This window comes from Pelobates fuscus, chromosome 4 (assembly GCF_036172605.1).
Source record: "Pelobates fuscus isolate aPelFus1 chromosome 4, aPelFus1.pri, whole genome shotgun sequence".
In the NCBI taxonomy this organism is placed as follows: domain Eukaryota; kingdom Metazoa; phylum Chordata; class Amphibia; order Anura; family Pelobatidae; genus Pelobates; species Pelobates fuscus.
In genome coordinates, this window is record NC_086320.1 from 364316679 (window position 1) to 364438574 (window position 121896).

General features: G+C 40.3%; 1 protein-coding gene across 2 annotated transcripts; it reads left to right on the forward strand.

Annotated features, from left to right (window-relative positions):
- Window positions 1-4075: 4075 nt before the first annotated feature.
- LMBR1 (limb development membrane protein 1) lies at window positions 4076-118929 on the forward strand. Of its 2 annotated transcripts, XM_063452670.1 has the most exons (18): window positions 4076-4094; window positions 4147-4317; window positions 32343-32415; window positions 34081-34120; window positions 36869-37008; window positions 47495-47598; window positions 80229-80355; window positions 82073-82141; window positions 82822-82886; window positions 87082-87154; window positions 98781-98861; window positions 99680-99756; window positions 101399-101476; window positions 105638-105711; window positions 108834-108924; window positions 110696-110762; window positions 113591-113752; window positions 116776-118929. In XM_063452670.1, the coding sequence occupies exons 2-18, from the start codon at window positions 4255-4257 to the stop codon at window positions 116847-116849; spliced, it is 1458 nt and encodes a 485-aa protein (XP_063308740.1). In that variant the 5' UTR covers window positions 4076-4094; window positions 4147-4254; the 3' UTR covers window positions 116850-118929. The 2 variants fall into 2 exon arrangements, with proteins under 2 accessions (XP_063308740.1, XP_063308739.1); XM_063452669.1 differs by having other exon boundaries at window positions 4085-4317.
- The last annotated feature ends 2967 nt before the right edge of the window (window positions 118930-121896 follow it).

Here is a 121896-nt window from a genome sequence, read left to right on the forward strand (position 1 = left end):
CCAGTGTGTGTGTATCTGTGTGTCAGATTCATACACACTGGCACACAGATAAACACACTGGCACATACAAACAGATACATACACCTTGATACACAGACACACACCAGCACATACAAACACAGATACACATACTTTGACACACAGATAGATACATACACACACACATATACACACTGTGTGTCAGTATCCTATGATGTCAAAGGGTTCCACTGGAATAATTAATTGGCCTAGAGATGGGCAAAAATGTGTTTTGTTTCAATTTGTTAATTTTAGAATTTTGGTTTGTTGGAATTTGGAAATTAGCGATTGGGACCTAAACGAATGGACATGATTTGCATACCATTATGCCCATTATTCCAAAGGATATGGATTTAGAATCTTTATAATGGCAATTCCACACAAGAGTACAAAATGTTTCTTCAGTTTGCTCCTTTGGTTGCTTAGTAGATAAGTCCCTAATGTGGTACCCTTAATTATGGAAATCCCACGTATGCCCACTTACTGGGCAGACTAGATGGGCCGAATGGTTCTTATCTGCCGTCACATTCTATGTTTCTATGTTTCTATGTATGCAGCAAAGGGGTTAAACTCTGTATGTGCAGCGTTCGTTATAGATTGTAAACTCATTTAAAGCCGAGCCTTCTTAACCCGTTGTCTCTGTTAATTTTTGTAAAATGTCAATTACTTGTTGCCAGATTTCCCCATTCTATATTTGTAAAGCGCTGCGGCATCTGTTGGTGCCAGGGCCAGACTGCCCACCGGGATACCGGGAAATTTCCCGGTGGGCCGTCGGCACCTGGGGCCGGGCAGACACCTGGGTCTGCTGGCGGCCGCTGGGGGAGGTCTGCTGGCGGCCGCTGGGGGAGGTCTGCTGGCGGCCGCTGGGGGAGGTTGCATTGTCTCTGCTCCCCAGCGTGCAGCTTAATGAGACCGGGGCCGGAATATGATGTCATATTCCGACCCCGGTCTCATTCAGCAGCGCGCGAGGGCGGGAGAGCAGAGACAGAACAGCTCCCCGCGCGGCCGCCAGCAGACCTCCCCCAGCGGCCGCCAGCACGGGTGCTCCAGCACAGACAGCAGTCTGCACTGCACGACTCCCTGGCAGGTAGGAGTAATGTGTGTCAGTGTGAGTTTGTCTGTCTGTTATGGTGTGTCTGTCTGTCTGTGTCATGGTGTCTGTCTGTGTCATGGTGTGTGTGTCTGTCTGTCTGTGTTATGGTGTGTGTGTGTCTGTCTGTCTGGTGTGTGTGTCTGTCTGTGTCATGGTGTGTGTGTCTGTCTGTCTGTGTCATGGTGTGTGTGTGTCTGTCTGTGTCATGGTGTGTGTGTGTCTGTCTGTGTCATGGTGTGTGTGTCTGTCTGTCTGGTGTGTGTGTCTGTCTGTCTGTGCCATGGTGTCTATCTCTATGGTGTGTGTGTGTGTGTCTGTCTGTGTTATGGTGTGTCTGTCTGTCATGGTGTGTGTGTCTGTCCGTCATGGGGTGTGGGTCTGTCTGTGTCATGGTCTGACATGGTGTGTGTGTGTGTCTGTCTATGCCATGGTGTCTGTCTGTATGGTGTGTGTCTGTCTGTGTCATGGTGTGTGTGTCTGTCTGTGTCATGGTGTGTCTGTCCGTCATGGTGTGTGTGTCTGTCTGTCATGGGGTGTGTGTCTGTCTGTGTCATGGTGTGTGTGTCTGTCTGTGTCATGGTGTGTGTGCCATTGTATATGTGTTTGTCTGTCTGTGTCAAGGTGTGTGTCTGTCTGTCTGTGCCATGGTGTGTGTGTGTCTGTCTGTCATGGTGTGTGTCTATCTGTCATGGTGTGTGTGTGTCTGTCTGTCCGTCATGGTGTGTGTCTGTCTGTCAGTGTGTGTGTGTGTCTGTCTGTCCGTCATGGTCTGTGTGTGTGTCTGTCTGTGTCATGGTGTGTCTGTCCGTCATGGTGTGTGTGTGGGTCTGTCTGTTTCATGGTCTGTCATGGTGTGTGTGTGTCTGTCATGGGGTGTGTATCTGTCATGGTATATGTGTTTCTGTGTCTGTTATGGTGTATATGTGTGTTTAAAAATAGTGTTTTTGCTCACCTTTTTTCGCCCACGCAGCGTGCTGGTCTCCCTTCGACTGGCCCTGCCTCTATGGCTGAGATCATCAAGCTTGATGATCTCAGCCAATCCAATGCTTTGCCATTGGATTGGCTGCAAAACGTTACACCAATCAGCATCTCCTCATAGTGATGCATTGAATCAATGTATCTCTATGGGGAACGTTCAGTACCTACAGAGTGTGGAGGCCCTGAATGTAGGTGCACTGACACAGGAAGCACCTCTAGTGACCGTCTGAGTGACTGTCACTAGCGGTGTCACTTTGAAGCAATGTAAACACCGCCTTTTCTCTGAAAAGTCAGTGTTTACGTTGAAATGCCTGTAGGGACATGCTATAGACACCAGTACCACTACATTAAGCTGTGTGTGTGCGTCTGCTAGTGAGTGAGCTTGCTTGCATGTGTGTGCCTGCTAGTGAGTGAGCTTGTGTTTTTATGACAATGAGCTCATTTATATCAGTGAGATTGTTTGTCTATGAGGCTGTGTATCAGTGAGCTTGTGTGTGTCATTAAGATGTCAGTGAGATTGTCTGTGTCTGCATGTGAGTATGCTTACTGTATATTAAACGTTTTACTCTAAAGGACCAATATTTTATATTAGAAAAATCAATATATATATATATATTTATATACATAGCCTTACATATTACACGCAACAATATATGGCGCAATGACTTATGGGGCTGGCATAAATTTTTTTTCCAGGGCTGCTTTGTATCCCCAGTCCGGCCCTGGTTGGTGCTATATAAATTCTAATGATAACACTGTACATACACCATGTCCACTTCAAATCACTGAAGAGGTCCTAGCGCTTGGAGTAACCCTTTAAGAATAAAATAAATTGCTATATTTATGTTATATTTAAGTTTTCAAATTTAATATAAAAAATAAATAACGTAATTTGGGTGGGGATGCAATTACAATGGGGGAATAGGGGATTTTTTTTTTTAGATATGAGACTGCAGAGTCTTTGTACTATAGCCACTACCACAGTAAGCTGCATTGGTTATAGTGTCCCTTAAAGAGACCCCTGAGTAAGTTTCCATGGCTGCTGTATTTTAATGAGGCTGTGCATTTTATGTTTATGTGTACATCCCTAGCTGTAAGTAGGAGGACACTGAGGGGATGTAAATAAAGAGGCAATGCCAGCACCACCTGCCTCCCAGCTCCCTCATCAGCAGCCACTGACTGACAGGAATAGGGCAACGGAGGGGAGGGCTAACCCTGTCGGTGTGTCCAATCAGAGGACAGCACACAAAGATCGATGGCTGCTTGTCCAATGAGCGCAGCTGTTACATTCAAGCAGGTTGGGCTGTAGGAGGAGGCGGAAACTGCAGCACAGCATCAGCTCTACTCTTTGTTATTGTCAGGGAGGAGGGGAGCAGGGGGAGGACTGTCAGGGAAGGAGCTCTGTGTTTGGGGCAGGGGGAGGACTGTCAGGGAAGGAGCTCTGTGTTTGGGGCAGGGGGAGGACTGTCAGGGAAGGAGCTCTGTGTTTGGGGCAGGGGGAGGACTGTCAGGGAAGGAGCTCTGTATTTGGGGCATTGGGAGGACTGCCAGGGAAGGAGCTCTGTGTTTGGGGCAGAGGGAGGACTGTCAGGGAAGGAGCTCTGTGTTTGGGGCAGGGGGAGGACTGCCAGGGAAGGAGCTCTGTGTTTGGGGCAGGGGGAGGACTGTCAGGGAAGGAGCTCTGTGTTTGGGGCAGGGGGAGGACTGCCAGGGAAGGAGCTCTGTGTTTGGGACAGGGGAGGACTGTCAGGGAAGGAGCTCTGTGTTTGGGAGCAGAGGGGGGACTGTCAGGGAAGGAGCTCTGTGTTTGGGGCAGGGGGAGGACTGTCAGGGAAGGAGCCCTGTGTTTGGGGCAGAGGTATATTTGGGGAGCTAGGTATACCTGAGGAGCTTGGGGGGAGATCTGTCAGGGCTATTTGGGCAGCTGGGGGAGGTATATTAGGGAGTTGGGGGGAGTTCATTGGGGTGGTATATTTGGGGAGCTGGGGGAGGACTATCAGGGTAGGTATAGTTGGGGGGAAACTATCAGGAGGTATATTTGGGGGGGCTGGGGGGAGGTATATTTGGGGGAGGTCTCTCAGGGGAGCTGGGGGATGGATTTAAAGAAAAGCATCATCATCATCATCATCATTAGTAGTGCAGCCTTGGTTCCAGCAATATGAAGGATGGAAGAGGACGAGGTGACAATCTGGGAGCAAAACTTTCACAGCCAAGTTAGAGAATGCATTGTGAGTATACTGACAGCTAGAAAGCACGGGATTATACTGACTGCAATTACAATGTGTGTGTACTGACATTCATACAGTGTGTGTACTGACATTCATACAGTGTGTGTACTGACATTCATACAGTGTGTATACTGACATTCATACAGTGTGTATACTGACATTCATACAGTGTGTATACTGACATTCATACACTGCAAGTACATTGACTGCAATTACAGTGTGTATACTGATATGAAATAGTTTGAGTACACTGACAGCATTGCTGTGTGTATATGGACAGCTATACAGGGTCAATGTATTTATAGCAATGCTTTGTGCGACATCCATACAGTGCAGCAATACACTGTATATTGGTAGCCATACCGTATGTATTTTAATAACCATACACTATGTATATTGACAGCCATGTACTGTAATTGTACTAGTAGCAATACACAGTGAGTAGTATTATTGGCACACACTTATTCTACAGTGCCTTTATACATTGATAACCAAATACATTGATAACTATATATTCTGAGTATAAGGACAGTAATACACGGTGTATGCTGAGAGTCATACAGTGTGAGCATGCTGTCATGAATACACTGTGTATACTGACAGCAATACAGTATGGGTTTACTATCAGCAATACACTGTGCAAACTGGCAGCTGTACCATGTGTTTTCTAATAGCGTGTGTGTATGTGTGTGTGTGCTGACAGGAATACATTGTCTATACGGATAGTTGTACATTGTGAGCACACAAACAGGCATGCTCTGGTGGGGACAAAAAAAGTTTGTGGAGTGCACACCTATATATCCAATAAGTGAAATAAAGTCATGATGGTGACATTGCCGCTGGTGGCCATGGGCGTAGGGATTTACTCACCTACACCCAGGCCTCACAGGCGTCGTACAAAGTAGTCCCTAATTTGTCTTAGTATATCTTTTAACTGGGTTGGAATTTCAGTAAAATTTCAAGACCATCAGTATAAGAATTTAATAAATTACTAATTTTGCAAGGTAGGGGGAACGGGGTCGACAGTGCCACTTTAAGAAATTTCCCATGTGTTAAAATATTTTTTAAAAAGTGCTTATCAATTTAGACAGTTTTTGGTATGCAAGCATGAAAGGAAAAAAAGACTGTAGATTGGTACTATTTTAATAACAGAGCAAAGAATAAAACCAATCTCACTTGGTCACAATGTGTATAAACTTTTGCCAACTTGCTTAATTACTGAATTATTTGGTGACCCAGACCAGTGTGATTATCAGCACTCTGGCACTGACAGGACCCATGCCTAGTGGAGCTATATGCAATGTGCTGCCTACTTACATCCCTAAAATGTGTATTCTGACAGCAACGCAGTGTGATTATACTCGGAGCAATACACCATGTATACTGACAGCCAGGGCTGATCCTAGGGTCATAGGCGCCTGTGTGCAGACATTTTTTTTGGGCGCCCCTATGTGTTTGTGGTCATCTTACCAACTCCTCCCCTTTGCAAATATCCAGGCATGCATGTTTCTATGGCAACGACTCCATCTATAAACCTCACCCATCTCTCTAATTAGACAAACACTCACTGACAGTCACACACTCTCACTGAGCGAGAGATACACTGGCAGACACACTCTCAAAGACAGACACATAAACTTACTGATTTGATACACACTCCCTGATGGACAGACACGCAATCACTGACTCACACTCTCATTGAGAGAGACACACTCTCACTGACACACACACACACACACACTCACTGACAGAAATACTCACACATTTTTGCACATTCTCACACATGAATTTTATTTTTTAAGGTCCATCCAGCCTCCCTACTTTTGGGAGAGCTGATGTGGGTCCTCTCATGGGGGCCCAATGTACTTTAATCTTGCAGTTCCTCACTCTCGCGTGCGGTTTGGCATGCTGGGGCCGTAATGCCCCAGCAAGATCAGCTTTCTATCACTGCCGCCAAATGCCTGCCTCCTCTCTTTCCCCTTTGGCATATACCAGCACAGTAGGCACCTGCCTTCCAGGTAAGCAGTTGCGATATATATAAAAGAGATGTATATCTCTTTTTACATAACTATATATTTGTATTTAATTACAATTTGAGGGACCTGCCTGACAGCCCATGCAGAAAGTCCAGAGAACTTAATTTAGGGATTACCCTGTTGTGTCTAAAGTGTTTGTCCACCCCCGCCCCCCCTAAAAACACATTAGACACAGCAGGGTAATCCCTAAATGCTGGACAAATCGGGGGTCCTTGAGGACTGGGTTGAGAACCCCTTCTCTATTTAATCCTGTAACTTTCCAATGCACCATGAAACCTTTACATGCTGGGGTACTGTTGTACTCAGGAGACTTTGCTGAACACAAACATATGTTTTAGAACAGTAAAACGCATAATGATGATAATAGTGAAAAACAAATATAAACACTAACTTTGGCCACAATTTGTGAATAAGTGGCTGCTAAAAAACACTGGACATACCCCATTTTGAATACCCTGTGTTGTCTACATTTGAAAATGGTATGCAATGATGGGAGTCATTTTCATTCCTGTCACATAGGCAAATTGTAATGTGTAAAAACTGAAAAGGGAGCAAGCTCTTTATTTGACCCTCCAACAAGGGCTCCCATCGGAAATTTTGGGGCCCCTAACACAGTTCAAGGTTTGGGGCCCGCCCCTGAGTCTGCCCACAAATATGGTGTGTGTGTGTTGAATGCGGTTTTGGAAAGTTACAGGCAGGACCGCTGGGCCCGTGACAACTCTTAATCTCTGATGGCGGTCCTGCCTGTAACTTTCCAAAACCCAATAAAAACTGTACATGGGAGGTACTGTTATATTCGTGAGACATCGCTGAACACAAATATGTGTATTTTATTACAGTAAAGGCTAACAGTATAATAACATTCACACTTAAAAATGCTATGCAGAACTAAGAAAAAAATCCAATATTTCTTGATTTATCATACTTTTATTTTAAATTTTACTCATACTAAATTGTCAAAATCTAGGTTTTGTTTTGCTTAGAACTTGTACAATTAAAGGTTTATTTTGGAAAAAAATATTGTAAATGTTTATCTAAAAATATTTGTTTGAAAAGCTTCTCCAAAAATATTAATTCGAGGCCGATGTGTCAAACTCTAGGATTTTCCCATCCTGGCTATTGTAGTCTGAAAAATTGAATTCCTTTTCAAATCCCTACTTTTCATGTCCCTGTTTGAGCAGAACAAAAGATAGCAGTTCTCTATCTCTATGTCTCACTCAACTAATACTTACATCCTCCTAAGAACATTGAAATATTTGCCAACAAATGTACTCTCAGTAATGTGTTTAACATTAAGTGATATTTGTCTAATGGCTTGAACTGGAGATAAGGATTAAAACTGTAAATAAATGATCTAACCCTGAGTGCTCTCAATAGTGTATTTACAAAAAAAACAAAACAATTTTGATCTCTCTGTAAGACTGATTGATTAAAAGCCTGACCAATCGGTCTGCACAGTCCCCAGGTATTAATCCAATGCAGCATGCCAGGGACAGTGTGGGGAGCGAGGCAGGGAGGCTAAACGGCACAAATGAGGCTGAAAAATCTGCATTATTCTAACAAGTCTCTATAGACTTAAATCCTGAGAGATTTTACCAGTACATTGCTGAACCCATTCTGTAGTGTAGGGAATTCAGGCTATTGTGAGATAAAATGTTTGTATATACATTCATGGGAAAAGTAAAGTACACCCTCTTTGAATTCTATGGTTTTACATATTAGGACATAACAATCATATTTTCCTTAGCAAGTCTTAAAATTAGGTACCGGTAAATAAAACCTCAGATGAATAACACGTGACATATTACACTGTGTGAAAAACATAGTACTCCTTATGGTTCAATAGCCTGTAGAACCACCTTTAGATGCAGTAACTTGAAGTTATTGTTTTCTGTATGACTTTATCAGTCTCTCACATGGTTGCCGATGAATTTTGGCGGTTCTTCTTTACAATGTTGCATCAGTTCATTGAGGTTTGCTGGCATTGGCTTATGTACATCTCTCTTTTTTTTTTTTTTTTTAATTCTTTATTTATTATAAGGTTACAATATCATATGTATCAGTAACATTTTCCGACATAAACCCATATGAGTACATCCAGGCAGGAATAAGAACATATAGTTTGCATATAAGTACAATAGCAATAAAACACAACCTGTTACGCTGGATATGATAGATTGCACTACCGCCCCGACGTACCACACAGGTTCAGGGTGATGTACATCTCTCTTAAGGTCCCGTCACAGCTTTTCAATCAGGTTGAGGTCTGGACTTTGACTGGACCATTGCAACTCCTTGATTCTTTTCTTTTGATACTTTTGGATAATTTTTCTCACTATAGAAGGATGTACCATATATACTAGGGTATAAGTCGACCCGAATATAAGCCGAGGCCCCTAATTTTACCACAAAAAAACTGGGAAAACTTATTGAGTCGAGTATAAGCCTAGGGTGGGAAATGCAGCAGCTACTGGTAAATTTCTAAATAAAATTAGATCCCAATAAAATTACATTAATTGAATATTTATTTACAGTGTGTGTGTATATAATGAATGCAGTGTGTGTGTAGTGTGTGTGTATATAATGAATGCAAAGTGTGTGTGTGTAAATAATGAATGCAGAATTTGTGTGTGTGTATATATAATGCAGTGTGTGTATATAATGCAGAGTGTATGCATTATATATACGCGCACACACTGTGTGTATTTGATGCAGAGTTTGTGTGTGTGTGTGTTTGTTTAGTGTGTGTAAACTGGGTGGGGGGAGTGCATTTTTATTTTGAATAATTTTTTTCTATTTTAATATTTTATTTATTTTTTAATATTATTATTTTAATTATTTTTTATTTTAATATTCTAAAATGAAATTATTATTATTTTTTTGTTGTTGTCCCTTGTCCCTGCTTAATACCTGGCCAGGGAGGGGGGCTATGGCAATCCCTGGTTGTCCAGTGGATGGGCTGTGCAGGGGGGAGCTGGCAGGAAGCATTTACTTACCTTTACAGCAGCTCCGTTCAGCTCACCTGTTCAGCTCTCAGTGTAAATCTTGCGGCCTGCGTGCCGCGCGGAGCGTTTTGCAACGGTAACCCGTGGCAACGCTCTGACGGCCGCGGGTCTTGCGATACTTACACTGTGAGCTGAACGGGGCAGCTGCACGGAGCTGACAAGAGCTGCTGTAAAGGTAAGTAAACGCTTCCTGCCGGCCCCCTACAGGACCGCCGGGCTTGTAATGAGCCCGGCGGTCCTTGTCTGTATGATGGCAATGTAAGTTGTCATAATACAGACACTGACTCTAATACTCGAGTATATACGGTACTTTAAATTGTTTGGAAATGGCTTTATAACCCTTCCCAGCTTGATGAGCAGCAACAACTGCTTCTCTGTGTAAGGTCATTGCTGATGTCTTTCCTGCTTGGCATTGTGTTAAAACATACCTAAATGCTCCAGACAAACAAATTGATAAAACTTTGTTTTTTATAGAGATGGTCACACTTGCTGACGATCCGTTAATCAAGGGAATTTGATTAGCAGCACCTCTTTGCTACTTAGCCTCTTAATTCCTATGGAAGAAATAAAGGTGTACTCGTTTTTCACACATGGCTTCTCCATTTTGTGATGTGTTGTTGTTCATCTGAGGTTGTATTTACCTAATTTTAAGACCTGCTAGTGAAAAGATAATTGTTATCTCCTGATATGTAAAACCATATAATTCGAAGAGGGTGTACTCTGTTTTCCCCATGACTGTATATCTTGTATCTTCTAATCTAATAATGGGGCCATTGAGTATGTGAAAATAGGAAAAGTGGTAAACCGCGCCAAAAAAATTCAAATGATCATTACATACATACATACATACATACATACATACATACATACATACATACATACATACATACATACATACATACATACATACATACATATAGATCTCGGGTGGTACAGCATGTAAAAAACTCAAAAAGAGATAAGAATAATAAAGTAATAGTACAATATGTTTAATTTTGAATGGTGTAATCTTAAAGAGACTTAGTTGTAGATAAAAGGCAAACTCACACTTTGCAGAGCTGCTAAGAGCTCTGCTGTATAGCGCCTGGACGGTACAATCCCGTCTTAGGATCTGTAGATGTTAGGATGTCCACAACTCAGCAACCATATATATGGGAGAAGAAAACAGAATACACAAAGAAATGGTACAGTATCAAAAACCAAAAGTTGGAAAAGAAAATTTAGGTATCCTACTTACAGTATCCAGAGCAATAACTTGCTCTGGTGATGATAGCTTGTGGTGGTATAATCCCCACCAAAGGATATATGGATGTATCAGGAAACCAGCAGCACTCAGTGTTTAAGTGATATAACCCTCTACCCTCTACCTAAAACTACCGAGTAAGGGTGCGGCGCTACAGTTGTTTGTGTGTCTGTCATGATGTGTGTGTTTAGGTTACCAGACCCCTTCCGTTCGCAAAGGAATGGTGTTTTTACTCACCTTTTTTTTTTTTTTTTTCTACGCCGCGCTGATCTCCCCTCTACTGGCCCTGCTTCTATGGCTGAGATTATCAAGCTTGATTATCTCAGCCAATCCAATGTTTTGCCATACAATTGGCTGCAAAACTCTCTGAACCAATCAGCATTTCCTCAGAGATGTATTGAATCAATGCATCTCTATGGGGAACGTTCAGCGCCTCAATGCAGAGCTTGGAGACGATGAATGTTGGTGCTGCACACTGTGAAGCACTGACACAGGAAGCACCTCTAGTGACCGTCTGAGTTACGGTCACTAGAGGTGTCACTAGGAAGCAATGTAAACACTGCCTTTTCTCTGAAAAGGCAGTGTTTACATTGAAAAGTCTGCAGGGACAGGCTATAGACACCAAAACCACTACATTAAGCTGTAGTGGTCCTGGTGACTAGAGTGTGCCTTTAAGAATTGTATTTTAAGAGCTGCCTAACTTTTTTAGCTGGCTCCTAGATTCAAAGCAAATTTGCCAAGCCCTGAAGTCCAAGTTATATTGGTTATAAGATGATTGAGGAAGTGTTCATGGCAATGTGGCATGTTAAACTATAACAAACCCATGACACCAGAGGATAGAACTCACCCTTATGTCCTGCTTAAAGAAGTGAAAGGTAATATGCCATCTTTTCATACATTGTTTTGCACCCACAGGTCCCAAACCTTTTGAAAGGTCTTGGTGGAGTTCCTAACCTTTGATGTTAATTTGTCCATGAGGTAGTTATCTCTGATTTTTGCTATTACCCACGAGAGTTGAGGCACCTCAGGGTTCAACCATCTCGGAGCTAGTGCCCTATAGGCTGCTAGATAAATCATATTTACTAGTTTTCTGTTTGTGTTTGGACAGACCCTCTGTAGACCTAGACAGGAGACATGCCCATGGATTAACTGCCTCTGTAGGATATTGGAATTTAGGTCAACTACTCTCTTCCAGAATTCAGCAACTTTGGGACAAGACCACCACATGTGTACGTAATTGCCACTGTCATTGCATAAGCCCCAACAAGCATCAGTAGGGCTCAGTCTCATATAATATTGTTATTCTTGGGTAGTGTACCTTCTAAATAATGTTTTAAATGATTGCTCTTGAAGAGTCACACAGATGGAAGACCGCTTCCTATTCAGTTTACCTCAGTTTTCCCCATTCAGTAGATTCTGAGCTAAGGTGAGAATACATCAGCGTGATCAATTTTAGTTTGAGATGCTTCTGAGGCACATTTCAACTGTTCTTTGTAACCCATGAGGCATCAATACCTAAAATGAATAGAAACATAGAATGTGTAATATACACATGCCCACTTGGGATTGTAGTCTGGCAAAAACTGTGAGGCCTGAGTTCAAGGCGATTGTATTAATACTTGTGCTTACCACTCCTTCTTAAAATGGCAGGACATATTTGTGATAAACTCATCTTTCCAAGTGAGTTTGCCACGAGTTCCTGGAGGAGCCAGCCTCCTGCCCACAGACTATGGAACCTGTAAAATGTGATGTAAAAGTCTCAGTTCGTGTATTTGGACTAAATGGTTCGGGAACCGAACAGCTGCACGAACCAGAGACCACCCTGGAGCTTGTTAAGGTAATTGATACTTTGTAGCAATTTCCACCACAGTGTGTTTTAACCCCTTAAGGACCAAACTTCTGGAATAAAAGGGAATCATGACATGTCACACATGTCACGTGTCCTTAAGGGGTTAAGTGTTTTGTTTGGTCGTCGAGTTCATGGAACTTTTTTCGGAAATTTAAACACCACTGAACTTCCATTATCGCCTGGGTTCGGTTCTACAACACTTAGAAAGGTGCTGTTCGGTGGAAACGTTCCCACGAGCAAGGGGAACAAGCTCCAGGTAAGAACATTGATCATGTTCGGTAGTTTGTTTGGTTTTTAAACTACCGAATTAGACCGACCGCAAGCCCTGATTCTCTGGAACTGTTTTGGGCATGGAACCATGCGTGCAGTCGGTCAAATTATGAGTTCCAGGAAATCCCTGAACCGATCAGTGTGATTTTTTTGGATATGTTGGTCACCCAGATCAGGAGATGTAACTTTGTGGGGTTTTATGTAATTTTAAGGTACTTTTGGTGTGGCTGTCTAGAGGCTGGATTAACCCTGCAGTGTAAACATAGCAGTTTTTCTGAAACTGCTCTGTTTTCAGCTGCAGGGTTAAAACTAGTCTGACCTGGCAGCCAGACCACTTCATTGAGCCTTTTTTTTTTTTTTTTGTAACACACCTAATAACCTTTTTATTAACAAATATCTCAATAACTCCTGGATGATAAGATCACCTTAAATTGTGCGAGTTTGTGTCATGTGTTTGGGCTTTCTATGGTAACCCTGCCCTAGGGATCCTGGCCCTGTAATTTACTCCTCAAAGCAAAACATCATATTGTGAAAAACACTCATGGGGTAATTTTTGTCTGTATAATTCCACAGAGTGACAATTCGCACATCGCTAAAATTAACTTTACTTCAATCACCATGTCTGTTTGGAAAGGCTTGTATATTTTATCTTCTTACAGTATCATGGGCACTATTTGCTTGGATATTAAGAAAAAATGTATGTCATGTTACAATGAACCTGGCTAAAAGAACTTAGATTATGCCTAAAGAGACAAAATGTATTGAAAGGGGGGAATAACTCCTAGATTAAAGTGTCTGTCATATCACAGTTATCTTTCCTCAATTGATTCTTCTTCTCTTCCTGTCTCCGAATCTATTCCTATTTTCTGTTCTATTTTTTTCTTAATAAGGCAAAATAAGGAATACTTTTCCTTATGTATTTTCAATTCTTTATTTTATTTGTGCAGTGTAAGGAGAACATACGTTTGCACTGCCACGACAGCTGGTGCATACAGATTCATAAACATATTATAACATTAGTGTGGCATCGATAACATAGCACATTTTTTGTTTTTAAGAGTTAAATAGTGTAACCAGTTGAATGTTGATCATGCTTATACAGTTCGAGCTACTACACGTTTGTAAATCAAGAGATAACCCAGTAGTGATTTTTAGTAGTATGTGACATGTAGTTTAACAAAACATTGTGTAGAACATTGTAAGGGTTAATAACATTAGTAGGCTTTCGTCGATGTGTGATTGGGCTATGTGTAGGTGCTGAATTATACTTAGTTATGGCACATTAGAATGATATGCAGACAGACGCAATTAAACAAATTCAATTATACCGCTATCTACAGGGTTAGTCCGGGGGGTCAGAGGGGATTATAACAGTTCTCGGGCAGAGAGTTGCCCCCAACCCTGCGTGGGTTTGAGACACGGGTGGCATTCAAGCCTGTGCCACCTCGCTAGTCTGCGGTGTTTCCATCCGATCTCGTTTAGGTGGAGACAGCCATGTAGGGGTCGGATGTGAGGCCCTGCAGCACGAGCGGGACTATTCTGGTCGGGTCCCTCAAGTGCCTTGGAGATGCTGCGTGCTCTTGGCCTGTTTGGACAAGGGAGTCCTGTGGAATGCCTAATGTTAGCAGAAGCGGTGCTGTGTCGTTTAGGTCTCGGGTCTTATGGGAGGTTGGCCCCTGCAGGACTGTGAGTGTGCTTGGGGTTTAATCCCCAGGAGGTCTTCAGCCCGAGTGGGCCTATCTGGTGATGCTGTGTGCATGTTGCGTCTTGAGTGCCCAGGGGGGACTTACGCTTTTCCCGCCTGTCCCCTCCTTGCTTGTTTCTTGCTGCTGGTGGTTTTTCCTGCCCTGGGGTATCAGTTAGCCCTTCTTGGGAGACTTCTCGGTTCGCGAGACGGTACTGTGTGGTAGGCTGGCTCGTTTTGCGTGTCGGCTCTGTCTTTGCCCTCACACGTGGCCATGGGTGCTCCGCCATCTTGTGGTGAACCCTTTTGTCCGCACTTTGCAGCTTGGTTGATGCCCGCTGTTTGGGCCTGGTGGACTTTGGTTGTGGTCGCCCGTGTGGACCGGGATAACCCCCACCGGTCCAGGGGGGGGGGGGGGCGGCAGCCAAACGCCGTTCGGAGACCTGGGAGAGCGGCCGTCTCATCCCAGCTCAAGCCCGGTAGGCCTCAAGCCTCGATCGGGTGACTCTGGTACCATGCTGGGTCGATGCTGGTATCCTCGTGTTCGCCTGTAGCTTGTGGGTGGTTTGGGCACCTTTGTGGGTTAGTGGGTGCAATTGGTAGAGAGTTGGCTCCGATAAATCAGTTTAGGCGCTGGAGCTCAGACTAGATGCGTCTGATCCGTTTGGCGGTCGGCCCCGCCCCCCTTCCTTATGTATTTTCCTCCAATTGACAAAGGGATGAGCTTAAGCCAAGTTCCACTTTGGTGTCACGACCAGTTTTTCCAGATTACCTGCCAGTCAAATCCCCGGGCTCACATCTTGTGTGTTTCCCATGACTATTGGAGTAGAAGGAGCAGTGGGCATGTTGGAGATCTGACGAGCACTGACAGGGAAGGGCAGAGGAAGCAGAGACATCACTGCCAGGCTGAGGAAAATGGCGGAGCTTGGAAGAAGAAACACCACTGTAATAAATATGAAAATAAAAGGGTAAATGGGGAAATCGGATGCTCAAGAAATACATTGGGAGGTCATTGCAGCCTTTTGAGTCAGGGTGAGGAAAGAAAATTGACAGAGCCACTTTAAACTCAACATTTAAAGGTAAAGTCCCCAGGAGGGGTGAATTGGTAGCCTAAAATGTAAACATTGCCATATGTCCTGAGAACCAACATGGCAGTTCCATAGAACTACTCCATGTCTACTAGTGAGGTGCAGGTGCGTAAGGTGCAGCCGCTCCATATTGCCGTATTGGTGCAAATGTGTAAACTTGTGACAACATGGACACTTTTTGGAGTGGTTGACTCTTTAGCTGGAGGAACACCCTGATTTTCTGAAGCAGTCTCTTCGTCCCCTGCTTACCTTGGAGGGTCTTGCATAGGGTACATTAGATTGATAGGTGTCATACGGAGGCTGCTCTTTCTTATATTCATTGGAAGATTATATTGTGTGGTAGCAGTTGCAGGCACGGAAAAGGTGGATTTACTGTATTTCCTGCAGAGTTTATTGTGCAAAGTCTCTTCGTCCCCTGCACATTTATTTACCGTATTTATTATTATTATTATTTTTTTTGCTCTGAGTGATATGTTACTGTAGCAAATTTATTAAAATGTCTTCAGAAAACTGCAGGAGCAGTAAGACATGTCAATCCAGCAGCCTGAGTTCTATGTTTTGGGCTGCTTGTGTCAGTTTGTCCAAGTTGTGCATACCACATTCACAACATTGACTGATCTGTGTCTTCTGCTAAGGGAGACACACAGAATATTGAGGCAGGGTAAAATGGAATGTATGAGTGAAATGGGGAAAAAGGCTGGACAAAGGCAATCCATGAATGGTCTGTAAAGCAGGAAGATCAGTAAAGACACATACTAGAGTCCTCTTTTTGTAGTACTGCTGTCATATTTGGCATGACAGAGTCCTTTTTAATGAAGTTTCAGAGGATTGACTGACAATTAAGAAGACTTTTGAGGTTTTGTCCATTAAATAACGTCTAATTTGGAATATGTGATTGCAATACGTTTTCTGTGACATTAATTAGATATTCAGTTCTAATTTATACCCAAACTTAGCTTTTTTTTAATTTTTTTTACCCAAAGATCGCGTTTATTATATTCATTGGCGAATTAATGAATTGCCGACCAGTATTTTGGAAATTGATAGCATTTGTATGCCTTGTCATATTCTCTTTGTCTGGGAATGCAAGCCATTAATCTTCAAAGCTCCATTATAAAATACAATTTTGACATCTGTCGCCAGTAAAGTGCCTTCACAATCAGGAAAAATGCATTTTTATGTAGATCTTCCAAACTCTGAATTACTTATGTCATATTAATCTCCTCCACTTCTACTTAACACAAAAGATTGAAAATAATTCTGCCTGATGTATAAATGCTATAATTGGCTTTAAAAATGATATTATCTCCTCTTATATGTGGATATTTCATTTTTAATTGATAACCTGAATGAAGGCTGGCTTTGGATTTATGGAATGATTCTTTTACTGCTTTTGCAAATTGAACCTTTAGCAATTTGCCTCTGATTTTTACATCATGCAGAGAGGTTTGATCTTCCTTTTTAACCCCTTAAAGACGCATGACATGTGTGACATGTCATGATTCCCTTTTATTCCAGAAGTTTGGTCCTTAAGGGGTTAAGTGTTTTGCGTTCTTTAATTTACCTGTAATTCAGGGACTTTCCTTTCTTTGGTGAGTTGACGTTACCAGTTAGCTAAATTTGGTTTAAAGAGCCTCTCTGAGTCCATATCAACTTTGCATCGTTACTGGAAGAGGATTATTTGTAAAAATCACTTCCTCTTTAAGACCACACCCAGACAACCAGAATTTTCTGTTCTAGGCTTCCTTTATTTTTTTCAGTGTGGCTGTTATTACTGTTGGATAAACTAATAATGTAACTAGTGCTTGTCAGGAGATTGAGAGATTTGTAGCATTTTTTTTCTTTTTTTTTTTTTAAATGCATTTATTTTCTGCATATTCTTTTAAAGGAAGACTCCCACCCCATAATATCAGCCCATTTAATTTGTTTAAATATGTCTGTTTCACCTTAAGGGATAAAACTAGCTGCTCCGATTCTTTGCTCCTTGCGTCCACAGTAGGAGGAAGGTTTAACCGGGCTCTGATTTTAGGTTGAGAGCGTCCGCTTATCGCTGACTGCCTATTGAGAGAAATATTAATAGCGGCACAGAACCCTCCCAGACCAAGCTGAATTCTCAACTTCTGATCAATTGGGTTAGTTTTTCTCCCATAAACTATGTGCAGCAGGGGTGTATGGAAGGTCATACTTTCCAAATATCCCTGTTTAGGGGGAACAGTCCCTATTTTGAGCCCAAATCCCTCTGTCCCTCTTTTCTAATAATTCCACATTGTTGGTGTATCTAAATGTGTTTAAAATCAGTCTGTTTAAATAAGATACATTGTTCTTGGTCTGAATTACGTTTTAGTTGCATAAGTGATTATTCATCTAAATTTCTCACAACAGCTCGCTCTTGGCCACACTCCTAAATTGTATATGTCCTCTTTGTCAATTTGAATTATTGGCTGGTATGGAACACGATGTGTACAATAGCCCTTGCAGCAGTTCCATTAGAGAGCTAAATAAGCTAATAGCAGCGTAGCTAGGGGTGCTGTCAGCCTGCTGACAGGCCTATTCTCCACATTCCCCTGAGCAACCAACTACCATGAATGCACACAGCTATGGCTCAGGTGCTCTCAAACTGCCATATAGAGGAGTAAGAACTTGTATGGTCTAAAAGGGAAATATACATATATATGGTAAATAGTATTTATTTTTACTTTGAAGTCTGAGGAAAACTGGACAAACTTCTAGCTGCAGAGATCTTGACAAATCCCTACAGTTAAAAGCAGCTGTGTGCAAGGAGACTGAGATGGGGCATCCTTGCACTATTTCCTGTGCTATAGTTGTGGTTTTAGTGTCTGGATGCCCCTGTGCAGAGTTAGTTAGGACTGCAGTGCACATTATGTATCAATCAGACTCTTCCTTTGCAAGGAACACATCACAGCAATCTTGCGATCGTAAACTGTGAATGCAACTGTATGTAAATCTGCATGATGCATTGCTTGGAAGTGCTTAACCCCTTAAGGACAGAGCTTCAGAAGCTTGACTTACGCTTAATGACACAAGCAATTTTTGCATTTTCTTGCTGTTTGCGTTCAACTGCAATTTGCATCTCTCTCATTTATTGCACCGACACATATTATATACTGTTTTTTAAAGGACAGAAAGGGCTTTAATTTGATATAACATATAAATATATAAATGCTTACTTATTATAAAAAAAATACAGAAAAATGCAAAAAAAATGAAAAATATAGTTTTTTTTTACAGTTTTTGCAATCATAATGTGTGCATAATTAGTGCAGGTTAAGGAAAGTAATTAAAAATAAATTCATTTATTTGTTCTGATTTACAGAATATATAATGTGTCTGGGATTTTAAGTTTTTTTTGGTAGTTACAGGTCACAAAGCACAAGGAGTAAAATAAAATTTTAATATGGAGCGATTTTAGAATTTGGTATGTTTGTCTTGTAAGCCTAATAGCCATAAAATAAAACAAAATGGCCACACAAAAGTATATATTTATATAAAGTAGACATCACAGGCTATTTACCTAAGGTTGTTTTGACACTTTCTACGTAGCCATTTTACCGCCAACCTCTGCTAAATATTGGAGTAAAATTGTGTTTTTGGGGGGTTTTCGCACACAAACGTATAACAAAGAACTTCTCATGTGTATTTTGTAAAGTTGTTGTGTGCTATTCCTGTACAAAGTTTTATTATGTGTTCAGTTACTTCTGCTGAGTACAACGGTACCCCCATTGTATGTCTTTGGCACTATTTTGTGAAGCTACAGTGCCATATAGGAGACCTGTCCTTTTCAGTATTCACAGTAGAATTTTGAGAGACGGATATAATGAGCCTATGCTTCCATTTGGGGTATTATAACAGTTTGACTGTTCAAAAACCCCCACAAAGGCCTACCATTTGTAAAAGTAGACACTCCAGGGTATCTCATAAGGTGCATATTGTGCCTTAACATGCCCCCATTTTTTTACCATTACATGCCAAAGTATGTGGTAAAAAATAATTTTGTGCATTTTTTACATACGGATTGCATTTTTGCTGGGCATTTTGTATATTTCATATGTGCCACTAAGTTCAAACCCCCCAAATTATGCTCAGCTAAGTCTTCTGAGTAAAAGGACACCCCCATTGTATGTCTATGGCACTATTTCGTGAAGCTACAGTGCCATACAGGAGACCTGTCCTTTTCAGTATTCACAGTTGAATTTTGAGAGACGGATTTAATGAGCCTATGCTTCTATTTGGGGTATTATAACAGTTTGACTGTTCAAAAAAAAACCCACAAAGGCCTACCATTTGTAAAAGTAGACACTCCAGGGTATATCATAAGGTGCATATTGTGCCTTAGCATGCCCCCATTTATTCACCAATATATGCCAAAGTATGTGGTAAAAAATAATTTTGTGGGGCGTGGCCTAGCAGCGGAGCGGAATGGCTGCCTAATCTCTGAGCTCCTCCGTACTCGCCCTGCAAATCGCTAGAAAGCTGCCCCAAACGCAAATATGGGGAAACACACTAAGGCTGGGGGTACCCCCAAACCAGCGGCCACCCGCCCACCTGCAATCCAGGCATCGGTCAGGCAATACATGACCACACAGCCGGACCCATCTTCCCAGGCCTCCGCTGAGGCCTTCCTGTACTCGGAGGCCTCATCCATGAGCCCGAACTCCCAGGTCGGCGACGCGAGCGGAGAACCCACTGAACACCCGCCGGCAGATTGGATGGCCCTGCTGAGAGCACTGCCTACCAGAGCGGATCTGACCCAAGCCACATCGGCCCTCCATGCCTCGATCCGGGCCGACCTCCAACTGATGAGAGCGGACATGCAGGGTATGGCGGACCGCATGGCGCGGCTGGAAGAGGAACAAGACAACCTCACTGTGGCCCACACAACCACAGAGTCCACGCTTCTCAGCCACACTGCCCACTTACAAGCCATGGCGCGCCATGTAGAAGACCTCGACAACAGGGGCCGCAGAAACAACCTGCGGATCCGAGGCCTACCTGAAGGCGAAGAACCCTCAACCCGGCTCACAGACACACTTACCTCCCTGTTCAACGACCTTCTAGGCCGTCCTAAGGACACCCTGATTGACTTTGTCCGTGCACACAGGGCATTAAGACCCAGAGGCCCTGAAGGAGCGCCGCCAAGAGATGTTATATGCTGCTTAACTATCTTCTCCCTCAAGGAAGACATACTACAGGCGGCCCGTAATGCGGGATCCATTACCCACGAGGACCACCCGATCCAGATATTTCCCGATCTCTGCCCGGCCACATTGGGCTACCGCAGGGCCCTGAAACCCCTCACTCGAGCCCTGACGGCTCAGAAGGTGAGATACCGATGGACTTTCCCGACCGGCCTAATTGCTCACACCCCTAATGGTCCCATGCCGGTACGCAACCAACAGGACCTGCAAGATCTCACCATTGAGCTCCAGCTACCACCTTTCAACATGCCTTGGCCGGACCCGTTAGACTTCTATGTAGGCCCACCGAGGCCGACACGAGACGACCCACTGCCACAAAGAAGAACTAGATCTAGACAGGAGACGGCGCGGCCAGTCGGCAACACCCGCTGAGTTCTACGGCTCCTAAGAGACTTTGAGACCCACAGTTTGAGGTACCTGCCTACGAACAACAACCCGCTGGGGAGCCTCCCATAAGGTATCTCACAAACCACACTGAACTGCCGATCTCCCTCTCTTGTTTCACTTTTGGGTGGGGGGCTGAAACGGGGGATTTGATAACTCTGCGGCTCACGCTGTGCCTCGACCGCCACTCAGAAAGGGAACATTCTCTTAACCGGCTGCGTTGCCATAGAGGGACTGACATTGCCACACCACCAACCACGAGCCGCAGAGACGGGGAGACTCGGTGCCACCGGCACATTTTGTGACTACTAATAATGGTGATATAGGGTCTTTGTCGGAGGGCCCATCCTCCCCCTCTATTGAAGTGGATGGGTATATACCATGGGGAAGGATAGGCAGGAGGGAAACACAACCACCACACACACGCCTGACGCCAGAGCTCAGGGCCACAACACGACACGCTATCCAACTAGACACGCCATGATGCTCGCACACACGACTCACAAGGCTGGAAGCCTGGTCCACACGACATGCATAATCTTTACGATACCCCACTCACAAGATCACAGACAACCTAGGGGCTAGAGTATTTTTTGGGCGGGGCGGGTAGGGGGTAGCCAGAGGGGCCTTCCACGTGGGAGTTTTTCTTTCTTTTTGTTGTCACCGCTGTAGGTGACCCCACGGGGAAACACCTCGTTGTTTTTCTCCTTTTTTATCCTTTCCTCTCCCCTCTCTGAACCGGGACCCCGGAGAGAGACCGGGTATATCCGAGAGGCATTCAGTAACCAGTAGGCCACGTTCCCACCTGGTCGGGGTGTCAGGTAGAAAGGCAAGGGGACTCGACCGAACCGCTAGTACGGACGGGACGACTCCACCTCGGCCTACACCCGAGCCATTATTTTGTATAGTGTTGTTTTATTGTTCATTGTTTACTTATTGTTTACATAGTGTTCATTTTATTTTTCTTTTCTTTTTTGTGTCGTCTCTGTATCTAATCCTAGGCGCTCAAAGTCCGGCTGCGGTGTCCGCGTGGGGACTCGGGAAGGGGCCTCATCAAGGACCACCCGTCCAGGTAACACCCTTTCCCTGTACCTCTGACACGCTCCTCCCCTGAACCCACCCACCACCTGAGTGGTACTGCACACCGTAGGCCCACCATTTATCTGCCCGCACTACCCCTCCCAGAATAGCCCATAGGTACTCCGTCATGCAGAACCCGAAACCGGTAACCAGAGCAGACATCAACATTGTCTCTATTAATGCCAAGGGCCTTAACCAACCTGAGAAACGATCACAGGCGCTCCGCCACTTTCACAGCCAAAGAGCCCACATAGTATTCATACAGGAGACACATTTCAAGGAGGGTCTGACACCTAGAATAACTGACAAACGGTTCGCCCAATGCTATCTCAGCAACAACCCCTTAGGAAAATCCAAAGGCACGGCCATCCTCCTTCATAAATCCCTACATTTCACACCCACAGCAACCATGAAAGATGACTGGGGAAGGTATATATGTGTTAAGGGAACGATAGCTGACCGTACGTACACGCTAGCCAACCTGTATGCTCCTAACACTGCGCAACACCGTTTTCTGACTAAATCACTGAAAGCCATCATGGCCTTCACGGAGGGTTGTCTGATCATGGGAGGAGACCTGAATGTGGCCCTACAACCGAGCCTAGACACCTCTACGGGCACCTCGACGATACCCAGACATGTGTTGACCACTATCAACAAAACCCTTAGAGACCAACGCCTGACCGACTGTTGGAGAGCGACACACCCTGATGACAGAGACTTCACCTTCTACTCCAATCCAAACAAGACGTACTCCAGACTTGACTACTTTTTCCTACAACACTACTACCTGACTGATGTTAAGTCTGTGACGATTGGGACAGCGACATGGTCCGACCACGCACCACTCACCATGACGCTAACGTCTCCCCTCTATAAGCCGACGTGCCGCAACTGGCGACTGAACGAAGCCCTACTTAACGACCTAACAGTAGCCACGGAATCCCGAACCACACTTACCCAATACTTCACTGACAATGTTACCCCAGATGTGACACCCCTCTGTGTGTGGGAGGCCCACAAATGCGTGATACGAGGCTACTTCATAGCCAAAAGCGCAGCCCTGAAAAAAGCAAAGGCTGCCAGACTGGCGACCATAATCACGGAGATACAGGTGGTGGAAGCCAGGCACAAACTTACACGGCTCCAGAGCGATGGTGCCAAGCTACTGACACTACGCAGGGAACTGGCATCCATCATGAATGCCTACCACCAAAGGGCGCACCTGCGCACCAAAGCCTTCTTTCACACACACGCCAACAAATGCGGGACCTTGCTGGCCCGTATGATCGCTAAAAAGAGAGCAGAATCCTACATACCTAAAATTCGTGATAAAGAAGGGCGACTGAAACATCTCCCGGGAGACATGGCGGCGGCAATACGGGAATATTATGCGGAGCTTTATGCCATACACCCCGACAGGGAGCCACCACGCCAAGGTGACGCCTTACCAGAAACCAGACAATACCTACGCACACGCATACATAACCGACTTCCCAGGGAAGCTACGAATGCCCTTGACGAACCGATCACGCCTCGCGAGTTAGCCTGGGCCATAAAAGAGTCGAAATTGGGCAAATGCCCGGGCCCTGACGGTCTCCCCACGAGATACTATAAAAAATTTGCTGACGTGTTATCCCCACATCTCTTGACTGCCCTTAACACCTTACGTGACGGAGCCAGCCTACCCACACAGACTCTAGAGGCCAACATCTCCCTAATCCCAAAGGAAGGTAAGAACCCGGAACTCTGTGCGAGCTACAGACCTATCTCCCTACTAAATTGTGACCTTAAACTCTTCACAAAAATACTAGCCCGCAGACTACAAACCTACCTCCCTGATCTCATACATAGAGACCAGGCAGGGTTCACGCCCCAGAGAGAAGCAAGAGACAACACCATCAGGACACTAGATCTCATCCACAAGGCACAAGACAGTCGGGAGGGCCTCCTCTTGCTCTCCACAGACGCGGAGAAGGCCTTCGACCGCATAGATTGGGGCTACATGCTGGCGGTATTGGAAGAGATAGGTCTGGGCCCGCACATGATGAGCTGGATACGAGCACTATACTCCAAACCCACAGCAAGGGTATGCGTGAACGGACTGTTCACGAACCCGTTCCCCATCCGGAACGGCACAAGACAGGGATGCCCCTTGTCCCCACTGCTGTTTGTACTGGCACTAGAGCCCTTTCTTAACTCTGTCCGGGACAACCAAGCCATAAAAGGGATACAGATAGGGCGGACGAGACACGTAGTGGCTGCCTTTGCAGATGATCTGCTGTTTTATGTCACTCAGCCTGAAACATCAATGCCAGCAATTATGGCAGAGTTCCAGCTCTACGGCCAATTATCGAATTTCAAAGTTAACCTCGCCAAATCTTCGGTTCTGAATGTCTCGATCCCACCCAATAGAGTTGCAGCCCTGAAGCACACGCTCCCATTCCAATGGTCTGACACTACTATAAGATACTTAGGCACCTCCATACCAAGAGACCTGTCACAAATATACACCACTAATTTCCAACCCCTCCTAACCACAATACGTAGAGACCTGGAGGAATGGACTAAAGTTCGCCTTTCCTGGTTTGGACGCATTGGAGTGTTGAAAATGAACATCCTGCCCAGGCTGCTCTACTTGTTCCAGACACTGCCAATTCACATACCTGAGGCGTACTTCTCAACACTGCGCTCCATGGCACTCAGATTCACATGGCACAACCTGCAGGCAAGGGTCAAACACGACACTCTCACATTACCAAAACGGAAGGGCGGCCTGGCCCTCCCAGACTTCCAGGTTTATTACAAGGCAACCCATCTCCAGAGGGTGATGGAATGGTCCAAATCGGAGGTCCACAAGCTATGGAAGGAAATAGAGTCAGACCAAATATCCAGACCAATAGGGCTCCTACCGTGGCTAGATCACCACCAGGGCAGACAGCTGGCTAACCCACACCCGCTAATTAGAGCAACCTTAATGGTCTGGCACAAAGTGGGGACACCCTCCTCCTTCACCACGCCCATTTCACCACTCTTACCCCTGACGCATAATGACGCCTTCCCACCTGGACTAGACGCAGGCCCGTTCCAACAACTGTTAGGAAACTCACTACCCAGACTCTGCCACGCCACCACCAATGGCACGATACGGACTCTTGAGTCCCTGCTGCCCGAGGGGAGACCAACGTTCATGCTGCAGTTTAGATACAAACAACTATCCGCTTACCTAACAATAGTCACCAAAGACATCCATGCCCACAGGCCGCTCACAGACTTTGAAAGGCTCTGCCATGACCCAAACCCACTGGCCAGGGGACTGTCCACACTCTACAGCCTCCTCATGGACGCAAAGAGACTTCCCCCACCGAGCTTCATGAGTAAATGGGAAACCGACCTGGGAATTACACTCTCGCCAGCCCAATGGGAAAAGGTCTGTACCCTGTCCCTTCACTGTTCAACATCAAGCGGCATACAAGAAACGGCCTATAAGGTACTGTCTCGCTGGTACCGCACGCCACTGGCCACCCATTCCTACGACCCAACCGCCACCAACAACTGTTGGAGATGTGAGAAAGCCCTAGGCACTCTCTTCCATATCTGGTGGACGTGCCCCCTGATACGACCCTACTGGGCAGCGATCCACACGATCATCACCAAATTTTCTGATACTCCCCCCCACTTAGACCCAGCAGCCTTTCTCCTGCACCACACCTCCACCCGTAGCTCAGCTTACAAAAAATCCCTAACGATCAGGATCTTAAATACAGCCAAGAGTCTCATTCCCTTATACTGGAAACAGAAGACCCCACCACCTGTGTCGACCTGGTTTAAGCGCATGGAAGAGCTAAGGGCACTAGAGGAACTCACCTCACACGCAGAGGGGAGGGAACAGTCGTATATGACGACCTGGACACACTGGATACTGACCACGACGAAACCTGACTTCCAGACGCTTATCACAGACTGAGTAGACATCAGAAGGGACATGACCCGAGACGATAGGTAGGGGTGACAAGGAAGGACCGACAAGACAGCGCACGTCATACATAAAGCTACCACTGACAGACGTTAACTCGACAATTCTGACCCTGACGGAGACGAAGGACCACATAAACCTAAAGGGAAGGGAGGACGCTTTCTTAAACGCTGAGGGATCCCCCCCCCCCCCCCCATTCTTTACCCCCCCCCCCCCCCTCTCCCCCCCTTCCCCCCCCCCCCCCCCCTTCCCGGGTGGACTTGCGGGCCGCGCAGCCGGACCAGGATACAGCAGACCACAGGTATGCCATTAAATGCTCGACTACACATGTTCCGACCTGGAAACCTGCGCGTTTCTCTGCATTACTTTACCGACACCTCAGAATCGCTAACAATGTGCCTTATTACCTGTATCTGTCAGTTGTTGGAAACCTGCGTGTTTCACTGAACCACACTTGAGACGTTTACCTTTATTGTTATTTGCAAATTTATTCTTGAAAATCTGAATAAAATTTAATTCACAAAAAAAAAAAATAATTTTGTGCATTTTTTGACATACGGATTGCATTTTTGCTGGGCATTCAAAACCTTCAAATTATGCTCAGCTAAGTCTTCTGAGTAAAAAGACATCCCCAATGAATGTCTTTGGCACTATTTTGTGAAGCTATTTTGTGAAGCTACAGTGGCATATTGGAGACCAAGCCATATCAGTTTTTACAGAACTTTGAATTTTGACGCTGGACCTATGTGCAATTTCCAAGCATCTTCGTAAGTTTTAAATTCAAACTACCCCACAAAGGCCTACCATTTCTTAAAGTAGACACCCCAGGGTATTTCAAAAGGCATATTTTGAACCTTAGCGTGGGATAATTTTTCCGCTAGCTTGTACCAGGTGTAGTGGTAATAAGCGTTTTTTTCTGCCTTTTTGACACACAAAGTGAGTTTGCACAGTATATTTTGCAAACCTTATGTGTACCACCACTCTATAATACTTTATATGTTGCTCAGCTATGTCGGCTGAGTACAAAAATACCCCCGTATGTACCTTTGCCAGGTATATGTGGACATCGGAGGGGCACATTTGGGACACAGCCATTCCATTTTTTTTCAAACTTTACATTTTTACGCTGTGCCCATGTCCCATTTTAGAGTATTTTACCAGGCTATATAATCCAAATACTCCATAAAGCCATACCATTTCTTAAAGAAGACATCCCAGGGTATTTCAAAAGGCATATTTTGAAAATTAGTGTGGGATAATTTTTCCGCTAGCTTGTACCAGGTGTAGTGGTAATAAGCGTTTTTTCTGCCTTTTTGACACACAAAGTGAGTTTGCACAGTATATTTTGCAAACATTTTGTGTACCACCACTCTATAATACTTTATATGTTGCTCAGCTATGTCGGCTGAGTACAAAAATACCCCCGTATGTACCTTTGCCAGGTATATGTGGACATCGGAGGGGCACATTTGGGACACAGCCATTCCATTTTTTTCAAACTTTAAATTTTTACGCTGTGCCCATGTCCCATTTTAGAGTATTTTACCAGGCTATATAATCCAAATACCCCATAAAGCCATACCATTTCTTAAAGAAGACATCCCAGGGTATTTCAAAAGGCATATTTTGAACCTTAGCGTGGGATCATTTTTCCGCTAGCTTGTACCAGGTGTAGTGGTAATGAGCGTTATTAAATGTATTTTTTTACTTTTTAAAACTTTTTTTACTTTTTAAAACTATTTTTTAAACTTTTGTTTTGCTTATTAATTTTTTTAAAGTTTCCTAAACTTTCGTAAAACTTTTTTTTACAGATTTAACATTTTTCTAAGCTTTTTCTTTTACCGTTAACCCCTAACTAGCAGTAAGCAGCACTAACAGTAAATTCCCCATTTTCCCATAACTCCCACCCACCCCAGCTAGCAAAATATTTAATTATACAATATTTAAATTAGTTAATTAAATTAATTTAACCCCTGAGGGTTAAAAAATAAATAAAAGTTAATCGTCAGGGGTTAAAAAAAAATTAGATCACAGTATAATACTGTGATCTGTATTTTGATCACTGTAGGCAGTGATAGACTGGCAGGCAAGGGGTTGATTTTTATTTGGACTGGGTAAAGGGTTTATTTATTTTTTATTTTTTACTTAAACGTTATTAAAACTTTTTTTTTACTTAATTTTTTAACTTTTTAAAGCTTATTTTAAAACTTTTTTTAACGTTAACCCCTAGTTAGCCTAACACTAACTAATCCCCCAATTCCCCACTAACTTCCACCCTCCCCAGCTAGCTAAATTTATAATTTTAAAATATTTAAATTAATTAATAAAATAAATTTAACCCCTGAGGGTTAAAAAAAAAAAAGAATTAACCCTCAGGGGTTAAAAAAAAAATCAGATCATATTAAAATGTAATCCCTGTAGTCAGTGATCAATTGGCAGGGAAGGGGTTAATTTTTTATTAATATGGGTAAAGGGGGGGTGGGATTTTAATTTAACTTTTTTTTTTAACACCAGGGGGCAGGATCAGTGAAGATCCGTCTCCCTGCACTTCACACTGAACCCGGAAGTGCAGGGAGGCGGAGGTGAGTATAGAGAGCACATGTGCCCGCTCTGGCATGCTGTCAGAGCGGGCACATGTACTCTGACAGCCCGATCCGGGGCGATTGCGGCGATCTGGGGTTAATTTTACCGCGTGACGGACAAGGTCCGTCACCCGTCGTTAAGGGCATCCCCAGGATGACGGACCTCGTCCGTCACCCGTCGTGAAGGGGTTAAAGGAACACTATAGACACCAAAACAACGTTATCTTAATAAAGCAGTTTTAGTGTATAAATCAAGCATCTGAAGTCTCACTGCTCACATCTTTGCCATTTAGAAGTTAAATTACTTTTGTTTCTGCGTATGCAGCCCTATCTACTCCTTCCCTTGCTGTGACTGACACTGCCTGCCTTAAAACAAAATGGTTTCATTTTCAATGAGATGTTAACTTACTTTAAAACCTGCTCTGTAAATTGAATGTTAATTACATACAGGAGGCTCCTGCAGGATCTAGCAAACTATTAACAGTTCAGGAGATGCATTCTAATTTAAACATAATTTACAATAAAGGAGGTATACATATTAGATAACTATTAAAAGGAAGTTTTTAGGAAGGCTATGCAAGTCACAGGCAGGGAGGTGTGACCAGGGCTCCATAAACAAACTAATTTAACTCCTAAATGGCAGATAATTGAGCAGTAAGACTTCAGAGGCATGGTCTATACACCAAAACTCCCACATTAACTAAAGTTTGTTTGGGAACTATAGTGACCTTTTAAGGAAACACTACAGACCCATAAAGCAGTTATGCTTGCTGAAGGGCTTTATGTTTAAAGTGTGTGTAATCTTTGGAGATTTCAATATGAATTGGCACTTTTATAAATTGACATGGTTACACCCTCTTGCAGGGCCTGTGCAATGTTTTTACCGCCCTAGGCAAACACAAATTGGCCGCCCCCTCCACCCCCATATGCTCTGCCCACCATGTGATATCACAATGCCCCACGCATATGATCTGCCATATGAGCCAACGCCAGTACTGCACACAGTGTTTTTAATGTTTACATTAAAAAGCCTCAGAGACTATGTGGTTCTGGTGACTATAGTGTCCCTTTAATGTGAGATAATTTAGAGATTAGTGCCACTTATAATATACTGGATTGCCGGCCGGACTGACAGGAAGTGCTCACTGAGAGAACACTTCCTTTCAGTCCGGCCGGGTACAGGAAACACAAGCTACTGTATCGTGGTCTGCGCCGCCCGGCCACGCTACACTAAGTGACTGGCAGGAGGGAGCGCAGTGCGCTTCCCTCCTGCTGGGTCATTTGAAACCTGCGCCCCCCTTGCCGGTGCGCCCTAGACGACTGCCTAAGTCGCCTATAGGAAGCGCCAGCACTGCCCTCTTGTCTGTCAAAAACACAATTTGTCTCAATGGAGCTAAAAACTGCCCAGAGCACCTGGCTTGCAAAGACGTTTCATGATTGGACAGCCACAGAAATTCTGGGCGGGGTTAGAAAGGGAGGGCTTGCTAAGGCTACAGACAAGTGAGCTGCAGCGTTTGCAAGTTGTTTTTCGATATACCCCAGTACACAAATTGAAAAACTATGTAGTAGATAGTTTCTCTTTTTTTCTTTGGGCAGTGACGATTTCCTTTAACCACTTATAGAAAATTTCAGACTCCATTGAACAACAAAAGATCTTCTGGCTGACAGGGCTACTTCCAGTCTTAGGCAGAGCTTACCGCAAAACCCAGAAAAAAACAGGAACTTTAAATGTAATGATGATTATTATTTTATTTTTAAATAATTTTATAATGCAATATTTAAGTAGGGGCTACTTCCATCTCTGCAGAATCCCTTAAATTCCAGATTATTTTTTTTTACTACCCTGATAAAAGGCTTTGTTTTCACTGGCTAGTTTCTACATTACATAGCTATATTACAAACACAAAAATACACAAACTATATAATATAATTTGTTGCCTGTGTGGGAAATTCTAACCTCCATAACAGGTTTCCATAAACCTGTTGCTGTCCTTGTTGAAAACACCTTTTATATATCTTAAATGATAAAACATTCCTTCCTGAATGCATTGTTTTCTGAATTGTCTTTCTGTCTGTGTGATTTTTATCTTTTATTAATGGTTTACATTTCTAATTTTAATTGGTAATATGTACACAGATTTTTATTTTTTTCCCCATTAGTTTATGGGAAACTTTGTAACAGAGTTCAGGAAATGTAATCTGCTGTTTGCAGACTAAATCAAGACTAACGCCATTAGAAAACAATGATTGGCATGGTTAGAGACAGACTGAAAGGCTGGGAAAATGTACGTGGGGGATTTAAAAACTTTTATTATTAGGAAACTGAATTTTTGTACATTTGTGATCCAGCACTTCACAAGGTCATATGTGTGTTTGGGTTGCTTTTGGTATATAGTGATTTTTGTATTTATTTATATTTTCATATTTAGTATTGTGCAATCCACCAGCATATCAAAAATGGTAATCTTAAACTTAGATCTCGAATGGTTTAACCACACAGTTGCCTTCAGCAGCGATATTCACATGTACCTTTTCCAAGCCAGTTGTGCATATCCTGGTCTGCCCAAGATAAGGTGGACTGGCAACATTAATTCCCACTCTTACACATTCATTCATACACTAACTTAACATTTACATGAAAACAAAAAATTCTAACCTAAACATATCTTGTTATAAATGTCTTTGTCAAGTCTGAGTTCTCAAAGTTACTTAAATTTTTTCAAAACCTATTATTTTGTCATGGTGGTTCTGGGGGTGGAGACTGCGTTTCTTGTATGGAAATATATCTGATTCCTGTACTTTTCTATAAAAAGCAGCCTTTAATCATTGCTAATACCAACAGGTGCCAGATAACTGTAGATATATCGAAGTATCAACTGGCATCAGCTCATGCCCGCCACCATAGATACAGACTGCTACTGAGAGTTTGTTTTTTAAAACTGGTGGAAAGGAGAGTGGTTTCCAATTTCTACGCCACCGTAACACCTGTTTTAGGGTCCTGTATTAGTGGTATCTATAAACAATCAGCTTTCCAGTTATGCTGTGATGGTGCTTAGAGTGACCCTTGAAATTTCCAATTATTACTTTTTTACTAAAGATATATTGCAGTCCTTGACTCGTCTTTTTATCTTTTTACCTATATCAGGTGTAGGCAACCTTTGGCACGCTAGATGTTGTGGACTACATCTCCCCTGATACTTTGATGTAGTCCACAACATCTGGAGTGCCGAAGGTTGCCTGGTCTAGATGAAGCAGGTATCATTATAAGCCAGGTAGTGACTGATATTTTTTTTTCTTTTTTAATCTCTGTGGGTGACAGCCTTTCAGCACCTGCTAATTACAAGTTGTTAAATGTTTTATTGCACAATCTTTAACGATAGTGACAGTTTTTTTTTTGTTTTTTTTACGCTATTACCAATGGGTTTCAACAATCTTAGCAATAAGCTTTGTGTGAGAGTCCTTTATACTTATTAAAATTACCTTATGATTTTTCAGTGATGGGCCTGCTTTAATTCATGCTCAAAATGTAGCATAAATATGTCCTTTTTGCATCCATAAATACTTACGGTATGTTCTGCTTTCTTATAATGTCCTGTTGTCTTTTCCTCCTAGATCTGCTTCCTAATGTTTGCTATTCTATACATTATGTCCTTCTTTATCATTACACGGTACAAAAGAAAAGCAGGTAAGATCCTGTGTAATTTTTTTAAATTTGTGGTTAAATGTTCAGTATCATACGAATACTGTTTTTTATATATCACGTGGTATAATACAATATTTATATTATGATAATATATCTGGAATCAATACAAACTTTTCCATCTGTAGATTTACTTTGCTATCCTATGCAATGACAATGTTTTATAGCTCAACGTTAAAGGGACACAATAGTAACCAAAACAAATTTAGCTTAATGAAGCAGTTTTGGTGTTTAGATAATGCCCCTGCAGTTTCACTGCTCAATATTCTGCCATTTAGGAGTTAAATCACTTTGTTTATGCAGCCCTAGGCACTCCTCCATGCACGTGACTTACACAGCCTTTTTAAACACTTCCTGTAAAGAGTCATCTAATGTTTACATTTCCTTTATTGCAAATTCTGTTTAGTTTAAAATTTTCTATCACTTGCTCTGTTACTAGCTTGCTAGAGCCTGCAAGATCTTCCTGTATGTAATTACAGTTTAATTTACAGAGCAGGATATAAAAACTTTTAAAGTAAGTTACATCTGATTGAAAGTGAAGCCAGTTTTATTTTGTGCAGGCTGTGTCCGCTACAGTAAGGGGAGGTGTGGCTAGGGCTGCATAAAGTGTTTTAACTCCTAAATGGCAGAGAATTAAGTAATTGAGATTAAGTAAGAAAGACTGCAGGGGTATGATCTGTATACAAAAACTGCTTCATTCAGCTAAAGTTGTTTTGATGACTATGGTGTTGCTTTAGTTTAAATGTTTTTTTGTGATGTGAAGTCCCTTTTCCAGTCTCTAAAAACCATAAGAACTGATTCACTGTTGCAATCAGTGAAAACAATAGAAATCTCAAACTTTCAACGACTACAACAAGTTTAGAAATAAATTCGTCTTCCTGTCTTGTTAAATTGTCATGAGGGTGAAATAATAATAAAAAAAAAAAAAAACACCGGGTCAGGTAAAAAAGGACTTTTGAAAAAGTTTAGAAAAAAGAGCACCTGTTTAGAAGCAGAATTCCTCAGTTTATGAGCATTGTTCCCATATATGGTACCCTTATAGTTAAAGGGACACTCCAGGCACCAAGACCACTTCAGCTAATTGAAATGGTCTGGGTGCTGTGCCTCTATGGTAGTTAGTGCTGCAATGTAAAACATTCAGTTCCAGAGAACTGCAATGTTTACATTGGAGCTCTAAGTCTGCCTCCAGTGGCTGTCTATCAAATAGCCACTAGAGGGCTTCTGGAATCCAAACAGACCTTTGCTGCATATGCACATTAAGTCTTCCCCGCCGGCTGACGTTGGCGGGGTGGGGGGAGCGTGGGCGGAGTCCCTTTAACCCCTTAAGGACCAAACATCTGGAATAAAAGGGAATCATGACATGTCAAACATGTCATGTGTCCTTAAGGGGTTAAAGAAAGGTCAGTTCCCAGCTTCTTTTTTGAATGAGTGCTGCAGGTTCTTTGCATGTCGAAATTGTCCAGATTAATTCACAGTGCAAAACGTAGCGTAGGATAATAAAGTTCTACGACAACAGCTGGACAGCTGCGTTTGGCCTGGCCAGAATGATATAGTCTATTTGTCTGACTGCCCCATGTGCTAAAAAGTAAAGTAAGTGTGTGTAAACTGTCTTGGTGATTCACAACCTTCAAATTACATTTTATCTTGCAGATGAGCAGGAGGATGAAGATGCTACCGTCAATCGCATTTCGTACGTACACAGTTTACTTTTTAGTATAATGCTATGTGATGTACCATATGGTATCCATTAAAACAATGCCCCTCTGTAAACTCCACATCACCAAGATATATGACTGTCGTTTATGATTTATTTAGGAGACACTTTTTTTTTTTTTTGCAGAGACCCAGGTTTATAAAGAAGTTAAAGGAACAATCTAAGCACCAAAACAACTTTAGCATCATGAAGTGCTTTTAGTGTGCGGATCAGTCTCACTGCGCGATTAGCCCCCCCCCCCCCCCCACTGCCTGTGATTTGCACACCCTTCATACACTCTTCAAGTAAGATCTAATTCTTACATTTACTTTATTGCAGTCTGTTTTTTATTTATAATGTCTTCTCTACTGCTCTGTTAATAACCTGCTTGAGCCTGCAAAAGCCCCCTGTACTTTCAGTTAACAGAGCAGGAGATAAGAGAGGGAGGCTGTGTGGGTCACTTCCAGGAAAAGTGTGGCTAGAGCTGCATAAATAGAAGCAATAGTTATTTAAGTCCTAAGTGGCAGAGAATGGAGCAGTGAGACTGAAGGGGCGCAACCTGTACACCAAAAACTGCTTCATTAAGCTAAACCTGTTTTAGTACTTGGAGTATCCCTTTAAGGCCTACAAACTTCTTAGTTTGAAGACAGACCTATTACAAACATAGCTCAGTTGTCAATATGAGTTTGGACGCTTGCTTTCTATAGGGTCTCCTACCTCCCGGTGGGACATGAACCCTCTGCACATTGCATGCTGTGCTACTGTGGAACCTCCTGTACTGGGAAGATTGCAGAAAGTGTACAGGCTAATTCTTATCCAATTGTTTATTTTGTAGGGCTCCCGTGGGTAAGACAGGTGCTGCCCTTTTTGCTGATTACTCTCAGGAAGCAGAGACAGTCATATCTAGAACCTCCCTATTTAAAGAGAGCTATCTGGCTGCTCTGGGCCCTTCTGTGATTCGTGAGCCTTTATCCTCTGACAATTCTTGTTCTCCCGTCTTTCTCTATCAGACCGGGATTGTATGATTACTCTGTTCGTGTAACAGATCCAGCTTGTTCATCGACCCATTCCAATCCGTAATCCTGAATTTGGCCAGTTTTGACTATGCTTGTTCCTATATCAAAACATATTCCGAAGGAACGGTACCAGAAATTATTGGATAACCCTTTTATTAAAATAGAGCATATAATGATAAAGTGAAAGAGTGAAAATCCCAAAGTTAAATCTTGATAAATGTATTATGCAAATATTAGTAAGAGACAATACCTTCCTAAAACCTATGCCAGTGTTAGGGAAAATCCTTTATTAAATCTTAGGATAAATAGTGGAGGTATGTCTACTAAATATCTTCTATAGGGTGAAGCTTAATCGCCAAGTAAAAGGTAACAGGACTAAAGATATAACAGAAGCCACTAATAAAGGATCCAAACTCGAGACATGTTAAATAAAATAGCCAAATAGCCGTCCCTGTCAACTAAGTGACAATATGTAAACCGTAGGATAGATTCAATGTTACAAAAATGTATCAAAACTATTTTCCCTTCCAGTTAAGAGACACAGAGTTCGGAATATGTTTTGCATTTACACTAGGGTTAGGCCCTTACTCGTTGGTTATTCCCTAGAGACCTTCCTCTTTTCCATTCATTCTTGTTCCTATACCAGCCTGTATTTTTTTTTTTTTGTCAAGAGTTTATTTTTTGTTTTTTGTAGTTGTGTTTTTTTTTGGCCTGAACTATTTGTCATGTTTAGTGTTATTAACTGGTTCCTACTTTACGTTGAGCCTGACCACTCTAAGGTCCGTTTATATGCCTATTCCTATCCATCTGTCTTTGCCTTTGATAGATTTCTGCCTCTCACCTTGCTGAGTATCCTGTAGCCAACCATGACACTCAGAAACTGTGATCAGAAGATGAGTGTGGGGATGTGCAATTTTAAAGTGACTTGGGGGAGGCTGTTAACTTGTTAAGTGCGAGTCTTCAGAATTGTTGGTTTGTTTCAAACTGCTCAAATGACTTGACACAAATCGAGGGGATAGCGCCACTGGCATGCTGGCACCATAACCACTGCATCAGGCTGTGGTGTTCCTTTATGTATACCTTTTAATCACATTTAAACAAAAACAAAAAATGCCTACAGAAACCAATTTTAATAAATAGTCTTTTTTATCCTTAATTGTGAGTAGACTGGTATGATTTTATTAAACTATAGCCAGTTGCATTGAAACTGACTGGGAAGGTAAACCATACGGTAAGTTCCTTTCCAAAGTTTAATTCCTAGAACACAGAAATTAGATCAAACCCTATTCAAACTAGCTCTATATAAAACTATCAACCAACTAACACTTTATGGCTCTGTTTGTGAAATATACACAAAAGAAAAAAAAATTGCTACTTAATTTTCTTTCATATTTTGTTTTTGAATAGTGAAGTGATTGATAAATATTCATGTTGGCCATTAATCAAAACCTGATTTAATATGGGAATTTATTTTGTTTGCCTTGTAATTGTAATGTGGAATAGCTGGAAATGTATTGCATATATATCCCCACAAAATCTTCCCTAGCTAAACTGGGAAAAAAAGGGAATTTCAAATTTTATGACAAAGTAATTGATCTGGAGATTTACTACAGTTTGCCACTCTTGGCCCTAAGTTCTCAACCCTTAACAAATTGATTAGTGTTTTCTGAGTGTTTTTAATTTGCTGCAGCATTCTGTAGATGTAACAAGGTGGATGTTTTGTTTCCAGGCTTTTCCTGAGCACCTTCACCCTCGCAGTCTCAGCTGGAGCAGTCCTCCTCCTTCCTTTCTCCATCATCAGCAATGAAATCCTCCTGTCGTTCCCCAAAAGCTACTATATCCAGTGGTTAAATGGATCTCTGATCCACGGTAAGTGTATTTTATGTGTATAAAAAAAAATCAGAGGGTAACACGACTTTCAAATACCCCACTATAAATAAGAAAGCTGAAGACCACACATCAGCAGCTAGGTTTAATATATTTGCTGAATGTATCAATTATTATATATTGTACTCCTAGACATGGGGGCACCCGTCTGCAGTTTTAGGTCGGCATGGGATATATGGTAAATGAGCCAAATATGTGGCCCTCGATTCTGAAAAATCAATAATTCTGTATAAAATACTTTCTAAAAGTGATCTCCAGCATCTCCTGTTCCCATGGCTGGTTATCAAGACCCTGAAGATCTGCCATGGGACATGCACGCATACAAATACATATGGCAAAAGATTCCAAGCACATGCAGTCTTCACTGGGTTCCTTGTGGACATGTTTACATTATGATATAAGTTGCATTCTTGATGGACCTCTCAAACCCTCCCCAGAAAGAAAACCTTTTTGCATAAAACATATTTAACTTATTGCAAAACCACGAACAATTGTTATATCTTCAGATACTGCCCTAATGTGCCCACATTGCCCAAAAAAGATTTTCTAAACCTTAAATATCTGCTACTTTGTTACTTTCTATTACAGCACTGAAATGGTTAGTGTAGAGACAGTGTGGAACAAATACAAAATTAAAGTGCGGAACCTGGAAACACTATCACTGGGTCACAGGGCCGAGCAAGAATTTCTATAGTATATTCTAACAAATATGCATATACATGCCAAATTACTGACAAATTACACACACAGACACACACATACACACACTCTTATATACACGCTCGTAGATACACACATACAAATTACTCACAGTTGCATACTTACACATGCACTCACATTCATACGTACAGACACCTATGCAGACATGGATACATGCATACAAACACTTGCAGGAATATATTTGTTTGTGGCACACAGACCAACACTTTACCAGCCTTCAGTAGCACCCACCTTAGGATTTTCGGCCCACTGGTGCTTCCTGTGGCCAGTCTGGGCATGGTGCAAAGTACTGAAACTATGGGCAGAGTGACGTCAGATCCTGGCTGCCGGCATCAGTTCAGGATGTGTGTGAGAGCTGTGCACTCAGAGCAGCTCCTTTGCCATCCGGTAAATTTAAACATCAAAGGCACCTGCTGCGCCATAGGCAGGTACCTGCTCTGCTTTACTGGAAGCCCCAAAACATGAGTCAGTTTTTGTGCCCCCATCTGGTGCGCAGTTAGGCAGCTGCTTAAGCCGTCTTACCCTTAAGCTAAATGACTGGGTCATTAGATTTCTCTATCTCTATATCTGACTGGGCCTAATTACTAAAACATTTAGCACCTAGTGTAATGTAAGTTTCTAATTCAGGTTTCCAGTACAAACATGTATTCCTGACACTATAATGTTAAACTAACTGTTTAGGTCCCGGGGCCCCCCTCCGATTACATGGGAAAAGTGAATCAATGCATCTCTGTGGTGATCATTCAGCGCCTCCATGCAGAGCGTGTAGATGCTGACCATAGGTGCAGCACACTGTGAAGCACTGACATAGGATGTCCGAGGTGTGACTAGGCAGTAAACACTTGCAGGGACAGGCTATAGACACCAGAACAAGTACATAAAGCGGTAGTTGTTCTGGTGACTATAGTGTTATTTTAACTATGTTATACCTTCATATCTTGGTAAGTCTGGCAATCACCTTCTAATTTCTATGATCAGTTTTATCTCTGCCAGTTTGAATTGGATCTTATCTGATAAACTGTGACTATGTAACTCTGTGTCAATATGAAACTTATTTAAGTTTGGTTTATTGATTCTGTATGTCAAAGTCTGCTTGTATGTGTGTATGTTATAGATGATTGTATGTATCGTTTGTTTGAGAATACAACTAATACATTGAGATCAGATTGTGACCACCACTAAATGTACACCAATAAAGTCCAGCATGTAATTGCGCCAGTGGAAAGCCTTTAAAGGGACACTATAGTTACCTGAACAACTTTAGCTTAATGAAGCAGTTTTGGTGTATAGAACATGCCCTTGCAGCCTCACTGCTCAATCCTCTGCCATTTAGGAATTAAATCCCTTTGTTTATAAACCCTAGTCACACCTCCCTGCATGTGACTTGCACAGCCTTCCATAAACACTTCCTGTAAAGAGAGCCTTATTTAGTATTAAGTTCTGTTTAATTAAGATTTTCTTATCCCCTGCTATGTTAATAGCTTGCTAGACCCTGCAAGAGCCTCCTGTATGTGATTAAAGTTCAATTTAGAGATTGAGATACAATTTTTTTAAGGTAAATTACATCTGTTTGAAAGTGAAACCAGTTTTTTTTTTCATGCAGGCTCTGTCAATCATAGCCAGGGGAGGTGTGGCTAGGGCTGCATAAACAGAAACAAAGTGATTTAACTCCTAAATGACAGTGAATTGAGCAGTGAAATTGCAGGGGAATTCTCTACACACTAAAACTGCTTTATTTAGTAATTTAGGTGACTATAGTGTTCCTTTAAACCTAATATCACTGAACAATTAAAGGAACACTATAGTGTTAGGGGAAAAAAATAGCTGTTCCTCTGCCACCTCACCACCTACGTGGCAATTAAAGTGTTAGACTCCGTTCTTGGAATGAGATATTATCGGAGCAGGCTTCATCTCTGCCTCCTCCATTGTCAGCGCTGACATGCGCCTTAGGCCTTCCTCATAGAGCGTTGAATCAATGGTTTCATATCAGGGAATTTGAAGATGTGGGATGTCCTCATGTACAGCGTGAGGACATCCAGCGTTAAACTCCACGAAACAGCGGAAAGCACCTCTTATTACCTCTTGATCCCGCAATATAAGGGGACAGGAACAGTACACCCAGAGCACTTCAATGAGATGAAGTTGCCTTCGTGCTTATAGTGTTCCTTAAAAAATAAATAATAATTTGCTGCATTGATTTTACCAAGTAAGACAAATGTGTGTTTTTTTTGTTTTTTTGGTCATCTTAATGTGTAATAATGCCATTGCTTATTTATTAATATATAGTCACCAAAGCAACTTTAGCTTAATGACGTTGGTTTAGTGTGTAGATCTTGCCTCTGAAATTTCACTGCTCAATACACACCATGTTTCACAAGATAATACTTCTCAAGGTCTTGGGCAATTTTATGAAGCTAACTTGATGACCGTTTCAAATAATAGCATTGAGTTACAATATTTCTACTCTGTGTCCTTGATTTTTTTGCGTGTATTGCTATGTTACAGTTTCCACATTCCACATTCCTAGAATTCTTAGATGAGAGCTATGGTCTTGTAGCTAAATGTTTCAATGTCTTCTGCTAAACAATAAAAGGGGTCTGTGTTGAGATTTTGTATTGTCCTTTCAAATGATATTGTTTTCTTGCAGAAAAATCAATGCAGCCTGACTGATGTATGTTCCGTGGTCAATATTTATGCCAGGAAATTGATTTAAAGTCTGTTGAAAGTAAAATCCTTTAGAGTATATACGTTTATTTTCTAATAACTGCGGCTGGTGAAGTTTTAAGATGGTAGAGCGCTAGACTCCACCCACATTTGGCTCCTTCCCCTCTGTCCGGAATCCCTACCTTTTGATATAATGGACTCATTATTAAAATTGCTGTCAATAAAAATAAAAAATAAAATTTATATTTCATAGGCTCAATCCTTTACATTAAAAATAAATATGAGTGGCACAACTTTGGCATTGAAAGAGTTAAAACATATAATGATGTATTACTTGGTGTGCATGAAATTGCTTAGGCTAATGAGTTACGCTATCCCTGCTCTGGCATTATGGCGGTAAGGGCATTCTGGTAGATGTAGTCCATAACATCTGGAGTGCCGAAAGTTGCCTATCATTGGCCTAGTGGTTTACGGTCGCTGTGCTTGCTCACCTGGGTTTAAATCGTTTTGGGTATGAATACGATTATTATTAATTTTTTAAATCAGATGAAAACAAACTGTCAAGCCCCCTCCCTGTCTGCTCGCTGCTTGCGGCTGCTTCAGTGACCGCAGGTCCCACTGGCATTCTGTCTTACGTTGCATGCAGCGTGCATTAATATGCGCCCGAGTCAGTCACCTGACTCGCCGCACATTGATGACGTCAGGGGTCAAAGTGGAAGGATCAAATACCTTCCACGTGTTATAATTAACTCTAATTGGAAACTAGCCAATCAGAATTACCCTAAGCATATTTAACTTCCCTACTCTGTGCCTTGTTGCCCTGTTGTGGTCTTCTGATAGCCCAACAGCACGTTTACTCTGTCTAATCGTTGGTTACCGAATTTTGGCTTTGTGTCTCGTTTACTCTGTCTTCTCTGATCCTTGACCTCGACGTTCTGTGTCTCTGTACTCCTTTGACTTTGGCTTGTACACTGACCTTTCTCCTTTTGCATAGCCCGTCCACTCTAAGGACCGGTATAGCATTTGTTCCTCTCGTGATTTGTCCATGTGTCTAGTTCCGGAACCATGACACAAACATTGTTTGATATATTACATGCAGTTAATTTATTATTTGACATGGATCAACACATAAAATAGTAAACCTATTCACTCCACAGAAACTCAATACGTGAAATTAATATAGTTTGCCCAAGTTTCAATAAGGGAATTTACTAAACATATATAGTATATATTTTGATAACTATATGACACTTCAACTTGTAGACACATAATGAGAAAAAAAACCAAACCACAATGCCGGGATTGAAATATCCACTGTTGCATTTTGATATTTACATAATGAGCAGAAAAAAACCTTCCCATGCAGTAATTAAACCTTGCACTAGAAGCTCAGTGTACTTCCTCTAAGTTATCTGGTAGGTGACAGTTTTCTATAGTGGGCGTTTAAGTCAGGTGCTCTGCTGGGGGTTAAATGAAGCTCTTCAAAAATCACCTCTGATTGGACAGATTTAAAAAAACTAACTACATTTTACTCATGCCCATTTGCCCTCAACTGCTCAGCCATCATTGCCAATAGATTTATATATTTTTTTTTTTTTTACAATGGTGTGGTGGTGCATTGTCTTAAGAGCCCCTTTGGACGAGCCTCCACTGCTTCACTAGTTAAATAACTACAAAAGTCGCCCGCAATCAATGGAATATTTTGTGCTGACTTCCCCATTAACAGGTGTCATTAAATGGGCACTAACCATTAAATGTCACCTTTGCTTGTGTTCTAGGAGCTAAGCATTTGTAGAAAGTCTTTAAATTGTTTTTTTAAAGCTCTGTGCATTTTACTTGGTATTTTGACAACTTACAGCTGATTATCTGAAGTTGTGTGTCTGAAGAGATCGGGACATTTCACATGTTCAAGCGTAACATCATCTTTTCACATATAATAAGAGAGCGCAGAAATTATAATAACTGGTAGGAATACACCTAAATGTGAGTTCTCTACTATAAAGCTGCCAGATACTTTAAATACCTCCCAAGTATTACAAATTCAAACAATAGTATCAGCGCTTAGCAGACCAACCCCTTATCTACAAGTATTGAAGAATTGACATTTCTGCAACTAAATCGGTCTAAGTGCACAGGACTGATATACTGAGCAGCACACGATCTTCTAACGGCGAGTACACCACATTGTACTCCTGCTTATTTTGGGAGACTTAGAAGTGTTCACCATGTCTTCTTGTTAGAGTTTTTATGTAGGGTTTTTTCATGCTGGGGAAATAAATGTGTAACTGTTTTACGCTATGTCAAGTATCCTTTTTTAAAGGTTGATACAAAGTAGCCGAGCAGACATAAAGACAGAGTGAAAGAGGATCTGTTTCCCTGTATCAGCGTAAACCCTCACACAGCGTGGGAATATCCTCATACTAAGACTATTTATTTGGATATATCTCCATATATCTGGCTATTGTATAAGTATATTTTATGATCAGACTTTAGAGCATTTTTATCTCTGTCCCCATACTTGTAAATAAGGGGTTGGTCTGCTAAGCGCTGATACTATTGTTTTATGTATCTTTTCATCTATCCCAACATTGCTGCTGTCCCCATTTGTTACTCTAGGTGGCAATAATTTCTACTGCACTATGCTAATACAATACCCTCATGCTGCAGAAATAATTTTAGAATGTCCCAACATTTTAAAAGGACTTAAATCACACCAGGTTTCCTACTCACCCATCACTTGCAAAACTACCACTTTCTTAGTTGGCTTGTTATCTGAAAAACGTCACCTCTTGATAAACTGAATATACTTCACATGAAAATATACACATATACCGTTTCTGCAATGTTTGTGCTAAAAGCTAGTTATGATATTGTCCACTAGATGGAGACATCTGATGTGTTTTATTTTGGTAGTTGTTAAAACACAGATGTTTATTTTTTTTATTTCTTTTTAATTTTACTTTTGTGTAAACTGAGCACTGGCTGCTTAATTTTTCTGATCTATAATTCCGAATTAATCTGCACATAACAAATAGCAAAGTAAGACAAGACGAGAGTAGTGTTGGCTTGTTAGACACAGATGTGCATAATAGTATTTTAGTTTGAGACCTTTTTAAAAAACAAAAAAACAAAAAAAAACATATTTTTTTGGTAATTCACTTTTTTATTGAGTGATATATGCATCAGACATTTCACATAATGCAGTTACATATCCACATGTAACATGTAAAATATCACTGGCTATCAGAGATGCTAAGTAGCACCACAAGAAACATGAGATTAAGCATTTTATATAGAGTTCATAAATCTGAACTGAGGTAGTGGTCCACCAATACATTACGTAAATGAGAAAAGAAAAAGAAACATCAACCCACATAGTTTATGGAATAGAGCCCTATGTTGTGATAATTATTGGGTATTGAAGGCTGCCACCAAAACCTGTACTGTAGAATTGACAACTTCGTAGTTGGAAACTGTCAGTTAAGTTGACTAAAGGTATTGAGGGGGGGAGAGAGTTTTGGGGAATTCTCTGTGCTTGTGCATACTTAGTTGAAAAGCTACATAAAGAATTAGAAAAGAAACCTAATCTCTCTCCCCCAGAAGAATCCACAGTAACCACATAAACTACAGCCCAAATGCCTTAATGCCACCCTAGAGTGGTTCAACGGTTAGTGTGAGAAAAAATAGAAGTCAATTCTAATGCTTATGGAACCAACTATTGCATTTTGGTCACGAAGTCCTGAACCCTGAAAGGGACAAAAGGTATCACATTAGGGATGTCCTAGTTATGAGTGGTCACAGGTTCTTCCGCTGTGGGATCCGACTTCCAGGTCGAGAGCTGTGAAGAAAATTGAAGCTTCCTCAGGGTATGTCTTCTTCTACCTAGAGACCAACAGTGCCCAGGGGGCGGACCAGCGGTATGTTATGCCGGCTTCTTGTAGCTTCTTGGTAACGGGCTACATCGATTTCATTATAGCAATGTGGAGCGATTACTATCTCGTAAGAAAGTGAGATGGTGTGATTCAACGTCCAGAGGTGCCTGTTCCTGGAGAATTTTCATTAACCTTTATCTGTCGGCATATGATTGACAAAGGAGTGTAATGTTCCTTGTATAAACCCTCCAATTTTGTGGAGGCCACTGGTGCCCAGGCAGACCTAGTGATCCCGTAGGCCCCATCTAGCATAATCAATTTGGTTGTTTGTTGGGTAGTACTGAGATCAGCCGCCTAAGAAAATGTGGAAGTTACTCTAGGGACACCGCATCTGATACCCCTCTAGTTTTAATATTCTGTCTCCGACTCCTGTTGTCTAGTGTGTCAACTTTTAGGGCTAGGATGGATTGCAAGGCTTGTAAGTGTTGCATGGTTTTGCCCAAAGCTGCTATGCCTTGCTTGATATAAGTCTTGTCTTCTTCCCTAGCTTGGTTGCGGGCCATAACTGCTTGATATTTCACTAAGGCTATGTCAGCCTTGAATAATTTCCTTATGTTGTCATATAAAATGGAGATATCCTCTTTGATAGCAGGTGCCTACCCTTGGGTCCCACTGATGGTATCCAAGATAGAAGGCTTGGTGTTGCTGGATCTATCATGTAAGAGGCCAGTTTCATTATCAGACATGTCAGTGGAGGCCACCATTTTGGCTAGTTCCGCCGCTCGTGATCTCTGGGTACATTTAAGTAACTTGCCTATGTCTCTGGCCTCCTGCAGCGGTGCTGCCTGTGTTTTCTGTGTCTTTTGACCCAATTCCGTGGACAGTAGATTGCTTGTGCAATAAGGTATAAATATGGTCCAATCCGCAAGGGTTCCCTCATGTTCCGCAGTGGCCTGCAGGCTTCCAGGCCTAATACTCCATCAAGCTTTGCAGGGCACTCTGACTGGTATTCCCCCCAAAAAAATACATCAGTGTGATCCCCTGGAGATCCCTCTGCAATGGGTAGTACTTATGGGTGTTTTTGTAAGGATTTGCTCCTGTGGAGACCCGTCGTATAGTTTTAGGTCTCGGAGCAGCAAAGTATGGCCCTGTCCTGACGGTTAGTGTAATATTAAAGCAGCATTTACAGTTTAAACTTTGTACATAAAGAAAAGATTAAAGACAGGATGGAAATGTCAACGGAATTGCATCATAAGCAAAGGTTCCATTAAACCAAGTAGGTGCTACTTTGTTTTATAGACAAGATTAAATTTAGCAAATTGTGGCAATGAGCAGAGCTTCCATCCTCACATCTGCTCATTACCCATCAACTGTTGCCTGTCTGACTCCTCACTGTACAATTGTGAGATGATTCATGAAGGATCTATGGTCTTTATGTGTCTTCCTTAGCGTTCTGTATTTTGTACCCTTTTGCATGTGTGCAATATTGCTGGTTTATATGGTTTATGGCAGATCAAGCTTATTAGGGGCTGTAAAATGGGACCAAGAAGATGACGACAACAGGAGAGAGGTCCAGTTAAGTATTTCTGTTTTACACCTCTTCATCGGGTACCACCATTTAATAAGACATCAACTGAGGGAATTAATGCTAAAAACAACTCAAAGTAACAGACTGCTTCCCTTCTTTAGAAATTGGTAGATTGCATGACTTCCTGGATTTTCACAAGTTAAACTCCGTCAAAAGACTATGGACGTCCTCACACTTTGCATGAAGATGTCTAGCCTCTTCAGAATCCCCCATAGGAGAGCATTGATAGAATGCTTTCCTATGGGGAGCAAATTATGCATTAGGTTTTCCATAGCTTTTTTTTTTTTTCTCAGGAGGAGGAGGAGATCGATCCAGGAAAGAGGTAAGTGGGAAAAATGTTAACGTTTTAATCACAACGTGGGGGAGCTGCAGAGGGACAGTATGATGTTGGGAATAATGTTATGTATTCCTAACTCTATATTGTTACTTAAAGCGAATGAAGCATTATTGTAGGTCAGCTTTCTTTATGGCTTTTCACATTTTACCAGTGTACTCCTTACTATGTGTAACCAACAAAGTAAAAATGAAGTCCTGCGCATCCAGTAATGGTGTGCAGACCAAAGTAATGTACTGACATTAGCACTGAAAAAGGGCCTGTGCCCGAAACGTCTGATGTTGTGTACTATGTCCTCTTAATAAATTGCAGTAGCACTTTGGTGTGCACACCGTTAATGGATGCGCAGGACTTCATTTTTGCTTTATTGGTTGTACTTACACTGTTGGGAGTGCGTTGTGGAGTCTCTGCAGCTCAGGTTTAGTTATTTCTGTATATTGAAATTGTGCAGGCTTGTGCCTCTACCTCATCCTATGCATAGTGATTACTATGTGTGTGTGTTTACAGACTATTTAAATAAACTATCTCTCTCTTATAACTTTATTTTAGATTTGTAATATGGCCCTCAAATTACTTCAGAGTATATTTTTTATTCTTCTTTTTTTTATTTTTTTATTTAAATTCTGCATTAGTGGATGTTTGGTTTATGTGCATTGTATGATACGTGCTATATTATTATTACATGACATTAATACCACAATTTAAGTTAAAAGGTAATGTTTCCTCCCCCCCCTCCTATTGTACTATTGACCCCATCGTGGTGGGTGGTGGGTGGAGGGATGGAGGGGTGGAAGGAGTGTGGGGGGGGGGGAGAGGTGGGGGGGGGGTATGGGGTTTTGACAATACCGTATTCTGAAGGGGTTAATATTAACATTAATAATAATGCAATTGCATTGTTCAATGTGTCCCTGTAAGATAGATGTCATGTTACAACTTGTCCTTAAGGTGGAGCCTGGAACCCAAATTTAATTGAATGTAATTCTTCCACCAACATATACTGACTGTGCTACCACAATGTGCGTTGTGTTTTTGTGTTTTTCTTTTTTTGACTATTGTATTTTGGAGAGACAGATTTTCAAGCTTTGTTGCAATATATTTATACCAAGACTCTACTTTGTTTTGCTACACTAATACAGTTATTGAGTGTGTATTTACCATTTCATTGTTTTAAATCATGATCTATTGTACAATGCAGTGGAATATATCAATACATTATAATGCTTACTATAGCTATTATGCCTTCGTGAACATTTAAGGCGACCACTAATGTTTCTTTGTTTCTAATCCCAGGTTTGTGGAATCTCGTGTCCCTTTTCTCCAATCTGTGCCTATTTGTACTGATGCCATTTGCATTTTTCTTTTTGGAATCTGAAGGCTTCGCTGGGCTAAAAAAGGTAATTTCTGTGGACTGCCGAGTTGTCATCTCTTACTTGTTTTAAATGACAGCCGTGTTCCACATACTGTTTGAAGGTACATGTATAATGCTGAATAGACATGCTAACTGCAGGTATTCATTCGTTTATTACCCATAGTGCCCTACCATAATTAATGAGAGAATTCATCAAAATTAAAGGAACACTATAGTGTAGTCCTTGCACTATAGCTCTTACATTGCCTTTGAGGTTCCAGACCCCACTTTAGAGGCTTAAAGGGACACTATAGTCACCAGATCAACTACTGCTTAAATTATTTGTTCTGGTGAGTAGAATCAATCCCCTCAGGCTTTTTGCAGTAAACACTGTCTTTCCAGAGAAAAGGCAGTGTTTACATTACAGTCTAGTGATAACTCCACTGACCACCCTCTGTATTGAGACACTGCACGTTCCTCATAGAGATGCATTGATTCAATACATCTCTGTGAGGAGATGCTGATTGACCAGGGCTGTGTTTGAATCATGCTGGCTCTGCCCGTGATCTGCCTTCTTGACAGTCTGTCAGGGTACCTGAAGTCTCTACCTCCGAGAGAGGTAGAGACTTAGACGTTCATCCGTCCGGACGCCATGTTTCCTCTGTTCCTCGCGGTCGACCCGGTCACACAAACGCCGGCCGCGAGGGAGTCTCTTCCTTTTGTAGCATGGTGCCCGGAGGCCGACGTCATCACGCCAATCCGGAACGACCTGTCACTCAGTCCGAGACAGACTAATCAGGTTTCGTCGGAGGCGTGTCTATCCTCTCTAGCCAGGGTATTTAAACATACTTCGCCCTGTTGCTCATTGCCCTGTCGTGGTTCTAGCCTGTCTAGTCACACAGTGCTCTGGTGTTTCTCAGTTATCCTTTTGGTTTCGACCCGGCTTGTTTCCTTACTCTGTTTACCTCCGTTATCCTTGACCCGGCTTGTTCCTCGCTTACCTGTCTTCTCGTTCCCTCGACCTCGGCTTGTCTCTGACCATTCTCTATACTCTCTGTACGTTAGCCCGGCCATTCTAAGGACCGGTATACGTACCCTGTACCTGTTTGTACTTTGCGTGTTGGATCCCTGTCCCGATCCTGACATTACGACAGGGCCAATGGATCCTGCAGGTACAAACAGTCAGGTTGGTTCCTCTGATTCCAGGTTTGACGCCATGGAACACAGAATGGACCAAATGGCCTTAGCACTACAGGCATTGTTGTCTCGTGCTAATAATCCTCCAGAGGAGACGCGTCCTACTCCTATTTCCTCTGTAGGTTCAGGCCTAGAGGTAGCTACTGTAGGTGCCTCTTCCCGTATTACTCCACCTGTACGTTATGGTGGGTCACCTGAGAAGTGTCGTGGTTTTTTAAACCAGATCAGCATTCACTTTGAATTGCAACCTCGCTCCTATCCTACCGATAGGGCAAAGGTTGGGTTTATTATCACCTTACTCATTGAGAAAGCTCTGAGATGGGCTAACCCATTATGGGAGAACGATAACCCGTTGGTATACAATTATACTGCCTTTGTAGCTGCTTTTAGAAGAACTTTTGACCCCCCTGGTAGAAAGGTCAATGCAGCCAGATTACTGTTGCGCCTGAGACAGGAGAACCGAACATTAGTGGATTATGCACTAGAGTTCAGGTCTCTGGCGTCAGAAGTTAAGTGGAATGAACAGGCTTATATGGATGTATTCTTGAACGGGTTATCAGATGTTATCCTTGACGAAATTGCTACTAGGGAGCTACCAGAGAATTTAGAGGACTTAATCTCGTTCATTTCTCGTATTGATGAACGTATAAGAGAAAGACAGAACACTCGAGAGAGGAACCTAAGACCTGCCTTTAAATTAGCACCTGCATTTCTAAGTCCTGAGTCCAATACCTCACTAATTCCTGAACCTATGCAGATAGGCAATACTCATCTCTCAGAAGAGGAGAGACTGTACAGGAGAAGGGAGGGATTGTGTATGTATTGTGGAGTCAGAGGTCATTTACGCCTGAATTGTCCTGTTCGCTCGGGAAACGCCCGCACCTAAGTTTCTCTAGAGGACAGGCCTTGGGTGTTTCTATTTTGTCCTCTACGCATAATTACAAAAATCACAGGCTTTTACTACCAGTTTCTTTAACATGGAAGAAGGAAGTACTTAAGACCGTGGCATTGATAGATTCCGGCGCTGCTGAGAATTTTATCGATCAAGCCTTTGCCACTAAGCACACTATTCCTTCCCAGTTAAGAGAGACCCCCTTGGCCGTTGAGGCCATTGATGGTAGACCACTACTCGAGCCTGTTATTACTCGTGAGACTATATCCATGAGCCTGTCTGTTGGTATCTTACACGAGGAGAGTATATCTCTTATGCTTATTTCGTCCCCTTCCGTTCCCATAGTCCTGGGGTATCCATGGTTAAAGAGACATAACCCTACTATCGATTGGGAGTTAGGGGAGATACTCTCGTGGGGTCAGGGTTGTCAGGAGAGGTGTTTACAGAAGGTATCCCCTTTGGCTGTAATTTACACACCTGACACTACTACCCAGCCTAAAGAGAGACAGATACCTCCTTTGTACATGGACTTAAAGGCAGTATTCGATAAAAAGAACGCTGATACTCTACCTCCACACAGGTCCTTTGATTGTAAAATTAACCTATTACCTGGTACCATGCCTCCTAGGGGCAATGTATACCCTCTATCCACTAAAGAGAATGCTGTTTTAGAGGAGTATATTCAGGAGAATTTAGACAAGGGATTTATCAGGAGATCCTCATCTCCTGCCGGGGCTGGGTTCTTTTTTGTTAAGAAGAAGGATGGGTCACTCAGACCTTGTATCGATTATCGAGGGTTGAATAAAATAACCATTAGGAATGCCTATCCTATCCCCTTGATTACAGAACTCTTTGATCGGTTAAAGGGCTCTAAGATTTTCACCAAGTTGGACCTCAGAGGGGCGTACAACTTGGTGAGAATTCAGCAAGGCCATGAGTGGAAGACAGCGTTTAATACCCGCTATGGTCATTATGAGTATACGGTCATGCCTTTTGGTCTCTGTAACGCACCTGCAGTTTTCCAAGATTTGATTAACGAAGTTCTTAGGGAATTTCAACATGATTGTGTTATTGTCTACCTGGATGACATACTCATACACTCTAAAGAGATTGAGACCCACCATCGACAAGTCAGACAGGTATTACACAAACTTTTACAACATGGTTTGTACTGTAAACTTGAGAAATGCAGTTTTGACCAGACCCAGATAGACTTTCTTGGATACGTGATTTCTGGGGAGGGCTTTAAGATGGATCCTGACAAACTCCAGTCTATTTTAGATTGGCCATTGCCTCAGGGACTCAAAGCTATTCAGAGATTTATTGGCTTCTCTAATTATTATAGACGCTTCATTAAGGGCTACTCGTCTATTATTGCGCCCATCACCAATATGACCAAACAAGGGGCGGATACTAAGACATGGTCTACTGATGCTCTAGCTGCTTTCAAGAGTCTCAAAGAACTTTTTGCTTCTGCTCCAATACTAGTCCATCCGGATACGACCTTACCGTTCCTGCTCGAGGTCGATGCCTCTGAGACAGGAGTAGGGGCGGTTCTGTCACAAAGATTGGGGGTAGATAAACCATTGCACCCATGTGGTTTTTTTTCTAAGAAACTTTCGGGCCCTGAGAGCAGATATGACATCGGCGACAGAGAACTCTTAGCAGTCATTAAAGCCTTAAAGGAATGGAGACATTTATTAGAGGGAACCTTACACCCTATTACTATCCTGACGGACCACAAGAACTTGTCCTACATTGGGGAGGCTAAGCGCCTGTCCTCTAGGCAGGCTCGTTGGTCCTTATTCCTGACTCACTTCAACTATGTGCTGACTTATAGACCTGGTTCAAAAAATTCTAAAGCCGATGCCTTATCTCGCCAGTATGAACCTTCTACTGTACCTGAGCCGGTCCTTTCCTCTATAGTTCCGAAATGCAATATTGTTGCTAATACGAATCTCAGGATTCATTCTCCGTTACTGGCCGAGATCGTTAAGCTACAACATTTAGCACCTAGACAGACTCCTGTGGGTCGACATTTCGTTCCTCCTGCTCTTCAACTGGAACTGTTGCAGTGTTTCCATAACAGCAAGATGGCGGGACATCCTGGTATTCGCAAGACTTTTGCGTTGATCTCTAAGGATTTCTGGTGGCCTGCTTTACGTAGGGATACTAAAGATTTCATCGCTGCATGTGAGGTTTGTACTAAGACCAAACAACCTCATACGCTTCCTTGTGGATTCCTGCACCCCTTAGAAGTTCCAGAGAAGCCGTGGTCCTGCTTGGCCATGGACTTTATTGTCGATCTACCTATCTCTAAAAAACAGACTGTTATCCTCACCGTGGTTGACAGATTCACTAAGATGGCACACTTCATTCCTCTGCCTAAACTTCCATCTTCTCCCGAATTGGCCGAGATATTCGCTAGGGAGATTTTTCGCCTACATGGGATACCCTCTCAAATTGTGTCTGACAGAGGTTCCCAATTTATTTCCCGTTTTTGGAGGTCCTTCTGTTCGCAACTTGGTATCAAATTGAACTTTTCTTCTGCCTATCACCCTCAGTCTAATGGAGCTGCTGAACGTACCAACCAGAAAATTGAACAATATTTGCGATGTTTTGTTTCCGAACACCAGGATGATTGGGTCGGTTTGATTCCTTGGGCAGAGTTTGCACACAACAATCTCGTTTGCGATTCTACTCATTCAAGCCCCTTCTTCATGAATTATGGCTTTCACCCGTCTATTCTTCCTTCGGCTTCTCCTTCCCAGGGGGTGCCGTCGGTTGATGTTCATGTTGCTAATTTGAGGAAATTGTGGGATCAAACTCGGCAAATCCTTACGCACAATTCTATGCTGGTTAAGAAACATGCTGATAAACGTAGAAGGGCGGCTCCGCTCTTTGTTCCGGGTGATAGGGTATGGTTGAGCACGAGGAACATCCGTTTAAAGGTGCCCTCCATGAAGTTCGCTCCCCGTTATATTGGACCTTACAGGGTGTTGTCTCGTATCAATCCAGTTGCGTATCGTCTAGCTCTCCCTGATACCTTACGCATCCCTAACTCGTTTCATGTGTCGTTGCTGAAACCTCTTATTTGTAACAGGTTCTCCTCCACAACAGCCCCTCCTTGTCCTGTTCAGGTGGAGGGTCAGGAGGAGTATGAGGTTAACTCTATTATTGATTCTCGTATCTCCCGGGGGAAAGTACAATATCTGGTCGATTGGAAGGGATACGGTCCTGAGGAGAGGAGTTGGGTACCTCAGGAGGATGTTCATGCTCCCCGTCTCCGCAGGGCGTATCACTCTCGCTTTCCATCTCGTCCCGGTTCTTTCCGCCCGGTGGGCGTATCTGAGGGGGGGGGTACTGTCAGGGTACCTGAAGTCTCTACCTCCGAGAGAGGTAGAGACTTAGACGTTCATCCGTCCGGACGCCATGTTTCCTCTGTTCCTCGCGGTCGACCCGGTCACACAAACGCCGGCCGCGAGGGAGTCTCTTCCTTTTGTAGCATGGTGCCCGGAGGCCGACGTCATCACGCCAATCCGGAACGACCTGTCACTCAGTCCGAGACAGACTAATCAGGTTTCGTCGGAGGCGTGTCTATCCTCTCTAGCCAGGGTATTTAAACATACTTCGCCCTGTTGCTCATTGCCCTGTCGTGGTTCTAGCCTGTCTAGTCACACAGTGCTCTGGTGTTTCTCAGTTATCCTTTTGGTTTCGACCCGGCTTGTTTCCTTACTCTGTTTACCTCCGTTATCCTTGACCCGGCTTGTTCCTCGCTTACCTGTCTTCTCGTTCCCTCGACCTCGGCTTGTCTCTGACCATTCTCTATACTCTCTGTACGTTAGCCCGGCCATTCTAAGGACCGGTATACGTACCCTGTACCTGTTTGTACTTTGCGTGTTGGATCCCTGTCCCGATCCTGACACAGTCTCAGCCAATCCTATGGGAAAGCATTGTAATTAGCTCCGAAAATCTCTTCTGATGATGTCAGCCGAGCAGGCAGATCAGGGGGAGAGGCAACAGCTGCATACTTGAATACAAGTAAGATTTTACTATATTTAGGGGGGCAAAGGGGGTGACATGGGTGGCTGGATGGTGGTTTTAACACTGTAGGGTCAAAAATACATATTTGTGTTACTGACCCTATAGTGTTCCTTTAAAAGGTTTACTTACCTTTTACCAGCGCCATGCGGGTCGAGATCATCAAAGTGTCCCTTTAATGAAAGAATATTCTCACGCAAGTCTCCAGAAAAGTGAAACTTGCTTAACCGTGTGCTCTGATAATTGGCTTACAAGTATCAATTTATTTTACAAGTTCATTGGGGCCCCTTCACTATTATTAAGGTGAATAGGGGTGGCTAGAATTAATTATATATTTTAAAAAATTTGGAGGGTAATGGAGCGAGGCAACCTCTAGTCACCCCACTTGGCTACACTTTTGGGGGCGAGTAGTATGTCCACCCCCATTGCCAATAATACCCCTGCCCCCCACCCTAAGCCTATGGATGGGAGTGGAGAAAACCATGCCTACCCACCTCCAGTATTTTTCAAATCGTCCCCGCAAGCCGCCCAAATTGTATTCATGGCTCCAACCTGCCACTGAGGGTAGGGATTGGAGGATAAACTGCAATTTAGTATATTATATATATATATATATATACTAATTTACATATACACCATATCATTTAGTATATTAATAGCCCCCATCCGCTTCCTATAGGTGAAAGCCAGAGCTACACTAGGGCAGGGATAGGCAACTTTCAGCACTGCAGATTTTTTGTACTGCCCCTCCCATGATGCTTTGCCAGCATTATGGCTGTAAGAGCATTGTGGGAGATGTAGTCCATAGCATCTGGAGTGCCGAAGGTTGCCTACCCCTGCACTAGGATGTCTCTCACTTCTTCTTTTTTTTTTTTTTTAATTTCTTTTTTTTTACTTAAAATAGCCCCCACTCATTGGGCACAGGTGGGGTCAGTGGGTGTACGCTGACATGTCTATCCTCCGCTATTTAATTTTAAACCCCTACCTGATGCACATGGGTGGTGACATGGGGCACAAGTCTGGCTCTAAATACTACCATTTTCTGTCACAAAGTATAGTGATATGGAGGTGCATTGCTCTTCCTCCAATGCAGTCGCGCTATAGCTGTACAAGGACTGAGCTGATTGTAATATCAACTGCTAAATCCTTAATATACTTTAAGAAAAAAAAAAGTCAAACGCACATAGAAATGTATTTTAAGTGTTTTTTATTTACTGGGATATTTTATTAAAAAGTGACACTTCCCCTGCAAAAACGTACTTTTGGTGCAGGTAGGCCTTATTTTTACATTGTGAATATCCATTACATGCTTTCACTGTAACAAATATGTGTAATGCTAAACCTGGGTGTTTTTTTTATTTTATTTTTTGAAATTCTTTATTTTTGCGTGCACAAAGACATATACAGGCATTATCAAGTAATGTTCCCCACATAACCTGCATTGTAGAGACTAAATACCATATTATACTTTCCAATGGGCATGCAGGATACATTGCATACAGTGCACATTTTCTCTCCCAGAATAGCACGTTTTGTATCAGAGTGTTGTAGTGATCACAGGGGCTTTGGTCGTCCTATGCGTAGAGGAGTCTTATCCACCTACACTTGGTCTGGGGGATCAATTTATGTAGGCCTGCTCCACCCATTCCCTCTCATGTTGGTTATTGGTCGTTTTGCTTTGATCCCTCTAGCCCAGGGGTGGGGAACCTTCGGCTCTCCAGATGTTTTGGACTACACCTCCCATGATGCTTTGCCAGCATTATGTGTGTAAGAGCATTATGGGGGATGTAGTCCACAACATCTGTTGAGCCGAAGGTTGCCTATCCCTGCGCTAGCCGCAACTTTTAGATATTGTAAACCTGGGTCTTTTTAAAGAGATATTGAATCAAAAACTTAACTAGTGTTTAAGACAACAAAATGGGGGGGGAGGGAGGGTTTTGTGATATACTCTTAAGAGGTAAAATGGGTTATTAAGTTAAGAATCAATATACAGATTGTGCAGATATGATTATCAATGTTTATTTTAAAGCATTGTTGCCAACTTGTAGCACTAGACATACATCTACCAGCAACTTCATCTGCCATTATTAAAATATATGTCGTCAAGATATTATTGCCACTGCTATTTTTTATTTAATAAACTTTTTGTATTTTATTTTTTTGTAATTGTTTTGCTCATTCTTGCACCCTTTTGTAATGTTTATTTTATTACCTGGAGGGTCCCTAAGAAAATGAAATTGGAAACTGAAATACATAGTTTTGAAAAAACACAAAACCTTTAATTCGCTGCACTGCAATGTTTAGTGAAGTCATACATTTCCGGATTTTACTAGCTAACTCTGTATGTTTTTGTTGTTTGTTTTGTTTTTTCTTTTTGTGTAACTCTTTTAGTCAGATTTTTATATCCATGATTTTAGAATTAATAAAGGCACACTGTAGAATATATTTAAAAAAAAAAAAAAATTAGTCACAATGAACCTTGATCTCAGGCGGTGTCACACATGGTTCCATATAGGTGATTTTTAATTATTATTATTATTTCGTTTATTTTTTGACCATGGGATTGCCTGCCTCCACATATAATAGGCCACAGAAAAAAAATAATACAAATATTTAATGCTTCACTTGCATTTACTCAAAATGTATCTTAATGACTGCTCAGTTATTGAGTGAGTGACAACCTTGGATCAGCAGACATCCTGTTTCTCACTGTAAGGCAGTACACAACTTAACGTGTAAATCAAGACATTCATTGCCAACTCTTTGACTCATGTAACACTCTTTACTCTTTTCTCCTCTGATTATTTTGCTTGTTTTTGGTTACATCTGTCCTTAAGGAATGGTGTAGACTAACCTGCCTGTGTCATTCCACGGATTTACGCTAACACCTGCTCTCCTTCACTAATGCCTGAGCCCAGTGCAGGTATATATGAGACAGTGGTGACGAGATTCATGTGTCTTCACTCAGCTAATTGCCTGAAAAGCTTTTAAACAAACAGATCCTGATAATCCCTCCACCATCTGAGATACATGGCATTGGCAGTAGCTGAGGACATGCTGGGTCTTTTACAGAAAAAAATAAATAAAAATTATATATATATATATATATGTATATTTTTTCTTTCGAGCTGGATCTGTAGTGACCAGCTAAGCTAATTTCGTTTTCAGGATTCTGACATCAGACTGTTGTTCATTCACACCATGTACATACACTGCTACAGAGCTTAAATTCTAGATGAGCTAGCTCTTTAATGCAAGTAATTTTTAGGTATTTTATATTTGGTCAGTGACATAGGCTTCTCTCATCCCATCATCAACAAGCATTTATTATCCTGTTGAGTTTTCATTTATCTTGTTACTTGTGTATTTATCATTTATTGCTTTTGTTTGCAATATTATTTAGGCCAGTTAATCTGTCATTTTTGTATTCAGTTAAATTATAGTTTTTTAGTACGAATATGCCCCCTGATGAGACCTGATGTAGAGGTCACTGTTTTGTTTGATTCCTACATTTGGCCAAAAGACATGTGACCAGGTATCCATGCATGGACTTACAGAGCAAGGGTAAGCCAGGGGTTGAAATGAAGAGGACTTTACTTATATATATGCATTACAACAAGAGACAAAGAGGGTCTATTTTATAAGAAATCTCTTCTCTTTAATAATAAAAAATGAAAGTTAAGTGTTCTGGTAGTGTAATTCTGCATTTGACAGAATAGGACTTACCGGTAATCTATATTTCACCTCTTTGTCATAGACAATGGAGATCGCAGTACGTGACCCCCTCGCAGACAATAGTATTGGGGGACGGGGTTAGTAACTTCACCCTTTCAATGTATGGAATCTTACATAGAATTTTTTTTTTTTTTTTAAACTTTGTTTTATTTTAACTTGCTTTTAGTGAAGATACAGTTTCAGATTTTAAAATGAGGGAATATTTATGACTGAATTCTTGACCAGTATAAAGCTGTCAGTATCGCGTTTTGATTGCTCCTGCTTTCACCTGCGAGCACTTTGCAGCATATGGATAAAGCTGTCTTCAGATTTCCATTTAGACATCTTCACTTCCTGCTGTCATTACTTAACCCTTTCAGTACCAGATGAGCTCCACGTTGCATGTGCTGCCCTCCCTGGTCACCCAAACAACCGAGAACAAGCATGAGTCACTTGAATGTCATTTTGTTGAATTGTTTAGCATTGGTTCTTCATAATGTTGTGGTTATTTTTTCTTATTACACTTGTGGGTTTTTCTGAAAATTAAAATGATCATTTTAAATTGTAATTTGATTTTTATTTTTCAATCTCTTTTAGTGTAAGGTGAGACACTATCTGCCATTGAAGATGCCAACTTTTGACTGGCATGTTTCATGTCTTTTTTTTTTTTTTTTTTTCGTAGTTGGAAGTATCCAGAACAGGAAGAGAAGCGTGATCCTGCTGTAGAATATTAAAACTGTAAATTAGCAGTTTTTTTTTTTTTTGCATTACTAATACTTGATGGAGTCATCTGTTTGACCTGTGCTGCAAATGTTTCATGTCTCACCAACCTGTCCCTTGTCCCAAAACACCTATAACTACCCTCTTTAACTAATGCTTGATTATGAGTATTGGAGCTGTGCCATAGGACTGTTCATAAGAACACAAACCGAACCAAATTCTCTGCTTAGTTTCTAATTAAACCTGTGTGTTAATGGGACTGGACATAACAGGCCTTAGGGGTTGTCTATGGCCCTTTTAAATGTCTGAGGTGGCTTTTTTCTACTGCCTATGACTGGAGTTTTATGGCTACCAGCCACCGCCACCTCCTTATCCCCTTTCCCTTTACTGTAACCATGAACAGGAGGAAAACACTTGTAAAACTTGGGATTTATATTAGAAAATGTGGTATGTATCAGAGATCCTTCGATACATATGGAACGCATAGCAGTTCAGAAGTTGAGCCTTGTTTGCTTGGCTGCGACACTTCTTGCAAAGTACACTTTGTCCATCCATGCAAACAAAGGCAAAGTTACATTGTAATAGTGTTTTTTTTTGCTTTGTGAATGTCTTCTTTGCTGTAGATTTTTTTTTGTATTATTATTAATGTGTTTAGTGAATAACCCTGGAGGTAAAACTGTATATTAAAGTGTGAATTGTTGGGAATTCAAAGGGAAGTTCAGATTTTAGAACAAAATAGCCTCATTGGACGCGGATTTGGAGAATTTTCCCAATCGTGCTATTTTTTATATATATAAATATTTATATATGTAATGCATATATAATCTATGACGCAGAAAGGGAATTTAAAAGAACTCCCATCCACAAAACATGAGCAAATTCCTTTTACTTAGGAGCAGGAAATATTTAGAAGAACTTTTCATCCAACTGTTGCGTCCCTGCAGACCATGCGCCTTTTACAGGCACTATGACTTTTTATCCTCTTAGGTGCAAACTTTAGCTATTTTACAAACATGGTGGTTTTTTTTTGTTTGTTTTTTACCTAAAGTTGGAAAAAATTCCTATATAATTGAATGAAAGCGTTGTACAGGATAAACGCCACCTCTGGTACTTCCAAATCTAGCCCTTTCACAGTAAATGTGATTGTAGGATGCAGGGATGGAGTAGATTCAATCTTTACACAGATGGGTATTCGAAGGAGTGGTGCTAAATCTTGTAGTGGTGAGATTTCCCCCCTCCCCCCACCACAGCAAATGATGACTGCCCCCCTCCTAAGCATCACTGAAAATGCCAAATTACCACTTCTGCCTTATGAATGTCAATTTCAGCGAAGCTTGATGATGGAGATTGGCTCAGAATGATAGACTATTAGACTAACTAGATTATTAGTGCCATTGACATAAAACCTGGTTAAAGAGATTCTAGGCATTATAACCACTATTAGCCCGTGTTCTGTGTGAAATGCTTTTAGACGGACGGTCACACCTTTTCTGTCTCTGTCTTTTCTGTACTAAGAACTTAGACTTTGTTTATGGATATAATATAATGCTGTAACACTCAAACAATAAACCTGTATAATGTGCATTGTGTGAGTACATGACCACACTGAACAGAAATAAAGCTTAGACTAATGGATAATGGAGCTCTGTGATGCACTCATACGGCACAGTATGTGACTTGTATTCATTTAGAGGGTTGTAATTTAGTTGTTCTTGAAGAGTAACCAAATTAAACTTTATTTTTAAATTAATTTATTTATTTTTAATGCAACAATATATCATAAAGTCAAATATTCTTTCTGGAAATACTGGTTTCTTAGATCCCCTTTTATAGTCTGAGATTTGGTCATTGGACAATATGGGAGCCATTGGAAACACACAAACTCTTTTGTAAGTCTCCCTTGATACTTATACAAAAAGAGAAGTCCTGCGCTTAGTCCCATTACTGCTGGGCCAGCAGCAAGGACTACAATACACATCAGCCCCAATATATAGTAAAAACCAAAAAAAATAAAATGTTACTTGCGCTTTCTCCTTAATCCCTATGTTGATACTTACCCAGTCTGAACTCGGACAGTTTTTTTTTTAAAATTATTATTCCCTGTACCAACTTGCTGCAACGCTTTCTGTAGACCTCACTTTGGTTGTGGGGTGTTCCATCCTCTGCGTAAAGCGGTAAAATGAAGTGCAGTGTCATAATTTTTTTTTGGTGCATTGAATTGCCCTCTTTCTGAAGCTTGGCGTTTTACTCTTCTGTTACAAATAGGCCGCTCAGTTTGCCCTACACATCATTTGGGTAGTAATTGCTGCCTGCTTTCTCCTGCTAGCCTGTATTTCCATGAAAGAGTAAAATCCAGCCCTGATCTATCTTATTAGCTAACCTTGCTTTCCTCCTCGGTTTTTGTATTTGTCTTTGTATCCAGTGTAAAACTATTTTTAATATTCTAATACTAAATGAGTTCCCAGTAGTCCATCCTCTCTGTCCTGCTTGATCAAAAAACTGATTGGCTAAGAATGTCCGCTAACTGCTTTCAGCCAATTACCACACCCATTGCTGGATGAATTGGTATGGCTAGAATCTCTGCATTAGCCAGACCTCCAGTAGGGGTTGAGTTGTGGATGGCCAGGGACCAGGTGACTCCAGGCACTATAACCAATTCAATGAGATGAAAAGGTCATAGTCCCTTTAACTCACTGGACCAGTATTTAAAGCGTGATCAATAATCCATCATTGGCATTTGTGTCTAACGATGCAATATTCTTGTAATGGTCATTCCTGGTTAATTACTTGGCCTATTCTCTTGTCGCTGTCACCCTAGCAGAAAGTTCTGGTAGAGATAAAAAAAATTATGTTTTTACCTGTTTTTCATAGATTAGGAAATACTAAAATACATGTTTGGGATTTATTCACTAAACAAGGATTTGTGGGGAAATTACTAGAAAATTGTATATTTAGAACTGTGGCAGGCAACCTTTGGCACTCCAATGTGGACTGCATCTGCCATAATGCTCCAACAGCTATAATGCTGGAAAACCTCAGGAGATATGTAGTGCACAAGATCCGGAATGCCAAAGGTTGGCTACCCCTGTTTTCGAAATCTTAAACTCCTCTGTGTACATTTTAGGGAAAAATAGCTTGGCAATTTCCTTGTCACTTCTTCACAATCGCCACTGTAATACATAAACCCTTTATTTTCTGATTCCCACTCAAAGGGCTTGCTAACTGACCAACTATCCTCAACATGAATGTTTAACTTGCATTTAAATGATAATTTATTATTCTGTACATCTAGTACAAATGCCACCATTTTTCTTTTTTTGTGTATAAAAATTCACTGCAGAAAAGACATTTCTGAATATCTTTATTTCTGAATTGTCTCATATCTTAAATATGATTTTCATTTTTGTTCCTGTCAATAAGGTGTCGCTCGCTCTCCCATTTCCTGCCAACCCTTATTTCGAATTTCATACTGCGAGTTGTTGCTTAAAATTGAACATGTACTACAAAAACATCCTGGCCAATTACCGAAACGATCCAGACGTCCCCAAAATGTTCAGTGGGATTAAGAGGTTAACTTCTAAAACATCAAACAAAGTGCTTGATAATAAAAGAAAATAGCACAAAAAATGTAAGGTAACTGCCTCGGTTAATTAATTAGATGGACCAGGTGGAGGCGGAGAGGTCGGGTCTCCTGTTTGCAAGGGTCTATAAAGCTAAGTAAAATGACATCGAAAGGCAAGAGGAAGAGAGTTTATTTTTTTTAATATGTTTCTATCCTGTGTCACAGTTTGAAATTGTCCTGGTTTTTGTCCCTTTTGGCAAACTTACATAAAAGTGACCCTGTACTGTATTTTATGACCAGACCACTTTTTTTTTTAATTCTCCGTCTTTGTAATTCGTATCAGGCCCCCATTTTAAAGAAATCTCTCACTTGTCCAACGTTGCATTCTTTTACTATTATACCTCGTGTTTTTTTGCCACTGATCATACATAAATTGTTGGAAATTGAGTGATTAAGGAAGTACTGTTTAGTGTTCCCGACACATGCAGATTCTTGGTATGACTTTTTTTTTTTGTTTTTTTTTTGTGGATGAGAGGAAATGGTGAACGACTAAAACTATAAGGATGACCCCTGCTGGGAACCTGAATTCGCTTACTTGGTTTGATGTTCCGGCTTTGTTACAGAAAATTATGATTCTTAAACAGCGGCGGCTTTGGGTCAGCCACTAAGTAGAAAGGTAGCTTGGTAAAATAATGTGTGGTTGATGCAGATCTTACTTTTCTACATTTCTCCTTCTGTAGATAAATTGAGTGTTCGAAATATACGTAGACGGGGAAAGAAAAGGCATCCGAGCTGCCTTATTGAGATTAGTTACTTAATTTTCCTTCTAATTTGTTCAAGGAAGTTTATTGTAGAATTTGTCTGTCAGTGGCTTTTTTAAAGTTACATACCATTTGCAAAGAAAACAAAGTGCACCTGACATGAAGCCAGCTTATACCATACATAAGTTCTTATCTATGTCGACTAAAACAATGTGTAGAAAAATATCTGTAATGTCATTTTTGTCCGTTTAACTCTTTAAAATAGAGGTGTAAAATTGGAAGTAAGGTAGTGTCAAGTATGACATTCTACAAGCCACTTTCAGTATATAAACAACTGCAAAGTTCATATCGGTTTGGATATCATACTCCTCCTTATAGCGCACATCAGATGCACAGATTTAAATGTTAAGGTGACACTGTACTTCTCATTGAAGTGGTTAAAATATCTGACGTTCCCTGGTGCCGTCCTTCCATTGAGTGTTAAATGGCTTTTAATGTTTTAATGCTAAACGAGTTTCCTACAGCCCATTCCCTCTGTTTTGCTCGAGCTAATATGGAAATATTCGCTTGAGTAAAAATTGTGTGGCTACTCTCAGCCAATTACAGCACCTTTGCTGGTATAAATTGGGATGGTTAAAAGAAAGTGTGTAATCTCTGCCTTAGCTCAACCTCCTGTGGGGGTGACTGTGGGTGGCCAGGGACCCTTTTTCAGTATTTAAAAATGGATTAACCTAGAATGTAGCATGCAATCTATAGGTTTGCTGGCAATATACTTATCATTATCATTATTGTTATTTATAAAGTGCCAACAAATTCCTCAGCGATGTACAATAGATAGACCAACCGACAAGTAGATGCAACAAGACCTGTTGGATGCACAGGAACAGTGGCTGCTGGGAGCCCTTACACTCTAAGGGTAGTGGGGTAAAATCACATAAAAGGTGATATGTATTTCATGTAATGGAACAGTAGGTTGCTAGAATTACTTACAAGCTTTTTTAGATGGCGCAGTTGCGTGAGAGCATGCAAGGTGGGTTTTTTGAGGTGTGCGGTGGAAAATCTGTTAGTTTAATTGATATGCTTATTTGAAGAAGTGAGTTATAAAAGTGACTTTTTGAAGGGATAGCAGTCTAATTGAGCAGGGAAGGAAGTTCAAAAGGAGTGGTGAAGTCTTGAAGGTGAGAGTCAGAGGTGCAAGTATGAACAGAGGATAGATGCAAGTCTTTGGCAGAGCATAGGTGCCTTGATAGGGCATACTTGTGTATTAGTGAGATTAGGTAGGCAGGAGCAGTCTTATGCAGAGATTTTTAAGCAAGGACCATTTAAACTGAGCCATATATCTTCTGGGAAGCCAATGCAAAGACTGACAGAAGGGAAGGGATGGGAAGTGTGGAAGGACAGTAAGATGAGCCTCACCGCACATTCATTATAGACTGTATCGGGGTGAACTGGTAATGCCGAAGACTAGTGAGAATTTTAGTAGTCCAGTCAGGAGATGATTGACGAATGGACACGCACTTTAGATGAATCCAATGTTAGGTAGGGGCAGATGTGAGCTGTGTATTTGTGTAGTTACATAGACTTAAAAGAGACGTGTCCATAAAGTTCAGCCTTCCTCACATCTGTTTTTTGCTGTTGATCCAATAGAAGGCAAAAACACAGTTTAAAGCACTTCCAATTTTGCAACAAACTAGGAAGAAAATTCCTTCATGACCCCTTCTTGTGTTTCTGCAAGTATGCATCTAGTTGTGGTTTAAACACCTGTACAGACACTGATAAAACCACTTCTTCAGGCAGAGAATTCCACATCCTTATTGTTCTTACGGTAAAAACACATTACCTTCAGACTAAATCTAATTTCTTCCAGTCTAAACGCATGACCTTGTATCCTATGTATGGTCCTGTTTTGAGATGGAAGTGACAAGATTGTCGATTTGACTAGATGTGAGAAGTAAAGTGAACTTAGAATGCCAAAGAAGAGAGCCTAAATCTAAGTGCCAAATAAGAGCGCTAATGGTAGTGTTGTTGGCTTGGAGGGAGATACTAGTGTTTGAAGAAGAAAATACGAGATTGAGTTTAAGGGAGTGAACTTCCATCCAGTTAGTAATAGCAGAGAGGCAGTTTGAGGGACAGAGAAAGATCAGGACAAGACAGATTTGATTGTCTTCAGCATAGGAGTGATATTGGAAGCCAAATTAACTGATTAATAGTTTACCAAGGGAGGCAGTATACATAGCAGTAGAGAGCAGAGGACAAAATCATTGGGAACACCAAAAGCGAGAGGTTGCGGAGGAGAGGAAGAACTAGAAAAGTCACTTAAAGCTGGGAGAGGTAGGCTGGCTTGGTTGATAGTTACCTAGGGAGTTTTGGTCAAGGTTGTTGTTGTTTTTAAAAAAAATTTTTTAAATATGGTTTATGGTTGCATGCTTGTATAGTGCAGTAAAAACACCAGAGGACAGGGAGAGAATAAATATTGTGGTGAGAGGCAGAGCAAGAATAGGAGACAGAGTTCTAATAAGATGTGAGGAAATTTCATTGAGTGAACAGAGGGTGGTTTTGGAGGAGCGACAGAGCAGAAGCCTCTTCTTGTGTAGTGAGTGTGAATGAGCATAGGATAGAGGATTGGGTGCAGCTGAGGGGAATGTTGGTAAAGGTTGGAGAGAGTTTTGAGAGCTCTCCCCTGATTGCAGCAATATTCTCATTTGTGAAGTTTGGAGTGGTTAGGTTGGTAGGAAAGTTGCAACAGGGCAAAGAATAGTAGAAATGCATCCCTGGTGAGTGTGCTTTGGACCCTTCAGGCTTGCAGTGTTGAGGAGCTTTTAAGGTCCGGCTAGTAGTGTCTATAGAAACATCTAAGCAAAATATGTGTTGAATCCTCCTATGCCCAGATGGGAGGCACCACAATGGATAATGAGAATAGTGGGGCTCAGATCTTCTGGAATGTTCTGATCTGGACTGACAAACAACCAACCTGGCATTATTGTGGTAGGCAAGAAATGGAAGACTGCAGTGATGGTGGATGTGGAAATACCAGTGACCATAACCTCAAGACGAAAGAACATGAGAAGGAGGATAATTACCAAGGGCTGAAAGATGCACCAGAAAGTAGGTAGAAAGTAAAGGTAGTGGAATTTCCAGTGGTGATAGTAGCATTCAGGGCTGTAAACTCCAATATGAAATAGCAGTAGGTTCCAAGAGGGCCATCTGAGATCTATGCCTAGAAGAATGCAGTTCCTGGCAGAGTTGAAGATATATAATATGATTTGCCCATCATGTTCTATATGACACATTTTAGAATCTCCTACAGCAAGGATAGTGAAGTCATTGGTGCCATTATTTCCTGTAATGAATAGGTTAAAATGCATAGGCCACCTCCTTGCAGTTGGGGATCCTAATACCAGATAGTTGAGACGTCCTACTCTGGGTCTTTCAGGTCCCAGTGTGAACAAGATGAGCAGTAGCTCCACTCTCAAGCGGTATCGGACACCTTTTCATTGATGGTAGATTAACTGCAGTTTGGACTCTAACTCCCGCTAATCTCAGACAGCACTGAGACGTCTGTTTAATTGTGTGTGTGCGTGTTTGAATCTATCTGTCAATTTATTGAATCTATCTTCAGTGTAGTGAATACCATTTAGAACTCCAGATAGAAAGGTCTTAGAATTCTATACAAGAATGTCATATTTCTTACTTTTTTCTTGTAAAAAAAAAAAAAACAGCCTAAAGGCAACACCAGGTAATAAGTTACTGATATAAAATATTACACACTTACAGAAAAAATGAGGAAAAAATCCCATGTTTATTTGGCATTTAAGAGTATATTTATTTGGCTATAAAGTCATTCATTCACTATGAACTGAATGTTCAGAGTTTGAAGCTCAGTAAAATGTTTACTAGCACTGAAGTGACTTATTCTACATTATATTACTGCGCAGTTACTCATTCCATTAGTATTTAAGGAGACAAAAGCTGTTTAATCTATGACATCAAAGGAAATAGTTTGTTCCTTTACATTTTTGACATGAACCAACATTTTAAAGTAAGAAATCGGGTCATTTTTTTTCCTTTGAGAACTTAGATCATTAAACAATCACCCTCACGTAAAAAGTTATTAGTTTTCGCATTGTTCATTTCAGAAGGCAGGGGCCAGATCGGTTCGCTTTTCCCCCATGTGTTTTATTACATTGAATTTCTTGCTACCGTAACATCCACAGCAGGCATCAGGTTGCTAGTTCACTGTAAACGTGGACAGACATTAAATAAAAAAATAAAAAATACCAAAATATTAATGGCTATAAGAGATGGGGTGGAAGGTAATACAACCACCTGGTTATTGCGGGGTGATTCAACTCTACTCCTTTCCCATACCATAAGGTTCTAAAGTAATGTGGGGCTTGGTGTTACTAAGTCATCTTTACCAACGATATATGAATCAAAGATGCCCAGTTCCTTCTTCTGACTGGGGACTGGGGCATGCCCAGTACCCTAATCTGAACTAGTTAGATATCTTAATAGTACTTACAATAACACTTAAAAAACAAAACATACTGTAATTTAATAATTCATGCTTGCTTGTAGATTTCATTCCTTCTATAAAAAAATTATATTGTGTGTGTGTGTGTGTATGTGTATATATATATATATATATATATATATATTAATTACATGGTTACATAGCTGAAAAGAGACTTGCGTCCATCAAGTTCAGCCTTCCTAACATTTGCTTTTTGCTGTTGATCCAAAAGAGGCCAAAAAAACAAAAACGTTTGAAGCACTTCCAATTTTGCAACAAGCTAGGAAAACAATTCCTTCTTGACCCCAGAATGGCAGATTTATCCTTGGATCAAGCAGTTATTACCCTACATTGCAAAATTAATACCTTGAATATTCTGTTTTTCCAAGTATGCATCTAGTAGCGGTTTGAACATCTGTATGGACTCTGATAAAACCACTTCTTCAGGCAGAGAATTCCACATCCTTATTGTTCTTACAGTAAAAAAAACCTTTCCTTTGCTTTAGACAAAATCTTCTTTCTTCCAGTCTAAATGCATATATATATATATATATATATATATATATATATATATATATATATTTATAATACATACACTGAACAAAATTTATAAACGCAACACTTTTGTTTCTGCCCCCATTTTTCATTAGCTGAACTCAAAGATCTAAGGCTTTTTCTATGTACACAAAAGGCCCATTTCTCTCAAATATTCACAAATCTGTCTAAATCTGTGTTGGTGAGCACTTCTCCTTTGCCGAGTGTGTATGGGTGCTTCTCCATGTTGGCTTTATTATTGTTAAATAAATCATGACACGGTGTAATATGTAATATGTTGTTTTTCATCTGAGGTTGTATTTATCCAATTTTGAGACTTGCTAAGGAAAATGGGATTATGTTCTGTTGCGTAAAACCATAGATTTCAAAGAGGGTATACTTTATTTTTCCCACCACTGTAACTGCGGAAGCGCCTCTAGTGGCCATCAGGAAGACAGCCACTTCAGGGTGTAAACCCTGCAATGAAAACATTGCTGTTCCTGCCAAACAGCATGTTTTCGCTTGCAGGCTTAAAATGGTGTCTATGCAGTGCTTATAATAATTTCTGCTCTTGCAGGTGCAGTAAAGAACATTCTCATAGCAAAATATCATCCTCCTGTCATGTAGTAAAATTAAAAAGTTGTGTGATCAAATCATTTACACACATTCTCACATTTTGTCTAAAAGATGTGAGGACTACAGAAATAACCTTTACTCACCCCAAGTAAGGTATGGATGAGCCATCCAATATTTTAATATCGCGTAATATATGTCCCTATCTTGCGTCAGCTGGCCTGTTTTATATACCAGCTGTAAAATCTATTTTAAGACCTAATTTATGTCAATTATTTAAGTGAATTTCATTAAGTATTCAGCCTTTACACTCTAAAATATTCCATCTGCATCACTTTTCTGCAGCAAGATTAATATTAATCATTGTACAGTGGGAAATACTTGTTGGAAGAGAAGAGAAATGTAAGATTTCTGTGCTTTCGCCAGACCATCTAATCATAAATTTTAAACTGAAACTAATGAGAATGTTCTTGAGTAGACTGTATAATAACGCTAATTTTATTATGTAAAGGGAACATTGAGGACCTGCCTCTATGCAAATCCAGAATTATGTGTCTTCCATTAACCACTTACCCCTCTCGAGTCTATCATTAAACCACAAGTTCACGCTAATTGCAGATTTACAGTGTGATCTCAGAGCATTTGATAAAGAATAATTAAGCTCAAAATTGTACAGGAAATTTTCGATTAATAATTTTGAGAGTAAACCTAGCTCTATATAGTTTATATTTCTTTTAAGGTGTCTTCTAGTGTGTGTGTGTGTGTGTGTGTGTGTGTATGTATGTACACACACTCTAGAAGATACCCTATAAAAAAAATATAATTCAAAATTATTAATGGGAAATTTCCTGTACAATTTTGTGTGTGTATATAATATATATTTGTGCATCAGCTTACACGCTTTTTAAAAGGGTAATGAAACAAATTAGGGGACGTTACAGATGTAGAAGACAATATTCTATTTTGTATACCATGTTAGTGTAACTGCTAGATAATGCCTGGTTTACATTTGGTATGAATGTATAAATTTCTACCTACTCAACGGTCTTCTGAATAACAGGTCTACACCGATCTATAGTGTATACTATTAATAAAAGTGGTTCTAAATCAGTTCCAAAGGCATAAAATGTAGGGGATACCCAATCCATGCTACCGATTGTCTTTCTGGTTGGTTTGAGAATCACTGATCTAAACTATGATTACATTAAAGCCAGAAACCCCACGTATTCCTCTTTAACGATACTGCTGTTTCATATCAAATGTCATAAAATGTTACTAGGAGTCTATGGTAACGTTTCCCAACCCAGTCATCACCAACAGTCCAGGTTTTGTCAGACTCTCTATTGGAATAAAACAGGGAAATTCATAAATACTGCATTGTTGGTGGGCCATGAGGACTGGGTTGGGAACCAATGGTCTAGGGTACATGACAGGAAAGAATTGTCTCATTTAAGTCTTTAAGTGACTTAATAACATTTAGGCTTGCCTACCTCATTGTCACAAATTCATGAATTCCATTGTTGGGAGGGGGTGGGGAGGTTGAATTAGACTGCATTCTGGGTAAACCCCCAGAGGAAGGAACACCTTAAACTACTGAAAACAATCAGTGATTTAGAGTGGACACAGGGATCAATGGATTTCAGTCCACAGTGGGACTATCTTTCCTCTGGTCTTCATAAAAGTAGTGTTGTAAATCCTCTATATCCATAACCAATTACCGTTTGTAGATCCAACAATAGTTGGCGGTGATTTTCCATTAAGAATTTTAGGCCTAGGGATGGACTTGCCTCACTGCAAAATCTTTTTGATTATACTATGTAGGAGGTGACCACATTCTTGTATACAACCATGTTCTGAATATTTTAAGTTGAACTAAGCAGATCTCTGCCCATTGGGTTGCAGACTCCCATGTCAACATGCATACTCTTACTCTAAGTCCCTTGCTCTTCATTCACTAATAAATTATACCTATGGTCGGGGAGTGGTGTATTACCTTCTGATGTGTTGGGGGCTCACTGTGCTTAGAAGGGGTATCAATTACACCTTGCTGACGAGGCACAAAGAAGGCTGAAAAAATTGTGATGGGTTGCTGAATCTCTTGTGCAGAGGGAACGTACCGGCATTTTTGGTTCTGTACTGCCCTTGTGGGTGGGATCAGTGTGATATGTAAAGGAACAAGTCAGCAAAAAAATTTTTGAAACCAGGGACTAAACGAAGGGTAAGCTACCAAGTTTCTCTTTTTGTCAGTTTCTCTAGTGTAGATATCCATAAAATTTGGAAGTTTAGAAGTACTGCACCATTTTGCCCAGTCCCTTCAAATCCCCCAACTTTTATTATAGGGAATGTTAATCTCTTTTGTAAATGTCATTCTTTATTCATTTATTTATTATGACTCATCAAGTTGACCCCTTCACATTCTCAGTCAATGGAAAAAATAATCCTGTACGGCAGGACGACTTTTTCACTCTAGGCCTTTTCACATGACACCTGAACATTCACACTCTTACTCAACCTCTCCTTAAAGTGATCATTTAAATTGCATGCTAAACAACAGAGACAGGTGATGAACATGCATTTTTTTCCCTTCAATATTTTCCTTAGAATAATGAGCCCCTGCCTTTTATTTTCATATTCCTATTCAGGCCATACATTTATCTTTTCCAGATGACGGAATATGTCTGTTGGAGTCCAAATGGCCTGTTAAGCAAACCTTATCCTAATGTTACTAAGAGACCTCTTTTTGTTGTAGACGAACAATGGCTGTGATATTTATTTAAAATGTGCCATGAATGCAGACATTTTTCCCAGGCTTTCTGGATGGGCGGGGGCGTAATGTATAAAGCCATGTTTGCATACCTTACAACAGGTCAAGATGTCTCAGGCTCGTAGTATTCCAAGCGCCTGTCACCATGGAAACCTTGTTACATTATGGCAAGGAATTAGTTTTGTGTGTTTGTATTTTTAAAGAGCTTGGTTTTTCTTCGTTTATGTCAATATTGTGTCCTTGTGACCCACGTTCTTAAAAGCGATGTGAAGAAAAGCTGCTCAATGGTTTTGTTGTCTTGCTGCCCTTGAAGATGACACTTTGCCACACCTCGATTTTCTTGGACAAATTCCAGGTAGATTTCTGTTCCCCCACTGCTTTTAAGAGAATAATATGTAATATTGATGCATTTAAGATTTAGTATTATATCCATTTTTAGCTGTATCAAATAAGAGCTTTCTTTTGTCCTGTAGTCTGAGCAGTACACATGTAAACTGTGTGTATGTATAAATGTTATGTTATAGAAGTGTGCGTGCACTCCATAAAATAAGTAGGTAAAAAAAACCTAAACATTTATAAATGTAAATTATACATTTGCTGGCAATTTGGTTTGCACACTATATTGTGGCACCATGTTATTTTTTATTTCTTTATTTATATTTTTATGATGGTTGCATTTTAAAGTTAAAAGGACACTATAGGAATCAAAACAACTTTATCTTAATGAAGCAGTTTTGGTGTATAGATCATGCCCCTGCAGTCTCACTGCTTAATTCTCTGTCATTTATGAGTTAGAGGAACACACTAGTGTCAGGAACACAAACATGTATCCATGGCACTACAGTATAGTGTTAAACTAACTATTTAGGTCACCCTTAGAGCTCATTGTAAAGGTGATTTTTTTTTTCCCCCACTCTGCACTGGTCTGGGCACCTGGCTCCGCCTCAATGCATGAGATTGTCAAACTTGTTAATCTCTTGATTAAGAGCATCTCCTCAAAGAGATGCACTGAATCAGTGCATCTTTATGGGGAACGTTCAGCGCCTCCATGCAGAGCCAGAGTAGGAAGCACTATTAGTGGCTGTCTGAGTGACTGCCATTAGAGGTGTTACTAGGTATCAATGTAAACACTGCATTTCTCTGATAAGGCAGTGTTTAGATTAAAAAGCTTGCAAGGTCAGACTATAGACACCAGAACCAATAATTTAAGATTTATTGGTTCTGTTGACTATAGTGTCCCTTTAAATCTCTTTTTTTTCTGTTTATGCAGCCCTAATCACACCTGTGACTGACACATCCTGCATGAAAAAAATAATTTGTTAACCTGCTCTAGAAGTTTCGTATCTCCTCTTTTGTATATTGAACTTTAATCACACATAAGAGAATCCTGTAAATTAAACAATATACAATAAAGGAAGTTTAGACATCTTCTTTACAGGAAGTATTTAGAAAGGCTGTGTAAGTCACATGCAGGAAGGTGTTCCTAGGGCTGCATAGTGATTTAACTCCCAAATAGCAGAGAATTGAGCAGTGCTACTGCAGGGGCATGGTCTATACACCAAAACTGCTTCATTAAAGGACTGCTATAGTGCCAGGAAAACAAACTCGTTTTCATGGCACTATAGGGTCTTTAAGGCCCCCCTCCCGCTGGGCTGAAGGGGGTTAAACACTTACCTTTCTCAAGCGCCATGCTCCCTCGGCGCTGGGGAACTCTCCTCCCTCTGCCGACGTCCGCTTTGAATGCGCATGTGCAGCAAGAGCCACGTGCATTCAAAAAGCCCATATAAAAGCATTACTCAATGCTTTCCTATGGACGTCAGCATCTTCTTACTGTGATTTTCACAGTGAGAAGCACAGAAGCGCCTCTAGCGGCTGTCAGTGAGACAGCCACTAGAGGCTGGATTAACCCTATTGTAAACATAGCAATTTGTCTGAAACTGCTATGTTTACAGCAGGCAGGGTTAACCCTAGATGGACCTGGCACCCAGACCACTTCATTGAGCTGAAGTGGTCTGGGTGCCTATAGTGGTCCTTTAAGCTAAAGTTTTGGTCACCATAGTGTCCCTGTAAAGGGAACCTATCAAAATAACAATTGTGTTTTAAGACTATAGGTTCCCATCTTTCTACACCACTTTGTCCACCCCTCTTTGCTATTAAAAGAACAAACTTAAAGAATTACTACTTACTTGATTTCCAATGCTGGTACTCCTGGACAGCGAAGCTGTCAGCGTGCCTGGATATGTCTTCAATGATCGCCTCCAATCCAATGCTTCTCACAGAGAAGCAATAAATTGGAAACAGGGAAGCATGGTGAAACACTGTGCTCCTCCTCGCAGTATTTCTTTCCAAGACCAGGTTTCACTTGGTTCTGTCTTCCTGACAGCCACTAAAGATGTATTTAACATTGCAATGTAAATGTTGCAGATTCCAGTGGTCCTTTAACCTGTTATCGTCAAATCATGCGGATGACAAGTTCACATTCATAGAGGTTCCGATTCAATCTGTGTACTGAGGAGGCAAAGGGAGTATAGATTGTAAGCTCATTTGGACTGGGCCCTCTTCACCTACTCTACTGGTATGTCAGAAATATTTTGCTAGAATCTAGTGTTTATCTTGTTTACCTCTTGTACAGCACTGTGGAATACATTGTCCGTCTATAAATAATTGTAATTGTGTATACATTAAAATACTTGCTTACCTAGAGATTGTTTTCAATAAACAGAGCAAGGCGTCTGAACTGCAATTAATACTCGTACACACAACCACTGTTTCTCCAAGTGATGCGATTGGAATCTCACTTTTCTAAACTAGCACTTGTGTGATGTTGCAATACTTGTGCACGAAACCACCCCTTCTCCGCTAGACGTGGATTGATATGTCACAATTACAAGCTTCCAGTTATGTGATTTTGCTGCCTCACTTTGTAGAGGCTGATGACTCCTTTTGATAGAGGTAATACCCAAAAGGTCGAAATGGTTGAATAACTTTCAATCTGTGCATTTGCTAGCCCTTAAGCTAGCACAGTAGATACATGACACTTTATACAATTTAAATTGACACCAAGTCTTGCTAGACATGCTTATTTGGGCTGCAATTTTGTTTCAGTACTGCATACACAGTGACTTTTAATCTGCCCCCTGGGAATATACATTCTTTCTACTGCCTTTTTTAATAGGAAGATGGGAAGTTAAAAAAGCTTGTTCATCACAGTGGGCTGCTGATTAATGACACGGATCATGGTTCACTCCTCACGTCTTCATTTAGACAATTGTGTTAATGTTTTAAGTTAAATCTCTAAAACAGAAGTGAAATTGGGCGTGAAATCTAGAAAATTAGCTCATTTTGTATTGCAAGATTATTAGGTGTGTTAGAACATAGGAGAATAATAAACGACTGGGTGGTTGCATTGGAGCAGTCAGGATTGTGGGGACTGGGTGGTTGCATTGGAGCAGTCAGGATTGTGGGTACTAGGTGGTTTTATTGGAGCGGTCAGGATTGTGGGTACTGGGTGGTTTTATTGGAGCGGTCAGGGTTGTGGGTACTGGGTGGTTTTATTGGAGCGGTCAGGATTGTGGGTACTGGGTGGTTTTATTGGAGCGGTCAGGATTGTGGGTACTGGGTGGTTTTATTGGAGCGGTCAGGATTGTGGGTACTGAGTGGTTTTATTGGAGCAGTCAGGATTGTGGGTACTGGGTGGTTTTATTAGAGCGGTCAGGGTTGTGGGTACTGGGTGGTTTTATTGGAGCGGTCAGGATTGTGGGTACTGGGTGGTTTTATTGGAGCGGTCAGGATTGTGGGTACTGGGTGGTTTTATTGGAGCGGTCAGGATTGTGGGTACTGGGTGGTTTTATTGGAGCGGTCAGGATTGTGGGTACTGAGTGGTTTTATTGGAGCAGTCAGGATTGTGAGTACTGGGTGGTTTTGTTGGAGCGGTCAGGATTGTGGGTAATGAGTGGTTTTATTGGAGTGGTCAGGATTGTGGGTACTGGGTGGTTTTATTAGAGCGGTCAGGGTTGTGGGTACTGGGTGGTTTTATTGGAGCGGTCAGGATTGTGGGTACTGGGTGGTTGTATTGGAGCGGTCAGGATTGTGGGTACTGGGTGGTTTTATTGGAGCGGTCAGGATTGTGGGTACTGGGTGGTTTTATTGGAGCGGTCAGGGTTGTGGGTACTGGGTGGTTTTATTGGAGCGGTCAGGATTGTGGGTACTGGGTGGTTTTATTGGAGCGGTCAGGATTGTGGGTACTGGGTGGTTTTATTGGAGCGGTCAGGATTGTGGGTACTGAGTGGTTTTATTGGAGCAGTCAGGATTGTGGGTACTGGGTGGTTTTATTAGAGCGGTCAGGGTTGTGGGTACTGGGTGGTTTTATTGGAGCGGTCAGGATTGTGGGTACTGGGTGGTTTTATTGGAGCGGTCAGGATTGTGGGTACTGGGTGGTTTTATTGGAGCGGTCAGGATTGTGGGTACTGGGTGGTTTTATTGGAGCGGTCAGGATTGTGGGTACTGAGTGGTTTTATTGGAGCAGTCAGGATTGTGGGTACTGGGTGGTTTTGTTGGAGCGGTCAGGATTGTGGGTAATGAGTGGTTTTATTGGAGTGGTCAGGATTGTGGGTACTGGGTGGTTTTATTAGAGCGGTCAGGGTTGTGGGTACTGGGTGGTTTTATTGGAGCGGTCAGGATTGTGGGTACTGGGTGGTTGTATTGGAGCGGTCAGGATTGTGGGTACTGGGTGGTTTTATTGGAGCGGTCAGGATTGTGGGTACTGGGTGGTTTTATTGGAGCGGTCAGGATTGTGGGTACTGAGTGGTTTTATTGGAGCAGTCAGGATTGTGGGTACTGGGTGGTTTTGTTGGAGCGGTCAGGATTGTGGGTAATGAGTGGTTTTATTGGAGTGGTCAGGATTGTGGGTACTGGGTGGTTTTATTAGAGCGGTCAGGGTTGTGGGTACTGGGTGGTTTTATTGGAGCGGTCAGGATTGTGGGTACTGGGTGGTTGTATTGGAGCAGTCAGGATTGTGGGTACTGGGTGGTTGTATTGGAGCAGTCAGGATTGTGGGTACTGAGTGGTTTTATTGGAGCGGTCAGGATTGTGGGTACTGGGTGGTTGTATTGGAGCGGTCAGGATTGTGGGTACTGGGTGGTTGTATTGGAGCGGTCAGGATTGTGGGTACTGAGTGGTTTTATTGGAGTGGTCAGGATTGTGGGCACTGGGTGGTTGCATTGGAGTGGTCAGGATTGTGGGCACTGGGTGGTTGCATTGGAGTGGTCAGGATTGTGGGCACTGGGTGGTTGCATTGGAGTCGTCAGGATTGTGGGTACTGGGTGGTTGCATTGGAGTGGTCAGGATTGTGGGTACTGAGTGGTTTTATTGGAGTGGTCAGGATTGTGGGTACTGGGTGGTTGCATTGGAGTGGTCAGGATTGTGGGCACTGGGTGGTTGCATTGGAGTGGTCAGGATTGTGGGCACTGGGTGGTTGCATTGGAGTGGTCAGGATTGTGGGTACTGGGTGGTTTTATTGGAGTGGTCAGGATTGTGGGTACTGAGTGGTTTTATTGGAGTGGTCAGGATTGTGGGCACTGGGTGGTTGCATTGGAGTGGTCAGGATTGTGGGCACTGGGTGGTTGCATTGGAGTGGTCAGGATTGTGGGCACTGGGTGGTTGCATTGGAGTGGTCAGGATTGTGGGTACTGGGTGGTTTTATTGGAGTGGTCCGGATTGTGGGTACTGGGTGGTTTTATTGGAGTGGTCTGGATTATGGGTACTGAGTGGTTTTATTGGAGTGGTCAGGATTGTGGGTACTGGTTGGTTGTATTGGAACGTTCAGGATTGTGGGTACTGAGTGGTTTTATTGGAGTGGTCAGGATTGTGGGTACTGAGTGGTTTTATTGGAGTGGTCAGGATTGTGGGCACTGGGTGGTTGCATTGGAGTGGTCAGGATTGTGGGCACTGGGTGGTTGCATTGGAGTGGTCAGGATTGTGGGCACTGGGTGGTTGCATTGGAGTGGTCAGGATTGTGGGTACTGGGTGGTTTTATTGGAGTGGTCAGGATTGTGGGTACTGAGTGGTTTTATGGAGTGGTCAGGATTGTGGGTACTGGGTGGTTGCATTGGAGTGGTCAGGATTGTGGGTACTGGGTGGTTGTATTGGAGCATTCAGGATTGTGGGTATATGGTGATTGTAGTTGAAATGATGCAATATGATGCTGAGTTGTTGAGGTTGGGGGGGAAATGTGCCAAAAATCTGCGTTCAATGAGGACAGCATATTGGCACTGAATAAAGCCTATATATTTATGTGACTATTGAGAAATTAGACACCCATTTTCTTGCTTTGTTAATAAGAGCGGACATGTTTTAATAATGAAGAAGTGACTTTTGTGGTGTTGGAATGCTAGGATATCCAGCGTTTTTTTTCCCCTACATGAATTTGTTGCCCCACTTAAAACTATTAACTATATTAAGGACTCTGTTTAGCGAACGGAATGATCTGTACTTTAGTTGCACAGTTAAATATATCTGATTCTCTGTGCAGTAAGTAAAATCAATTGCAGGCAGGTGTCTATAATAAGCTTGGTTAACCTCATCAAGGATTTCCGTTGACATCAAAACTCTGGGTCTGAAGGTCGAGTACTTGGATATGTAACTGAAGATCGTGTTAACAGTGTAATTTATGGAGGCCCGTCTGGGTTTAATTTCAATCTTTCTCGCTGCCTCTGATACCACTTAGACCTGTTTCGACTCTATATCATCCTTTTTCTACAACCTTCTGTTTCACTATTTGCATTGAATGTTTCATGTCCATTAATAATTTCCTCTGCCAGTGTAAGACACCGGTCATGGCTGTACTAGAACACGCACCTGGACTTTGTAAAAATGTGCTACTCGCCAAGGTTCAACAACATTTCACATGAAATCTATGTGTTTCTAATCCTGTACCCTGCAGACATGCCAAGTAATTGTTATAGGTTTCGACTCCATGTAGCATCTGAGCATTAAGTAATCAATTATTTGGACCTCAGGTGTGAATGCATAGTACAGAGACCTTTAAAAGTTAATTTACAGAACAACAAAACCTAACACAAGTACTAAGGTTTTGTGTGTGTTTGTGGTGTTCTATGTAATTATTGTTTAAAAAAAACACAATCTACTATTGATATAGTTTGTAGTTTCTATTGCTATATTTTGTAGTTATTGTGCAGTGCTCAGTTGGCAGCTGCTGGCCAAGTAGACGGCATTGGTGTGTGACATTGGGATCTTCATTCCTCAGTTCAACAGAGCCCACTCAAGGCGCTTCTCCCCGAATACCTTTTGGTAGTAGAATGAGATTGGTCTCTCATTGACCACATTCCTTTAATGCCTGCTGACGTTTGTTTTTGTTCCTTCACAGCTGGCTCAGCAGACAGATCAGCATTAATTGTGGCTATCAATCATACAGTGTGATATCAAGTCTTATGCAGACCTGATCAGCAACCAACACTATGAATGATTATTTACTGTGTCACACCTTGTGTTTCAGTGAACCCTACAATTATAAAGGCAGCACTAATGATCTAAAATTATATATTCCAAAATGATTTTAAAAAAGCAGCGGTTGTGTGCCATAAATTTGCATCTAGTGGCTGCGTGTCTCCAGTTGGGGATCACTATTGTACAGTGGGGGGAAGAGAACTGGATGAGGGGAGAATCACCATTTATGATCATTCTGGACTGATGCAGGGGTACACAGCTTATTTCTCTGCAGTGAATACTAGCGCTGTTCAAGCTTTACCTATGTTTAATTTTGCATTGTTTTACAAAACAAATGGTACAAGGACACACATTTTTGGAGGAAATGGGTTTATAGAAGCACATAGTATTAAAAACCTTAAAAAAACTTTTTACAGCGAGTGGGGAACGATCAAATCTATAGAAAGGAGGGTAAACACAGGTTCTTTGATTGTTTAAGTCAGTCATAGGTGTTGAGGCCTGTGTATTACGATTTTATTTGCAGTCACAAATAAACCCTGTTGGAGAATGGCAACAATTTTCATAGCAATGTGGTCTTTTGTTTTCAACCACACTGAACATAAGATAAATAATGCATTGAGTGAATATCAGATTTTTATAAATGTAATTATTCAATCGAAATTACTACATGCACATATATTTTGCACATATGTTTGAAATCAATAACTCACTGTCATTTCACACTGCAGTATTGGTTCTGTCCACACGGTGGCTCTGCAGACCTCAAGGAATAGCATGGCAGCATTGTAGAAGGATTACCTCACTCTACCTGTGTGCAATGCTGTTTGATTTGGCAACTCTCCAAAGTCTTCCTTCCACTCACTTAATTGGAATAGTCGATACAATTTGCTAATTGACTTTCTCGGCCCTACGAATCAGAAAAGTAATCCATCATTTAAAAAAAAAAAAAAATGACTTTGCAAAACTAGAACATTATAAGAAAAGTTATTTTTTTTTTTTTTAATATATGAAATACTGGGATCAATAAGAATGCGTTTTATTTTCAGATTAGTCCTGCAGAATCAACTCCACAAAGACCTACATTTACCGAAAGTTTGTTCCCAGCATTTTCAGTTGCCTTTTTCTTCCAGTGACTAGAACCTTGAAGTGTATTTGTCATCCACACGTGAGCAGGAGTAGGTCTGCTACATTAAGTAATGGAGTTTAAATGAATTATAAAATAATTTAGTCAAGCAAAATCAAATGTGTCGATTGAAATGTGCACAGACCTTGTACGTCCAGTAATACTCATAGATTTAAGGGACCCTCAAAACATAACTTTAAATTGTCACATTGAGGTCCACCTGTCCTCTTTTCTTGACATCATGAAAACAATTTGCAAAAATACATCACTCTCCATGACATTACACATGGCCGTTGTGCTTTGCTCTGTCCAAAACAAGTGCAAGTATGGCGTTTGTAAGCACTAATTCCTGCTTGGACAGGCTTCCTCATAGATTTGTATGAAGCAACCTGTGCCCGTGGCTGCCTGTAGCTGCACTAATGACAAATATTAATGGAGGTTTTTAGTCAAGTTTGTTGATGCCATACAGCCGCTAAATCCTTGATGGCTATGGGTTTTTGGGATGCACTGATTGCTTTCATAGGAGGACCAGGGTTGGATGAGTTTTATTTATTCATTTATTTTTTTAAATCTCTGTATAGGGCATTAGAAACTAAGGTGAAATTAGCTTTTTGCCTAGACATGAAGCCAAGTGCCCAGGTATTAGTAACTGGTATAACTGTATGTTGAAAATAAGATAACTTGTGAAATAAATTTTCTATCTATCCAGTCACTAGCAAATGGATAAAGTGCCATGCTAGTTTTTATTTATTTATTTATTAAACATGTTCATTGGTGCACTTGTATTTATTAAACGGTAATGCATTTTTCTTCTTCAGGGTATCCAAGCTCGGATCTTGGAAACAATCGTCATGCTAATTCTAGTTGCTCTCCTCCTTTTCGGCATTGTATGGGTGGCATCGGCCTTGATTGACAACAGTTCTGCCAGCATGGAGTCTTTATATGGTAAATCTGAGGTTTTAACTTTTTCTGTGTTATGCCATGTTTATTTAGTACTCTTAGAACGTTATGCTGACCTCGGAATTTTATGCTCTGTAAAGGTGTATTTTCACACGACGCTTGAACACTCCTTTGTCCTTTGAGTAAATACAAACATTAACTCTAACTCTAATCAGCAGATTGGCTGGATTTCAGATTTCTGCTCCTAGTAGTGGCAGTTGTGGTGAATATTCTTGCACTGTGCAGTAAAGAGTAGTTATTTAATTTATAGAGTCTCTTTCAGCTTGTAAAATACCATGACAGAAGCCGTATCTGGTATGCCATGTGTTCATTTACTGCAAATAAAAGCAATCGCTGTGAAGGGCTTCAACTTGTTGAAATTCAATGTAAAATGAGAATAAAATACTTTGTCTCAGGGTGGTAATGTGTATTATTTTTTGTTTTAATTAATATATATTTATTAATTAAAACAAAAAATAATATAATATATATATAGATTTTTTTTTTTTATGCATCCTTCTTTAAAACTTTTTTGATCTCAGCATGTGCTTTTCAATGGTCCATGCTGCTTATTCCTTCCCCTATTATTTCTTGCAATGGAGAATGTATGGGCAAATAACACACAGCTTTCTTATAGCTGAGCTTGCACCGTTGTGGCTATACCTCTGTCAGAGGGAGTCATTTTCTTGATATCTGTGTGTACACGCTGGCATCCTGCCATTATGAACGCATGCTTGTTCTCCTAGTGTGCATAGGCATGTAACCATGAGTGACGAAAAGGAGCCTGCCCCAGTGTATGATGGGAAAGCATAATGTGAGTTGCAGTAACAACTGCGAAAGGTGGCATTTTGTCCATCCCTGATATAATTTATCAGAAGGAATACAATGCAGAATCTCTCCTCACACACCCTCTACAGCCCTAAGATCACAGAGGTTCCGGCAACTTTTATTTAAAACGTGCTACCTTCAGAGCATATTATATAGAGTAAAAATCAAAATAACACAATTATTGTATAATTGCAGATTATACAAAATAAATCCATACATGTTGTTAATTTCTACAATAAGTGTTCTCCTTCTTTTTACTTTTGGCTTTTAATTTATTGTATATTTCATATTTTTATGCTTTTATGTGCGCTGTGTTGTTTTTCTGTGTGTTGTTTTTTTATGCTAAAAATGTCCCAAAGCTCCCCTGCAAATGAGTGTGGAATGTGTATGTTCTAGTGATTGGCTACATTCAGTGCATTTTAAAGTGTAGATCCAAAAGTGATACGGTTTGCTTTTCTTTTTAAAACATTTATAATTTTGTTTTAATAGAATATTATATAACTAACCTGATGAAGCTGTTAAATGTATTTCCACTGTTTTTCTACATCTCTGGTGTGTTAGAGGTGTTCCATTACGTAAGTTGTAAAACTCTATGACAAGGGGTTAGACAAGCTCCTTTACTTAATGACATTTACCATGAAGAGGTTTACATGATATAATGATCGTCATTTTTATATAAAATAATTTAAGAACTGAAATACTGTATCCTAGATTATTGTATACACTGCGTTAAATTATGTATTTTTTTACGTTTACAGCTGCACTGCAAACTAAAATGTGTTTTTAATTTACATCTTACGACGTGAATTAAATATTATAGTAGTAAATTTCACATGTTTGAGAACAGATATAAATTTCACTGGATTTTTTTTCATTTTTTTTTTTTAAATTTCAGACCTCTGGGAATTTTATCTCCCCTACCTATACTCTTGTATTTCTTTAATGGGATGCCTGTTATTACTCTGTAAGTATTTGTGTGTTGTTGGGGATATTCTATTTATTACTGTCAACTCAACTCAGCAGTGTCGAGTTTTATAAATTCAATTTGCCTATGAATTAAACTGGGTTAATCTGCCCTCTGTAAATGTGTGAACTCGTTACCGGGTTATGCACTTAAGTGAGATTTCACAGTGAATTTTACATTTTAAGGTCAAAAAAGACAAACTGGAAAAATTCAGCTATGCTTTTAGCTTGGCTAGTTTGACTTTTTAGTAAATAACTCGGACTAGAGTCCAAGGTCCCTTGTGAATTCTTTTTATAGTACTGCATAGTATGGGTGACCCATTCCTAAATTGGAAAATTGGACCCATTCCTCAGTGACCTAGTGTTCAACTGGAACCTAGTGATACGCTAAACTACATTCTACAAAACGTTGATGATATGTGGTGTCACCAGGCGTCTCTTAAACTTTGGAATGAAGGACTGCTACAGTAACTAGATTATTGTAGGCAGTTTTGGGGGCTTGTCAAATATAATGTGCCATTACCTAGTAATGGAGTCCCAATAAGACATGAGGTCACAGTTTGTGGCTCCTACCTGTGAGTTTGGGATTTTAAATATGTGTAACAATCCATTATGCACTCCGTATGTATTGGTCTTTATTTACTAATCAAATTAAATAAACAAGTTCCCTCTGTCTTACAGTGTGCACTCCTGTGGGTCTTTCTCGAATGTTTGCGGTAATGGGGCAACTCTTAGTGAAACCAACGGTAAGTACGGAGAATGTAAGAGAACACAAATTTGTAAATTACTGCCTGAAACTGACCCTGTTATGTAATTGACAGGTGCGATTCAAAGTTAAAGAGACACCCCAGACCCCTAAAGCACTTCAACTTGCAGAAGTACTTTATGTGTGAAGAATGTGTCGCTTTGTTTTTAATTTTTAAATTTTACTAAAAGTGCAGATTTCAATAGAAATTGTCACTTTTAGGAATTAACCTTGTTACACTACTCTGGCTGTCAATCAGACAACCAGTCCTGTTACTTCCTTGTTGTGTGTTTTCGTGGAGTTCAACTGAAGAGACAGCAATTGCCTAGAGCACCTGCCTTGCAAAGACTTCTCATTCAGTGTTCCTTTAAGTAAGCTAACATGAAAAAAATACAATGGGAGTACCAATAATGAATGCATATCCACAGCACTTCAGTGTTTAACCCATTCAGGACATCTCTTGAGGACTGATGATGGTCCTGAACCGTCATAACGGTAATAGTCACTCACCCGATCGCCGTCGCTCCCGGTCTGACAGTCCCCCCTTGGCGAATTAGACCCTCGCGGCCATGTGATCGCTCTAACAGAGCGGTAACATGGCTGCAATAGGTGCCCGTGTATCTGCCTGAACTGACAGGCAGTCTCCCTGCATGTGTAAAATAAAAATTGTTAATAAATAAAATATATAATTATATATGTCATATTAAGTGTATTTTTATATTAATAAATACATATATTAATATAAAAATACACTTAGAATTAAATTACACACACGTGTGTGTGTGTGTGTGTGTGTATATATATATATATATATCCATATACAAAATGATATAAATAATTTCATAAATATACATGTAGACTTCAAATATATACTATATATATTTACTCTGGAGACTTTGCTGAACACAAATATTAGTGTTTCAAAACAGTAAAACATATCACAGCGATGCTATGGTCAGTGAAAGTAAAGTTTTTTGCATTTTTCACACACAAACACTTTCACTGATGATATAATTGTTGTGATTAGTTTTGCTGTTTTGAATCAAATATAAAGGTCAAATTTATTTACATTGAAATTTGCCTTTGAGAGGGTATGGTAGCCCAGGAATGAGAATTACCCCCACGATGGCATATCATTTGCAAATGAAGACAACCCAAGGTAATGCAAATGGGGTATGTCCAGTCTTTTTTAGAAGCCACTTAGTCACAAACACTGTCCAAAGTTAGCGTTTATAATTGTTTTTTGCATTTTTAACACGCAAACAAATATAAATGCTATATTTGGCCAGTGTTTGTGACTAAGTGGCTACTAAAAAAGACTGGACATACCCCATATTGAAATCCCTGGGTAGTCTACTTTAAAAAAAAAATATGTACATCTGAGGTGTGATTCAGAGATTTGACAGATCAGTGTTACAATGTCACTATTGATAAACTTTAAAAATATCTATTATTTATATATAATTTCCTATTTGTACTTATAGCCCTATAACTTTCAAAAAAGCATATAAACACTGGGTGTTTTTAAACTCAGGACAAAATTGTGAATATTTTTAGCAGTTTTTTTTTATTAGCTTTTGTAGATAAGTAAAAAAAAAATATTTTTGTTTTTAATTTTTTCACCATATTTTTTTTTTAAAGTAATTTATATGACATGATACAAATAATGGTATGTAAAGAAAGCCCTTCTTGTTCTGAAAAAAAATATATATAATTTGTATGGGAACAGTAAATGAGAGAGAAGAAAATTACAGCTAAACACAAACACCACAAAAGTGTTAAAACAGCTCTGGTCCGGGCGGAGCTTGGAGCCGGAGCTGAATGGCCGCCATATCCATTCACTCCTGAGACAGCTGCTGAAAATCCGCAAACATCTCCTTACCACGACACCATCCGACCCTGTAACTGGGAGAACCGGCATCAGGACTCACACCCGCATCGATAGATGCCTTTCTTTCAGAGGCCGAAGACCGGGAGAACGAAACGGCAGACTCGGGCCTACCGCCCAGCGGCTTACCGCGACCTGGATATCCTCCTTGGCGGGCTACCTGAACGGAGCTGCACTACATCACAGAGCCCACATACCTCTCCCGGCGACAAGACTCCGGTAAATATGGGGCGCCGCACGCAAAAACCACAATCATGCCCCACAGCTGAGCATCCAGACATTGGAGCCATGCTACAACGGCAACCACAACCCAAGATGGCCGCCGCGGAGGCCCCAGCCACATTATCACAACCCCACTTGGGGGCTCACCCTAATACACAGCCCAGACCGGACCCAGCACAGGTCCAAGTACCCTCACTGGTGACTCCTGATGACAATTCACTAGCCACAAAAAGGGACTTACAAAACTGGATGCTAGACATTCAGAAAATGCTCTCTGCTGACATAGGGACCCTTAAAAATGACATGCAAAAGGTTACAGTCCGTGTCAAGGCGACAGAGGATCAAATAACGGAAATCCACAATAATATGTCCAATATGAAAGACCACATGCAACACCTGCACGCAGTGCAACAAACCCTCACGTTGCAGATGTCCACCCAGGAAGACCGCGCACGACGCAACCATATTAAAATCCGCGGCATACCGGGTGACATAACTGCGGATGAACTGCCACACTACACCAGGAGACTCCTGGCCACCATTGTGCCCCCGGCAACTGCCCGGAAAATCACCTTGGACGGGATATACCGTCTCCCAACTCCACCGACTGCACCCACCAACGATGCCAGAGACGTAATCCTCCGCTGCACCACATCGTACGAGAAGTCTCAAATTATGACAGCACTCCGCGGCAAAACACCCCTCACATTTGAGAACTCACATCTTTCCTTCTTCCAGGACATATCTCGAGCAACACTTCAATGGCGGAAATCTCTGAGCCACCTTACCAATCAGTTACGCACAAAGGGGATACAATACCGCTGGGGACTACCAAGATCCCTCACAATCACTCATGCCGGCAATGTCCACAAGATCACCACAGGGGCGGATGTCCCTGCTCTGATGTCCACACTGGGACTCACACCGACATCTACTGAGTTGCCCCAGCAGACCGCCTCCTGGAACCCTGACACCGCAGTGACTTTTGTCCCACGGACAACAGCATCTCTGGACTCAGCCACATGACTGGACTTAAAGTTGCCCGAACCTGCGGCAGCAACGAGAGCTGCAACACAGTTCCTATTTGTTCACATTTTGTGTTTACAGTTTGAGTTGTCATTTTTGCTGTCATCTGTACTACCATTTGAAGTTGATGCATGCTCGCACTAACTTGTAACCACCCCAAGCAGCCGTACACATATCATAATTGGTAACCCCCCCCCGCTACTCCCTTGGTTAGGAGTACCCATAACCCACAAATGCCCTAGATACCACAAGAATGGTGCTAACAACCTGGGCACCACATATAGAAGCATTTGGGACCCCACACACAAGTGAGACCGCACACATCACCTGAACTCCCCTCTTGGCACATAATGTAACCGGTAGCGAACTACTACCATACACATACAGCCACAAGGTTCCACCCCACTCCAGGAACGTGTACACACACCGACGCCTAAAGCGCCGAACACGTAACACGCAGCTTTACTCCTCACGATAGTGCCTACATATGGGGTTTTTCTCCAGCAGACAGTCTAACTTGTTTAAATGTTGTTTAATTTTTAAGACCGTAATGTGACATGTGTTTCATGACCGCAGACCTCTATGCTTTCACTAACTTACCATATACGGCGTACCAAACCTGTACCCTACTCCCATAAAAAGAGGCTGAATAGCAAAAGTATAATGTATGAAAAATTTCCGTCAACTCATTGTGAAAATTGTAAATATCTTGTGTACCATGCATATACATGATCATATTGTTCACTCAGATGCCTCAAAAATAAAAAGAGAAAAAAACAAAAAAAAACTGCTCTTGTCCTTGACGTACAACATGGGCAAAACAGTCAGGTCCTGAAGGGGTTAAATACATATTTGATAACTGGAAAATATGTAGAACAGTTTACTAAATAATGCAAATAACAGGCAAGAATACATCAGGTAATATCACAGAGGTGTGCTTCCTGCTTATGTAGTTTTGCTTCACACTACAAGTGTGTGTACACATTGCGTGCTAATTTCAGAACAGCGTTTGTTTGTTTTGTTTTTGTAATTGTTGTAACGGTTTTACTTTCCCCCTTAGATCCTTGAAGATCTCGATGAACAAATCTATATCATTCATTTACAGGAGGAAGCTCTGCAACGGAAACTAAATGGTAAAGTGGCCTTTATTAGAACATTTTATCAATACTTTGCTTTGCTATAGAAATGTTATAAAGAATGGGACACACACACAATGTTTGGTGTCCTTCGTATAAGATGTTGCACACAAGGTAGTTTAAGTGAACCAATTCCCTTTGGAAAGCTCGACATATCAGTTTATCAAATATTGACCTACTGTACAATTTATTTTAGAACTATATGCATTATTTGTTCCTTAAATATCACTGGTAAGACCACATATTGAATATGCTGTGCAATTTTGGGCACCTGTTCTAAAGAAGGATATCATGGCACTAGAAAAAGTGCAGAGGCGGGCTACAAAATTAATAAAAGGAATGGAACATATCAGCTATGAAGAAAGGTTAACAAATTTAAACCTATTTAGTTTAGAAAAACGTCGCCTGAGAGGGGATATGATAACATTATACAAATATATTCGGGGCCAATACAAACCATTGTGTGGAAATCTATTCACAAACCGGACTTTACATAGGACACGAGGCCATGCGTTTAGACTGGAAGAAAGAAGATTTCGTCTAAGGCAAAGGAAAGGTTTTTTTACTGTAAGAACAATCAGGATGTGGAATTCTCTGCCTGAAGAAGTGGTTTTATCAGAGTCCATACAGATGTTCAAACAGCTACTAGATGCATACTTGCAAAGACAGAATATTCAAGGATATAATCTTTCAATGTAGGGTAATAACTGCTTGATTCAAGGATAAATCTGACTGCCATTCTGGGGTCAATAAGGAATTTTTTGTCCTAGCTTGTTGCAAAATTGTGCTTCAAACTGGGGTTTTTTTTGTGGGTTTTTTTGCCTTTTGGATCAACAGCAAAAAACAGGTGTGAGGAAGGCTGAACTTGATGGACGCAAGTCTCTTTTCAGCTATCTAACTATGTAACTATGTAACTATGTAAATATGTTTTTAAACGGTCTATGTCATCACGGATACTGTTCATACATAAATCCATTTTAGAAATATGTTTTAAAGTGACATTTACAGTGACACTGATCTGTCATAAATCTCTGAATCACACCTCTGATGTACATATTTATTTTTTTAAAGTAGACTACCCATGGATTTCAATATGGGGTATGTCCAGTCTTTTTTAGTAGCCACTTAGTCACAAACAGCAAGATAAAGTTTATGTCGCTTTAATTATTATTTTTTCTCTCTGTTTTTCATGATGTTGGTTGTCCTGGAATTGCATCAAATGCTCAGCAACACTGTTAAGGAAAAAAAAAAAAATAAGCAAACACTAGTGAATAAAGAGGGCACTAGTTGTTATAGCCATGAGCTGACTAACTTCCATCATACCATTCTGCTTTAAAATAAATTGTTTCAACAACCATATTATGATGTGTTTAGCACAGATGTCATCATTATTATGCTATTGTAGAGTCGGTTAGAAACTCTGTTTCTGATTAGACATGGTATAATATAACTATGCTGACTGCTTATAATCCTAAGAGGGTGCCTGAAGACCTGGGAACTACACCGTCTGAATGTTAATTGAGCACCCTTGATACAAGTCTGAAAAAAAAGGATATAAGTGTTCTTGCCATTAGCACACAAGATGTGTTTTTTTTTTTTTTTTTATGAGATGATTGGGGCTAGGCAGCAACCATTAGGTTTTATTCTGCCATTCAAGGGTTCTCTGAGTAGGCTGCAGGATGCCTGGTGCTGGGCCGAGAGATGCCATAATTTTAAATACAATTGTGTGAGGGCTTCATATCGGGGAGAAGGGGGTTTCATATTGTACAAAATAAGCCACTGAGGCCATCGTGGGGGTGGACCTCTGGAACGGTATTTATGCATAAAACACACAGATATTCTGTTTAGATTGTTTTTTTTTTTTTTTTAAATCATTTGAAGTGTAGACACCTCTGAGAGTAAGAGGTAGCCAATTAGTCTCTGCCAATCCACTGCTTTCCCATATTAATCAAGTAGTACACTACAAAAGTGACTAACACCCTGTTTTGGCATAATGTATAGCTAATTCTTTAAATGATGCACAATGACCCACTTTAAATCGCCACAATTTACAGAATTATTCACTAAAGTGAGAGTTCAAAATTAATTTAAAGCTAATGGCCAAAATGGAAAAAAAGGAAATAATGTAATAGAATCGTATCTTTGCTTGTGTTTGGCTAATATATTATTTGTTAAATGGTTAATTAAAAGCTGGTTTCTGATTGCTTCTGGGTAATAAAAGCAGAAAGCTGGCTTTTAGTATTGGGCTCCCAGATTTTGGATTCCCATCCTATTGTTAACGAGTATCAAGCTCTATTTCCTGCTTATTAAATTGTAAGCCAATATGTGTCTGCATGCCTTGATAGACCTGTGTTGGGATCCCCATTCCTAATACATAAACCTAGTAACCATGCGTCCTTAAAATCAAGAAATCGATGGAAGGTATTTGGCTAAAATGGAACCTAAAAGACAGGTGCCTTTTTTTGTACATTTTTGGATGTGTAAGAAAACAACAAAACTCTTAAACCTTTCAACATGATATAGTGCATGCATAGAATAGTTTCCTACCTTACCTAGAGCCACTTATCTCACGTTACGCTGGGGATGTGTAGAGAGCTACATTAACATTCTGTGCTGCAGGATGCATCCTAATTAAAGTGTGGCATGGTCACCGTGGGTTCACAGCAAATGACTGAACTGTGAAAATGTCTGAAAGCCACTAGGGAAAGCTTTTCCTCTCAAACCTACAGCTACGGCAGGTATTGTTACCTGAAGAACATCCGAAAGAAATAGATCCAGCAAACTGAACAAATATGTGATGACAACTCCTGTCTGTTGCCCACACTTCATCCATGTTACTTGCACTCTGTCTGCGGAAAAAAAACATTAATCCCCCGGAGGGAAGCTCACAGATAACTGAGAACGGGACTGTTGAAACAGGTGAATTGAAGAAGAAAAAGGAAGGAGGCTGAATCGCTTCAGTGAAATAAATGATTATCCACTTTCCAAATAATCTGGCTGCACAGCCCACTTTCTTACAGAAATAAAAAAATATATATATATATTTTCCAGCTTTTTTTATGGTGAATAACTGAATAGACCTGTAATCTGCTGTATTTGTTAATATAAAAGCGCATATTACACCCAACCACATCTATAATATTTTTTGTATAGGTGAACAGCACCCGGAACATTAGAATTTGTCATTGTTAAAGGTCATAACACAAGACCTGTCTGTATTTGTCATTATAAAGGGGCATGATACTAGTCTGTACGTGTTATTGTGGCAGCACAATATGGCAAACACCCATGCCCTCTGTTTTTCACCCACCTCGGGAACAATATATAAAAAAGTTTTTTTTTTTTTTTTTAAAGACACGCTCTTAAGTGTCTAAGCTCAGTTGCTTGGGTTATTGTGTAAGGAGGCCCTTTGGCACTGTGTCCCTGAAATGCTTTTAACTGCAGCAATTTTGCAAACACTTCTTCCCCATTACTTATTCTTTTGCTGTTCAAATCAAACCATCATGTGTGTGCCCAGCGGGTGAATGCAGTACAGGTCCCTACCTCAGTCTCCAGATATCTGCCTAAACTTCAGCTGTTAATAAATGGTATGGCTGCTATGGACCTATTTAGAAGTTACACTTGTCATAACTCAGACGTAGATCTCCATGTCCATTAATAATCTCCTTCTCGAGATGGGTTTATAAGATAAGATCGGACTTTGTAAATCAAGATGAGAGACTGCATATCGTTGAAGGCTGTTTGTGAAAAGGGCTCGCCCTAACTGTATCTTACCTGTAAAAGTGGATACAGTTTAATGGGGGGGTGTTTTTTCTGATCTGTTAAATGTACACTTCCATCATGTATTGCGATTCAAGTGTTAGATTTGTGAGGGGTGTTTTTTTTTATAATTCTATCTATAATTTCCTTGTTTCTGTTTTATAGTGAATAACTTCATGAATGTGTTAAAGCTGTGATGCATGAAGATTTTATGTCCCTCTTATTGAATTATAAATATACAAATTTAGTATAGCTTTTTTAATGTGCCATTTATTGCCCTTTATAAGTGTGTGTACCTAATGTCACCAGGCAGCTAGGTGTGCTCATTGCTAATCACACTGCACAGAGTTCTCATTACCTTTCTCCTCTCCGATTTGAGTGGATCAATATACTTCATCGCCTTGCCATTTTATATTCTTTTTATGGGATTGGCTTGCCTTCTTTGCCAATTTTCATTTTATAATTTAGCTAATCTGACTGCAGTTTTGCAGATTTATTATTTTGAACTCTTTGTAGTTTTATATGATCCACTGGCACTGCTGGCTCTTAATTTTAATTCCCTTTTTCATTATATTGTGATAAATATGTTCTGGAAATTGTCTTTAAAATACTATAACTAAATGCCACCCAAAAGGGTGAGAGAGATTTTTTTTTTAACTTTATCGTAGGGTTGGTGTATGTCTTATGCAAGTATAGGGATTAGTGTGAAATAGATTTTTGTTTTTAGTGTAGCGGTTAATGTATAGGGGTAGAGTAGTGTAGGGTTTAATGTAGTATGTTAGGATGATGGCTAGTTAAAGCAGCTCTGTCACTTATTCATAATTCATAAAAATATAATATTAAGATTTCATAAAGATATAATATTAACTCCCTTCCCTTTTCCATTAGACGCTCACCCTGTCTCCACTCCTTCAAAAAATCATTAAAAACTAACTTTTTCACAAAAGCGTATCAATTAAACTGTTAATGGCTCTGAAATGATTCCTCTCCTGCAACTGTCATTTTAAAAAAAACACAATAAGTCTTCAGTGAATACTATTCTACAAATCTACTTCCCTAATACTTCCCTTACCTTTTGTGTCACTTTACCCCACTCCCTCTAACATGTAAACTCACTGAGCAGGGCCTCAATCCCTCTGTTCCTGTGTCACTATACCCCACTGCCTCTAGCATGTAAACTCACTGAGCAGGGCCCTCAATCCCTCTGTTACTGTCACTATACCCCACTCCATCTAGCATGTAAACTCACTGAGCAGGGCCTTCAACCCCTCTGTTCCCGTGTCACTATACCCCACTCCCTCTAGCATGTAAACTCACTGAGCAGGCCCTCATTCCTTCTGTTCCTGTGTCACTATACCCCACTCCCTCTAGCATGTAAACTCACTGAGCAGGCACTAAATCCCTCTGTTACTGTGTCACTATACCCCACTCCATCTAGCATGTAAACTCACTGAGCAGGCCCTCAATCCCTCTGTTACTGTGTCACTATACCCCACTCCCTCTAACATGTAAACTCACTGAGCAGGCCCTCAATCCCTCTGTTACTGTGTCACTATACCCAATCCCTCTAACATGTAAACTCGCTGAGCAGGGCCCTCAATCCCTCTGTTACTGTGTCACTATACCCCACTGCGTCTAGCATGTAAACTCACTGAGCAGGGCCCTCAATCCCTCTGTTACTGTCACTATACCCCACTCCCTCTAGCATGTAAACTCACTGAGCAGGCCCTCAAGCACTACAGAATTTGTTGGTGTTTTATAAATATTATAATAATAATAATAATTTCTAAAATACTAATGCTGTATGCATTGGAATTTCTTTGAAATTACAAAGCAATCCATAATATTCCATAAGACAAAGTAGTGTATACTGAATCTCATATACAAGGCAGAGCTCCACCCACCTCTTTTGTCCAATCCCTTCAGCTGTGATAAGCGATGGCTGTGCAATTCAGGCATCATCTCACTCATTGCTCAAGATATCACCTGTGGACTCTATAGCAGTGATGTTGCTCCTGACAGCTAGCATGTAAACTAGATAAAGCATTAGCAGCTTAAGTAGGTCCCCAGGATGAAGATGGCCACTGGACCCTAACTGGAGATGCCCTTCAAAAAGTGACAGGTCTTCTTTACTTTACTGTAACCACAGAAATGGCACATGCATGTCCCAGTGCTGCAATACATTAGTAGGATTTACTATCCCAGGTAGGAGCAGCTAATTCAGAACTATTAATAACTGTGCTGCTTGCTATACCCCTTTAACTTCAACTGCAGCTGCAATATACAGAAACCGACATATGTGTTATTTAAAGAGGTACTACATTGTCCAAAAATAACATGCATGAATTTAATTGTGAATTTGTATTATTTGGGGTCTTTCTAAAAACAGCTTGTAAATGGTACAGATCTCTTGTCTGAAGCCTTTGCAAGCCTTCCCGTTCTTCCACAGCCCAGAGTTCATGCGACTGTCCAATCATAGACTTTCCAATGCAGCTCATGAGAAGTCTTTGCAAGGCAGGTGTTCTGGGTACTGGGTTCTGTCTCTTGGGTTCAGTTCCACGAAGCTAAACAACCAGGAAGTAACAGGACCAGTTATCTGATTGTTATCCAGGGGAATGTGTAACAAGGGTAATTTATTAACATGAAAACTCCTGTTATCTAAACTTTTTGTAAAATGAAGTGCTTTAGGGAGTGTTCCTTTGAACGGTAGTGGGACTAGATTTGAGTAACTCTGATAGTGAAGGAGCATTCTAAAGCTCTGAAACATTGGACAGAAATAGTTTTGAGACCATTTACCCATTCTAGAACTGAAGACAGATTTTAGTTACAATACAGGCAATTATGAGTTCTAACAGGAGTGTATAGCCAAGCACAACATGAATATATCATTGTACATAAACAGCTGACGAGTAACTCCTAGGTGATTCAGCCTCATTGTAAAATAATAATAATGAAACAAGCTAGGTATACATGAGTGGATTATACGTTTGTCTAAAATGTTGGCTTGAACTAAGCTAGTAGACACATGAGACAGTTTAGACATAGAGAGTGATATAAGAAAAATAATAAAATGTAATATAAACAATCATTTCCTGCCTGAGAATACCTGGCTTAAAGGACCACTAGAGTGCCCTGAGGGTGCCCCCACCCTCAGGTTTCCACTCCCGTGGCGGTGAAAGCATTCTCAATGCTTTCCTATGGACGCTGGTGTCTTCTCACTGTGAAAATCACAGTGAGAAGTGCCTCTAGCGGCTGTCAATGAGACAGCCACTAGAGGCTGGATTAACCCATAGGTAAACATTGCAGTTTATCTGAAACTCCTATGTTTACAGCAAAAAGTGTTAAACCTAGCTGGACCTGGCACCCAGACCACTTCATTAAGCTGAAGTGGTCTGGGTGCCTATAGTGGTCCTTTAATAGTAGAAGAACAAAAGGCAGAATGAGTAGGTCAATAAGCTTACATCCACCTAGGAGACTCAAGCGTAGCAGGGCAAGTGACAGCATGAGATATGATAATTTGTAAATAAAACAGAACAAATTATATATAGTGGAACAAAAAGAAAAAGGCCCTGGACTCCAGAAGCTGTGGTAGATTAAGGCACAGATGCCATCGCACAATTCCAGCCAATTCCCTGGCTCGGACAAAGTCCCGAATAGCACTTCGAGAGGTGAGGGATCACCCCATGCATACCATCTCTCCGACCCTAGGCCACAAACGAAGGCAGCACCCAGTGGCCAAGTCAGAGTCCCCGACAACTACTTCCAATTATAAGGTGAGTGGCGGGCCTCCCAAGTATGTGGACGGTGCTCTGGTGTGGAAACCATTGTGGCTCCCAGCCCAGATAGAGATCTGCCAGCCGAGGCTCCCCTTGAAGGTGGCAGTCGATTCATTAATTGTGCGGTGAGTATATGCTGTCGGTCGGCAATTGTACTCCAGAATGCGGTACACAGGGCGTCAAATGCTTCTAAGAAAGAATACCTCTGCCGCTAGGGTTGTTATGCCAGCATACTTTGTTTCGCTGTATCTGTGGCAGCCATTTTGAAGGTCACCATGCGGGTGTGCACCTACCCAGGACAGATGTAAGATAGAAGCGTCCTCGGTGGGGGCAAGGAGCAAAAATGGGGTCAAGGAATCCATTTTCCTCAAGCAACTAGCATACAGAGCATGTGGGTTTGCTGGCTAGAAGCCACAGGAAGTGCATTGGGATGTCTGTTGGAAGAGTACTGTAGCAGGAATTGTTTAGGGCCTGCACTAGCCCAACACTTACGTGGGTTTGTGCTTCAGCTGGTGGCTTGTGATCTCATTGCTTGCTAAGCTTGGATTTTTACACTGGGACATGTCCTGGGTATGGTCTCTGTAGAAGTGTTGGTGAATGGCACAAGGGTCAGTTGAGACCGTGCTTAGGACATTTATAACACATGCTGATTGTTATTGATGTTGACAGAATACAGTCTGCAATATGCAGAAGAATGCTCCCTCACGCTGCACATGTCATATATTGGTGGTTGCTTAGATGTGTGATGCCATACCTCAAAACTCCAGCAGCCTTTATTTGTGCCAGATGGGTAGGGCCATTCAAATGGACATATATGAATTTATACACGAAAAGGCCTGGCACCTATAAAACCTTAGTTTAACAAATATTGTGGCTTGTGTAGTGTAGAACAACCATTTTATTTCATCCAGTGGACGAAAGACTGTCACCTTCAAGACTAGGTTTCTGAAACCATCCATGTAGCTACTTGGTAAACTTGTCTTGCTTAAACTTGCTTGGATCTGATTTTGACCTCGTAGCACAGGATGCCTTGGGGTGGACAAAGTGGTGACAACCATATTTAAGTTCCACCTCTTAGCATTGCATTACTCATTGTTCCTCAATTGGACCATTGATGTAATCATATTAAGTATCAGGAATGCAAGTGCTTATCTAGTACACAAACAAAACCCTGACACTTTACCTTTTGATTAACCTCCATGAATTCCTTAATATCTAATTACACTCAAATTATATGTAGGAAGTTTCAGAAGTCTTGTAGCAAAATGTATAATTATGTGCCATGTGTTACACCCAGAATAGAAACTTTAAGAAAACTATTTTTTTTTTTTAAATTAAATAAATGAATCCACGTTTTATTTTATTATTCCATGCCCATTTCCTCCCCCAAAACAAAAAAACAAAAGTCTTAGGTTTCAGGTTTACACTCAGTTTTTCAATGAAAGGATAAAGCATTTTGTTTTTTATATTAAAATACAAAAATTAAAAAGCCCTTGGCTATTAGTTTTCCCAAATCCACAGACGGGTGGGGCAGGATCAAAAATACTTATTTGATCAAAGTTATTGGCTTAGAATGTATCTCTGCAAAGCAAAAAAAAAAAAAAGATGAAAGATGTTTTTTTTTATTGCATGCAGGTAACAGTGTAATTTCAAACTAATTGGTGTTGAGATGCCAATCACCTGAAGGGAATGCAAATAGATATTCTTACAATCTTCTTTGAGGTACTGAAACCTGGTGTCGAGGCTGGAAGAAGAAACCAATAATACAGTTAAATTGACCTTAAATGAGCTGCTTTGTGGTTTATGTGGAGAATCCCTTCTTACTTTTTCTAACTAGTCTAAGCACGTTATGTCTACCAATTTGATATATTGGCTAGACTGTTATGACATAGAACATTCTGCACATCCTTGAAATAGAGGGAATAAATAATGTTCTGTAGTGTTTAGATATGTAGATATGTATATATGTATATGTGGTAGACCCTTTTTTAAGAACTTGACAAATATTAATGTATGGAGAGGTAAAGGAAAGGACACATTGATGCAAAGGTAGAATTAAAAGTATGTGTATCAGAGTAAATGAGAGTGTGCAGGGTCATCTGATTTCTTGCATAATGGACTCTTCCATCCTGTTTTGACCAATCCATTCTACTTCAGTCCCTCTACAGTGACAGTTACATTTATCCATTTATTACATAGACCCATCCATTCTTTCCTCTTAGACCCATATGACTTGCTTACGTCCCCCAACATGGACACATCTGTCTTATTTCAGTCCCTCACTATGGACCTCTATATGTACTCCTTCTTTTCCTCTGCATCAGTGGTTTCCAACCCAGTCCTAAAGTACCCCCTGCCAGTCCAGGATTTAGGGATTACCCAGTTGTGTCTAAAGTATTTTTAGAGTTTCTTTAGCCCCTTGTGCCAACTTCATTACATAGATCGTCTATTTGTGAACTAAAAACTGAAATTGGTTTCCATTATGATTTTATCACCAGGTGCACTTTTTTTTGTATCATGGGCAGTTTCTTAAATTAGTTAATGTTTATCCCCCCCTTAAAAAATTCACCAAGCTTTTTTTTTTGTCTTGTTTTCAAGATGCATATGATTATTTTTCTCCCTGTTCAGGATCTAATTGCTTCCTTATAGAAACATAGAATGTGATGGCAGATAAGAACCATTCGGCCCATCTAGTCTGCCCAATTTTCTAAATACTTCATTAGTCCCTGGCCTTATCTTATAGTTAGGATAGCCTTATGCCTATCCCACGTATGCTTAAACTCCTTTACTGTTAACCTCTACCACTTCAGCTGGAAGGCTATTCCATGCATCCACTACCCTCTCAGTAAAGTAATACCTTTGCTCCAGTAATTTAAGACTATGTCCTCTTGTTGTGGTAGTTTTTCTTCTTTTAAATATAATCTCCTTCTTTACTGTGTTGAATCCCTTTATGTATTTAAATGTTTCTATCATATCCCCCCTGTCTCGTCTTTCCTCCAAGCTTTACATGTTAAGATACTTTAACCTTTCCTTGTAAGTTTTATCCTGCAATCCATGAACCAGTTTAGTAGCCCTTCTCTGAACTCTCTCTAAAGTATCAATATCCTTCTGGAGATACGGTCTCCAGTACTGCGTACAATACTCCAAGTGAGGTCTCACCAGTGTTCTGTACAATGGCATGAGCACTTCCCTCTTTCCAATGCTAATACCTCTCCCTATACAACCAAGCATTATGCAAGCATTTCCTGCTGCTCTATTACATTGTCTGCCTACCTTTAAGTCATCTGAAATAATCACCCCTAAATCCCTTTCCTCAGATGTTGAGGTTAGGACTCTATCAAATATTCTGTACTCTGCCCTTGGGTTTTTACGTCCAAGATGCATTATCTTGCATTTATCCACAATAAATATCAGTTGCCACAACTCTAACCATTTTTCTAGTTTACTTATCCCTCCTGGAACATCAACCATGTTACATATCTTAGTATCATCAGCAAAAAGACATAACTTACCATCAAGACCTTCTGCAATATCACTAATAAAAATATTGGGTCCAAGTACAGATTCCCGAGGTACCCCACTGGTGACAAGACCATGCTTTGAATATACTCCATTGACTACAACCCTTTGTTGCCTGTCACTCAGCCACTGCCTTACCCATTATGAAGCACATCAACAGATCAATGGTCGTTAAGATGATTTGTGCTTCTATTAAAAATAAATATCACATTTTGTTTTGTGAGTCTCTGTAACTCAGCCTTGTGTTACATATTTTCTGTTTGTGTTTCACCTGGATACACTATATTTTTGGGAGTTTTTTTATTTTTTGGAGGGGCTTGTATCAGTATAACTTCTCACATTTGCCAAAATGTCTTTGCTTCGGTCTAGCTCGTTTGCAGATATTCCTGCAAAGGGATTGTTGGTAAAAGAATAGTGTATGTACATATATTCATCCTTACAGACCAATGCAACACATAGAATCGTACTTGTATCATTAAGAATTGTAATGCTATCATAAGGATTTTATTTCTGTAGCATTCATTCCATCACAGTCTTGCCATCAATCACATTATGTTTGTGTCCTACAGGAGGAAGTTCGGCTTCAGATTACAATGCAAAGAAGATTGAATATGACCTTTTGAATGCCAAGACCATGAAGTCAAACCTAGGTGGGTTGAGCTTTTGATTGTTCGGTAATTTTTTATTCTAGGCTTCTTTTTTATATGATTTATAAACAGCTTATTTAAGATTAACTATAGCTGTTCTGCAACAATATATTGTTTCTCTTATAATTACTCCAGATTAATTTGATTTGTGTTATTAACAATATGTTTTAGTCTGCAACTGTTCAACTTTTATAATACTATGAATGCCAATCAGCTTACATAAGGTGATGGAAAAATATAGCCCCATGTACACAACTCGTACTTAACATATTCTTGTAATATATAAGGTTTTATAATGTTTTATGCTTATACTATCAGAGTTTAATGCCTGGGTATAATTTTGTTCCTCATCTTCCATGCCCCCCTATTTTCTCACAACCTACCCTATCACCCATCGCAGTGCCTTTTTATATTCTTTGATTCCCAGATTTCCCATGGAATGTTGTAAAAACTACATACACTCAACACACACATAACCTTCAACTGTCCTCTACATACACGGAACACGTGCATAGCCTTCAATGTCACCTGACCAAGTAACTCCAATTGCCTACTCGCCCTAACCTTGTTACACGTTCTAAGTCTAGGAATACGCTATATATATGCCATTTTTGGATTTTAATTCTTTTCACATACAAGATATTGTATTTTCACTTTTCATGTAACTTTCACAGAACAATGCTATGGATATCTTTTTTGTTCATAACTGTAATAGTTCAGTTATTATAAATACAAAAATGTCAATAAAAACATTTTGAGGAAAAAACTAAACTTCTTAAAAAATTCTTACATTTATACTTTTCTATTTTTATTTTTAAAAGAAAGACGCAAGAAAGCTTCCTCATGGGAGAAGAATTTAGTCTATCCAGCAGTAATGATTGTCCTCCTTATTGCAACGGTAACTATATTTTTTCCCTGGTCTTTTGTCAGACTTTATTACAATGTACCCTTTCGTTCAACAAAATATTCTATGGTGTGCATTCTTTAAAGGGAATCTTTACTTTTCTGTAAATTAAACCATTAAATATAACCATAGAAATCGGCATCATTCTTTTTACAATTTTTAATTTATTGTGTTCTATTGGTTGTATATTAAATCATTTGCTATTTAATCACAACCCAGTTTGGTTCTGGCATATCCACTAACCAGGGCACAATTTGCACTGTGGGACGGAAAATAGAAACATACGGTACGTTAAGTAAGTCCTAAAAGGAAAGCGCTAACATCATATTTTTGTATGTCTACAATTTCTATATCTTGTCAGTCGGATAATAAAGGAAAGGTTCCAGACTCTGCAAATCTTACATAAAGGTTAGCGTTCAACAGCTTTCGCTGAGAGGCACAGTTGTCTATCAAAGGATTATAGTGGATGTCATCATAAAACAACCCAGAATAGGTCCTACAGCAATACTGCACAATGAGAGTAAGAGGAAATTTAAATACAATTAAATAGCTGTTGGGCTAGACTTGTATGCATTACCTCTGTTACCATCTATAAACTTTAAATACTCTGTAGGCAGATGCACCACGTCAACATTTTTAGGGCAGTCACTCCAATGGGTTTGGCCTGGGTAGGATAATTCCACAAGATGGGTAGCACAAACCAGGACCCCCATTAAAGGTTGGAGAGTCACAATGTGCTGTTGTGTGTGTAAAAGTGCTCAAGAGTAATTAGTAACCAGTGTGGAACCCTCTTCAAATTCAGCTTGTATATTGTGCAACAGAGCCCTGTCCTTGTGAGACTTCATATGGCTTCCTGCTAACTTGATTTTCACATGCCTGTTCCTTTTTTTGGTGTGAAGTTTGCTCATACTATCTCCAATGTACCAGTTTGCTTAGGATTGTGTTACAGATTACTGCTATTCAGCGACTTTGTAGGGTTTGGCCTTAGTGATTGTGTATGAGTTAGATGATGCCAGTGAGTGCACAGACAGGGCGGAAGTGGGCTGTGTGGCACACATGCGCTTAGGGGAGAAGGCAAATGCGCTCTTGTAGAGTGCTTCACTCACTACTTTCAGTTTGAGCTTACGGAATCGAGAAGAAAACCTCCCCAACTGTCTGTCAGCAAGGGAGGTGTTTCTTACCTTGGATACAAAGGTTCAGAATAAAAATAATAAATTAATCAAAATCAGCACTTTTATAAACTGCAAATGAGGAGATGCTTCCACACATACAGAAAGCTGAAGTGTTTTATTAGTGGGGTGTTTCCCTTTAATGATAACTACAGAATTTATCCCCAATTTTCAGGTTTTGAGAAGTTTTCAGCAATGTTATAGGTGGAAAATGTTATAGATCACATACTGATGCTAGAAATGTCCACGGTTGTGCCCTGTAATGAATGAGTAGGTGTACCATCAACAGGACTATCAGAATGCCTCCTGTAATCATTAAAGATCTTTTGTTCAGAATTTTAAGCTAATGATGAACACAGTATTCCAATATGTTGGGTTTCTTGTTATGGCTTGTTTTGCCTCTCATTACCAAGTTCCATTTTTTGGTTGTGATTGCAAGTTAACATTCTATGTTTGTTTCCTTTCAGTCCTTCTCGGTCATTTTGGTTTCCTGCAACATTCTACGTTTACTAGTAGATGAGACCGCAATGCCCAAAGGCTCCAAGGTAAATTGGGAAGTTCTTATACTGATGGCAGTGCAAACATATGTCATGTTAATGTAACTGAAAAAAAATACTCAATATATAGCTGTATTGCATTTCTAATCCAAACACTGATTTGAGGAACAGTGCCAGGGGACTGCAGACATTATAACCAATTCATGGAGATGTTACAGTGTCCCTTTAATGGATATCTGTGATGGTAACTTAATTTGAAATGGGATTGTACCATGCAAGACAACTTTAGTTTAGTCTAACTATAAATAGGTCTCTTTAACCTCAATATTTTTGATTTTCATGTAAATAAAAGAATGATCTAATACATTTTGTTGGTATCAATACCAAATTCCTTGAAGATGGCGGCTAAGGTTTAAATTGGTATAGGACACTTGAAGTATTCACTAATGTGGAAATGTTGGCAATTAAGTTTCAAATGTCCAGCTAAAATAGATGAATTAAAAAAAAAAAAATTGTATGGAGGGCAGTGGCTCTGAGTGTGGCCCAAATGGCCTATTGATAGTTAATTATGTCACTTGTAAGAACATATTTCTACAAACCAATATATTAAAACATCCATGGCACTTTGATATGACCTTTCAGGGCTAATTTACAAACTCAGAATATTCCTTGATATTAATAAAATGAACATCAGCTTTAGCCTGTCCAATATTGTCAATGTCGCCAAACCCGCTGTTTAATATTTGAGGGGTGCCCTTTTTAATACAGCGATAGTGAGAGATGATGGATTTAAACCACTATTTATCTTTTCGGTAATCTGACACACTAGACTTTCATGGATCGCAGTGGACTTTTGATTGTTCTTCCATCCTCTACTTTTAGTAACAAAAAAAAAAGATATATATTTTTGCATAGGGGTCTTGAACAGTTTAATAAAAGAAGCTGCTATTATTATTTTATGTAAGGGTTTACATATTTTGGCATCACTGAAACAGTCTTACGGGACCTGTGGTAGCATTCTGATACCTCTACAGTGGTTTTGGTAAATGTCTGGGTGTAAGCAAAGCTGGATACCTGCCAACCCTCTGATCTCATGTTGTGTGTAGGAACTGCTTAATGTTAAAGCATCTGAGTACAGAGCGTCCCAAGGCTGTGGCAGTACTAATTTGATAAAGATTTTTATCTCTATTTTTTTTTTCACGGCTTATACTTGTTTTGTTTAATGGGAATTCTTTTGCGATGTAAAATAAATTGGGCATGTAATATGCTCTGCGGTGAATAGTTTCTCTTTGATCAGTAGTTACCTTTTAGCAAGTATCAGGTTCTGTTTTGAACATTCGGTTTTATGTTGATATTGGCATTTGGAATATATACAAAAATACAGGTTTATCAATGTTTAGGGGTGTCCAACTTTGTCTCACGAGATGTTGTTGGACTATAATGCTTAGAATTCTGAAACCCCTAAATGGTTATAGTTCAAGTTGTAATACCAATAGTTTCTTATCCTCTGTCCCCCCAGGGGCAATTATGCTTATTCAAACTACTCAGATCATATAGCATCTGTCTCCTGTTCTTACACAGTCAATCCTTTCCCCTACTCCTTTCCAAACACCTGAGAATGAAATTACAGACACTTAACTATTCGGTCCTAACCATTAAAAAAGTTTGTCACCTAATACAGATTAAAGAACCGCTCATACACACATAAAAATGACAGTTTTAAATTTTACAAGGATACCTAAAATCGCCTATCTTGGGTAACAAATATGGGGATACAGTTACACGATATGGTCATATTATGTTAAGTCAACCACTACATCAAAGAGCCCTAATATCAGTTGGTCCTGCACTAATTGTAACATGGGAGATAAACATGCTTACTGCCATACTTACTGCTTAAACTGCTGCCAGAGACTGTCAAAGACCCAGAGACTTAAATTTATACTTTTCCCCGGTCTCCTCCAAAGGGACACTTACAGTGGAGGGGTGGGGTGCTCAACGTTTGTTACCGGTAAAAAGATTTCTGTGCCATTTAAAAAAAATAAAAATAATCTAAGAATAAAAATCCCATTCAATTCGTTGTGCTGTAGATTTATTGTAGAATATATGTAATTAAAATGAAGGTAAGAAAAAAAAAAGTTTATTCTACAGAACTAAACCTATGCTCAGGAGAAAGTGCCAATAATGACAAACAACGTGTGTTATTGTGATCCACCAGGAAATATAATTATTCTAGTTCCTCACTACACTTAGGTGACCTCTCGGGCTAGCACTAAATTAACCTTTCCAATGCAGCAGCAGAGATAAGTATTGCATTTTGAATGCCGTATTGGAGGTGGAGGAACTCTTCTCCTGTTCAATATATCTTGTAAGCTATACATTTGCTGGTAAATTCAGTGTATAGATTAAATGTAGGAGAATTTGTCATACATTTGATGTTTGTAGATGACAGATCCACTTGTCAAATTGTTTGTCTCCACCTGGTGTTCAAAATACAGAGGCACACAGTGGGATACATTTATGTATCACATACCACATCTCAAGTCACTTATCAACCAGATTCCATATTTAGCCATATTACGATTTCTGCTTTGTTGTAATCTCTGTCCATGGTGCTGGAGATGATCAGCCTGGTTTGAATTCAGTCTCACAACACATTGGATTGCCATGGTGTATATATCTTATAAACACAGAAAACAGAGAGAGACCACTAATCGAGGGTGTGCCCATACAGGAGGGTACAAAATTAACTAAAGTCCCATGGCTGCATAATGCAAATAAACGTAAATAACTAAATGGAAAATAAAAAAGTCTTTATTAAGGAGTTAAGTTGCTAAGAACCAAAAAATTGGTAACCCAAGAAAGTGCAGAAAAACTGTGAAAAAAGGGGGGGGGGGAGAGGGGAGAGGGGAGAGGGGAGGGGGGTATGTATGTGAAAACACGTGTTACACACACTAGGTCTCAATCTTTAAAGTAAAATAAAAAAGTAAAGGTCACGTAGGTATATCCCTCCGAAATAATATACTATATGTGGAGTATATCGTAGGGGGACCATGCAGTAGCGACGGGTTAAATACAGCAAGTACGTAAATAAACCTCCACTATGTTAGCACAGCTCAATGGCATAATGCGGTCACCTTTGTAGCTGCCCACCCAGTACGAATAACAATAAAGGTGAAGGTGTCGCCTATATAGTTGTCAAGGGCAGCAAAAAAGCCAGCGGGTGACCTCTACAGTAAGGTATATAGGTACAGGTAGAGCTGAAAGTCAGTACCACTGTAGAGACGCCTCTAAATCTCTACAGTGGTACTGACTTTCAGCTCTACCTGTACCTATATACCTTACTGTAGAGGTCACCCGCTGGCTTTTTTGCTGCCCTTGACAACTATATAGGCGACACCTTCACCTTTATTGTTATTCGAACTGGGTGGGCAGCTACAAAGGTGACCGCATTATGCCATTGAGCTGTGCTAACATAGTGGAGGTTTATTTACGTACTTGCTGTATTTAACCCGTCGCTACTGCATGGTCCCCCAACGATATACTCCACATATAGTATATTATTTCGGAGGGATATACCTACGTGACCTTTACTTTTTTATTTTACTTTAAAGATTGAGACCTAGTGTGTGTAACACGTGTTTTCACATACATACCCCCCTCCCCTCTCCCCCCCCCCCCTTTTTTCACAGTTTTTCTGCACTTTCTTGGGTTACCAATTTTTTGGTTCTTAGCAACTTAACTCCTTAATAAAGAGACTTTTTTATTTTCCATTTAGTTATTTACGTTTATTTGCATTATGCAGCCATGGGACTTTAGTTAATTTTGTACCCTCCTGTATGGGCACACCCTCGATTAGTGGTCTTTGGAAGCAGGACCCGTGCTCTCCCTTCCATCTACCCTAATACTTGGGATTTATCAGAAATTGCCTGCTTTCCAATCATAGGGTAGAGTCTACTCCCATTGAGATTTTGCTCAATTCTGAATAGAGAAAACCTAGTTTGTTGATAAAGTTAAAATTTTGTCATAACATAGTAATAACAGGAGTTGTTAAACGTGTCTGTCAATGGATGTAGTATGCTTCAGAAGTGTAAGTTTATATTACAATACAATGAGAGTTTCCAATTTTAAGCACTATAGAAGTGTTCTATGTATTTGTTAGATGTAGCAGAAAATATTTTCATATTTTCGTATTTCTTCTTTTTTCAGGGTACAGGTATTGGCGACGCGTCCCTCTTCACGTTTGGATTTGCAGGGGCTGCATTAGAAATAATTTTAATATTGTATCCTTCGATCCTTTGAAATATAGGCTGTGTGTGTGTGTGTGTGTGTGTGGTTGTGTGTATATATATATGTGGGAAAAGCAAGTTTTATTGTTTGACTGGTGTGCATATTTTTGTTTAACATTAACTATCCACAGACTTCAGGGGTTTTCGATCACAATTTTTTCCCCACCAGAACCTGTTTGGTTTTTGCACGCTACCCATCTATCTATCTATCTATCATCGATCCAGTATCTATCTATCTACACAGTATCTATCTATACAGTATCTATCTATCTGTACACACATTCACCAACATTTTGATAGTTTTGATGCAAAGGGATTCAACCATTTGTAAATGGTAAACGTAAAGTCTTCAAGCCAGCACCCAATCACTGTGTCTCTGTAGCTATCTGAAGCTCTCTATTGAGAAAAGAGTGTAAAAAAAAAAAAGTGCATATCAAAGGTATTCACTGAATGGTGAGCTATTGATTGACTGAGAGTTGCAGCCCACACATCAGTGGGTGCTGCTCCAAGGCTTTAATCGTTTAACCCCTTCAGGTAAACTTGTGTCCAGGACCTCTTCGCACCATAACAAATTCATTGCAAAATATAATTAAAATCTTTTAAACTGTGCCCTAGTTTAGTACCATTAACTAGGACAATCCCACGTAAGGATACCAAATTAGGGAGCTATCTACTAAAGAGCTGAAAGTGCAAAATTAATTTCATTTCAATTTCCGTTGATTTGGATGCTTCCGATTTGATGAATTCATACGAAATCTGATTTGTAACGAAGCAAACTGCGTATGCAGGAGATAATGAGCACATCACAAAAAAGTGACGTGATGGAAGTTAAGATCAACATCTTCAAGACACCTAAACTCTAGTCATTTGTACAATTTCCAGATTAGAAAACAAATGAAAAAGAGGAGTTAGAGAGGACTGTTTGTTTTATAACAATTGTATAATTCATACTTTTCAGGGACTGTTTGTTTTATTAACCCCTTGGGGACAAATGACGGAAATATTCCGTCATGATTCCCTTTTCTTTCTGAAGTTGTGTCCTTAAGGGGTTAAGATTGTAGAACGCGTACTGCTCAGGGACTGTTTCATAACGACTGTAGAACGCTTACTGCTCAGAGACTGTTTGTTGTATAATGATTGTAGAACACGTACTGCTCAGGGACTGTTTGTTGTATAATGATTGTAGAATGCGTACTGCTCAGAGACTGTTTGTTGTATAATGATTGTAGAACACGTACTGCTCAGGGACTGTTTGTTGTATAATGATTGTAGAATGCGTACTGCTCAGAGACTGTTTGTTGTATAATGATTGTAGATTGCATACTGCTCAGGGACTGTTTGTTTTTATATCGATTGTGGAATGTATACTGCTCAGAGACTGTTTGTTTTTATATCGATTGTGGAATGTATACTGCTCAGGGACTGTTTGTTTTTATATCGATTGTGGAATGTATACTGCTCAGGGACTGTTTGTTTTTATATCGATTGTGGAATGTATACTGCTCAGGGACTGTTTGTTTTTATATCGATTGTGGAATGTATACTGCTCAGGGACTGTTTGTTTTTTATAGCGATTGTAGAACGCATAGTGTTCAGGGACTGTTTGAAATATTATGATTGTAGAACGCATAGTGTTCAGGGACTGTTTGAAATATTATGATTGTAGAACGCATACTGTTCAGGGACTGTTTGTTTTTATAGCGATTGTAGAATGCATACTGTTCAGGGACTGTTTTTTTTTTTTTTTTTTTTTAGATTGGAGAGTGAATACTGCTCATGTGCTGTGGATTATGGAAGATTGTATCACAGCATGTTTTGCCTATCCACCCAATCTTTCGGGTTAGCAAAGCATTTCTTGGAGCTTTCATTTAACCTTGTCGTCCACATGTTTCTGAAGACCAATAATTTGAAATCTTTTAGTATGATAAGTTGAGCATCATAGGACCTGTCTGTCTGTAGATATATCTATCTATTATTATTATTATTATATTATTTATATAGCGCAATCAGATTCCGTAGCACTGTACAATGGGTGGACTAACATGCATGTAATTGTAACCAGACAACTGGACGTACAGGAACAGAGAGGTGGAGGGCCCTGCTCAATGAGCTTACATTCTAGAGGGAGTGGGGTATAGTGACACAAAGGGTAAAAGTCGGAGTAAAGAAGTAGGTTGTTAGAAATGTATTCACTGAGGGCTTAGTAGGTAATGTTTGACAGTTGCAGGAGAGGAGTCCTGGGGGGTGGGGGATAAAAACCTGCTAACAGTTTAATTGATATGCTTCCTTGAAGAATAGAGTTTTCAATGATTTTTTTGAATTAGTGGAGACTGGGTGAAATTCTTACAGAGAAGAGAAGGGAGTTCCACAGAAGAGGCGCAGCCCTGGAAAAGTCACGGAGGCAAGCGTTAGAGGTGGGAGTAAGACAGAGGATATACGTAGGTCTTTGTATATTAGGGAGGATAGGTAGGTTGGAGCAGCATTATGTAGGGACTTGTAAGCAAACACCAAAATTTGAAATTGATCCCTATATCTAACCGGGAGCCAATGCAGGGACTGACAGAGCGGGGAGGCATGGGAGGTTCGAGCGGACAGGAAAATGAGCCTCGCCGCCGCATTCATTATAGATTGCAATGGTGCAATCTGGGAACATGTAAGACCACTGAGAAGAGTATTGCAATAGTCCAGGCGAGAGAGAACAAGAGCATGGGCCAGCACCTTAGCTGCATCTGGGGTTAAATAGGGGCGGAAGCGCGCTATGTTTTTGAGATGGAAGCAACAGGATTTGGCGATCTACAGAAATATGTAGAGAGGTTGAAGTGTGTGTGTGTGTGTGTGTGTGTGTGTATATATATATATATATATATATATATGTATGTATATGTATGCGTATATATACACACATACACAATGTGTATCTCTCGACAGTGAACTGTAGTCTATTCCTTGTTAATTGAGAAGGGGGCTTTCTCTATCCAAGCACTTGCTGTGTTTTGTTTTTCCTTCATTCGTTGAGATGTTCCAGAGAGCATTGAGTACTCGAGTGAATCTTTCACATTCCTCTAGATTAGCATGTGTTTTCTTTTTGTTCCTTTATGTTACCTTGATTCTCACAGCTATCTCATGGTTTCCTCTGTCGTCGGCTTCTATAGCCTTCGCTTTTTTGGAAGTCTAGCTCCCAGGAAAGATGACACAACGATGACAAAGGTAAGGTAAAAACGTAAGGTGGTGATGTTGATGGCCCCCCTCCCCCCACCTCCTTTTCTTTTTTTCCCACCCTGGAACCAGCAGTTGGGCTATTTAGTAATTACCTTGAATGGCTCATTTGCCCTGAACAGTATTTGTTTATAAGCTGCGTAAACACAAACTGGACTATTTTCAAAATGCTAAATGAGTGGGAAAGGGCATGTGTGCTCTGTTTAGTTTGGAAGGCATCCATTCACTTGTAAAAAATAAAAAAAGAGGGGTCTCTAAAATAGCTGTACTTGTTCACCAGTCCATTGAAACCCCTGAATAGCGTTTTCTTTCTTCCCAAAGGAACGTATTGCTAATGAGTAACTTTGATTGTGCGAACTGTACTTCACTGAGGCTGTTTGAAATCTGAAGAACTTTGTTACTATGCGAAATAAGACAGAGTGATTCAAATTTAAATAATTAAACTAAAACTGGAGGGCCCCATTCAATCATTCCTTCCAAGTTAAGGCTAATTTGACCCCACAATTTGACACCGGCTTGATGGAAATAAAGCTGTTAAGTAATGCTTTGACACAAATGTATACTTTTTTTTTTTTTGTTGGTCATTCTCACAAGCTGTCTGCGGAGGTCAGTAACTATGGGCCTGGCATTTCTGCTCCTTCAATTATCCTTATGAAGCATTTCCCTTTTGTGTAAGGTGCTGCATTAAAAGAGTCTTAACTTTCTGGCCAAGTTACTTCTATTGAAGTTCCCTGCGCTCAATACACAAAATAAACACGGCAGCCCCAAAATCATTTTTTTATTGTACATTTGCAAAATATTTTACAGGTTTTACTTAAAGGAATGTTTTTTTTTTTTATTGCTTAAAGGGGTATATGTGGAGTAAAAATGAAATTTTTTTAATGCATTCGATAGATAATGCATTAAATGTAAAAAGGTACATTTTAAATCAATTAAAAAAAATGTAAAATACCCGAAATTTTCGCAGCTAGAATACTTTTGGTGGGCCTGCCTGTAGTGGAAGAGGAGAACTTTAATCGGGTGGTCAGGTGTGTGAGGTCTGATCTTATTCTAAATATCCATCCATCTGCGATTTATCCCATTGTACAGCACTGTGAAATTTGTTGGCGCTATATAAATAATAAAATAAAATAGTTTATCCACAGTGAGTAGTTGTACTTATCACATAGGTTGGATCTGCTCTGTAAACTGACTAGCAGTTATTCATTTAACGATTTTGGCATGGAACTTAAGAAAGATGGGTATTGTATATCTTGTCTGCTTTTTTAATACATTGAGAAACATGGAAAATAAAAACTGGAGGGGACTTCTTTTGTTTTGCATGTTCTCATAGTTATACTATCTAAGTAGGGTGCAGGAGTTTGTCTATAGATAGTTTTACAGAAATTCTGTGAAAAGGGGAAAGGGGCAAATGTTGCTTCGAGAATATTTCTACAAAGACGGTGTCATTCTTTACTGTACACTGCATAATTTAGTATCATCACAGACCGGGCTATTAACTAAAGGGAGGATTCAAAGTGAATTTTAAATTCAAAATATCCAAACTGGAAATATTCTCAAAGTCAGCTACGCTTTCCGATAAGCTACTCTGGTGTTAACTCATTTTGTTAAATAATCCTGAAATAATTACACAATAGAAGATTTGCCAAATAATTACACAATATGTCATTCGCAAGCAGGCACACTTCTAAACTTCAATCTGATGTTCAGTTTTTAATTACGTCTTTCGCATACATGTCTCCCTTTATTTATTGTTTGACAGATCATCGGGAATTGCGTTTCAATTCTAGTTCTTAGCTCCGCTTTGCCAGTCATGTCAAGAACATTAGGTATGTCTCTTAGAAGAATGTTTCTCCTTTGATCTTTCTGTGGCATTTTGTATTAGTTTGTTTGTTTTTGTGTAATACAAGGCAGAGGTCTACAACTGATGAGTAAAACATGTTCTATTGAAAATGAATCACAATCTATAGACACAAGGGATTAGGTTTTTATTTTATTTTTTTTTTAATTACCTCCGCAGCCAATGTATGTGGCCGCTAATAGGTTTCAAGTAATGCAGGGATCCTTTCCACCAATAAAATAGCAGTTTATTTACTTAAGATAAAAACAGAATTTTAGCTAATTGAAAACCAAATTGCAAAATTTAGGCAAAAAGTACTTTGATTAAAAACTGACTATTTTAGCATAAAGTTTGCAATTTGAATTTCAATCCCCTATAATTCAATCCTTAGTGAATAAACCCCACACATGGAGATTTTAATAAATTGCGGTTGGGGAACCGAAAGACAAAAAAGGTAGTGGTGGTTTTCTCCGAGTGTCATTAAATGCAGAGTGGTCAACAGGAGCAGTCTCTTAGTTTCCATGGTGATTGCCCACTTGTAGAATCTTGCCCCAGAAATGCCTTGATAAATAACCCCCATAGAATTGTTGTCACCAGATAGAATAATAAGAAGTTTCCATGAAAGGGCAGTGGTTCTGCCTGTTTTTTTCTGGAGTATCTCGTAGCTTAGTCATGCACACGTTGTTACTACTTGTGTGAAGAACAAGCAATCTTTAAATATCTATTATTCGCAGCACAGAAAATGTCGCCTGCTTAACATGCTGGATTAACCCTGCTGTTATTTTATACTTTTGTTACACCAATAACTTAAAAAAAAAAAAAAAAAAAATTATTCATGAATTTAAGAAATGTATGTAAACAGATGTATAAAAAAAATGCCTGTGGGAACTGTCACGTAAGCCTGTCCTCTGCTCCCATCTTTCTAAAGCTGATTTTGTGTCTTCTATAATGCAAGATTGTCGGAAACAGTTGGAAGTAATGTACACTGGTTATTGAGAGGAAGAGTGCTTGCTGGGTACAATTGTCATTACAAAGAAAACAAATTAATGTTGAAACTTACTTTTTTTTTCTGCCTGCCTAACAAACGACATTCCTGAATAGTTTGCCATAGAGATAAATAAAAGAATAAAACAGAAAGGGAAATAGAAGGATGGTACAATCAGACTTCAGCTAACAACGCACAGATGCAGCTGTCCAAACAGGATTAATAGACTGCATTAGGGTACAGTGAGTCATGAGGTGCTTTGCAAAATATCAACATGCATTGCCTTACATGCCATGCCCAATGCCTTTCAATAGATGAAAGGGAATAAATACGTTAAACAGATTCATAGCCTTCTCACCGTATTTAAAAAACAAAAAACAAAAAAAAAAACATTTTATTTTTTATTTTTTTTTGCTGTGTGTGTATGTATCAAAGAGAGAATTGGACTAACCATGATGGGAAAGGCAAACGAAAATACACACAATAGAGCAATGCAGTGCCTTTTTTTTTTTTTTTTATCCTGTAGCCAATTCAGCACGGAATAAAAATGTGTTTTTGTTTTGTTTTCTTTTATCGCATGATGCTTGGCTCCCTCTTTCTGTTATATTCGTTATTTATATGTTATAATGTAATTATTTAACAGTGATCGCTAAATATGGGCCGTATAAACAGACATATTCTCCTAATCCACTCATCCACAACAAAATCCAACAGACAAAAAAAAATAAAATAATAATTTTCACATTATAGCAATGAGTGAAATTACGGTAACTTAATTGATATGTATTTTTTGCTGATATTTATGCAATGGTTTGTCACTCTCTACCTTAAATGATTCCAGGTTTAATAGCTTGGGTTCAATTCTGTGCAGTCACAGGGCTTGCAAATGTGTCCACTTTATTCAAATACCTCACAAAGTGTTAGATCTGTACGAGTGTGACACAATAAAATGGACACATTTTCAAACCTCTGAGTTCATCCCTTGGTTGTGTTTATCTATAATATTCTATATTACATGATGTTTTTCAGTTAGTGTTGGGGTATTGTATGGATAAAATGACATTACTGTAATCGCAGTACTAGGACATACATATCCCAGTGCTGCCTAAGAATAGTGGGAATTATAGTCACAGGTGACAGCTACTGCTTGGGATTGTAGCTCCAATTAATCTCTGGGTCATGTATGTCCCATTCTACCTGAAATTAGGGTCTCCACACTGCGAAAAAGTGAATGTGCATTCTTGCCCATTCATTATGATAAATAACATCACAAATTACATAACCATCTATGCAGTATAACGTTTGGAAAATATGAACCTATTTGAATAAAGAAGATGATGCAATGGCATTTTCATTCTACATTATTTAAACCATCAAAGAGAATATTTTAAACATTTTCCATCCGTTATTCTAAGACAATCTGTACTTGGTGATTTAGTGAGATTTTATTGACCTCACATGATTGTAGTGAATTTATGTGACAATGTCAATAATATGGGAAATTGGGCTAATTTTGCCAGTGTCTAGTTGTGTCTAGGACTTATTGCTACAGCAGGAGATGTTTTATACATACATTGTTCTCATCAAATTTCTGCAGCGATGACTGCATTCTCAAAGAATCTCATTTTCAAACTACTCTGTGATACAGAGCTCATAGTCCTATAAATCACTATAATACAAAGTCCTTGTTACAGAATCTTTCACATTTATAATTGCATTTTCTCTTGTGAAAAATATCAACAACAAAAAAACATCTTGTCAGTGTCGAAAGATAAATGGCTAAACATGTACGTGTAAGCTCTTGTAACACACTTTACACCTTTGTCTTTCAGGGATCACAAGATTTGATCTACTGGGAGATTTTGGAAGATTCAATTGGCTGGGGAACTTTTACATTGTTGTCGCATACAATTTGTTGTTTGCTATTGTGACAACATTGTGCTTGGTCCGTAAATTTACATCAGCTGTTCGGGAAGAGCTTCTAAAGGCAATTGGTAATGTATTTATTAATTGTGCTGGCTGGCATGACATGCATATTGATATAAGTTTGCATAAATTATTTTTTTTCCCAGTCCCTTTTTATTGTGGTAATCACCTGACAATCATATAAGACAATACAATACACGTCAAAGATTCAATTGTGAATAACCTGTATGCAAGATAAGCAATACCTCCTTTTGTAATCGAAATACAATTGGTACTTAAAAATAAAATGAAGTACTTATAGATGTATAAACCACATGGAGGTCACTCATCTCGAGTAAATATAACATTAGTGATCTCAATAGTTAGGCCCTTTGGATAAACTGGAAAAAAAACAAAAAAACATATAAAATAAAGAGCCAGCCAAGCAGCAGGGCAATCAACTTCTAAGAATAAACACTCATCCTATTCCCATGTTGGGTAAGGCAAGGGAGGGTGCATAAACAACTTCCAATAACATATAGTGTTGGTTTTGTAGCTCCGGAACAAAACCATACTTGCCCCAGACTTGAAGAGGAGTCTTCATCCATGCGCCATAAACCTGGCCATTGACAATGTCTACATTTTTCCCCTGGAAAGTAGAGTCAATTTGTCAAGTTGTTGGGTTTGACTCATCTTGTAAGTAGTTTTTGACAAGTGTGGACAGTGTGTTGGGTAGCATTCTCCGAATGGCCCTTGACCTAGGAAGACATACACATTGAGAGGGTGCTGCGGTAAATTACGGATATGCTTTTATCCCATTGCTGTGGAACACCAGCCTTACTGTAAGTAATATAGGAGATTGAGGTTGCTTTCTGGTGTAACCAAGTGTAGACAAAATATTTGCAGATTGTGGGCATGACGCCGGCCACATGGCCCCTCACCCAGCTTATGAGATGTGGACTGTCCTTTTGTATCAGAGAGCAGTCTGTGACTGACAGCAACCTCCATAATGGGGACCTGGAGAATCCCCACCGGTCCAGAGTGAGGGGGAACAAAAGACTCTGAAAATAACTCCACTGCAAGAAAGGTTAGAGACGAGGCGAGTGATCAGCCACATCCTTCACCAAGGCCGCAATAAGTTCCAGCGGCTATCAAGTCAAGGGAAATTAGCATGTTAAGCTTCTACCCAGTTACTGGTGACGTCAGACGGTTTTGCTGTATATTTATAAAGGTTCTAGTTAAAAGTACCATATATACTTGAGTATAAGTCAAGTTTTTCAGCACATTTTTTATGCTGAAAAACCCCAACTTGACTTATACTCGAGTTAATGTCTGTATTATGGCAACTTACATTGCCATAATACAGACCAGGACCGCCGGGCTCATTACAAGCCCGGCGGTCCTGTTGGGGGCGGTAACTCACCTTTCCTGCAGCTCCTCCTGTCAGCTCCCTTCTCTCACCTCTGGTCCGTCCAGCTCCTCTGTCAGCTCCCACTGTAAGTCTCGCGAGAGCCGCGAGACTTACAGTGGGAGCTGACAGAGGAGCTGACCGGACCGGCGCGGAGGAGAAGGGAGCTGCAGGAGAGGTAAGTAAATGCTTCCTGCCAGCCCCCCTCCTACAAAGCCCATCCACTGAACCACCAGGGAATAAGAGCCCCCCTCCCTGGCCAGCAAACAAGCAGGGAGGGGGAACAAAAATAAATAAATAAACATGTATATAATAAAATAATAATAATGAAAATATTATAATAAAAAAGCCCCCCCCCCCCCACCGAGGCTCTGCATCACACACACTGCATTCATACACACACACACACACACTGCATTTATACACACACATACACACACTGCATTCACACACACACACACACACTGCATTCATTGTATACACACACTGTAAATAAATATTCAATTAATATAATTTTTGGGGGATATAATTTTACCCTAGTCTTATACTCGAGTCAATAAGTTTTCCCAGTTTTTGGGGGTAAAATTAGGGGTCTCGACTCATATTCGGGTTGACTTATACTTGAGTATATACGGTAAGTTCAGGATTCAGCAAATCTCCAAAAATCTCTGAGAAGCTCACTTGCATGGCAGGCAATAAAGGGAGCAAACCCTGCACCCATTTGCACATTTTTAAGCAGATTATATCTTTCATTTTACGGTCATTAAGGTGTTAAAGTGCACCAAAAATTCTAAGATGACTTGCATGTACACCTATACCAAATTTCAGGTAAAATGTTCGTTTTTTTGTTCTTTATTTATTTGCATAGAAGTCCAAATGCCCAACTTAATGGTGACTAGCTGGTGACAAGTTTGCACACAGTGTAGTATCAAAGCAGTAAACTGTGCTTTGCGTGCAATTTTAAATTATCGTTTAATCTGTTTGCCACCGCAGTGTGTTAGTGAAATATCAGGCTGTGCCTAAATCATCAATTTTCTCTAACTACACCACAAGTTAGTTCCAATTTGTGGGTAAGAATACAGTTATTTTTGCTGGGTGAGTGTTTTTTAATTAATCCTTTTTAACATAATTTTTTACATTTAGCAAACATTTTTATATATATATATCCCCCCTTTTGCATCAATTTACAGCTGTTCATGATGTCATTACCTAAGTTTGTGGACATGGTAGTTAAACTGCTATGTTCTTTTCTGTTGTACAAAGTGCATTTGCTAAGAGAACTTTTTTAACTTTTATTTTATTTACATGCAGTTGCTGCATTGCTTTTAATATGATTACTCTTAGTTGTTAAAAAAAAATTTAAAAAAATTATCATGTGAAGAAGAAATCCAATTGCCAAATCAGATAATAAACATGAATAAATATTCGCTGCAATTTTCAGTATTTGTTGTTGGTCTATACAATATTATTTTGTAAGGGCTCAAAATTTTAGTTAGTCAGTAGGTGAGCAAGAATTTAGCCCTAGTGTCACATTTACAATGGCGACTATCTTTTCGATCTGTCTGGTAGCGCAGAAACTGAAAATTTGAGCCTCAGTATTGTTGCTTCCTTTTTTCTTTTTTCCACTATTTAAAGTACCACGTTTTTAGAAGTCCCATCTCTCTGGAGATGCTTGCCCCCACTGATTTTTGTATTGTTTTGCAGGTTTAGATAAACTTCAGTTGTCGAGTGAAGCTACGGATTCCTCTTCTACCAATGGCCATCAGAAAACACTGTGACCATGTGTCTGAGAATTGAAGATGGTGACGTTTTGTTTACTCGGTTCCTTTTTATAACAAAGTTCATTACAATACGTGCACAGAATTATAGTCTTAAGTGTGAGTTACAATGGAGGGGGGAGGGCAGTACAGATCACTCATTTTTGCTTTGCATTATTATAATTTATAAATATTGAACACTTTAGGTGTCAGGTTAAAAGGAAACATTTACATCATTGCTATCAAGAAGTTTAAGATTTTAGAAATATATATTGCTTAATGTTACAGATTGTGACTGTTTACTGTTTATCATCTATTGATTTAAATAACCTAGTCTGACAGCATGGCAGTCACGTAGGGGTTTATTCACAGAACAACCCAAACGAGTGGTATTAATTCAACAACACAAACTCTATTGGCACTATTTTTGTATTTATTTTTTTGCTTTGAATGTGTAATCAAAAAGGGAGCGGAGAGTAAAATTAAAAACAAACCGTGTATCATACTGTGTCACCTAGCATTCACTGAGTGGATGTAAGTGCACTAACATTGTACAGAGCTACCAACGCTGCTCTGTTCTGTGCATGTTAATAAAAGGAGAGGCACATATAACATTTTTATATTTGTTAAGATATGAAACATATTTCCACTATTTTCTGTGTTCTTTTCACACCATATCTGCTTCAGTTAGAAGATATCGCTGCCCTAGTAAACGCCTCTCCTATTTATGTACATTAGTTATTTTAACCCCTTAAGGACACATGACACATTTAAGGGGTTAAAGCAGAACTGATCTTGCTTTGTACTATTTGAGTGAACATTCAGAACCTCTTAGATGGATAACTGTTCGTAAGTAGCAGTTTGGTTTTTACGGATTTTTTTACACTTTGTTGTTCTGATGACTTACACATTGAAAAAAAAAAAAAAAAGAAACCATTAGAATTAATTTGCGTTTTTTTTAAATTAATATTTGTATATTCTCCACTCATTTTTTTCCCTTTCTTCAGCTAGACCTGTGGTTTAAGGCATACAAACATGTATGTTGTTGCAAATGCAATATATTCCATATGATAAATTATTAATTCATTAGACGTCCTGTTTTTTTCCCCATCTCTTATTATTCACTAAGCACTGTGTTCTAGGTTAATTATTACCTAAAGCTGAGAGTTTGGTTCATCTGGAGTGCTATACACTCAGACATGCGTTAAAGAATTAGTTCTCTGAGTGCACATCCTGAGGGTTGTCCAGTGCATCTCAAAGCTGCTCTGGTTCCCCTGTGTATTGAGTCCCCGTTGAATTCTGTTGGAAACTCTACCCTTGAATTCAATATTACAATACCATTTCATATTGATCTACATTAAGTTCAGACTCCGGGGTAGGCATGGAGAACATTTTTTTCTTCTTCAAACAGTAAAGAAAATGGTTACATCCATTGGATACCATCAATTACAGTAAATTAATGTCAAGAGCCCAGCAGTGATAGTAGTGTTATCAAGTTTGGATTTGTGTTCCTCCTCACCATTCCATCTTTATTATAACTCTACATTCCGCTACTAGGAAACCAGCTTTGTCTGGCATTCTGCTATAACATGGATTCCCAACATGCTGCTGCAACATTGCTTTAATTGCTCGATCTGTATTTGTGTGTTCATTTAAATCTCTCACCAAAAATACATGGGCATTTCAACAAGCAACTAGCATCACAATATCAAGAAGAACTTATTGACCATCTTTGTAATTTCCTCAAAGACCAAACATGCTCATTGCACATATTTATACCCCACCACTTTGTGCTGGAAGGAACAGCGGGCTCTGACGCAGTGTGCGCTTGCCTGACCCTTAAAGTAACATTGCCCTTTTAATTTGGATATGTCTGCAATCGTGATCAGACTGTGTTTCTGGTACTGGACAGATCTATCCCGTACTACCTTGTATCCATATCATTTCACAGTGGCTGCTCCCTAGCACTAATGAAGGAGTAGGTCAAATATGTTCACTTTAGACTGGCCAGGCTCTGCAATTACTTCAGAAATAAATTTTTTCCATAAAGCACAGCTGGAGTTCACAACATCTGGAGTGCGAAAGCGAACAGTTACTGAGATATATATATACACATACATACATACATACACACACACAAACACACACACATCAGGAGAACGGGTGTGTCCAGTATATACAGAGTAGGTACTGCCTATCACTATTGTGTAACTGCAGAAAAAATGGCCCTTAGACAATTGAATGCTTTAGAACAGGGGTGCCCAAAAGGTAGATCCCCAGAATTTGGAGAACTACAACAGCCTTTAAAATGGCAAAGCATCATGGGAGTTGTAGTGCTTTCAAACTGATTGTTTCAGTCTATGGTTATTTCACAGTTTACATACTAATAACTGATTTCCGTGAATTCACTGTTAGCCAAGTAGTGTTGCCTCGTTTTAGCTGCACATGGAGGCCACTAGTTTAACATTCCGTGAGCTACCATTACTGTGTAACCCCTCTATGTTCAGCTGACAAACCCATTCTGTGTAAATTAGATTTTTTTTTTAAATTTGTGATAGTTGGGAAATTGTCACCTAAAATTGGTTATTTCCGCAAACTCTCTTCTGTGAATAAATTCAATGACTCTCCCCAACAATGCTTAAAGGAAAACTCCAGTGCCAGGAAGACAATCCGTTTTCCTGGCACTGCAGGTCCCCTCTCCCTCCCACCCCCCAATCCCCAGTTGCTGAAGGAGTGAAAACCCCTTCAGTCACTTACCTGAGGCAGCGACGATGTCCCTCGTCACTGCCTCCTCCTCCACGCCGCTCCTCCTACTGACTCCGTCGGCCGGTGGGCGAGACTGATCGCGCCCACTGGCCGGGGAGACCTAATACGCATGCACGGCAATGCCGTGCATGCGCATTAGCGCTCCCCATAGGATAGCATTGAAAAAGATTTTCAATGCTTTCCTATGGGGAAATGAGCGACGCTGGAGGTCCTCACACAGCGTGTGGACGTCCAGCGACGCTCTAGCAAAGAAAATCTTTGCTATAAATCAGGACGTTCCCTCTAGTGGCTGTCTAGTAGACAGACACTAGAGGTGGAGTTAACCCTGCAATGTAATTATTGCAGTTTATAAAAAAAAACCTGCAATAATTACACTTGCAGGGTTAAGAGTAGTGGGAGTTGGCACCCAGACCACTCCAATGGGCAGAGGTGGTCTGGGTGCCTGGAGTGTCCCTTTAAACTTTGTTTACAGACTACGTTAGGCAAAAAGCGCTCTGTGGAATAAGATTAATTTAAGATTAGTAATTTGAAAGGCTTCACCACTGACTATTATAAAAGTAATAGGTCGTTTGACTTCAACTCCTTATCATTCCCATCAGTTATCAGTGCACTGAAAATAATGCAAATTGTAGCTTGGCAACAATCTCAGGACTGCATGCTGATCTAATTCGAGAAGTAATTTTGAACATATTGAGGTGATCCCTAGATCTGTGTTTCCAGCCCACTGGGCACAGCAACACTTCTGGATTGAAACATTTTTCCCATTTTTGATTCTATGGGTACAAGATTTTACGGAGGTTACAGAAAAAGGTGCATTGACTACAAACTATTTTGACATAGAGGGGTGAGGTATGCATTAGAGCTAGGTTTACACACCATTTCCTGTTAAGCACTGTGCTTTCTTGGTTTTCTTTTGCACGGCATTATGGTATACAAGATATTTACATCATATGCCAGTCTGTGCCTGGACAACCTTATATATGATAAAACCTTTGTGTTTGGAAATACCAACATTATACTGTTTCTTAAAAACAAATGTAAAATGCTTACACTCTGCATCAATTGTAAAACTTTGTGAGCACATAGATTTAGATGTTTTGTTACATTTTATTTTATATATAGCTTTGCTTGAAATGTTACTGTGAATTTTTCACTTTATAGTGGATTTACATTTTTAGATTGTGTTTGTATTCCTTTTAAAAACCCTTTGGTGCCAAAGGGTACTGCACCCTGCCGTCACTAAAACACTCCAAATGTGAATATATTAAGCATAGATCAATATATTATTCCACCTACTGAGAATTTGAGTCATGTTGAACTCTTTTTGTGATGCAATACATTTTAAAATTAGGTAGTTTACAGGGTTTTATGTATATGCAATCGCTTTACCAAATCCGTTAAATCGGTATTTGATCATCAACATAACAATTATTTTTATTTTCGTTTATAATTAAGCACTCTCTCTTTTTTTCTTAAATTCACTTTTTAAAAAAAGTTTTTTTAAATACTATGCACTTGATGAAATATAAGAGCAATAACGTGTTTTCTTTTTTTGGGGGGTGGGGGTTATTTTATTAATCACATTTTAGTTTTGTTTACACATAGTTACCCTCAAAGTCTGGAAGTAAAAATCAAAAAGGTTTTTCTTTAATTGAGACCAAATCGTGTTACGACTAGAATGGAGTTATTTTCCTAACTGAGCATACTTTTCCTGATAAGAATGTAAATTCACCTCCGCTGAAAATAAGATCTGAATTTTAGAGTCCATTGTTCTAATCCTTTAAAGATTACATATAATTGGTCGTACTAAATAATCTGGATATTTGTATTGAGGATAAGGTTCATTTAAAGTGGCAGTAATTGAAATGATAAAACTACTTCTCACCTGATCCCGACTCCTAGTTTTTATTAAAATTGTTACAGGGTATTGCTGACACTTTGCAATCAAGTTGTGACAACAACATTGAAAGTCAGTGGTCCTTAAAAGGTTTTATGATAATCAGAGCAATCCGAGAATTTGAAAGGATTATGTTCATCTTTAAATGCCTGTGCTTTTTCGGATCTTCAAAGAATTCAAAGTCATTTAAAATCCTTGCTCAGAACATAGCAACAGCGGAGGATTTCAGAATCCCCTCAGAGGGGCAACACATCTTACTGATGGAGTCCAGAAAACATGCTCTGTTCGTGAGCCTTTTGGCTTAACTTTCAAAATCTGTATGTCAAAGATGACTTTAGTTATCTATAGCCATATACAGACCATACATCAAGGTAGTATATGGCTGAATACTGGGAGCTGTGTGGT

What these genes read in the sequence shown, in the direction of transcription:
- LMBR1 (XM_063452670.1), top strand. Translation starts at nt 4,255, where the DNA reads ATGGAAGAGGACGAGGTGACAATCTGGGAGCAAAACTTTCACAGCCAA. An exon ending in AAATGGATCTCTGATCCACG is followed by an intron (nt 37,009 to 47,494) that starts GTAAGTGTATTT and finishes TTCTAATCCCAG; the next exon opens with GTTTGTGGAATCTCGTGTCC. An exon ending in TTAGAAATAATTTTAATATT is followed by an intron (nt 105,712 to 108,833) that starts GTATCCTTCGAT and finishes TGATTCTCACAG; the next exon opens with CTATCTCATGGTTTCCTCTG.